The sequence below is a fragment of the Cajanus cajan genome, chromosome 6 (assembly GCF_000230855.2).
Source record: "Cajanus cajan strain Asha chromosome 6, NIPB_CcT2T_4, whole genome shotgun sequence".
Classification (NCBI taxonomy): Eukaryota; Viridiplantae; Streptophyta; class Magnoliopsida; order Fabales; family Fabaceae; genus Cajanus; species Cajanus cajan.
The window spans coordinates 64,832,967-64,977,145 of NC_138522.1; the positions used below are offsets into that span (position 1 = coordinate 64,832,967).

The window sequence follows — 144,179 nt, forward strand, 5'->3', positions numbered from 1 at the left end:
TTTTTCTTCTCCCGTCCTTCTTGTCAAAAAAAAAGATGGGAGTTGGCGGTTTTGTGTCGACTACCGGGCCCTGAATGCCATCACAGTGCGTGACAGGTTTCCGATGCCCACCATCGATGAATTACTTGATGAGTTAGGCCATGCTTCGTGGTTCTCTAAACTTGATTTGTGTCAAGGGTTCCATCAGATTCGTATGGCTGAGGATGATATTGCCAAAACAGCTTTTCGCACTCATCACGGCCACTACGAGTATCGGGTCATGCCGTTTGGTCTTTGCAATGCCCCGTCCACTTTCCAGGCCACCATGAACGAGCTTTTTAAGCCTTTCCTTCGTAAATTTGTTACAGTTTTCTTTGACGACATTTTAGTTTTTAGTGACTCATTTGATGCTCATCTTCAACATTTGGATTGTGTTTTTCTCACTTTGCTACAGGGCCAGTTCTTCCTCAAACACTCTAAATGTGTGTTTGCCCAACGGCAATTGGAGTACTTGGGTCATATCGTGTCCTCAAACGGCGTTGAACCTGATCCATCCAAAATCCAAGCTATGGTAGAGTGGCCTGTTCCTACATCCATCAAGGCATTGCGTGGCTTCCTTGGTTTGACCGGATTTTATCGAAAATTCATTAGGGGTTACGCCACTATTGCTTCTCCATTAACGGCTCTATTGCGCAAGGATTGTTTCCAATGGAATCCGGAAGCTCAATCTGCATTTGAAACACTCAAACAGGCAATGATAGACGCTCCTATTCTTACTTTACCAGACTTTAGCATTCCCTTCACTCTTGAAACAGATGCTTCTGGTCTCGCCATGGGTGCTGTTCTTATGCAGCAAGGTCATCCGGTAGCATTTTTCAGTAAACAGTTTTGCCCAAAGTTACAACATGCTTCCACGTATGTCCGCGAACTTCATGCTATCACCACTGCTGTTCGCAAATGGCGCCAATATCTATTAGGCCATTCCTTTGTCATCTTGACGGATCATAAGAGCCTTAAAGACTTAATGTCTCAGGTGATTCAAACCCCTGAACAACAAGTCTACCTCGCCAAATTGTTGGGGTATGATTATACGATACACTACAAGGCTGGCTCCTCCAATGTGGTCGCTGACGCCCTCTCCCGCATTCCAGATCAACCCACGTCTTCTTGTTTTGTGCTTTCCATGCCTCAATTCACGTTTTTAGATCAGTTGCGTCAATCCTTGCATACGGACCCCGCATTTTGTTCCCTACGTCAAGCTATACTTGAGCACCCTGATTCTCATGCGGAATATCGGATACATAATGGACTCGTTCTATTTCAAGGAAGAATATGGATTAGTCCTACCAACTCATTCAAGCAACTGTTGCTCGAAGAATTCCACACTACCCCTCTCGGAGGCCACATGGGTGTAACCAAGACTTTCAAACGTCTCAATACAAATTTTTTTTGGTCTCACATGCGTGCAGATGTTCAACATTTCGTTGCTCAATGCCACACCTGCCAACAATTGAAATATGAAACAAAAAAACCTGCTGGCTTACTTCAACCACTCCCCATTCCTTCTGCCATATGGGAGGATTTGTCTCTTGATTTCATCACTTGCCTACCTCCTTCTCGCGGATACACAGCGGTGCTTGTGGTAGTTGATCGCTTTTCCAAAGGAGTTCACTTCGGTCCACTTCCCACCCACTTTTCAGCTTTCAAAGTGGCCCAACTCTTCCTTGACATGGTGTGCAAATTGCATGGCTTTCCGCGCAGTATTGTTTCAGACCGGGACCCGATTTTCATTAGCCACTTTTGGCGCGACTTATTCAAGTTAAGCGGCACCAAACTTCGCATGAGTACTTCCTATCACCCAGAGACGGATGGCCAGACCGAAGTGATCAATCGTGTGTTGGAGCAATATCTTCGTTCCTTTGTGCACGACCATCCCTCACAATGGTCCCAATTCCTTGCACTTGCTGAATGGTCATATAACACCTCAGTCCATTCGGGTACTGGCCTCACTCCCTTTGAAGTTACCTATGGCAAGCCACCACCAACTATTTCCCATTACCTTTTGGGCTCATCATCCGTGGAAGCAGTGGAAAATATCCTTGCAACACGAGAAGCAATCCACTCTTCGTTGCTGCATCGTCTTACTAAGGCTCAAGCTGCCATGAAGCTCATTGCTGACGCCAAGCGGCGTGACGTATCCTATTCGGTGGGTGATTGGGTCTATGTCAAACTTAGACCCTATCGCCAACAATCTATTACAGGTTCACAGTTTCACAAATTATCCAAGCGTTTTTATGGTCCATTTCAAATTCTCGAGCGCATTGGAGCAGTTGCTTATCGTCTTCAATTACCCGCGTCTTCGAAAATTCACCCAGTGTTCCATTGCTCTTTACTCAAACCTCACAAGGGTCCTTTGACACCCCAACCTGCTCCTCTCCCTCCTTATGCTACCGACAATCATCCTTTGGTGGAGCCCCTCTCCATACTGGCCAGCAAAGTGGATACATCCACAATTCCTCCAACCAAATTGGTGTTGGTTCAATGGTCTGGTTTAGCACCTGAGGATACAAGCTGGGAGAAATGGGATGACATAAAATCAACTTTTCAACTTGAGGACAAGTTGCTTCTTCCAGCAGAGGGTAATGATAGCAACCCAATCATTAGTGCCAATCTAGCCCATGATGCTCGGCCCAAGAGACACACAAGAAGGCCTAATTACCTGAAGGACTTTGAATAGATACTGTGAATCACCTTTAAAGAAATTGGCAGCCCTCTTAGGTGTCATTGACAGTTGTTATCGCAGCAGGAGTTTGTTAGAATTGCTGCCACCCGTCATTGCTTTTACGTTTTTAGATTCTCTTTTTTCTGTTACCGTCATTTGCGGAGAGCCAATGATTGGTAATTGTAATCCTTATAAATACCATATCAATAAAACGAAAGAGATATTCAGACCATAATTTTCTTCTTAGTAGTGAAATAGGTTAGCATATCATTCTGGTGCTATCATTAACACTCATTCATTTTTTATGCACTAAAATCATATTTAAAATATTACTATTATCATATTAGTTTCTCTTATTTGAAAGATCATGCACTATTTTTAGAGATTTTATCTTTTAATGTTTAGATTTCTTTTTTGAATTAATTAGGATTCAATATTTTTTTTAAAAATCAATATCCTCCTTTGCTAAAAAAAATATTAATCCTAATTAAATATATTATTTAACATGTGAAATATTAATCGAATCAAACTAAAAAAATCTTCAAAAATAATAAGAATAATTACCTAAAAATTATTTATGAAAGGCCACTTAAAGAAGTAAAAATTCCAAAATTTGATTGTACAATATAATATTTTTTTTAAATATTCTTCTCCATTAAATATAATTCTCCTTCCTAAAACTAATTCGCATTTGTCGATATTAACGAATCATATTCATCTAAAATATTTCCATAAAAGAAAGCATCATATCTCGTCATCGTCAATGACGGAAAGCAATACAGAAAATTAAAGTTCACGACCAACATAAAATCCAGAAAAAAAAAAAAAGAAAAAAAAATGCAACAACACAATCCTTACTCATACGCCAATTTATTGTTAAATAACAAATCTAAACTACTCCTCTAACAAAATAGAAGTCCTAAACTTTTTTTTATTAGAATGATGGTGAATAGAGAAAAAAATCATATGACTACTAGGAAGGGTTAATGACATATTAAGGATCTTCAAGTTAAACATTATGATTCACATAATGTTCAGTTAAAATTCAGTAGTATTCAACTTAACTTAGAATTTTACTTGTTGAATTAAAAATTAGCAGAAATTCACAAGAAAAATTTTACCTTTAACATCAATAAATCTTCTTGAGTAGATATATCTATCATAATAGTATTTTAATGATCTTAGAGACTGTTAAATCTGGATCATGAATAAGTAAATTTGGACAAAAATCTAAATCATTTGTCAAATTAAATAGCAATCCTAGATAATTATTATACTAATTTCCCAAATTACAAAATTAAAACCAAATTATTAAAATAAAAAAAAATCTTAACATAATAATGAGAAAAAATTTAAAACGGTGAAAAATATAAATATAATAGTAAGGCAATATTTTATAAACAATACTCCAAATGAAATGGTAGTTTGTTTACAAAAACAAAATCATTGAGCCCAACATGGTCGTTTCTCACAATAGAAACTAGATAGTTGCCCTTTCTATGTATTAACCATTTCAGTTAGATACTTGTATATAAATGAAGTCATGGCCAACTTTCTAATCTCCAGAAACATTAATGGATCATAATGTTATACTCTAAAAAATTAAATTCAACCCCTAGTTTAGGTGCATTGGCATTTACAGTAAACAATAATAAATAATAAAAAATATCCTTCGAATTAACTATAATCATGATATTGTGAACGAAATTATTCTCTAACCAATATACTGAATAGCAAGATAAATAAATAAAGAAAAGAAAAGAAAAGAACAGAAACTTAATTTGATTTAAAAAAGTGGGTGTCATTTCATGTCAAAACTAGATTCAATGAAACTGGGGCCTCAGGCAGAGCTTACAAGTTACAATTACTTCAGCTTAGCATCATTGACTTGGATCTTTCCTATAGTTTGGTAATTTACACACTAATCAAGATTGAAGAGGTACCCTAACACACGAAAAGCATGTAATTGGATTGGTTGAACAATGTGGCTAAATTAATATTGTTGTAAGGAAGGAAGCAGAGGAAGAGCAGTGAGAGTTAATTTGTTGAGTCATGCCAGCACAAGAGCAAGACAGTGCATCTCCAAATGATGTAAAGCCGAGTCCTCTGCTGCCTAATGTAGTTGGAACACCGTCCCCATGGTCGAACCTTTGAACTCCTCACTGATGAGAACACACTAGTTGTCATTTTGAAACTTATTTTGTTCAGTTTGTGAAACTTACATAAAACCATAGTTATATATATGGGAAGATATGAAGGAAATGAATTTGTGGTGGATTTGGTATTAGGACATGTCCCAATGTCTACCTAAGATATCTAAGTGACACCTATGACCTTGTCTCCTTATCGCCAAACCCATTCGATAACGACTTCTCATCCACTTCTTCTACTAAGTAAGCCTCTTCTTTGTCCCCCCTCCATCAATAATCGCTATCCCTTAACTTTTGTGGGATGCTATTCAACTATCTTATACTCTTACTACTATACTATTTCTATATTTATCTTCCATTTTTTCCTTTCTTTCTTTTTCATTTCATCAACCTATACTCACACACACGGAATCAACATATATATCTCTTCGTCTCCGAACTATAAGGGACTCAAATGTGTTCAATTCATGATATTTGAATCAATCATGGACATGAAAATATATATATATATATATTATTGAGAGAGGATCTCGATCCCACTTTAGCACCTGAGTTTTAAGAAATTCGTTGTTGTTCATCTGTCACAGATAATTCAATGTGTGGAAGGGGGACACAGGGATAAAGATTATCAATAGACTACAATTATAGGCAGTGTGTGGGGAATAAACACTCAAACTTGATAAAAGTATGAGCTTGATTTTTTTTAGCCAATAAGAAAGTTGAGATTTTTGTTATGTACGAACCACAATTATCCTCCACGATAGACCATCATAATTTACAGACAAACTTAAACTATATAATATTGTTCAACTTAATTAAAGTTTTCCATTCTTTTTTCTCCACCAACATTACAATTATGTTTTTTTATCAGAAAAATTGCAAAATTAATTTCTGAATAATGCTTATATAGGATTTGTTGGACTTCAAGATCTAACTTTTACAATATCTACCACATGTTTGATATTTGTAAACTCTCCTTTAAAACTAATGCTATTTCTAGATAACCAAATAGATCATTTTTTTTTTTTTCCTGTAATAGCAACAGTATTAATGATTCTTGTTATTATTGGGCATTACTATCAAACTTCGAGGCTCGAGCCCACTGTAACACTTCTGATATATATTACTAATTTCATATTTGTTACATTGCGAGTACTAATTTCATATTTTATTAAAAAAAATGACTAACATAATGCGTATAATATATTCATGGATTAGGATAAATTGGTATATGTGCGTGAATTATCCATACATGATGAACAATAATGATTACTTGTGGACAAATATCTTAATCAATTAGGAGCAATGAATTATAGCAATTCGACGAATATCTTGCCTGTTCACTAGATTCAATATTCAAATTAAGAAAACACATAAATATTCTATCAAATAAATGCAAAAAGACAATTCCCTGGCAACAATTAAAAAAAAAGCGTTTAATTATATTTTGTATCCCTGAAATTACACAACTCAGAAAAATTATTTTTAAACTTTTTTTTTTAACCTTCCAATTTATAAAACTAGTGTAATAATCCGTGTCATGCATGGTATGTTTTTATATTGCAATATTTTTTATAATATATTTATGTATTTAAAAATAAATGTTATTAATTTTTTTATGTGAGCTTAATATTTTAAAATACTATTTTTGTAAAGATATTTATATTTTTTTGTAATTATGACAATTTTTCTAATAAAATTTGAATTGAAATAAATTTTAAATGACTAATTAAATTTAAATAAAAAAATTGAGAGTAAAAATGATAATTCTGATGTTATTAGAATAAAATTTGTATGTATATAATTACTACATATATAATTTTTACATGCGTTGTAAAATGAATGCAAGTCCCATCTTGAATTAGTTAAACAACTTGTCTAAAGATTTTACATATTTTTTTTATTTAAAAATTGATAGTATAATGAGCTCATAAAGAAATTTTCATTATCAAAATATTAAGTTATTTATCATTAAAATAATCATCAACATTACTTCTAAAATTTAACAAAATAAGAATATACGGAGATTAAGATGTGTAGTTGATATAAATAAAATCAAAAAGTTAAATAGAAATATTCAAATATATAATATTTTAAGAATATATATTTTACAAAAACTAAAACATCAATTATAAAGTTGTTTGCTTCTAAATGTGGTAAAATAGGTTAAACTGTCGGCTTAACATTTCTAATTTGCTAAAAATGATGAGAGAGTTGAATAGTTTAACCACCAATTTGTTTTAATATGCTATTGAAAATAGGGTGAATTGAATGTAAGAAGGAGAGGTGACTCTTCGGGATAATTAACTCGCCAACTCACCTTTAACTCATCAACATTTAATGTATATATAAATAAATTTATATTTACATAATTAAAATATATAACATATATATATATAATGTGATGTGTTAAAAATAAATAAATTAACAATTTATTTTTATAATTTGTTTGTAGTAGATTTTGACATGTTAACCCACCAACACAATACTACACAATATACCAACCTACTTTATATATATATATATATATATATATATATATATATATATTGGTAGATCAATTCTATCTCTAAACAAAATGAAATATATTTTATAACTCAGTTCTTGTCGACAAGTCAACTTGTGTCCCTTTTTCATCTTGTTTTAGGCAGGTCGATGGCAGATCAAAACTATTGGGTGTATTTTGGACTAATCGTGTTTATTATATAAAAGACTTATCATAGTTACTATTTAAATATTGTATATTGTGAAAATTATATTGTAGGATACTACGATACATTAAGAACGTAAAAGAGTGAAACAGGAAGATACTTCAATACTTTAAAATTTAATTTTGATATTCCTTGTTTTTGTTGTGTTTATGATATTGTACGTGCTAGTTATTCATAAAGCTAAATATATTAATAATTTTATAATCTATAAAACTCATTTATATAATAATATGAAAATTCACAATCAAATGCGTTCGTAAACTTTTTCACACTGCATATATACGTTAAAAAAATTTACGGCCTAACAACTCTTGTATGAGTTAATTAACCAGAGATAAATTTTTATTTGATTTTAAAGTAGTTAATAGCTTTGTTGAAGGTGTTTTGTTGTGGATGATCATACTGGATGATAAGGATATCTCTTATTATTGTGGTGCACTATTGCCATGTAGTGTAAATGATTGAGGTTGAGGGTACTAAAGTCATTTCGCCTTAACAATTGTTGGTTTCTATAATATAGGAATTTGTTATTCTTTGTTTCAAGTACATGGATGTTGGAGTGGAGGGTATACTGTGTGCCCTCAAGGAGAAGTTGGAATCTTAAAAGATAATTAAAAAAGGTTGAATAATGAGAGTTTTTGGTGATGTCTCTTTTAATATTAAGTTATAGAATGGAGTTGATGAGCTTAATCTATTAGATTCCATGACATCTTCAAGGACATTTTCTGCCTCATAACTAAATCATAGAAGGAATGTTACATGGAGGTGTGGCAGTGGATTAATATCAATGGACATTTTCCGAATACCGATTACTGAGACGATCCTTCAAAATTTTATTGGGGGCATCAAAAAGATATTATTTAATTTATATAATATAAAAATAATATATAATTAAATTATTAAAATTTATTGGAGAAAGTAAAATAATTATGAACAATTAATTAATAATCAATTTTTTTAATCAACAAAAATTTATCTATAATTTTAAGAAAATAAATTAGTAGTATTATATGTAAAGAAAAAAGTTTGATAAATTATTGACTTATTTCCATAAGTGTTAAATTAAAATAATAAATAAAAGTTGTATTTAATTTTCTCTTTTTCTTTTATCTTTAATTGATTTTTTTCTATTTTTTAAATCATGACTTATCTTAATTACTCTAATGTTTTGAAATCAAATTATGAATTTTCATCTCTCTATTTTTTATTGTGAATTTTTTTATGATATGTTATTATAATTGATCTATTTTTTTTTTACAAAATGGTCTTTAACGATAATTCATAGTCTTGGACAAATATAACATACATTTAATTTTTTTTTTATGTAATCATGTTTAATAATTTATATATTTACACTTCTAAATTTAAAAATCGGATCATAAGTAATATTCAAACGTTTATGAGAATATTATATTTTACTTCGCTAAGAAAAAAAAAAGAATTATGATAAAAATTTGTCACATAACCAAAACATTTGTCTCGCAATATTATCCTTATTTTATATAGCAAGTATGCATGAATTAAATTACTTTGTGAACTAAAGGTTTATAGTACACAAGACTCCACACATTATTTACATGAGAGCATTAAACAATGTCTAATAATAATACATGAATTCATAATAATAAAAATAATATACGAAATAATAGTAGATCATTTTATTTTTAATTTAACAATACCTTTTAATTAAAAATTGAGATCCAATTTTATAATACTCTAATAGGAAATGGTCAATTCTACATTAAATTCTCTTTTGTATTAACCAATTTTTCTACCACAAGTGCTTCTTTTTTGGGGTTAAATTTGGATTCCTCTAATTAACCTGTTTTTCTACCTCTTGGTGGGGTTTGGGTTCCTTTGGACATTTATGTATTGGTAAAATTTCAACTTTTAGATAGTATTTTATGGAAGGAGAATGGAGGAAAAGAAAGAGGAAATATTTTTATAAATTTTTTTGTTTTGTTCAATTTATTACTAGAGATTTGAAGGAGAATAAAATCTCTTCTTATTTAATGTTAGTTCTCCTCTAAAATAAGGAGAACTTGGAAGAGAAGAAAGATCTTTTAAAACATTTTTATTATAATATCTATAATGTTTTTACTTGTATTTTTTAATTTAAATTATAAGTATACAAAAGAAAATTGATTTTTAAATTTATTTTCTTCAAGTGAATCAAATAAAAAAAATTACCTCTTAATCCTTTAATTAAAATCCATCTCATTTTCTCAACTAAATAGAATTTTAAAACTCTCCTCTCCTCTCACATTCATTAAAATCCCCTTTCCTCTTCAAATCAAATAAACCCTTAATTAAAAATAGAAGATAATAACCTTTATAATAATAGAAGAAGATGTGAGATTTTGATGGTAGAGATTTTCATTAAAAAATTAAAGTTTTAGTAAAAATCTAAATTGAGAAAATCTATCTTCTTCTTTTATTTGTCCATTAGAACAAAATATTTTATGATTATATATCTTTTTTATGAAATACTTAAAGTAAAAATTGTTTTTTTTTATAAAATATTTTAAACAAATTGTTTTAGTATGACAATTAAGTTATTTTTTGTGTATGCAATGGTAATAATGAAAACACAACTTAAGATCTATGGAATATACTTCAATCTTTCACCTAAATACTATAAAGTATAAAAATAATAATATATTTGATCATTATAATGTCTAATCCAATAGCTTAAACAAATTAAAAATATTAAGAAGCTCATAAAAGAAATTGGAACCGAAGCGCTTCTCCGACAAACAGCTAATTATTGGGTTTGAATCAGCTGACCGATGCTTGTGGATCATGGACGTTTCTTTTTGTCCCTTCAGAGTTCACACATTCTTCTACAACCCTTTTCTTTTCAGACATTAATACGCTCGTTTAAAACCAATATATCACAACCTTTTCATTTAAATATTTATTTCTCGTTAGACAGAACATATAATTTACACCCTGACCCAGTTTAGAGATAAAATGTATTAAAGTGTTTTTTTTTTTAATAAACGATGAAGTTTCTCTTTTAAATATTATTAAACATAATTATGATCTTTATATTCGAATTTAAAAACACCAATTGAACTAAAACGATCTGGTACCAATAAATTTACATGGTCGTATAATGTGCTTAAAAGTTAAATCACACGTAAACAAGCATATTGTAAATCAAGCACAGTACATTTGACACTTTTCTTAGTAAAACATCATCATCAATGAATTAGATATTTCAACTCGATACTTTTACAATTAAGTTGGTACCACAAGTGAGAAAATAAAATCTTGAGAAGGTTGAGATTTGACATGATGAATATGTGGAGGGAGGGTGGGAATCTTGGACAATTAGAGACCAATGGTAACGCAATCTATTGTAGTATTTGTATGGTATTGTATGATCTTCAATCTCACGTTGTTGTTGAATAATATATGAGAAGACATGCATTTGATTTCCACACGAGGCTAGAATATAATCATGATTCCAAGTCTTGAAGACCTACACTACAACAGTAGAGTCCACAGTCACGTCACGTGTACTGTGTCGCTGCAAATCCAAACCAAAACCTTGTCACTGTCAACTCAGGTTGCCGGCAGCCATGACACTGTTAGGTCCAGAGTAGGTTTAATAGTTACTCACAGCTAAAACAAGAGATGAGTAAAAAGAGACAAGGGAGAAAATAACCACAGTAAAAATATTATTTACTGAAAGGGAGGAAATTACAACACTTCTCTCTCTATAACTTACTCCTTTGAATTAGGAGACTACTACTACCGAGAACAGATCTCAAGGTGTATAAGAGAGGAAGAGAGAAGAGAAGAAGATTTGGGATGAAAATTATGGTTTTCAGCTTCCCTATTTATAGGAAAGTCCCAATGGCATTTTCGTAATTTCTCCTAAACTTTTAATATTATTTTATTATTATGTGGGACCCGCTTCTAATATAAAATTAGAAAACCACCGAAAGGTGGTGGCAGCTGTACGCAGCTGTACCTAACATTTCTCCCACTTGAAGATTATGATTAAGTTAATCATATCTTCACACCATTTCTTCTTTATTGATACTTCATGTTGCTTATATTTCCAATAGGCCAAATAAGGATCGACACCATGTAAACTTGTCAGTGTTGACAGGCTTTGTCATTACGTCTGCTATGTTGTCTTTTGTATGGATCTTCTACATATCCACTTTTCCTTCTTCTACTACTTCACGAACAAAGTGATATTGAATTCCTATGTGCTTTGTCCTGGAATGAAAGGCTGGATTCCTTGCAATGTGCAAGGCACTCTGACTGTCACAATACACAGTAATTTTCTCCTGCTTGTGCCCGAGTTCTTCCAATAACCTTTGAATCCAAATTGCTTCCTTGCATGCTTGCGTAGCTGCCATGTATTCAGCTTCTGTAGTAGATAGAGCTACAACAGTCTGTAACTTAGACAACCAGCTCACTGCTCCTCCAGCAAGTGTAAACACATAACCAGTAGTAGATTTTCGTTTATCCAGATCTCCTGCAAAATCTGAATCAACATAGCCTCTGACAACAAACTCCGATCCTTCAAAACATAATGCAACATCTGAGGTTCCTTTGATGTATCTAAGGATCCTCTTTACAATACTCCAGTGCTCTCTACCAGGATCTGCCATAAACCTACTGACCGCTCCCACTGCTTGTGCAATGTCTGGTCTCGTACAAATCATGGCATACATAAGGCTTCCCACCGCTGATGCATACGGCACTCGAGACATTTCCATCCTCTCTGCTTCGTTGCTAGGACTCATACTTGAGGATAATTTGTAATTGACAGGAAGTGGGGTCGAAATTGGCTTACAGTCTTGCATGTTGAAGCGCCGCAAGACTTTCAATAAATAATTCTTCTGAGAAAGCCAAATCCTCCTGTTTTTTCTGTCTCGGTGAATTTGCATCCCTAAAATCTTGTTTGCTGGTCCCAAGTCCTTCATATCAAACTCCCTAGCCAATTGTGCCTTTAATTCTTGGATCTGATCTTTGTTGGGGCCTACCACCAACATGTCATCCACATACAACAGCAAGATGATGAAATCATTGTCATCAAACCTATTATAGTACGTACAATGGTCTGAACTCAGTCTGTTGTAACCAAGGCTAATAATGAAGGAATCAAATCTCTTATACCAACACCTTGGCGCCTGCTTTAAACCGTACAGAGATTTGGTCAACCTACAAACCAAGTTTTCTTTTCCTTGTTCTTTAAAGCCTTCTGGTTGGAGCATATATATTTCTTCTTGGAGTTCCCCATGAAGAAACGCAGTCTTTACATCAAGTTGATCAAGATGTAAATTAAATGCAGCACACATAGCTAGAACAACTCTGATTGTGGTTAATCGGACAACTGGCGAGAATATCTCGTTAAAATCAATGCCCGCTTTCTGAGCATATCCCTTAACCACCAATCTTGCACGATATCTCTCCACTTGATCATTGCCATCACGTTTGATCTTATAGATCCATTTGCAACCAATGGCTTTTCGATCTTTTGGAAGATCAACAAGTTCCCATGTTTTATTTCTATGTAAGGCCTCTATTTCTTCATGCATTGCTGCCATCCACTGAGAAACATCAGAACTCCTCAACGCCTCTTGAAAGGTTGATGGTTCTCCTTCTTCAGTTAAGAGACAGTACGCATCATGACTTGCCATAACATAGTCTGAATGCCAAGATGGTTTCTTCGTCTGACGTGTTGTTCGTCGAACATCTCCATCATTGTCCTCATTTGGTTCTTGTTCATCGTGCTCTTGTTCTGCTTCAGAGGTGTCATCTTCTTTAGATTTTCCTCCTATCTCCACTATACTGGTGTCTTTGATAGTGCTGTCATTTTCCTGCTCCTTTTGCAGTTCAGTTTCTGCAAACACTACATCCCTGCTGACAACAACCTTGCGGGCAGTGGGATCCCACAAGCGATACCCCTTAACATTGTCAGCATAACCCAAGAATATACATTTCCTGGATTTTGGGTCCAGCTTTGTTCTTTCTTGGGAGTTGTACATCACGTACACCGGACATCCAAACACATGTAATGAAGAATAATTTGATGGTTTTCCATTCCACATCTCCATTGGTGTCTTCAAACCAATTGCTGTTGATGGTGAGCGATTGATCAAATAACAAGCAGTTTTGACTGCTTCTGCCCAGAAAGACTTGGCTAATCCTGCAGTTCTCAACATAGCTCTTGTCCTTTCTAGAAGAGTTCGATTCATCCGCTCTGCTACCCCATTCTGCTGAGGTGTATGAGCAACTGTAAATTGCCTCTTGATACCCTCTTGCTTGCAGAATGCCAAAAAATCACCATCTATATATTCTCCTCCATTATCTGTCCTCAAGCACTTAATCCTTTTTCCAGTATCAAGTTCCACCTGTGCTTTAAATTCCTTGAATACTGGGAACACATCTGACTTCTTCTTGATTGGGTACACCCACAATCTCCGGGAATAATCATCAATAAATGATACAAAATATTTTGCTCCTCCCATGGAAATTTCTGGTGATTCCCAGACATCAGAATGGATCAAGTCAAGTATGTGTTTGCTCCTTGTAGTTACTTTGGCAAATTGTAATCTATGTTGCTTGCTTGTCACACAGTGCTCACAAAATGGTAAGGTTACCATTTTAAGCCCTGACAAGAGATTACGTTCCGCAAGAATTTTCAGGCCTCGCTCTGACATATGTCCTAGTCTACGATGCCACATCATCGTTGCCTCTTCTTGACTTATTGCTGCAACTGATGCATCTGCTTCTTGCAACGTTTCTCCCAAAAGCAAGTATAGATTTGATGTGATCTTCTCAGCTTTCATCACCACCAAATTGCCTTTAACTACCTTCAAGATTCCACCTTCAACGTGGATCTTGCACTTGAGATCATCTAGTTGCCCAATGGACAATAGATTCTTTTTCAAGCCCTTCACATGTCGTACCCCTTGAATTGTACGAACAGTACCATCATACATTTTTAATTTGATAGTACCAACTCCAGCAATTTCCAAAGCATGATCATTTCCCATAAATACGGATCCTCCTGAGATTGATTCATAAGTGCAAAACCAATCTCTATTTGGAGTCATGTGCCAGGTTGCACCTGAATCCAATATCTAACATTCATGGAGTTGTTTTTCGCCTCTGGAACTTATTGCTTCACTGTACAAGATTTCTCCATCTTCTTGGGTACTAGCAACACAACCTTGAGAGGTTGACGCTTCAGAATTCTTCCCTCCTCCACTCTTCTTGTGCCAACAATCTTTCTTCATGTGCCCTCTCATGCCACAATTATAGCATTTGAGGTTCTTCCTTCCTCGAGATTTTGATCTACCATGATTTTGACTCCCACTGGAGCCACGTTCCATTGATCTTCCTCTCATCATCGTCAAAGCTTCTGCTTGCTTTGAACTTTCCAGTCTATCTTCCTTATTCTTTCGCCTGGACTCTTCTTCAAGAATAGCTCCGGCAACATCCTCAAAGGATAGACGACCAACAACATTATTGTTTGTTATGTTGATGATGAGTTGATCATATGAATCTGGTAAACTCTGAAGTAGAAGCTCCGCACGTTCATTTTCCACTATGTTGAAATCAGCTGTTGAAAGCTGAGCAAATAGCGTATTCAGATTGTTGATGTGGTCCGTCACTGCTGTGGACTCACTCATTCGAAGAGTGTAGAGTTTCCTCTTTAAGAATATTCTGGTGTGAAGTGACTTGACCTCGTATAATTTTACGAGCGTGTCCCAAATCTCCTTTGCAGTTGTCTTCTCTGCTATGCTCGACAAAACTGAATCAGCCATTGCTAAGTGCAAATTGGCAACAGCATTGTCATCCATTTCTCTCCACTTTTCATCAGTAATATCTGATGGCCTGCCTTCAATTGCTTTAAGACAGTTGTCTTTTCTCAAAATTGCTCTTATCTTCAATTTCCACAGGGAAAAATTGTTCCCGTTGAACTTCTCTATCTCAAACTTTGCTGCCATAATTTCTTCTATTAAACCGACTTAAGTAACTTCCACTAGAATAGTACCGCCTACTGGAACAATGATAAAATCCAGTAACAAGAATAATTCTTTTCTGATGTGACTGATCAGACAATACTGCAGCCACAGAGCATACTAAGAAATTTTCTCCGACACTATACCAATGTACACCACAGCGGAATAATAAACAACCTAGTGGCTCTGATACCACTGTTAGGTCCAGAGTAGGTTTAATAGTTACTCACAGCTAAAACAAGAGATGAGTAAAAAGAGACAAGGGAGAAAATAACCACAGTAAAAATATTATTTACTGAAAGGGAGGAAATTACAACACTTCTCTCTCTATAACTTACTCCTTTGAATTAGGAGACTACTACTACCGAGAACAGATCTCAAGGTGTATAAGAGAGGAAGAGAGAAGAGAAGAAGATTTGGGATGAAAATTATGGTTTTCAGCTTCCCTATTTATAGGAAAGTCCCAATGGCATTTTCGTAATTTCTCCTAAACTTTTAATATTATTTTATTATTATGTGGGACCCGCTTCTAATATAAAATTAGAAAACCACCGAAAGGTGGTGGCAGCTGTACGCAGGTGTACCTAACAGACACCACGTCAAGGTTTCAACATCATTCGAATTCACCTCACAAACTTTCTTCTCACCGGTTCGAACTTCAAACTCTGTTCTAACTTGTCGCATTTAATTGAGGTCCCACATCGGTTTGTCCAAAAGTAGTGTAGACACAGTGGGCGTCACTGGGCCAGGCTCTATGACTTATTGGGTTGAGTCCAGAACACGTGTAAGATGGGCTTTGTTTCTGGTCCATATCTCTCCGTTTGGGGCCTGCCCCATGTGTACCACTCTGTCTTGATTTTTAAATGTAGGGCAGGAAATTGGAATGCCAAGCATTCGTCAAAATTGAAATTTTATCTACCCGACTTGTACTTGATGTAATTTTTTGTTACATGCATACTTGGGATGAAATTCTAATTTTAATTAAAAAAAACTTCAGAAATGCTTAAAAAAGAGAAGAAAAAAAACTGTTTTGAATCTTATCAAAGAAAAATTACGAACTTCTTCTTTATTTCTTTTTTTTAATAAATTTAGATCATATATAATTAATTAAGAAATCATGATTCTTCTTCTCTTATTCATAGAAATCAAATTTAATATCAAGATATTTACAACAATTCACACACTTATTTCAACTAATTCAATCACCAAGATCAACCTAGTAAAAAAGTAAGATAAATACATAAGGATTTAGATTCAATTATTATTGCAATTATTATTACAATCATTGTAATATATATATATATATATATATATATATATATATATATATATATATATATATATATATATATATATTCAACTATAATTGAGTTAGACTCTCTCAGTAAACAATTTAGTTAAATGCTTATTTAATATATTTCTATCATACTAGAGCTTATATTATAAATTTGACTGTACAATATTGTAATATGCTAATAAATACTTATTTAGATAAATTTCGCTGAGATTATTATTAAAATGAGAAAACAAAAATATAAGAATTAAGTTATTTTAATAAACTTAAATAAATTTCAAAGTTGTTTTAAACAACCTAGGTGACATGATTAATTCGTTGTCATATTGGTATTGCTATCCTAATCAGTCACATGGTTGAGTTGCAGTCATTATAGCAATCTTAATCAGTGAGATGGTTCATTCGCTGTCATTATTGCTTTCTTCTTAACTTAGCTAAACCTTTTAGAAATAATTTTAGGAGGTTTGTCTAATTGAAACATTCAAAACCTTATCTGAACAGGACCTGAGATTGAAAAATCATAAAAGATAAGATGTTAGTGGTGCAATGGAATGATTGTCTACCCCTTCAGCTACGCGACAGTGACACTCCCATTTGGGAAGTGGAACTTGGTGCTGCAGCTCTTGGTAACTTTGATCACTATCTCTGCCATGTGATGCTTTAATATATTTTTTTTCCTTTCATTCTCCGTTGTTTTGTTAGAATTTAGACATCACAACCTGTAGGCTAATTGGATGGAATCATAGATGAGATTTTAAGTGAAATATTGGAAGGCATTTACTAAATGCACATTTGGTATTTCAATAAAGAATGGTAGAAACATATCCTTTTCAATATGCTTTTTATTACCCAATGAAATTCATGTGGGTGTTGTTCATTGCTAGTATTTAATGACTCCCATGAAATGCACCAAACAATAAAGTAAATTGAAAAAAGAAAATGTGTAAAAAAAATGTATTAACATTTCTCTTTCAATATTTCTTTTTATTCACGATTATCTTGAGTTGTAGCTCAAACAATCCCAAAGTCCAATTCAAGAATTATTTGATCCGTGATATAATTCCATGAAGGCTATTTAGCCAGCACTTTAACCTACTCAACCCTCCTTGCTTTGTTATTGCATTTTGTAGGCTACAAGCCTATAACCTGTTGGCTACGGTTTTCTACACTTTGATAGTTAATTGATTTCTTTAAATAATGTAAAATAGAGAAAGAGAAGACGCGGCTATTGCATTTACCAGCCCAAAACAATTGTAAATTTCCGTTTATGTTTACATTAAACAGTGAATTATTTCTTGGGGAGGGGGAATTGAGAAAGAGAGAACAAAATCTTTCGAGAGAACTTGGAGAATGAAAAAGATTTTTATTCTTGTAAGATGCAGTACATAGGTTCTGCATATCATCCATATATATAGACTCTTGATAGACTTGGTGGGGACTGCTCCCTAGCATTATAATTTATAATAAGTGATGCAACTCCTGGAGATACTCGCATCCATGAGACCATCAACATTATATGCATTTTAGTATGAAAACACACTTCTAACAAACAACTCAAACCAATTAATTAATCTTTAAATAACGTTTTATATCACAAGATCAAACAGAATTTTAATTTTAATACAACAAACACTGAAAAAAAAAAACTAGGCATGAAATATATAAGAAATAATCACTAGAAGAAACATCTACAAAATATACAATCCTTATGTTTCAATCATCTTCAACAGGAGCACCAGTTTGAAGTGATTGTAAGGTCTTTCAAGCCTCCCCCAATGCTGTCTTGATGTCATTCTGTAAAGGCAACAGGGAAACTACACATGAGAATAATTTCAAATTTCAACTTTCAACTTTCAACAGCAGCACATATCAGCATTTTTCACATTTGCATACCAAGCCTCTAGTTACATAGCAATAGCCACACACATTCACATGAGAAATTATTGCATATCCTAAGAGCACCATGTAAGATTGCATCACTACATTTATATCTTGACATCTTAGCCTTAAGTGACAGGATCCGTCATTATTAAAGGCTGAAACGTCCAAAATCCAAATGGAATGAGCATAATCTTACATAAGCGCTCCATGGAGAGAAATAGAGAGAGAGAGAGAGAGTACTTCAATGGACAATGGTGGGGTGGTTGGACCATAACGCTGGATGACACGCCCTTCCCTGTCAACCAAAAACTTGGTGAAGTTCCACTTTATCCTAGTACCCAGAAATCCTGATCTATTTGCTTTAAGGAATTTGTAGACAGGTGCTGTATCAGGTCCATTGACACGTACCTGCAAATAAAAAGGAATTTAATATATATGGTTAACAACCCAATGCTGAATAATGGACAATGTCATATTTAGTAATATAGCACAGAGATGCATAACTCAATGAAAAAATAAGTCGAGGTAAACAATTGGATCTAGACTCTTAGTATTACTAAATCATCATATGTAAACATAACCACACTGCCAACATCTTTTCATTTAGCATCTCTTAATTACCTTCAAACTTCAAAGACTAGATGACAACACAAGAACAAATTTCCCTTTCTTTTTTCCTTCAACAATATATTTTACGTTGGCTCATTTGACAAGACATAATATTCACTTTTTTAGTAAACAAAAGAATTTATTAAGAGAAAGACATAAAATTGGAGGATAAGAAATCCACAAAGGAAAAAAAGATAACAAAGAGAATGCTAAAAGGAGGGAAAAAAAAAAAAAGCAGGGGGGAGCAAAGATCACAAGGCATGCAATAAAAATATATCAACCTCTCCGTAGATCTAAAGAGGACACTCCCCTGAAAAGACCATTAGCAGAACACCACTAGGAAGCTAAGAAATATACTCAATCCCAAATGAGCTCATAAAAAGATTGCCCTCCAGAGAAAATTCTAGCATTTCTTTCCAAACATATACACCAAGGGACTGCAAGCCGAGTGCAACACCAAAGCTTTTTGGCACAGCATTTCCTTTCTTTAATAGAAGAAAACTATAATTAGACCTGTCCCACATGGTTGGAGTTGGAGATGATAATATATGACACAATTACTTTGCAAAATAACTAACAATTCAGCTAAGCAAAAAAAGCATGGCACTTTGTCTCAACACACATAAAGATTTTATTTCAAGTCAAGTAACCCAAGGTATATAACACTGACAACATAAATATTTATCAAGACAACCAACTTTTCCTCAAATTCAATATCCAAAAGAAAATAGGGCAATTTCTGGCATACATAACACCTTGAAAATTGCAATCTCAAAACTCTAGAAAGTCAACTTGCAGGGTGGGAAAAATATGTCAGTAAAGTAACAAATGCAACATGGAATAGATATGTTGGTTCATAGCTTAATAAGAACATAACCCATTTTGTCAACAACAAACCAACACAATAATAAAATAAATAGTTCAGTTTAACAGAAATTGCTGCTCATATTCTGTTGGTTCAATGGTGACAGGAAATTTTGAACCTATGACCTGTTGTGAACTATCTAAATCACATACCATTAGACCTATCTTAGCAGCTTGCATAGCAGCATTTATAAACCAGGGTAAATAGTTTTCATGTTGTCATTTGAAGAATATTGAAAACCATCTCTCATCCATGGAGGTTCTATATTTTATAGTAATCTTAGACTAGTGACTAGCCATCCAAATCAATTTTAAATTATAATTCAAAGAGGGCACACTCACAGAACCTTGAGTCACAGGAAAACAATAACTAGAGTCTGGTATTTCAGTTTCACCCAAATACTGTTGAAAAGAGAAGTCATGTTATATTGATGGAAACGAGTGAATTGAAGCAGGAAAAAATGAGATCTTATCAACAAATTCCAATGTTTGGACTGCTTCAATTAGAATGGAATGGATTCCAATCCATTACATCCAAAACTTTAATTTTTATTAAAACAACCCCACCACACCCCCCCCCCCCCCAAAAAAAATAAAATAAAATAAAATAAATTGGGGGGTACATGATAGAATAAGGATAGTTTTTATTATATTTCTTAAATTATGTTCTGTTCCATCTCTGTAGTGCATCTGCAAGAGGTACAGCTTCTTGCATCATCCCAATACTTGTTCCTCTTCATAAGGTAAAGCATGCTCTGTCATATCTTGATCATGACTCCACCCCTCCAATTGTGGATAGGCATAGCCACCAGTAATATTTTATCTCATATTAGAAGCCCAATGTTTCTGACTTTGGCACAACCTGACTCCACAAACATCATTCATATTTCATCCAATCAAACTAGCATTGCCCAAACCATTTTATATATAGCTCCAAGTAAAGTATTCATAATAGTGTTCATACTTAATATGATTTGATGCAGAGCATGTCAAAGACAAACATATAACAGGTAGGTGGACTAATTTCTAATTCTGAGTTTATACAAAAATTTTGCTTCATCCAGTTCAGTTTTAATTATTTTCCTTTTAATCCTTGTCCTTATCATGTCAATTCAATCAATGCAAAAGTTACTTATACTACGGGCGCAAGTGAAAAGTGTATTATCCATAGCTTCAGAGTAGTAGCACTTGCAACTTTCATGAGAAAGCATACCAAGGATATACTGTCATCACATCAATCAGCACCATCGATGGCATCACTTTATGACAAACATTGGAACACCTCCCATTGGAACATGTTGCATTCTTAAATCCCAACCCTTGCTCTCAGCTAACAATGAAATATGTCCATTGTTTTGTTAAGCTAACAAACACCATTAAGCATTTCTTTATAAGAAATTTCACTCCCGCAGCTCATTTATCAAGAACTCAAGAATTAGTTAGAGTCGTCTATATACACTTTTAATCCATTAGCCAATGTTTTGGTCATACTCACTAGGCCTAATAAATAATAAAAAAGTATTAGACAAACACAGAACTAGATCATACATGGTACTCAATAGATGCAATGAGCTTAACAAATCTAACAGAATGGCATAGACTCAACTCGAGCAATATGACATGTTATTTCTTCCCATTTTAAAAATCACAAACCATTACTGACTTGAAGCTACTGCACCAGTCGGCATTTAATAACAAAAAATGTATATATAGAGTGCAACCAAACCAACAAATCAATTTATTATAGCCTTTATACTCGAAAATATCAAGGACAAAAACACAATCGGTAGAGGATCCAGATGCCTTACAGAAACAACCAGCACCGTACCTTTCCAAAAATGGGATACTCAGCCTTGTATCTTGTACAGGCAAATTGCTCTGCATCCTGGCTACTCCCAGGCTCTTGCCGCAAAAACTGGTTGCATGGAAATGCCAATATCTCAAGACCTGAGATCAACCAACAAAACATTCTCTGGTGAGACCAATTTAAGAATTTCCTTTAGGCCCTTCAGTCTAACTAAGTTCAAAAGTATGTGGTCATTGAAAAGGCACAAATTCAGAATCCAATAGCACTGCTTTGTAAACCTAAAAAAAAATTTACCTCTGTCTTTGTATTTGCTGTAAAGCTCAGTTAACTGGGTGTAATTGGAATCCGTAAATCCACTGAAACATGCACCGACAAAGTTAATCAGCTACCCCAGGAGCAATAAAATGATAAAATAGAAAGAAAGATTGAATTTTTATAGCAACCACGTTAAGAAAGTTTGGTTAGGAAAAAGGGGGTGTGAGAAAATAAAAATACCATTTTGAAGCGACATTAACTACAAGAAGAACCTTCCCTTTGTAGGTGGCGAGGTTCACGTCTCTGCCCTTGGCATCCTGTACCAACCATTGCCCATATATGGTAAGAGATTTCTATAAGGATCTACAAAATCAAATAGAAATAAAAAATAAAAAAATAGGGTTTTTCTGTCGTTGAGATTCTTCTAAGTGTCTCACCTTGACCGTGAATTCATGGATGGTTTTTTCTGTGACTGATTGTGAAGCACCCATTTCTGAAAGAGGTGATGCTATGCTACACTTCTTACAACTTTCTCTCTCCTGTTTCTTAATTTAGAAGCTACACTCTGTTGTGCTGATATTTGTTGGCTTTCATAAACTCTCTCCCTTCAACACTTTAATGGTACTCTCCGTCTCATTATGTTCGCGGTCCAGTAACGCCAGATGAACAACTTTCATGTTTTTTTATGATTAAAGTTGACAGAGTTTACCCGTTATTTAATATTTTAATTCATTATCCAAAAATCTAGAATCTAAAGTGACAGTAAGCAATAGTTTAGTTTATTATCTCCATTTTTCAAATGTGATTACGATCAATGAAAATAATCAACGTTGAGCATTTCTAATGTCATTTCTATGCCATCTTAGAAAAGAAAAAAAAAGTTAAGAGATGATAGGAATATATATTTATTATTAACTAAAACTTATTAGAAATTATAATTTTTTCTCGAGCCAATTTTAATTTAATGATTTTTTCTTCTGATTTTACAGTTTTTAATAAAAAACAATAATAAAATGTTAAAAATATATTACTAGTCCTTTTATTTTTTTTAATATAAAAAAATAGTAAACCTTACGTTTTTTTATGAAAATGTTACTTATAGAACAGACAAATTTTGCATGACTTGATCACTTTTCAGAAGAAACGAGATAAACAACCCCCTTTACATACGCTCTTACATCTTGAAATTATAACATGGCCTTGAAATTCTGGGTAAATATGAGAGAAACAAATTTGATTGCTAACAACAATTCATAGTTTGATGTTGTTATTTTTTTTATTTTTTTTCCTTTTGCGAGGGGAAGCAATGATTAGTTTCCATCCTTACTTTTCTTAAATTAACGATTAGTAATAATTACGCTCCTTTTAAGTGATAAAGAATTCCATTCCTTATAACTGGGTTAAAATTTTAAAAATGAATAGACAAGTAATAATTTTGCTCGGACCCACTAAAATAAAATTTGTTAGAACGCAAAAATGACTTTTAAAAAGCAAGAATCTTAGACAAAAAAAAATATACCAACAAATTCTATTGAAGAAGTTACATCCAAAACTTTTGTACAACAGTTAAATCATTTTATTGATTTTCAAAAGATATTTTTAATAAGCTAATCATTGAAATAAATATCTGAGTTTATATCGGTAAAAAAGCGAAGAAAAAATTTTGTTGATAAACATCTTCAAAACAGCAGAGACCGTGGTTTTATACTGTTATGTCATTTTATATTTTTTTTAAACGATGAAAATAAAATTTTAATCTAACATCTTGAATAAACTATTCAAATTCTCACCGGTAGACAGACTGTTCACTCTAGTGAGTATTTGTTAAGTCATTTATAAGTTTTTCCTTTATCTTATAATTTAATTATTTTTATTTGATTTGTAATTTAGCTGTTATTTATGCAAACATTATTTCCAACTAATAGAATAACTATAGCATAAATGACTGATTACTTCTTTACTTGTATATTGTAATGATTCAACGGATTTTGACACTTATTTCACAGATCAATAACAAGTAGAAACTAAACATATATAAATTATTTGAATGGATTAACATACAAAAACAATTGACTATATATAAGGTAATATGTAAAGAATGCAGAGTTTAAACATCTTGTACATAAATTGTATACATTAAAATCTTAAAACGTTTACATATTAATCTCTTAGATTGTTAGTCAAGTCTATACAAAAAAGTAGTCTCGCTTAGAGAGATAATATGAAACAAGTTACGTCCAACATGACTCACAAAACATTATTTTAAATCAAGTACTTACTTTTGTCTCGCTCGCATACTAGGTACTAAAGACATATCTTACAACAGAGGTGAGCAAAGTGGCTTGACCTTACCAAACCATAGCGTTAGACATATTTCAATCAAGTATAGTACAACGTCAGGTCTCAAAGAGAGATAGGTATAGATAACTTAGTTTAATTTATCAAATTTTGTTACTTAAACTAGGAAGTATAGTACTATGTCAAGGTATAACACTTTGGATATGAGTCTATGACATTAGTTTGCAACACTAAACCACCTATGAGATTAGTTAATTGACTACCCTTCAATACTAAGTTAAAGATTAAGTTTTCAACTTCATACTTTATTCGATTAGTCATTTAATTAAGATATAGTTGGACTACCTCCATATCAATCCACACAGATCCTAGAGGGAAAACCAACTTTAAAACAACAAAATTTACCTCTAGCATCTATGTATCTCATCTAAGACATATATCTTAACCACATGCCTATAGTTTCACAAGTTTAGCAACTATACAACATATAATTTACAACTTAACATCATTAATTCATCTATCAACTTACAACATAGATATTCATCGCCATATATTGTGATACATACATCATGATCATCAATATTTCATCGATAGTTCATCATAAAATAGCAAGCACATAATAGGCATGTTGTCCACAACACTACTCAAATGGTGCTTAGTGCTCCTTTTAGTTGTTAATTTCATCAAGAGGAACAAGTCAACAAAAATTTGCTCATGAATTGGTTGTCCTTGCAGATCCATGCTAAAAAAGTGGAGAAGAGTCTGATAGCCCAACATTGGATTGAATGCTCAAGGTTAGCATGGAGAGAAATAAGGGAAAGTAATAGAGAATTTGTTGCTCAACATCAAAAAGCAAGGCTTAGCACCTAAATTTCTATGAGTCCAATGCTTAGCACCTAAATCTCTATGAGCGCAATGCTCGGCTCTAGGGAATAATACTTAGCACCTAAATCTTTGTAAGTCCAATACTCAGAGATAAGAGCTTTCTTCACCCTGAAGAATTCTCTTGAGGCTCAACGATGAGGACATTGTTGGGCGACCAAATAAAAATATGCAGGCCTTGTTCTATTAGATCAAACATATAAAAGGAGGTCATATCAAAAAAGGAAAATGGGACGTGGGAAAAATACACAAAACACAAAATAGAGTAAGCAATAGGGAGAATTAAGGGGTTAGCTAGGAATAGAGATCTTGGATCTTCTCCTTCTCCTTCATCTTTTCCTTCTTCCACACAACTTATTCATCATCACTTAGCCATAAAACAACCCAACGATAAATGTTTATCAAGAACACAAAAATTCCAAATTCCCTTTTGCACAACTCAGCCACCAACAAATCCTACAATACATCACAAAATTAGGAATTCCAAAAGGTATCAATCAACATTCATACCACATGGAAGCAATGTAAGCTTTCCATATCTCTTGGAGAACCAAAATCAGCTATAGAGAAAAGGAAAGAAGGAAAACACTCCCCACAACTTTGTACGGTTCCACTTGAGTCCTCTGGGTTTCACCAACTAGCCCTAATCAACTATAAAAGGAAAGAAGGGTCTCAAGAAAGAAGCAAAACTCTCTCATACTATCTCTCTCAAAACAGATTTATGAAACCCTACTAAACTTGAGTGTTACATATATTGTAAAGAAGAAATAAGAAAATTTTCCTATAAAAGAAAGATGTACCTCAAGTAAAAGTGTTTGAGAATCAACTTCTATCAATTTTATTTTGAATCAAAAAGTTATCAACTCCAAATATTAAAATAATTTAGAGTTTGGTTTATTTTAAATTACTATCTTAAAAAACCTTAATCCAATCAAATTTAATAAAATGTAATTGTTTGAATTAGATTAGATGATTCAATTTTTATGACACTTCTTTTCTTAATCCAATTCAATTCAATAAAATGTAATTGTTTGAATTAAATGGAATGATTCAGATTTTATGACACTTCCTTACATGGTATATTACATTGATAATCTGATATTTTTCTTACTAAGCTAAAAAAATGTTGATTGGTAAAATTATAGAAAAACTTAGTACTCAACTAGACCATAAAAATTCATATTACGCAAGAAAAAGATAACTTATGATCTTCAAAGTACATATGATTTCAACGTATTAAAATGTTAGAATATTTGATACTAACAGTAGTATGACTGCAAATATAGAGTATAAAAAAAAAATTTACATAACTTTATAATTATATTTGTATACTTTATAAACAAAACCATAGCACTCAACTGGGCCCAAAAAAAAATCATATTATGCATGAAAAAGATAACTTTCTACCTTCAAAATACATATATGCTTTCACTAATGAAAATATTAGAATATTTGACACTAATAATAGTATAACTCTGCAAAAATAGACTATTAAAAACATATTTAAATAACTGTATAATTACATTTACATAATATATTCAAATGGATATTAAAAATTAATCTTAAATTAAATATATTTTTCATAAATAAGTATAAATTGTGTAATAATTATATATAAAAGAAATATAAAAAATATATATATATATATATACACACAACTGACACAAGTAGAATTGTAAATTTATAAATTTGTATAATTTCATATTAAAATTTAATCGATTTTCAACAACAAATCTAAAGTCCGAGTCAATCCAATAAAAAAATAATTTATTCAATTATCAGTTTTTTTTATTAAATTGGATCGACTTATTAACATCCCTATCCTCAAGTGCCATAGAAAGATATCCATACAAATATACTTTTCAGTTCAGTTATAAATATATTATGGACTTAAAACATATATATATATATATATATATATATATATATATATATATATACATATATTTCTTCACTTCAAAAATAAATTTATAACCTTTTCCAAGAAATAATGATGTCAAGAGTCATGCCCTTCATGAGACAGAACAAGAGTAGTTCGACATATCAACTACCTTCATAAATTCTATCAAGCCAAGGAGTGGCTAGAAATGCCCCACGCGTTTTATGAAGTGCAAGGTTTTATCGTCAAGCCATCAAATTACAGGCTGCGCAGTACTCACAATGTGCATGATGAAAAAATAATAATAATAAATAAAAAGAACATTTACGATAGATAAGTAAACAAATAAATAAAGGGGAACACTTGAAGGGAAGAATACAACTAACTCAACTTAGATACCCAAGGGCAAATTTTCTATATTACGAAAATAATTTCGAGAAACGGCCCCAAAAATGGTATGTATTTGATCTAACATCTATAAGGGCTTCCATGAAATAAATTATATAATCTGCAACAAAAAAAATTGATATGTTGGCAGCCTAGAGATAAGTTACAACTCTCCAACGACTCTACAATGACTCTTCCTACTCTGCATTCTGCAGAAGAGGCTGCAATGTATATTTATATACAAGTCTAGCAGATTATGACCATATCCTGTGCAGATTCTGAGGAACTCTAAAGATTCTTTCATGCATGTACAGAAAGATGGAACCAAAACCACCTCTTCTAAACAAAGGCAGGACCCACGCCAAAAAGTGGGTTGCATCTAAACATTCAATGAGTGAATTATAAGTAACAATGATGATTGATGCTAGTTGGTGAAGAATAACCAACCAAAGAGGCCTGCGGATAGACAGAAGTATGCCAGCCTTCATTAGTTGGTAATTTCTGTCACCTTGGCTGCCAAAAGCCTGGGCCTGAAACATAATTCTTAAACCTCAATTAATGTTTTCAAGAAATATCCCGGAATCCAAAGAAAAAAGTAAATCAAAAAATAATGTCTCGTGATTGATGGAAATCTGACAAACAGAGAGGGTACACACCTCGGTTTGCTACTGGAATTGCATCTTCAAAGTGTGGTCTGAAAGGCATGGAGTCCCCGTAATCCATTGACGGGGGAGGACATCTCCATCCATGACCTGGTAATCTAGCTGATTCACTTGGATGACAACCATAAGGAGCAGTCACACCTCTATCATGATACTGAGGACCTGAAAGCAGAAATCCCAAGAAAGATAATTAATACATACACAACCAAATCAAACCACAGCATGGCTTCCCACCCTTCACCTCAAACATCACAAGCATCATCAGTCTTACCAGAATAAGAAGCAGGAATATTCCATCTCTCTTGGTAATCATATGAAGGTGGTCTTAATCTCTCATGATTGTCAAAACCATACTCTCTCATCATGTTCGGCACAAAGTGGTGCCCATTGGAATACAGAGGTGGGGGAACCTCCCTTTGAGATCTCATACGATGTTCCCCATGAACAAAAGAAAACTGATCGGATGGCACATGGAGAGGTGGTGGTATAGAGTAACCTCTATTATGCATAGTAACACCATCAGCGTTCCTGATATTGTCTGTTGATTGTGCAGGCAAAGTGTTGAAAGAGCTAGTAGACTCAGGCATCTGCATCGGCATGTCTCTACATTCCTGGACTGGGTACTGCACTGCATCACTGATAGGCTGACTATTTCTTGGTACAGCAAAGGGCTGAGCGATAGGATGGTGTACATTGGCTTTCACGGTCTGCAAAAATGAAAAGCCCAAGTAGAAAGGAATGGCTTATAACATTAGTTGTCACATGCTGCAGCTTATTCCAGAGTGTAAAAATCCCAAGCAAAAGTTGTGAAACCTACCGGTGAATCTTCAAAAACTTTTGAATCAACTGCAACATGATATTGATCAGGGGTAGCTGACAAAAGGTGCGATGTAGGGGGTAGTGGAGGTAGAGGAAGAGGAGGAGGAGGAGGAGGAGGAGGAGGTGGAGGTGGTGGAGGGTATGATGGTGGAGGTGGGGAAGATGGTGGCACATCCTGTGGAAAAGGAGGAGCAAAGGACACAGGAAGATTCTTCTCAAACTGTGTGGCATTTCCTCTGTCAACATTACAAATCGAATTCAATTCAACATCAACACAGGGAGCCACATCTTCCATTTCAAGCTCACCATCAACATCTTCCAACACATGCCTGTGTTTCTCAATAGCATGAGCAGTTTCTTGCAATTCACAAGTTTCAGAATCATGCTCAGGCGTGACAGCCTCAAAGTCCCCTCCATCAGAATCACTCCCTCCGTCTTCAAGCATTCGAGGCATGCAAAACCCAGGTAGCTGAAAACTTGAGTTGCTGCAAGACCAAATGTAACTTGAGTAAACAGACTTACAGAGGTACAAGAAAGAATCATATAGTCAAAATATCTAATGTCAACAATCTCACACCTTCCATATTCATCAACAAGCATACCCTCCATGTCTCTAACAGGGTCATCAAAAGGCCTCTCAGTTCTTAATGAACGTCGGGAGCAGAAACCTGCAGAAGCTGAACTGCTATATGAGTCTAGTTCCCGGATATGATGCCGAATAACGCGTTCAGGAAGAATTCTTCTCTCCAGCCACAGCCTTAATACCTACATAATTGGGAGGAAAGCTTAACAAGAATAACAACTCCAAAAAATGGATCTAAGACTTGAGAGCATATATGTTTAACTTCAGTAAACAGGAAATTTATTAACTTGCCTTAAGACATTGCCTACGATTTTCTTTTGCAGCATTTCCAGGAGGAGCAGCAGCAGACAGTAGGCGTGGCAGGACTGCGTTCATAGCAGATGGATATACTCCACCAATGTCTCCTGAAAAATTGCATATGTTCAACATCAACATGTACTAGATGCATATATTCTGATATGTTTGTAACATCAACAGATACACATGCACCTATTATTTTGTTTCTTGCAAGATTCAACAATCACCAAGTGATAAACAATTACCTTTCAACCCTCGAGAACATTGAGCAATAGAGTCAACAAGAAAAAACAGATCTACCCTCCGATGCAGGCTTGACTCAATTTCCAGATTGTGGATAAGAACTTCTACCACCTAGAATACACCGCCAGGTCCGCCACAGCAAAGCCACCCAAAAATGCATATATCATTAAGAAAATACATGATAAGCCTTTATAAGGAGTGTACAATGATTTTCTATAGGAAATAATTGTAAAGCAAATTAAATAGATTTAATTCCCATGAAGGTGCAGAAGATTTAAATCAAAACACAGAGGTGCAAAGTTAGTAATACTTGGACAAACAAATTAAGTTCCTCTGCAATCCTGGGAAGCCCAAAAGAAAAAATACGAAAAGCAAAAAATATAATAGACTGGCCCAAAAGAAACCACCATATAATTTCAAAACAACAAGCAAGATATTCTTTAATAATTTAGGGAAACAAAAGGTATTCAGGCTAAGAATTCTACAACAGGCACAAGACAATCTTCAAGATCCAAGCAGGCTTAAAGAACTTGACTCCAAATTGTTGGTCATGACAAGACCAAATGTTTCCTCCTAAAGGAATCCACATCCTATCAATAATTCCCTATCAGCCTTCTAAAACATCCCAAGCATATAAAACATAAAGAAGAGCAAAGAAAATCAAGACCATCTTGAAGAACAAGGGAAATGACATCAAATTAAAGTTATTTCCTCATTCCAATAAATTTTTCAACCATAAGCAGAAGAATCGGAACAATGTGATTACCAAAATCAAAAGGTATAACTTTTATATAGAAAATGCCAGATTTTTTTTTTATTGTTTTACTTCACAGATATTCTGCAATTGTCTTTTACTTGGTAAAAATAATAATAAACCTGATGAATTTAGATTGCTCAAACTCACTGTCCAGTTAACAACATAAGTAGTCAAGTAGATAAGGTGCCCATGCACCAAGATACCATGGATCAATTTAAATTAAGTCGAAATAAAGAAAGCTAACAGACTTGAAAAGTAAAACTATTGGGTATATCCCTTGACTATAAAAGCTAGCAGAATCTAATTCCCTTAATTTATTGCACAAAAATCATACTGGTCCAAAAAAAACCTAGAAGAGGCTTTTGTCATGTCATATGTAAAACTAGTTTAACATAAAAGAATCCACCAGTCAATGATTAATCGCTTCCTATAGACAAAAGGAAGAAAATCAAAATACAAAAAGTACCATTGCATTACCTTAGTTGCAATGCCAAACTTTGCACAGTCAATAGCTATTCGTGTTGCTCGACGAATACTTTCCTTTGTCCTTTTCAATGTCCCAAGCATTGCTTCAAAGTACAACAGAGCAGCATCTCCTGCTTCAGTTGACCCCACACATCTTGATTGTTCATTTGCCACAATCCCGTCTTTCCATCCACCAGTAGGGCCAGATAAAGTGTTCTTCTGGTGTACATCAGGGCTACAACTTCCATTTTGAAGTATATTACTACTGTCTGACGTGGAAATATTACAAACTGAAGTTGTATTTGGAGGTGAACCTAGAGGAAGGGAAACCCTCCCGTCAGTCAAGGATGGGCTTGACAGAATGCCTAAATTACCCTTTTCACCTGAATAATCATTTGATATTGAAACAGAATGCATATCCTCCTCTAGACCTTTAAACTTTACCTCTTTCACAGCTTCAAGCCTGAAAAGAAAGAATAGCATGAGCTTTCATTAAACAATTGTTCTCTTTCCATTTACATTATCATCAACAGATTAATTAAAATATGTTTATCACATACAACACCACCAAACTGAACCCTGGTAATTGAATTTGATAAACCCCAATAAAAAAGGTGTATAGCAGAAGGGGTGACAAACTTCACCAAGTGGGCAATTAGTGGATATGGATAGAAGAACCTGAGAGTTGACACCAACAAACGGAGAGGGGATGGTGGAAGATTCAGAATGTGTGGAAAATGATGAGGAAAAAGGATAGAGGGGTAACATGACGCATGAAAATCATTTGGTTTATACTGGATACCTGAGAGCTAAGAATTCTTTACGAGAGGAGAGAGCACTATTTTTTTTTTGTTTATTTTTTTGTGTAAGGAGGTCCCATTGATGTTCTTAGTTTCAGTGCTGCCAGGAGGTGTTTACCTCCATTCCATATTTTTGTTTTTCTTAAACAGCAGCATCTGTACCTATGAGAGTTTAGGTTGAAAAACAACTATTTGAACATAGTTGTCAGCATAAGTTCATCCTGTCAAATTTTGTAATGAACAATATTAAGCATAACGGAGAATGAAAAGCATGAATTTGTGAAGCCTACAACCTCTTGCACATTTGATGAGCAATTTATGAAACCCAAAAATCTCAGATTTCAGAATAGGCTGAAGACAGCTTATTTAGTGTTTAACTCATGAGCTAAAAATTTAGCTCCACAAAAGCTTTTTTCTTTAAAGAAAATAAAATAAAATAAAAAATTCACAAATGAATAAATAAATAGGCAGTGGAAATGTTTTAATGTTTTCATTATCTTTTCTTTTTCTCCTCATGGATATGAGTGATCGGAATCTAGTAATTGTAGCAAGCTAAAACAGAATCTTACATGTTATTAATTTTGCTGCTTTCACCAACAGCTTGCTTCATATCCTCACAAACAACCACCACATTCTGAGGCACATTAATACTATTTTGAGGTAACAATTTATCACTTTCACTGGAACCTGCCACAGGATCAAGACTTATTCCACCATGCTCCAATGTATCAGATGCATCAGAATGGTTCACAGGTCTGACATTGTCATCACCATTTGGTAACAAAGATGGACCTGGTGAATCTTGATTGCTTCCAACATGACTATATTTCAAATCGAGATTAGGAGAAATTTTTTCATGTGATTGAATTTGTGAATCTATTTTGGCAGGATGACAAACAACAGAATCACTAAGATCTTCAGCAACTTGTTGTCTAGCACCTGGGATGTCATCCTTCCCAGTTTCGTGTTGTTGGAACTTGGCCAACTGCTTATCCACTTCTGTAGATGACTCATTCTCCATGGAAATAATTGTATTTGAACGAGTTGAGAAACTACACACACTAACATGAGAAGAATCAATGCCACAAGAATCAAACACTTGTTGTCCTAAATCATTACCTCCTTGATTATTAATGGTTATACTAGCACATCTCTTGATAGTAGATATACAGCATCTTCCACTCGATGTCATTACAGAGGATGTCTCCATGCAAGCTTGGCCTTCTTTAGCAGCATTGGCAGACATAGCTTCTAAAGCACGGTGGATGCGTTTAGATGGAGGTAAAGCAGCTTCATCATCCACAGAGCAGCCAAACACTTGGTCTTTCTTAATTTTACAAATCTGAGATTGATTTTCAGAACTTGGTGGAGCTATTAAGTTTGAAGGAGAAACATTTACCAAAGCTTCATTCAACACTGATGAGCCTCCTTCAGCAAGGCTACCATTTTCACAATTTGAGGATGTGATTATCTGCTGGGGTGAGTCAGTAATATCTTCCTTACCATTTTTCACCTCAACTTGTACAACGCTATTGATTTCTGTCTCTGCAGATGATTTACCCATTCTAACTCTGGCTCGTTTCAAAAGGGGCAAGTGCTCATCTCCATCTGGGTCAGGGCATCTCTCTTTTGAATTTCCACCCATATTCTGCAAACCTTGACTGGCATTCTGAGAAGCAGCATCATTAGTTTCCTTCTTCCTGTTTAGTTTTCTTTTCTTCTTGTTGATAACAGCCTTTATTTCAAGATCAAGGCCTTTGTTCAAATCATCTTTCCCGTCAGGACACTCAATAGGCTCAGACTGTTCAAGTTTTAAATTAGAATCTATTGGACATCCCTCATTTAAGCTAACAGCATCAGAATTGATTGTAATGATTTCAGAATCATTGTCCCCCATGCTAACATTTGAGGCAAATGCAGGTGAATCAGTATCATCACAACCTAAAAGGTCAGGTGATTTCCTGATACGTTTACTCCTTCTTATAGACATATTCTGAATTGCATCAGCTGGTATGTTGCCATCACTGTTGCCACCATTATTTCCCTGAGTTATAGAAAAATGTGACTTTACAGTTGAAGTCACAATACCATTATCAATGGGTTCCTCCAATGATGCCTCTATGTTATAAGATTCATCCCTCAATGCAACAGCTGAGTCATCCTCAGCTGCACATAGCTCAGGTCGGTCAACCGCACAATTTGAAGATGTCATTTGTGAATCAATTGTCAAAGGAGCATCCATCTGATCCTTTAACCCCATGTTGGCAGATGGATCAGGCGGATTTGACTCATCTACACTAGCAACTTCAACGCCAGAGCTAGTGTCAGCATCTGTATTTCCTCTCTTCAGTTTTTCATAAATTTCAATAATCTCCTTCACTGCACGAGCAAATTCACCAGCCTTTCCTTGACGTTTGGAAAAAGATTGTTTCTTCTCTTCAGTAAATGCTTCAACATCAGCTGGATTGCAGAAACCTCTGCAAAACCAAATGCCATTTCAAACTAAGACAACTTGCAAGCTGAAAAAAATTAAGGCCTGTATATAGGGAAATAACTAAAGAGAGAGATTTCACATTGCAACACAGATATGAAAAGTCTTACAGTTAGCTTAAAAATTAAATTTGTTCAAACCATGCACATTGATTCAATGAAATCATCAATGAAGAAATAAATACTCAAATTTCAACACTTTCTAGTTGGTGTTAATCACTTCCTCCACGAATTGAGTACAAATGTAGGATTTAATCATTATTAAGTCACATCATACCTTATTTGAATTTGTCACCAATATTGTCAGTATATCTTCTCTAATATAACAAGATATTATCTGCATTTTCTCCCTAACTATTATCTGTAATTTTGTATATTCTTTCCTTATTTGAATCTGTCATCTATCATCAAGTAGGTAGAAATATGTCACCTTAATTGTAGTTATCAATTCTCTTTAGCTATAGGAGAATGCCTCTAATCAGGTATAGGAAAATTATTCTAGAACCTCACTCATCCTATCAAAGCTTTCACAGGAGCTCTGGTGCAACTGTCCTTCCTTTTTATAAAAACCCAAGGCCTACATCTTTGCCACATCTCATTCTCTTAGAACCACCAAAACAAATAGTACAAATTCAGAATTGAAAATTTGGGGATTGCTGTACAACTGGATGGCAAAAAATATTTAACAATAGACAACATTGGTAGAGTTGAGAAGTTCAAAACATGGGACATAGAAGACACTATCATCACAACCCGGTTGCTGAACTCAATGCAAATTGAGGTATCTCAGAATTTTATGTTACTGGAGACATCAAAACAGGATATGTGAAAGTGAAACAGTCCAAAAAACTAGGGGTGTATAAAAAAAGCGAACTGAACTGAATTGATGCAAAACCAAACTGAATTATAAAAACCGAACAACTTCGTAAAAATGGCTTGGTTAACTGAACCGATTTTATTAAGTGGTTCGGCATGGTTTGGTTCTTTGGGGGAAAAAAAACCATGAGTATGAAGTGGATAACCAAACCATTTTGAAGAAAAAACCAAACCTCTTTTTTATAAAAAGTGGTTCACTTAACCAGACAATTTTTATAAAATGGTCTGGTTCGATTCAGTTCTGTTCAGTTAAAAAAAAAAAAGTGCACAGACAATTTATGGTGTACTTATTGCAACAAACCAACGCACACCAGGGAAATTAAAATGGATAAAACAGAGGAAGAGAAAAAGGAAGTCAAATCTTTTACTTCACATAATGTTGATGTTCAGTCCCTCAACAAAGTACAGATAAAGATGTGGAAAAACTTTCTTGAAACTTTAACAGCCAGCTCAAGCTCCGTTCCTCATTCAGATAAGTGTCTAATTCATAGTTAATAGGTTCTCTAATAAACCTTCCCACATATCAAATTCACTGTCACACATACCTTGTGTGCCAGGTGCACTTTAAAGAAAGTTTTGTAATAATAATGTAAAAGTGCCAAATCATGTAACTATATGAATCATGTATCCGTACTGCATTCCCGTTGACTATTTTAAGGCTAATAATCCAGCCTCAGAGACATAGGTTATAGATTCAGTTGTAAATGGCTATATGACCCACTCCTCACAATTTTTTTAAAGCCTAAAAGGCTTGTTATAATGATTACTCCATCTTTGCTGCTGATGGAAAGACTATTGGGGTTAAGGGGAAAGGTAATAATGATCTCTTGCCAACACTACATAAAAGATGTCATTTGTGATTCAAAAACCTCCAACAATCTTCTCTTAATTTACCAACTCACTAAAAGCATTGACTGCTTTGTTATTTTTAATTCATGTGCATTTCAGGAAAGGCCACCAGGTCAGGGACAATGAATTGATATACTAAGGAACAGAATGGACTACGTTATCTTGAGAGGAAGAGTCTTTTCCCTCCCAAAAATTCTGTCTAGATTTTGTCACATCTGAGTTCTGCCCAGAATGTCTAAAAATTTAGTGTCAATAAAGTGTGGTCAAAGCATAGAAGGCTTAGTCAACACCTTCCTTTTTGAAGAAAATCTATGTTTCTTGCTTTGTTTGAGGATGTTCACTTTAACACTTAGCTTGTGAATCTTGTGAACTAGCAAAGCATCATAGAGTACATTTTCCTGTCGTCTAAAGATTTCAAGAACGCTGTTCTCTTTGGTGCATACTTATGAAGGGTAATCTTCTGAAATTTCAATTGTTTAAAGAGCAGGATGGTTCATATCCTTTATTGATGATTGTACCAAATTAACTTGGGGTGAAGCTGTCCTCATTGCAGCACTTCTCATTAAATGTCTATTATGTATTATTACTGAACCTATATTATTCAAATCTTATTTAATATCTAAAAATAAAAAAAATATAAAAGAGAACTAGCCATCCCAAATAACATTTAATATTCCTCCATTTTAAAATACACAACACAATAGGTTACAAGGATGTCAACACAAGATAAAGCTCAGCCTAATTTATGAACTACATAAGACTCAATAGAGTACTTTTTAAGTAGAATCTAACATGTAGAACAGAAGAAGGAAAATTATTACAGACAAAAAGGAGACAGAGAACCAAGCAGAAACCGAAACATTTAGGATGGGGATACAAGCATTCACAATCACACAGCTTAACTTGGGATCCAGTATATAAACCATTTCTATCCAATAAAATCACTAGAAGCAGTACTCTCTAACTATAAGTTGTATCAACTCACATCATATGTTACTGTCACATTTTTAAGTAGATTTTTTGCAGGATATTAACAGCTTTCATTTGGCTAAATTTTGATATTTCAGACATTGAAGAGTCACTTTAGAGAAATTGATTTAGGGAAAATCAGTATGATGTTCTAAAATATTTACAAAATGCTGCGAGTGAAGTTATATTTAATTGGGTAGCATTAAGGGAAAGAGTTCTAGGTGACAAATTATAAGAAAAGGATATGACCATGGTAGCCAGACTTGCATGATTCTAAGCTTCCATAGGCCTGGGCAAGTTCTTCCATGAAAGTAAAATTGGCAACATTGCTGCACTAAAGCTTAGAAATGGTGGAATCATCGCTTTTTCAAGTTTGCTGGCCAGGTTTTTTGTGCGTTGGTTTTCTTCTTTTTTCACATTTTGGGAAGGTTTCAGTTGTTTTTATTTATTTGGGCTTCTAAAACCTAAGCCTGACAATTCCTAGACCTAAACAGCTAAATCCAACACCATCCAGCCTCCCCCAAAACCACCCCCCTGACCTTCTTCAACCTTTCGCACAAGCCTCCTTCAACCTTTCACGAACTCATGTGTTATCACTGGAGCTCTCCTCTCCTCCATCCTCCACCACATCAAAGATCCTCTCTGCACAAACTGCTGCACGAAGCTTTTTTCCACCACATCAGAGCCTCATAGCGTCAGAGGTAATATACAATTCTTCCACCGAGTCCAACTCTCTATCTTACTCTGTTTTATTTCCTCTGCCTATGTGAATCTGTTTTGCTCCCACCGTACCCATTACAGTTTCTCTTTCTCTGTTTCTCTTTCCCACAGTCCAATTGTTGGTTCTTTCTTTGTTTCTCAGTTTCTGTTCCGTTCATAACCCAACCCCACAGACTCATCTTGATAATATGGTTAATGAAGGACAGGGAGATGGAGAAGATGAAAAAAATAAGGATATCTCAAGTGATTGTGATTTTAATTTGGATGAACTATAGTTAGAGCTATAAAATAGGGGTTTTAAGTTGTTTTGCTACTGCAGTGTAGTAGTGTCAGATGTTTTGTAGGTCATTTAAGTTCTGTAAGGAATTTAGTAATTGACTTTATTATGTTTATGAATCTATAATTATGAATTTAATCTTAATTAAGTATTTCATGAGTTATTATGATTTTTTTCCCTTATTCATACTATCTTAGATGCATGTCTATGAATTATAAATCTTGTAGGATCTATGTTATGAGTTAAGATTTCACATTTTACAATTCTATGACCCTTTGCCAAGTTGGAATAAATCAATTCGGTCAACCATGGATGTTATAAATATAGGATTTTTAGAATCATAAGAACCTTTTTAAGCTTCAAGCAACTAGAATTCCACGAGGACAATATTTGCTTGCACTATAATCAACCTATATCCTACAAAATGGTTTTGCATGCAGTATTGACAGGCAACATTTTGTTGTTTCTCTAGTAGAAAATCACTTTGGATGTGCATTTTATAAAAAGACCTAAAACAAGTGTGTTGGCAGCACAATTTGCTTTGCTGCAATATGCCACAAACCACAATCAAATTCCCGAAAACTATGAGTAACTAGGATAAGAACCATTAGCATTCTTCTTCTTTTTTTATCCCTGCTCTGCACATAGGAACTAAAAATCTAAAATAGACACTACTGTAATAGTCACATATGTATGGTCTGATTCTCAATTTCTCACAAGAACCACACTTAAAGGTAAAACCACATATGGACAAAGCTCATAACTACTATTATCAACTCAAAGTTCAGAGAAAATTTATCACACAACAAAATCTTTTAAATATGGTTACAAACATAATATATGCATGCCATAAAGGACAAGCTAATTGACACCAACAAGCATGTCATCAATAAGCACTAATCATTATGATCACAAGTGGACTACGATGATTGAAACCATCCCGTTTTAGCTAGCTTGAAAAGTATCAAAATGGCAATGAAATTTCAAGTAATCCAACTGTGGAGGCATAAGGAAACCCACCTGATGTATGAACATTTTAATTTAATATCTAAACATGCCTCATTAAAGTGTAATAGAAAGAATGAAAGTATAGAAGGAAAATTACTTACTAACACCGCAATCTCTAATAACTTTCCAGCAAACACCAAATCAATGACACGTGAACAAGAATAGCACAATTAAGCCTTACAATATCCTATACCCCTAGGTTAAACAATGTGGTATTAATGATATCACATATCTACGATACCATTTCAAACAACTTGGTTGTGAAATTTTATCATGTGCATTCAATTCCTGATCAAACAAAAATACCATATGCATACCAATAGCAACTCAATCAAATGACACATGAATTTGAATACATACATTTGTTGGGTTCCAAAGAAGTAAACAAATACTTTCTTCTGATCAGCAGAGAAACCCCACTTCTGCGGCTCACTCACCTGCCCGAGAAAGAGAAAACCAAACTTAATCAGCAAACAAAACCTTCACATACAAATGAAAAGAGGCATAAAAAATTTCCAACACTCCAACTATCCATAACACACATATAAACCAAACAGGACCATAGAAAACACAATGCAGAGCTCTGAGTTGTTTAACATATGGTCCCTAGTCTCTTACCTTCTCCATATCTGTTCCTAATCAAATTCCAAGAGCATCTAGGCCCCGATTGAATCATCCATTAAATATCACCACAAGATAATCATTCGATTAAGAAAATTTCCATGTAAAAGCAAAGCACGACCGTACAACTACAAGCTTAAAATAAACCAAACGATAATCAAGGTCAGGCTCAAAATCTTTCAATAAATTTGAATACACACATCAAACAAACAATCACACGAATTAATTGACTAATACCAGGCACACACGCAGCACTACACCATGCTTCAACAGAGGAAACTAGTTTAACATGCAATCCAAAGCAGTATTACATCACTCTAGACAGCAAAACACAATTAATCCAAAAATTCAAGCATTCACTAGAAATTAGCGCCACAACACTGACCTTCGCAGGCCAAGCAGGGAATCCCTTGACCTTGGCTAGCACGAGATCGCCGAGCTTAAACTGGCGGCAAGCGGCCGCCACCGCCGCCGGCGGTTTTTTTTCCGCCCTTTCTCCGACTAGGCGGCATGGCACGAAACAATCGTGAAAGAATCGGGAGCAATTGGCTCTGAATCGAAGCGCGAAAGTCTGTGAGTAGTCAGGATTGGGAATTTGCAGTGGGAATTAGCAGGCATTGAAAATGGAGGAAGCGAAAGAGAAACCCTAATTAGTGAGAGAGGGAGAGAGAGTTTGAGTGAGAGTGAAAGACATGAGAGGACTCAGGAGGAAGAAGCTGGTGCCTGGTGCCTGGTGCCTGGTGGTGCTGCTGCTGGCTTTGGCTTAGTTAGGGTGACTATATGCATTCACACTTCCGTGAAGTGCGCTAACGTGCACTCTGTGCGCTCTCTCTAAATAAACTTATAAACCTCTCTCTCATTTTAACACTTTCGTTGCCTCTCACACGTGACCGCCTCCCTCGCTTAAACCTAAGTTTAATAATTTCACTATTATATAAATTACCGGAGAAAAACACTCCCCATTAATTTAATAACCTAAGTTTAATAATTTCACTATTATATAAATTACCGGAGAAAAACACTCCCCATTAATTTAATAACGTTAGATTTTTGCTTTTGGATTTCATATATTAAATACTTATTATATATAACTAAATTTTATCATAAATAATATATACAGGTAAATATTATATTTAAATATATATATATATAATGTATACTTTTAATTTATATAAATAAATATTTTAAATATATGAATTAGAATTTTTTATTTAAAATAAATAATTATATTATAAAAAATTTATTTTTATTATTGATAATTTATTTTAAAAATATTAAATTTTAATTTATAAATAATATGATAAAAATAATTTGAATTTGATAAAAATATTTTAAAAAAAATTTTGAACAACATATAATTCTTATATATTGTTATAAACATCGTGAAAATTGAACTGTGTAAGTTGAATTATAAGATACTTAAGCTTGGTAAAAAAGAAAAAAAGAGAAAATTACTTTTTTAAATCTTTTTCATAGAATTTAATTTATTGAGATTTAGAAAGTTAATTAATTTAATTAATATTATTAAATTTATTCTAAAATTATAATTTTATTTAAATGATCAAATCTATATAGTTAATAATGGGAATGAGTAAAATTCAACAATTCTCATTGTTTTTAACCAAAGAAAATAAGATAAGTTTGAATTTTAAAATTACTTTCAATCTATTTTAAAGGATTGGTTCACATTATCTCCTATATCGTCTAATTCAATTTAATGTTTTATTTGTTTAAAAAATATATATCAATAATATTTTGTAAATAATATTTTGTATGACATTATATTATATTTATAATAACTAGAAAAATATACACTTTGTGTCTTGTTGTTAAAAGATTGAAAAAATATTTAAAAATATAAAATAAATAGTGTAAGGTTAACTATACAGATAATTGGTAGTTGTTTATACTAGTTAAGGATTAAAAGTATCCATAAAATTGTAAACACCAAAACAGGATATAATTTTTATAATTGATATTTTTTTGAATAACTATATTATTAATATGAAATATTGAATAATTTTGTTGATTACCAATTTTCATAGGAGGATATAGGTTAATCATCTTTAAAAGGGTCTCTCTTTTCAACCACTACAACTACTTAACTATATATATAATAGTAGACAATCCACAGTTGTTTATATTAGTTAATGGGTAAAAAGTGTCTATAAAATTGTTGATACCAAACAAAATATTACTTTAATAATTATTACTTTTTAAGTAAGTATATTATTATTATGATGTATTTAATAATATTATTGTTAAAATCTTTTTTTTTTTTTGAAGCATGTTAAAATCTTATTTAACAGAATCAAATCTAGTATCATAGAATGAATAACTTATTAGTACCTTTATAATTATTATAAATTATAATATAATTTATTTTTAAACATATATAAAAATATTCAATTAATTTTTAGACCTTTTTAATTAATATTTTTTGTTATCATATAATTTAATTATACATAATATTAATATTAACATATTATATTAAAATGTCACCCTATCTCATCTCATATTTTTAGACTCTTAATCAAGCCGAGTTTCAGTTCAAATAAATATAATTTAGTCAAATTTTTAAGTAAAATAGAAATAAGAGTAAATATAGTCCAACCTATCTCATATTAATTCATAACTTCAATTTATGAAATTTTTAATTTAATAATTATTATTTGTTATATAAAAAAATAATTAAAATAAATATTTTAAAAAATAATTAATTCAAGAGACATTTTAGATGGAATCTTCCGGTAATATAATACTATTAATATGAATTTTGTCTTATCATTTATGTCAATAGTTCATAAAAATTCCACTATTATTCCGAGAAAAAAATTCATGAAAAGCAAGATGATAAAATTATTATGATATAATAGTTAAAAATTAAATACGCCAAAATAGAGTATGTATTAAAACTTTTTTCTATAATATTTAATCATAAAATATTATGTACAATAAATTTGTTGAGATTTGATGAAAATTATATCAAAATAATTTATAATTAATTAACCATTTTATAAAGTATACACCGATTCATTAAATATACAACTATAACAAATTTTATGGTAATTTGTATTAAAAACACATTTTTGTAATTCTGAGGTTTAATTATTTACACCATGAATAATTTTTAATTTAAGTTTATTAATAATATAGAAAAATATAAATTTTCATTTAATTATAAAAATAAAATTTATTTAAAAAATTATATAATGTAATTGGTAATTGATTAATTAATCCCTATATATTAAATATAAATGATGGTTATATACAAAAATATTTTTAGGAACTTTTCTTCATATAAAAAATTTTTAAAATAAAAAAAAAATATCTAATTTAATTTTTATTTATCATAATTATTTATAAATTAATTATTATATATTAAATGTGAATGGTTATTTGTGCAAGGATGTACAACAAGAGAATTTTTAAGCATCTTTTTAACTTCTTATAATTTTTATTCATCATAATTATTTATGAATTAATTTTTAATTTTTTAAAAATAAAATATTAATAAATAAATAAATAATTTGTACTAAAATATAAGATATTTATCATAAATTTAAAATATAGTTTATATATTAAACTATAATATTTATTTTAATTTATTATAAATTTTAATCATATATAACAAGCATTTAATTTACACATTACACTTATTAATGTACTAGGAGTATATGCAAAAAATTGTCTTTTCGTAGAAAAAAAAAACATATCACAACAATAAATCTTAAATAAATATACATATTTTTCTAAAAATTAAGATGTTTTTCTAAAAATATATTTCATCCCCTAAATATTTTTCCTTTATTACATATTTATTCAAACATTTTTTTGTATATTAAAACCATGAAAAAATTAGATACACTATAAAAAAAATTATCTTATATTTATCTTATAGTGAAATACATCTTATAGTAACAAAATTTGAGTATTCTAAATTGATGGGATTTCACTAGAATTAATGGTTAATTTAAAAGTCAAAAATTAATATTATAATTAATTTAAAATTTTATTATATATGTATTTGATTTTATCACAATCCTTCTTTGTTAATTTTTTAATCAACGATTCTTATTGCAATTTATCTTCTAAAATAATGCACCCTAACCTTTGGAGATGCAAGATATGACTTACAGGGAAAAAAACCTCTTATTTCCTTACCTTTCTCTTATTCCTTTTACTTTTCACTTAAGTCTTCCTTCCTCGCCATTTTTCATAGTCAATCACTAAAAGGGGGTGAGGAAGTCTGAGCTTCGGGGTTGGGAACTTTCAGTGCAAGGGTCGTCATCTCTTTCTCTTCTTCCACATCGAAGTTCTCTGTTCTTTTATTTTTCTTTTTCTTTAGAGAGCTCGAACTCGAGATAAAGGAAGTTGGAAATCATCTTGGGTTTTATTGTTTTGTTGGTTTGTTGAGTGAATTGAGAACTTAAAATCAACGGGATTTATGGGAATTGTAGCTTTGGGGATGAATTTGAAGTTGTTTACATATTGAGACTAAAGTTTTGATATTCCTAATGATCCCTTTGAGGTTTTGATGCATGCATGTTGAAATTATTGTGGTTTCTAGGTTGCATTAATGAATATAATAGAGATTATTAATGTAGATCATGTTTAGGTGGAAAAATCGTGAAATATAGGTGAGAAATGAAGGGGAAAGTCATGGAAGTGCAAAAAATTATGCATTTAGCATTGTAGCGTTGGTTGAGCACTACAATTGTGAGAGAAATCAAGTTGATAGAGATCTAGCATTGTAGTGCTAAGTTGAGCACTATAACCCTAGGAGGAACTGTTTTAGTAGAGATCTAGAGTTGGAGCACTAAATTGAGCACTACAACCCTGGAAAGAAATGAAGTTGGTATAAATCTAACATTCGAGCGCCGAATTTAGCACTGTAGTGTCGAAGGTAGATGATCAAATTTGGTCTTTATGTTTTCATGAAAGTTGTAACCTTTGATGTTAGCTTTTCAATGGCGTTGGAATCACTCGAAAAGGAGGACTAGAATTCTAGTTATGACCTTTTTAGTGAGCAAAAATTAAATTGTCAACATTTATGTAAATTGTTGCAGTTTTTATAAATTTTAACATGGTAGATGATGCAATTAAGACTTGAGTTCTTCATGAAAATTATAGAAAATCTTTTTGTCTTTCATATGAGATAATGATGAGCATGATAGGAGTAGTAGAAATTCCTATGTGTTATTTTATGTGAAGGTTTCCATTTCACAATAAGTGGTTTTGTTAAGTTGTAAGTTGTTTTAGTTGCTTAAGTTGATTTATGATGTTGTTTTCTTAAGACGTGAGTGTTGTAAGGTTCTAAAGACATATGTTGTTCATGTTGTGTAAGTTGACATGATGTAAAGTTGAAAATTGAGTTAAGCAATATGATGTGAAGTTGTATAGCTATGTTAGGATTTTATATTAACAATGTTGATGTGTTATTGAGATGCATGTTGATCATAGTGATGTAAATGAGTTGTGATAATGGTGACATGAGTTGAAAAGTTGTGTGTTGATTGAGTTGTTATGTTGAAAATCATATTGAGCTACTATGTTGTTGAGTTGTGTTGTTGATCTGTGTTATTGAGTTGTGTTGTTAATTTGTGTTAATCATTTAGGACTAGAGAAAATATTTTTGAAAGTTGTATATCCCACTGTGTAAATATTGTGTCGTGGTGCTGTAAGAGCCCAATTTGTTGAAAAATTCTTCTTAGGAAGTTGACCTTTTAAGTGAATATTGTGTTGTTTCTACACTAAGACTTTGTTAGTACCGTGTATGGGCAAGGTCGAGGCACACGTGTATGGAGCAACCACAGTATAGGGGTCAAGCCAAAATATACAGATTACAAGTGACCAACCGAGTAAAGTATGAAGTTAGAAACTTAGTTCCTAACTGAGTATCGAAAGGTTGTAGTATTTGGAGGATAATCGGTGGGTTAATCTTATAGGAGACTTAGTTAAGCTAACTAATGTCATGGTATGCATGTACCTAACTATTTTATTCTAACATTAGTACTATATTTTCTTATTTAAGTTGTAACATCTAAGAAACCAAATTGTGTTGTGGATTTATATTCAATTTGTTATTGATCTAGCAAGTTTGAAAAAATCACCTTGTGTTGTCGATTCAATAGGATAAAACTACTTAAATTTCTCACCTTGTGGTGTAGAAAATCTCATAGTTAAAATGTGTGACGACACATATAGTTGCTATGTTGAACATATGATGTGTTGAGATAATTGTGTTGTTCATATGTTGTGTTGAACTATGATGAAATGTACTGTTGTGTTGATTCAAAGTTGACTTATGTTGATTTATGTTGTATGTTGTGATGCTTTGTTGTCAAAGATAAGATGATGATGTGATGTTTTTAGGTTGTGTGTATATATATATATGTTATTTTTTTCCTAGCTCACCCTTGTGTGTTTTCATGTCGTTTGGACTACAGTGATCATACGTGGTATGAGAGCAAGGTAAGGATATGGCTGGAGTGTTGTAGCGGAGGCCATACAGTGACATAGGAGCTTGATGGTTTTGTTACCTATCTGTTGTTGGTAGATATGCATAGATAGTTATAGTTGCTTGACTGACAACTTAGTTATACATTTACATATGCAGGATTACTGTAAATATATTGCACATATTAGAGTAGTTGTTTCATCCTTATATGCATGCAATATTGTACCTATTTTAGTTTTTTGTAAATATATGATCTTAAATTAATAATTGTGTCATTTAGTGTAAGGACTACAACGCATCATTAATGGAGAAGTCAAATTTATAGTGACACAGAACTTGTCACTAAAATTTTTTTTTGCTTATAATTATTAAAGTGTAGATATGAATTATAGTGACACAAAATATGTGTTGTTAAATTTCATTTAAATTTTATATTAAAATTATATATATATATATATATATAAAATAAATATATACCTACATATATTATATTTATAATGACACTTTTATGTATCATTACATGTAACAATTTTTCTTTTTTGCAGTGACATTTGATTTATGTATAGTATTATGTCAAATAATATTTTCATATGATGTGTCAATTAAACAAATAATTTTGTCTCCAAAAATAAATTATATAATATTATTCAAAGAACACATTTTATGAACCATTTTATTAATTTTTTCTATAAAAAGTAATTTATAAATTACATTTTAAAGGTAATTAATATAAAAAATATTTATGATTTTATTTTATTTTCATATTTTTTTTGGGTACATATTTTATTTTCATATGAAAGGCAATTAATACATTAATACGATTGAATTGAAAATTTAGAAATGCTTTTAGAACATGTAAGTAGGTTTTGATTTTGGTACTTATAAAAAATATTTTTCATTTATTTTAAAATTGAAACTATTATGTTTATCCTATTATTATGTGATAATTTTTAATTATTCGTCTGTTTTTTATAAGATTAAGTGATTATCTAAAGTACTATCCACAATTGTAATGATAAAATGTGTGATACTAGGTTTTTTTTTTATATAAATTTTTAAAATAAATATTATTTATCTATCTTAAAATGATTAATAAAGATAAAAAATTTAAATTTAAATTTTATATAAATTAATTTCAAAGAAAATATTTTCTAATGACAACTTAAAGTATTTTACAAATTTTATAATAATAAAAGTCAAAGAAAAATTACAGAAACTAAAACTAAAACTTTTCACTTTACATGAAAATAATATATTTGAACCTAATAATTATATGTAAATATTCACAAAAGATCTTATTATATTGGAAATTAATAAAATAAAATATTTATGATTTTTTCCCATTTTCATATTTAAGACATTTAATACATTGGACGTTATTCTTAAATTGAAGGAAATAAATAGAGTAAGGTCCAATAATCGTGGTGTGATGACAGAGCAATGGAAGTAAATGAAAAAACCACGTAATTTGATTAAAATTGATTATTTTGTTAAACTTCATATAAAACATTTATACTAATTATTAATATTTAATGAAAAAATTATTTAAAAATAATGTTGGATAATTTTGAAATACAAGTAATTTAATTAATAATTTTTTTTCTGAAAAGTTAATGTTATGAAGATTTTAAAAATACAACTAATTTAAAATTTTCACAAAAAGAATACAAAATACTAATTCAAAACATATTTTTCTCTAAGTTCACGTAAAAAAATTAGAAACAATTCATTTTAGTTTTTCATTCCTTTTTTTGTCATATGAATAAAAGGAAGAAACACATAAATTTAAACTTTTGTATCAACAAGAGATATAAGATAGAAAAGTATTTTGTAAGTGAAATCGGCGGTATTTATTTATTTATTTTTATGACCTAGCAAGTGACATTTGATTATGTACTATATTTGATTATTATTTTTCTAGTAATTTTTTAAATAAAAAATAAATAAATTTTTTGATAGTTGTGTAAATCTAAATAAAAAATGACATTTGTCATTGATGATTCGTTTTTCTTTTTCAAACTAGATTTAAAAAAAAAAAAAGACAACTGAACCAGTCCAATCTATTATAAGTAGATAAAACTGAAATATATTAACATCATCAATGAAATGAAAAAAATAACAATGAAATGTAACCAATTTTTCAAATATGAAAATCGTCTAGAATACATATTTCATTCTGGGAACAATTTAAGGAAAAAAATTATAATTTTTTTATATATAAATTAACATCAAATATAATAAATAATTATCTTTAATTATAGTGAATATATAAAAGATGCTAGAAATTGTCATCTTTTTCAAATTATCTTTATTTTTTTTTAACGTATTATCTTTAAAAATTTTAAAGATTACTTTTTAAAATTTAATTATTAATCTATATAAGACATTCATTTTGTGTTTTAAAAAAATTAAGTAAAAACTTAGGTACTTTTTTTTAATCTAAGTTTACATTAAATATAGTAAATATTTCCTCTTAATTATAGTAAATATATAATGTTACTATTTTTTTAAATCATCTTTAAACAAATTTAAAGGATCAATTGCTTAAAGTTTAATTAATAATTAAGATTGTTATTAAAAGAAAATAATATTATTTTTAACTACATAAAATAATAATATTTAAGATTAGACCAATTGAATAATAATTATATTATTATTTATTTTAAAGTCTATCTTCGGTTTCTATGTCTTTGGGGATGTGTCTTCAAGCTTACATAAAGTCTAGAGTGTCACATGCAAGAATTTTGATGTTGAAATTTGTAAGGAAAATAGTTAAGAGACAGAAGAAGAACTAAAGTCATACTGAGTTGTTATTAGATGACATTTATAGGTCTTTGATGAATTTTAATAATGAGATGATAGCAACATGTTATCCAAAAGGAAATTATTCTTAAGTGGAGAGATAAAATAGGGTTAAAATTCCTTTGCAATCTTATGAAAGTTCTTTGTCTTCAATTTGGTTAACTTTGCTTTAAGATTATTTAACCGAACTAAATTTGGGTTGACTCTAGAATATTTTAAACTTAAATCATTCATTATATATTAAAAAAAATATCATAATATTTTTGCTATAAAAAAACATAGTATATTGACTATTTGGGAATTTGCCCGTATTAAATGGAAGTAGTGGCATTAGTAAGCGGTGAGTCCAAGTCCAAAGCGGAGAAAAAAGAAAAAAAACGGTAAAAAGAAAAAGGATGGTAACTATTAGACATGGCTCCGAAGCTTTTGGCGCCAACTCTATCTCTTCGTTTCTCTGCGCTCAAAGCACGCTAATTCATTCTCTGCAAACCCAACCAAAATTCACTTCCCCTTTCTCCTTCCTCTAAGCCAAACATGCTCACACATTTGGTATTCCACGCCGGATAGAGGCTTCTACCGTGAAATTGCCTTGCAAATGTACATCTCCCTTTCCAATTCTCAATTTCCTGTTTTAGTTTTAGAGTTTAGGCGTTTCCTCATTTTCAACGTATTTGCAAATTCCTATGGCGCTAATCATTGCTCTTGCGCACAATGCGCGCATGCTAGCTAAGGCAATTATATAACTCCACGAAATTGATAGGTTTTCTTTGTTTCTCTGCTTATTTGATCTGAATTTTGCTCTGGTTCATCAGAGAATAGTTGAATCTTGAATGCTTGAATTCATAACTATAAAGCGACTCCAGGTTGATGCGTGTAACTTGTTGATCATTGCGGTGTTGAAGGTGGAAACTAGTTAGAGAATATTTTTTAATTCGAATTTGGCTCATGATTAAATGCTGTTAATAATGGTCTAAGTTTTGATAAAGCGTGAAGTTATCATAGATTTATAATTTGAATTTTGACTTCTCTAAATTGCTGGATAAAATGGAGTCGATAATGGTTATTTTATCCGAATCTTGCTCTGGTTCGTCATAGAGCAGTAGAATGCCTGAATGCATGACATTGACACAAGTAATAAAGAGAATGTTTGGAACATCATAAAATCACATCAACATAGAAAATCAAGTCAAATAGGTTCAATTGATGGAGAAGTTACCCCTTTTGTTTCTCTTGGATGTGAAGAGAATATGCATTTGGTCCCCAAAACACTAATTTGCCGATCATTGGAGTGTGAAAATTGGAAAACTAAACAATTTTTAATTGAGATTTGGCTTTTGTAAAGTGCTGGATAAAATGTAGCTAATAACCGTTTATGTGGGCATGAATCATGATTGTGATAACATGCATGCACATGTATAATATATTATGAAGTTAATGATTTATAATTCAACTCGATGTGGTTTGCTAGTTGGAAAATGGAAAGCAAATTTGGGGTGTTTGTATATGATGCAGATTAAGCGCTTCTAAGGAAGAAGAGAATGGCGAGTATTGCGGATATTTCCGTTTCGGCAGCCATCAATCTGTTGTCTGCTTTGGCATTCCTGTTGGCATTTGCAATATTGCGACTTCAGCCCTTTAACGATCGGGTCTACTTCCCAAAATGGTATTTGAAAGGGATAAGAGGCAGCCCAACAGGTTCCACAATGGTGAAAAAATTTGTGAACTTGGACCTCGGGACCTACATCAGGTTTCTAAATTGGATGCCTGCAGCATTGCATATGCCCGAACCTGAGCTTATTGATCATGCCGGGCTTGACTCAGCCGTGTTTGTTCGGATTTATATGCTTGGGTGAGTTGTACGCCAAGTTTCTCATTGAAACTTTACATGTACACACGGACATAGTTTGAAAGAGAGCAATATGTGATCTACTGTTTTGTATTTAAATGACCTTTTTCCTTTTTGATATATATTTTTTCTTTGTACAGGGTCAAAATATTTGCCCCGATTACCGTACTTGCTTTTGTGGTTTTGGTTCCTGTTAACTGGACCGGGAGAACATTGGAAGCACCGGGAGCTAAGGATTTGCAATTTAGCGATATTGACAAGATTTCAATATCAAACATTCCATTTGGATCAGATAGGTGAGATGATCCTTATGACGGTGTTGTCCTAGCTCTTAGTTTCTCTCTCTTGGTCTAACACACTCTGGATTCTTAACAATTGAAGGAGTTATTAGGAATCTGATTGCAACTTTGATATTTGCCTTTTAAGAAAACCAGAGTACCACTATGATTTTCATATTAATTGAATTAACTATTTGTTCTTCATTATAATATGTTTTCGGACTCTTATTTTGTATCATGAATCGCTCGTTATGTTATCTGCCTGCTTTGCACTTGATGTTACGAAATTTAATGTCATTTTCTTCCAGGTTTTGGGCGCATATTGTAATGTCATATGTCTTCTCGTCTTGGACATGCTATAGTCTTTATACGGAATACAAGAATATAGCAACAATGAGATTGCGATTTTTGGCAGCTGAACGTCGTCGTCCGGACCAATTTACTGTAAGTTGGTCTCATTTTCTCTGAGCTTCCTTTCTTCATTTTTCGTGCTCTATAACTATGTCAGGGTGTGTGCGAATGCCTGCACATAGCAGCAGCCATGTCATGGTAGGCATGGGGATACGTAACTAGTTGGGATTTCTAGTCTGCCTATTTTTGTGTCATGCATTCAACAATTAAATGCGATACACAGTCTTTCGACTGGTATTTGTTTGATAGGACATTGATAATGAGAAAGTTTGTATCCGTATTTTAGTATTTTTAGCAGACTTGCTAGCAAAACTATCCTTTTCAGATGCTTGTCTAGTTGTCTTCTATGTGGTAAACTAGTAAACGCTTATTCTTGGATCACTTTGCAAGAGAGTCTTAAGTTGCGGCTTTCAGTTATCTTTTGTATATCTGCATTTTTTTTTCCAGTTATCGGAAGAACTGAGCTAATAGTTGCAGCCAATTTCCAGCTGTCCTGAACAAGCTGAATATCGTTTTGTAATAACAATAATCACTTTGATATCTTCACAGGTCCTTGTGAGGAACGTTCCACCAGATCCCGATGAATCAGTCAGTGAGCACATCGAACATTTTTTTTGCGTCAACCATCCTGATCACTATCTGATGCATCAGGTATGTTGCTTAATTGCAATTGTAAATAATCGGTAAAATCTTTATACTGCTTTTAGTTTTTTTTTTTTGTTTTTTTTATTTTTTTTTATTTTTTTTATAGTGTGTTGGGGAATTACCACTTCCCCTTCTTCATGTCACATAAACACCCTCGTAAAGGGCGACGAAATAGAAGAATGAATCGAGGAAAAATACTTTATTATAGTCAATATGGTACTTATAATATGTTGTCCCTCGTTCTCATAATCCTGCCAATTCCTCAATACTAGTCATTTATAATTCACAACGTTCTCATATTGGTACCTATTCCTCAACACCAGTATTTATAATTCACAATAATTTGTTTGATAATATTACTAGAATTTAAGCTTAAGATCTATCCAATCCCACAAAACCAGCTCTAAGATGAAAACTATATTATCTTTGTGTTTTAGGCCATATCTCTAACTAATACGGAACTAACTACCATCTTTAAAACTGCAATTATGATAGCCCCATAGAAGCTCCAACTAAGGGGGCTAGAGGAGACTGCGATTAAGGCGGATTTCTACTTAAGCAATAGATCCTACATTTTTATCTCATTTATCTTAATATATAAGCACAACTTAAAAGCGGGAAACCTTCAACTATCATTCAGATAAGAATTTGGATCAAATCCAACATTTTTACATTGGCCTTCGTCTTAGAGATTAGGTTATGTAATTTACTGGGGTTTACTTCAACTGATTGAGGACCTTCTACTATGAATCTTGAATTTGCTTTACTTTTGCGATTACACGTGTAACAAAAGAGTAATTTATTATGAATTATTGATAGGTTGTTTATAATGCGAACAAGCTTGCAACAATAGTTGCAGAGAAGAAGTCTCTAATAAATTGGTATACTTACTACCAGAACAAATTCGAAAGAGATCCTTCCCAGAGGCCAATTACTCGGGTAGCTCTCTTTTCACGATTAACTATCAAATTACTTTTTTTCTAATTTCGACAGAAGATACCTCCTTTTAGCATTTCGTTTTTCACGAGAATAGCCATAAGGGGATCAACTAATAACCTTTTATGTTTCACGATTTGGTTTCTTATCTATAGACAGGTTTCATGGGTTGCGTGGGGGCTAAAGTTGACGCTATTGATCATTATACTGCATTAATTGATGATTTGAGCAAACAAGTAAGTACTGATTAAATTATACAATGGGCGTGTCAATGTCACCCATATCATTTTTTATAGTAATGTTTTTTTTTACAGATTTTGTTATCAAGCCATCTTGTTAACTCTTATCACTTTTATATTATTTTGAAGTAGTCAAATTATGGTAAATGGATATCATTGTTATATTCAGAGAGGATAATGAGCTATGCTTTTGAGAGTTCAATCAGGGGAGTTCAAAACATTATTTTAGACTTTTCACTTCATTCTTTGCTCTTGTTTCACAAGCTAATTATGTTGTTCTCCCTATTGATTATTATCCTTAGGTTTCTATCACTAATTAGGTTGCCCAACATGAACAAGTTGTAAATGGCTTGTATGGTTTCAGTTTTTCTTGCAGTTACTCACAAAACTGAACATATGGCTAATCTATTAGTTTATTATAATGTCAGGAAGGATGGCTACTTGAACTTGTAGTTTCCATGATATAAATTTAATTGCAAAGATCCATCTTAAAATGTGTTGGTATGGTATGGAGATTAATTTGTTGGTGTTCATTTCAAACAGGAAGCGGAAGAAAGAGAAAATGTTATAAAGAACCCGAATGCTGTTATTCCTGCAGCTTTTGTTTCATTCAAGACACGATGGGGGGCGGCTGTGTGTGCTCAAACTCAGCAAACTAGTAATCCTACTGTTTGGCTCACAGAATGGGCTCCTGAGCCTCGGGATGTTTTTTGGGAAAATCTTGCCATTCCATATTTTGACCTCTCTATGCGAAGATTGCTCATGACCGTTTCTTTATTTTTCCTAACCTTTTGCTTTATGATTCCAATAGCATTTGTCCAATCTCTCGCCAACATTGAGGCAATTGAGAAGGTCTTTCCTTTCTTGAAGTCAATAATTGAAAAGTAAGTGCTCTCAATCTCATAACCAGTTAATTAGTATAAGCTAAATTGCTAATTTTCTCCTTTCCAGTAGTTTTTTTTTTATAATTAATACAATGAGGTTTAAACTTAGCATCCATACAAACTACTCAAATGCCTTACTAGTTACTAGTAGTCAAACCCTAGTGGCTTTCCTCGATTTTCCACTTATTCTCTATATGAAGAAAACGCTTCCTCTCCCTTTCAAATCTAACGTGAAAAAAGTCCTCAAATCAATCTTTAATCCATCGACAGGTAGAAATGTGCCTGAAGTCTGATCTACCAGTGAAATTAAATGTTGGAAACAACCCTAGTAGAACTTAAGTTCTAGTACAATTCTCGTGTAAACAACCCAATGTTTTAATATAAGAGAGAGTTGTGGCCTTCCTTAAAAGATCCAAATTTTAGATTCATTCGGAATAACAGCTTGTAGTGACTCTGGTAAATTTGTAAACAGTTATAATAATTATCTCAAGTTATGTATATCTATCCTTCTATGCTAATAACAAAGGGAATTACTCATTTGGTGTTTTACTTTTACCTTTCCTATTTTACCTTTAATAACAACATTAGTAATAAAGAGGATTACTCCATCTGATGTCCGCTTTTGTATATCCTATTTTATCTTTAATAATAATATATAATCTCTAATAATTGTCTAGGGATTTGATATTCTCTTATTTTTTAACAAGGGCAAAAAGTGTATTTTTTTTTCACTAATATCTATAATCATTTCTAATTGGTTGATGTCGTAGTGCATACAAATTATTATATTTTTTCTTATATACTTGAAGCTAAATATAATTACTAATTTATTTTTTCCTGTCTCTACTGTGGAGTGTCTAGTGTTTACTGTCTTCAAAAGCGTCATTCCTCTCAGTAATGGGTTTGGTTTCATGCACTGAGTCACTTGTTGCAGGGGATCTATCAAGTCTCTCATTCAAGGCTTTCTACCAGGGTTAGCATTAAAGATATTTCTTGCAATACTTCCAAAAATTATCATGGCGATGTCCAAAGTGGAAGGTTTTACTTCGCTTACAGCTTTGGAACGGAGGTCAGCGTCCAAATATTACTTATTTGTTCTCGTCAATGTGTTCCTTGGGAGTGTTATAACAGGAACAGCATTTCAGCAACTTCAGCAGTTTCTTAATCAACCCTCTACAGAGTAGGCTTTGAACTTTGTTGAGCTTACATAGCTTTCATTTGGGCACCCACATTTACATGGAATCTTAATTAATTTGCAGGTTCACAAAAACTGTTGGCAGTACAATCCCAATGAAAGCCACATTCTTCATTACCTACATAATGGTTGATGGTTGGGCAGGAATAGCTGCAGAGGTCCTCAGGTTATCTCCGTTAATTCAGTTCCACCTGAAAAACGCGTTCTTGGTGAAGACGGAGCAAGACAAAGAGAATGCTATGGATCCTGGTAGCTTGGAGTTTGCTACATCTGAACCTCGCATCCAGTTATATTTCATGCTCGGGCATGTTTATGCTCCAGTAACACCTTTTCTTCTCCCCTTCATTGTAGTCTTCTTTGCCTTTTCCTACTTGATCTTTCGCCACCAGGTGAGCTCTAGATTGAGTTTGCAACAATATTTGATTTATTACTTTTATCTATGCAAGAGGAGTGTTGCTACATTCTATAACATTCTTTTTATTATTGGTTAAATTTTATTGAAAATTTTAAAATCATAACTGATATTTATTAAACAAGAACTAAGTTCATAAGGTTTTTGTAATTTTTAATATCTTTTGGGCAATAATATAAATAAAAATCAAAAGAATAGATCAAAAGATTTTAAAAAGTATATCACTAGCTTCTCTGTTCTTTATGCATATCTAAACAAGCTAAAGAAATAATAATATCACGAATATTCTTATAATGCTTAATCGAGGTTTCTTTTTTTTGTCCCAAGATTATCAATGTGTATAACCAGCAATACGAGAGTGGAGCATCCTTTTGGCCAGATGTCCACGGTCGAGTAGTTTTGGGCTTGATTATATCTCAGATTCTTCTGATGGGATTGTTAAGTACAAGAGGTACAGAAAAGTCGACGCTAGTGCTTGTTGCACAGCCCCTCTTGACATTTTGGTTCCACAGATATTGCAAAGGTCGCTTCGAATCTGCATTTGTAAAATTTCCTCTAGAGGTTAGTTGAGAAACTATAATTATAATTATACATACATGACAAAATATCATCAACTACGTTAATCTGAGGGTAATCATATATGCAAAGAAACAAGTTGTGCTTTGCGCGCGGTTCGGGAGATATCTGTTGCTAGAGTAACTAAACGATTAATTTGTAAATAGATGAAGTTATGGGAGGCAGATATTCATATTAGAGCTTATCTTTTATTCACCAAAGGTTGTACACAGTCATGTAATAAGAGAAATCATGATATATATTACTAATGCATAGACCATTTATCATAGATAATGATTTCTAATTAGCTGACTGTAAAAAACTTATATAATGAATATACTGTTTATCCTAAATATAATGTTGGTCTTATATTAGCTGATATATATGAGATTTGGTGACAGGATGCGATGGTGAAGGATACCCTTGAACGGGCAGTTGAACCAAACTTAAACCTAAGAGTTTATCTTCAAGATGCTTACGTACACCCAGTTTTTATTGGCAATGAGTTTGAAAAACCATCAATCATTGATGATGAAGAGGACAATCCACTTATTCAGACAACGAGAGCTTCTCATCGTAAGGGTAGCAAGCCAGAATCTGATAGTGAAACCGGCAGTTGCTAAGGTACAGTTGCCATTTGAGGTTCCAAGTATAGAGCATGGAGTGATTACTCACGTGAGGGAATGAGAATCAGCCATTTTTAAACTGTGAGATGAAGAAAGCAGCATTCCAGAAAACCAATTGTAACGTTCTTACCTTTCACAAAGGCTTAAGCAACATTTTGTTGCTCTCAATTGCCTTCCAAAAATCTTATTTGTTGTATATATATGTATCAATATGTATATACAATCAGTGAAAAATAGATATACATTTGACTAGTCAATAAAAAAGAAAATAACTTTTGTATGTATTTTTTTTTTAGAAAAAGAAGATTTGAGAATTATACACACTTCGGAAAGAAATTTATCTTTATAGAAGATTTTTAGACTATTGTTTTTTGGGTCAATTTTTACACCAGTTTTTATACCAATTTATTGCACAAGTGATTAGTGATGGGTTATGCTTATAATCTTGTGCACAACCCACAGACGACAAAACTTAGATATATAGAATGAATTAAACATTGAAAACTTATTAAGAGATGTTTGTTTCTGGAAATAGTTTCAACCAAAGAATAATTTTTGATAGGGAACCCAACGGTGAGGAATGAGAGTTGAGAGTAGACAACAAAAACGTGTCCTTTCTTTCATCAAAAGGACAAACAGGAACAGCAGGTGGTCGCATGAATGATGATTAGGTGAAGCACAAGTCGCACAACTCAACATCTCTTATCTCATTCCTTTTCATCTTCTCCAATTATTGGTTGGGTTAGGCTAGGTGGAGAAGTCCAGATTAAATCATACACCCGGGGTGAAGAATAGTGGACCTGTAGTAACAGGTTTTGGAAGTTATTCATTTTGCACAGAAATGCCCAAAATGTCTTTGATTATAAGGGTTTGAAAGTTTGATATTAGCAATAGCAAATATAGTCCCCTGTTATATATATTATTTTTGATGCATCTCTGTTATATATAATTGGGTATAAAGCATCCAAACCAAAAGCAATCCATTTTGATACTCACGAAACAAGTTTCGATGGTCCAATCACTTTTGCAATGGAAGCGGAAACCAAAATTACTAGTAAAGTAGCATCATGGGCGGATTTGAAACTATTATAATTTTTTTAACAAGAAATTTAAATGAGAGTAAGTCACGAATTCATGGAAAATAAAACTAACCACTAACTACTACTTCTTCTTTTTTATTTATTTATTTTTTTTAAAAGATTATCGGTGGGATTACCCCATCGCAATATAGTAAAATAAAATATAAAAAATATTTTTAATTTTTATCTTTCGGAATTGCAATGACACAGAATCAGAATTCAAATTTAAGACTTTATATATTTTACTCAAATTTTCACCATTAGGCCAATCTTAATAATAAAAAAGTTATGTTTATTTTGACTATTATTTCCACTAAAAAGAATATAGAAGAAAACAAATAATAATAATAATAAGCTTAATTAGGAAAATTATCCGTTTAATAAAATATGCCAATCAATGTAGTTGACAATTGATTTTAAGTATCTACCTTCATCCATATCATTTCAAATCAAGCATTTGCTTTTATTCGACTAACTGTTCTTCTATGGACTTTTGTTCATAAATAAGATTAAGATATTTATTCATTTATTGTTGCCACGCTAATGAAAGCATTAACACCGAGAATAATCCAAAGAAAGAAAGAAGATTTGTTAATATATTAGTGTATCTCCAATGCCTCAGATTTATCTACTTTCTCGCTTCCTGCTTAATGTAATCAACGCATGCATCCACGAGGGATAGTTCCATATATCAAATCTGTTGAACATGAATAGCCAAGCAACTGCGAATTCATATTTGGAAGAAGACAATGGTTTACTGTGTTCAAAAATTACCACCACCAAAACAAAATTGTTGAGTAGGAAAGTGAATAAGATAATACGTGAGAAATACTAGCACTGCCAGAATTTGCTCAAAATCACAAGATTAAGTTACACTCTTTATTTAATAATTTTTATTCATAATTTATATTATATTTTTTAATAAAAATTTTACCAGTAAAAAAGAGTAATACTTCGTTAGCAACTCTTCACTGAGTCAAGCACAATGGTTGAATTGAACCGTTTGATTGAGATTTGGTTAAGGAAAAGTTAACAAACCCGATAGTCACGTAGGGACCAAACTGCAAATTTTAATCCAGTAATTGCAGATCCATTCGAACCGGACCAACCAGTTGCCGTCAAACATCTATACCGTTAATTATAACATGCATGTATCTGACGGTAACAAGGGAAGCATCACCTGTGTGCCTTAACCGTAAGTCCGTAACCGTTTTGGCTCATTACTTCAGTTCGCTCTTCAGATCGACAACGTAAGTTTCCATCACTCCAACTCCAATGCTCTAATTAGCAACCGCTGTTGTTGCAAACACAACACAAACACAAACACGAACACGAACACGAACAATTCTCCTTCCTCGCTTCCTCGGATTCAACTTCGTATTCTCGATGGCAAGTACCTTGCCATGTTTCTCATTCTCAGTGATTCCTAGGAATCCGCAAAAACCCAAATGCTCTTGTTTTCACAAACCCTTTGGCCAAAGGAAGCATCACCAACTTGAATCGCAAAACCTCGTTAACTCCTTTTCGCACAATTCCACTTCAAAATTGTGTGCCATGTCACGGTTGTCCATTGAGGAAACTCAGCAGCAAATTGGCACCTTGACCCGACCCGAAGACCTAAAAGGGGCAGTGGCGTACTTGTTTAGGACAGAAACTGGTGGTGGTTTGGTGAAGGTTTATGTCACAAAGAAAAAAGATAGGTATTCCGTTTACATTGAGATTTCTTCGTTGGATATGAGTGGTTGCGGTGAGGGTGAAACGCTGGTGTTGTGTTGGGGTGTGTATAGAGCTGATTCATCGTGTTTTGTGGATCTGGATTCCACAGGTTTGAGTGTAAATGCGGCAAAAGGGATGAATGTTAGTCCCTTGGTGCAAAATTCTGGTGGCAATTTTGAAGTTGAATTGGAATTTGATGCTAAACATGTTCCCTTGTACTTGTCATTTTTCTTGATGTCATCTTTGCATGCAGGGCTGGAAATCAGAAGCCACAGGAGAACAAATTTTTGTGTGCCGGTTGGGTCTCTACCGGGGTACCCGGGTCCTTTGGGGCTCTCTTATAATGCTGATGGGACTGTGAATTTTGCCATTTTCTCAAGACATGCAGAGAGTGTGGTTTTGTGCTTGTATGATGACAATGGTGTGGAGAAACCTGCTTTGGAGCTTGATCTGGATCCTTATGTGAACAGGTCAGGTGACATCTGGCATGTCTCATTAGAGAGTGCCAAGAGTTTTGTGAGCTATGGTTATCGCTGCAGAGGGGGTGGTCTTAAGCAGAACAAGGATGATAGTGGTGCTGATCATGTTGTTTTGGATCCGTATGCTAAGATTGTGAATTCTTATCCTAATGGTCTTGGATCAGTGAAGAATCTTGGATGGTTGGGGAAGGAACCTGCTTTTGACTGGGGTGGTGATTTTCATCCAGGTTTGTCCTTGGAGCAACTACTGGTCTATAGGTTGAATGTGAAGCGCTTTACGCAACATGAGTCCAGCCAACTTCCAAGTGGTTTAGCTGGGACCTTTACTGGTTTGGCTAAGAAGGTGCAGCATTTTAAAGATCTTGGTGTGAATGCTGTTCTGCTGGAGCCGGTTTTCATGTTTGATGAGAAAAAAGGACCATATTTTCCTTGCCATTTTTTCTCTCTGATGCTTAGTTATGGACCATCTGGTGGTCCTTTATCTACGTTTGCCTCTATGAAAGAGATGGTTAAAACTATGCATGCCAAAGGGATAGAAGTTCTTTTGGAAGTTGTTTTCTCCAATACTGCTGAAGTTGGCGCTCTACGGGGACTTGATGACTTGTCCTACTATTATGCAAGTGGAGTTGATGATTTGAAGATACAGAGTGCTTTGAACTGTAACTATCCTATAGTGCAAAATTTGATTCTAGATAGTCTTCGGCATTGGGTGACTGAGTTTCACATTGATGGCTTCTCTTTCATAAATGCTTCACACTTGCTGAGGGGATTTCATGGGGAGTACTTGTCTCGACCTCCATTAGTTGAAGCAATTGCTTTTGACCCAGTACTCTCCAAGACTAAAATCATTGCCGATTGCTGGGATCCCCATGACATGGTAACAAAGGAAACTCGCTTTCCTCATTGGATGAGATGGGCTGAACTAAATGCAAATTTTTCTAATGACGTGAGGAACTTTATAAGGGGTGAAAATATTCTTAGTGACCTTGCAACAAGACTGTGTGGGAGCTGGGACATGTTTTCTGGTGGACGAGGCCCAGCATTCTCTTTTAATTATATTTCAAGGAACTTTGGATTTTCTCTTCTGGACTTGGTTAGCTTCAGCAGTGCAGCAGAATTAAGTTGGAATTGTGGAGAAGAAGGACCTACTAATAACACCGCTGTCCTCGAAAGACGACTCAAACAAATTCGAAATTTCCTCTTCATCTTGTTTGTGTCATTAGGGGTACCTGTTCTGACTATGGGAGATGAATGTGGCCAGTCTTCTGGTGGTTCCTCTGCACATGATGACATGAAACCTTTCAACTGGAGTGCTTTGAAAGCAGGTTTTGGTAAACAAACCACTCAATTCATATTCTTTTTAAGTTCATTGAGAAGGAGGAGGAGTGATCTTCTTCAGAGTAGGAGCTTCTTTAAAGAAGAAAACATTGAATGGCATGGAAGTGATGGGGCTCCACCAAGATGGGAAGACCCTTCCTGCAGGTTCCTAGCCATGACTTTGAAGCCTGAAGTAACAGAGTTGATAGAGAGCTCTGTATCTTCTGATATATCTGGGGATCTATTTATTGCTTTCAATGCAGCTGATCATCCAGAAACTGCAGTTTTACCCTTACCTCCAAAAGGGATGTCATGGTACCGTTTAGTTGATACAGCTCTGCCATTTCCTGGGTTTTTCTCAACCAACGGTGAAGTTGTCCCTGAGCAGACAGCAGATTTGTTTACTTATCAAATGAAGTCTTTCAGCTGCACTTTGTTTGAGGCAAATAATCGTACCATTTAAGAAGAAATCCCAAGTGCGCAACCTCCCTCAAGTTTTGTAAATTTTGTTATTGCAAATAATTGGCCTCATACGTTTGTAGATGGATTACTATGATATAATAAAGTGGTGAGAATGCATACCAGGCAATGTCTGCAGGAATACTGTGTATTACTCAATAGTTTCATTGTAGTGGTTTCTTATGCTCAGTGATGAAGGATCCTGTTATTCTAGTCTGCCTGATATCTTCCCCCAACACACCAAGGAAATGATTTTTCTAAAGCAGGGTTGTCTTCAATTTTGAATAAATAAAGAGCACTTGATTTCAAATGATTAGTATTAAATCATAAGTAATTATGATAGTTAATTTTGGATTTGTTTAAAAATAGAAGTGTTTTTAAATAAATGCTTTTTTTAAAAAGTATCTTTTTAAGAAATAGATAAGAGATGTTTCTTTTAAAAAAAGAAAAATAATATATCTTCCAAAACTCACATTCCGAAACATATTCCAACCACGTGTGTTGGTTGAAAACTTATATATTAATAAATATTTTACTTATATAAATTAACACATGTCATCTTTTGATGATTTTGGAAGAATTCTCGACTATTTCTTTCTGAAGAAGTAACATCTCTCTTTAAAAAAAACTGATAAATGCTCATTTAAAAAAATTTAGACAAACACAAAAAAGTTAAAAAATGCTTATTTTATTTAAAAATAATTATTTTATTAAAAAATGATTATATAAGAAAAAGCTTAAACAAACACGTCTTTTATTTATTGGGTTTGTAAAAACAATAATATACTAATTTTACACTTATCATTAAATTTTCATGAGATGAAAATATTTAATTTATATCAAAGCTTATTTATCAATATTAATAAAATTAATAAATGACAATTGAAAAAATTAAAAGTTGAGAGAAAACATTTATTAATCAATTTCTTTTCACATTATCCAACAAGAAACATAATCTTGCAATTTTTAACAAGATCAAAGATGAAAAATAAAATTAATAATTTATAAAAACTATAAAATGTTATAAATAAAAAAACCACAACTTTCTTCTAAATTGTATCTTGTTATAAAGATCGAAAAGAGTATTAATTTCATAATAAATATATCCTTGTGACTATAAACTCTGAAGACAGTCACTTCGGAGTTTTTGCTCCTGTACATTTAATTCAATGTTTGTTTTATTAAATTTTACAAGGTAAAAAATACTGTAGATTGATCCAGCATACCCCTGGACCATTCTGTACTCCACCCTGTTCTGAAGGAATCTCTTGTATCAATGCATGCATTCACCTCCCGTGCAAAGTCCATCGTAAACAGATTATCGTCGGGTTCAGGGGATGCTCGCAATAGTCTTTTGATGCTTACACCATACAAAATTGAAGACTAACAATTAGTGAATTACAACAATGAAGTTGCATGCAGTTGGTGCTTACGATAATCACATAAATGTTTTCTTACATATATCATCCACAAAAAATAAAATACATTCTAATAAAAATATCGTTAGGGACAGCTTGAGGAAAAACCGGCACATGACACACCTAATACGAAATGTGCAAAATAAAAGTATTCCATCATGATAAATTGAAAATGTTTTCTTGTGTTTTTAACTATAATCGATTAATGTAGACAAATTCATTGCAAAGATGGTGTTTGCATTCTTCTATTTGATGCATATGATGATAACCACCCTGATCAATCTTTCTAGTCTATTTGGTTTAAGTAACTTTTAACTTCTACTGATTGAAGAAAGCCCAATAGTTTAACGAATCTAATAAATTTATCACCACTTTAACGAATTAAAGAATTTATTAATAGGTGTATTTTTTGCCAGATGGTCAGTTCAGATAGATTTAATATATATATTGAAATCCAATTATCATTTCAGCTGCTGCACCCATGACACCGATACCTCCGATTTCCAAAAGGCGAAGAGCCAACTCATGTTCATCTATCTGTCTTAATCCCCAGCTCAGTCTCTTCAACAAGTTCACATCGACTTCCTGGACCCAAGATGGAGCGCGACTTACCATCAAACTAACTAACCCTGATATATAGGCTTTCGAAGCAACACAATGACATTGACAACGCAGTGATATATTCCTGTTAAGGGATCTTGCCAGAAATTCCAAATGCAACCCAACAACCTTCGCCCTTCGTTTTGGTGAAAGCGAATTGTCAATACCCCAGGCAAATGCTGCGCTAAGAAAAACAAAAAATGCCAGTGCATAACCTTTGAGCATGGCAACCATAACTCGAGATTCTCCACCATCCTGCTCCAACATGGTAGCTGATAAAAACCAGGAAGGCAGAATCTCGCTTATCAAGTATTGAACCAGCTTTGGTCCACCTGATATCCAAACCAGTGAGGCCCCGAGTAGAGCGGCATGCTGGACACGTGCCATGGATCTGGCAAGAGAAACTTGCCCATGATTTATCCCAAACTTGGTTTTCTTTGGTTTCTTTACACCCCCCTTGGCCAAATCACTAGTTGCTATATCTGTAACTGAAAGCATTAGAATAGGCACAATTTCTTCAATCAATAACGTGATATCTCCAATAGAGCGGTACACTCTTAGGTAAAGAACCCCTGGAGCAACTGGAGAGATCCCATCGGATATTTGGGAAAATAAGCCATGACCAAGGAGGGCACTGACACCGCCATTATTATAAATGCAGCCAGAGCCAAGGCCAAGGGTGGAGGTGAAGCAACTTTTTAGTAGTTGAACTACAGCATCCCTGTTCTGGTGGAAAACATTTCTGGAGGCAGAAAGTACAAAGTAGTTACTCCAACGCTTCACCTTTTGGATCCACAAAGACGTCACAATGGGCAAGGAGGGCCAGGGGCAACCCGAAGCAAGGGCACTCATAGCAGGGGCAATCAGTGCAAGGAATCGTTCAGCGGCCTTGTCAAGCTTATATGTTATTGTGAGGCTAACAAAAGCTGCCAAAGGCAAAGGAAGTGTAGCTGGAGAGTTCCCATCTGCAGGGAATAAAAAGTACTGTCAACAATAACATAATGAACCTTTTGTTTCCACATACCATAAAATTACTCCAACAACAATGAAAGTAGAAATTTTCAACTGAAAACATTTATTACTTGTGTTTTTCTTTAGTAATTAGAGTTATTTAAAAAGTTTTAGATATTACTCGTATTCCAAGGTATTTATTAGTCAGAGAAATGTTTCTCTTACAACAAATTGTATAACAATTTATATAACTACAAGATTTTTTTTAAGATGTAATAAATAATATGATAAAATAAATAAATAAATATAACATGTCCTTACTAACTCTCATGAAAGATTATGAATCTTTTTATCAATGTCATTTAAGGGTTTCCTGTTGCAAATAAGTAATATTTCCATTTTTTTTTGTATTTGCAATATAGTATAAATGTTTTATTTTTCATTACTGTATTTTACTTTTGTTCCTTAAGAGCACCTTCAACGAATGTCTTTATTTTACCATTTCTTTTTAAGCACCGATACTTAATATAATCCTCCTCAAACAGCAAGTTGTTAAAAAATATGGGTATTATTTGCATGGATTTTTATGAAATAAAGATAAAATATAAAGATATGAAATTATTTGAGACTAATTTAGTAAAAATTTATATGTTATTAGATTAGAGAAGTGAGTTACATTATAAAAAATACATTAACGACATGTAATTATGGAACCCATTTAATGGAGTGCAGGAACCTGGGATAGATATACCCAAGACATTTGTTTGAATTATCCTTGATGTTTAAACAAAACCAAGAGAATAAAACAATTAGTGTAGAGATTAAGACCAATTTACCTACAGCAAGGCTTGGGACATCGACACCAGTGGCTGCCAACATTTTCTTTATCTGTTCCTCAACAAGGGATAAATTTGCAGCAGGGCTGGGCCAGTCAGTTCCATTCATAAAAGCTGGCTTCCATATGCCCCGCGTAACTTCAGCTGAAAAGTAGCTTGCAATGGTAACCAAAGAAGCTGGAAGAAAATCAGCTAGATCTTTGAGGCCTGAGAAAAAAAGCACTTGAAAATCAAGTTACAAAACAAATATCCTAGACCTAAACAAAGTTTGAAAAAGAGATTATCGCATCCTCAGCCATGGTTAATGCAAACAAGTTTTTATGTATTTTTTTTTCTGTAATCTATAACTATGAGATATTTTAAGAATTTTTTCTTAAAGCTCCTTTTCTCAATCTTAATCTGCCTAAGCTTTTATATATATATATATATATATGTTGTTTGGTTTTGCTTTCGTTTTCATTTTCAAACAATCTTATTAAACTTTATTTCTCATTTTTGTGTTGCATTCAACCATTTTAGTCATATCATGTTAAAAGAATTTAAATATATGAAAGATCACACATGATAAAATGAAAGCATCAATATAACAGACATGGAAATTTGCTTATTTTAATTTCAATTTATTATCAATTAAGGAATTTAGCATATATATTTTATGGTGATTTATATATCATTCCTTGCTCACGTTTTTTGAATTTTATGAGATGAATAAATATTATACTATAAGCTTTTTATGTAAAAAAAATAATCGATAATTACAGTTTTCTTTATGTATTGTAAGTAATGATATTCTATACTTTTATTTTCAGAATAATTTATATTTATTTATAGATAAATAATTTTCATAAAACGTATATTTTTACATTATACATTATATATTTTTTATTAATATTTTAATCGCATTATAATTTAAAATAATTTATATATTTTATTTAATTGCAGTTACAACGAGTGATATATTAGTATTACGATAATCTATAAATAGTTTTTTTAAATCTAGGTAAAGTTACCTATTTATTTATTCAATTAAAAAAAATCTACCTTAAATTTGTATTCAACAAACTTGGATATGTTGTATCAAAACAAAAAAAATACAAGCTTGGATACGTATTCTAATGAAAAATACTTTATCTTTATCTATAAAAAAATATATATATATTTTAGGTGACATTTGATACAAGAAATGTTAACATTTTTTTGAAAAAGTTGCAAGAATTAAAAATTCTCATATTTAATAGAAGAAAATATAAATATTTCCTAAGAATAAAAGATTTTAGGAAATACTAATTTATGAACAAGTGAGAAAATATAACATTTTTACTATCACAAGTGAGAATAATATTTCCGGGTGGCTTTGCATTCAAATTTTTTTCCTATTTTTTTAAATCATTATTGTTGAAAATATCTATCAACTTTATTATTAAGTATTTCTGTCAAGATGAAATCTGACACGACTATTTTTAGTAAAAAAAAATTCAATTATGTTTTTTCTATTGATAGGACTCAAACTTTGCTTAAAAGAGATTGAATCAAGCTTCACTCGACCTGTTGGTTTGTTTAAGTTATTTCTCACTCCAAATTTTGAGAAATTCTTGCATTATAAAGCATCATTCCATCGTTTTAATCCTGATTCTATATGATACGTAATAAGTTCACGTTAAAAATTAAGCAGGCAAAAATAGAGAACAAGGCAAACCTGTAGCCAGTTCACGGGTAGAGAGTCTCCCATGAGCACAAGATGTCAGAGCAGCATCCAGCACAAAGGGAATAGCTTCGAGGATATCCCAGGCAGGCACTTTTAATTTCATTAAAGCATCATCCAATGCAAGCCCAGATGAACTGCTGCTTCCTGAAGTCGTAGGTGTCAAAGGTTCGGCACCATTGCATACCTTCCTAAACATCATGCTTAGTAGAGAATCAACGAGCAGATGAACAGGCTCTCCAGGCACAAGACCAGGGCGGATTGAAGCAATACATTCTTTATGTTTCCGATACCAAAAGTTTAATTTTGGAAAGGAATCCATAAATACAGGTTCTACAGAAAGACTTAAAATTTTTGACCATCTTTTGAGCCTCTGTCGATTTTTTGCCATTCTTCCATATGATGCCAATTTACAGTTTCGAACTAATAAAAGGCAGTCAGGACTAAATAGTGATCCAAATGGTGAACTTGTTGCATCCCTCCTCACTTGTTCAGCAGGTAGATGATCAAACCGCCAGAACCTCAGCAAAAGAGTAAATGCATTAGAGAATACCTCCCAATGAGTGAGTTTTTCCCCGGTTGCAAGAGTCCAAGAGGCATCAGGAACACATGATCCAAAAACCTCACATATTATCATTAGTCCTGCCGCAAGTAATGGAACCTGTGGTAAATGGCAAAAGTACAATATATCAGCAAAGAAGGTACATGCAGCATTTACTAGTTCTCTACAACACACCGTGCTCCATTAGTTTTGAAAGTTGAAACTACACTTTTTGAAAACTAAGAACTTAATTGATGATAGAGCCTTCCTGGACTTCAAAACAAACACTTCATAAAAATGTCACTTAAAAAGAAAAAAGGGTAGTTGGCAATTACACGTCAGTCAAACTACAAGTATTAAAAACGGAACGTACCAAGCCATATAACGAAAATATATGAACACGGTCAATAGACGAAATTCCAATAAGAAGAACGTTTAAAAATGGAGCTTGGCTGGTCAAATGGCTTTCGACCCCAGAGAAAGTAGGAGGAACTAGTGGCGAGAGCAATTTTGTGATAAAAAGAACAGTATGCTCCTGCAAAGAAAGATGATACTGAAAACTTAGGAAAAGAAAAATAACAGACAAAATTAAAGTAGGGTCAGAACTCAGAAGCTAAAAATCCAAGAAAAAAGTTGAAGACTCGGGTAAAATTTGAAAGCTAAAAATAGTACCTGTACACTCCACCCACGTACAAGAGATGCACCGCACAGAATGGTAGCAGCAGATATCTTTTCTTCATCTGAACCATTGGTTGCAATTTCATATATTTTCTCAATCTCTGCTGAGCTTCAATCAAATCCATGAGCTTAAATTCAGTTGCCTTATAAATTTTCTAAAAAGGGCATCTAATATATACTTGACCTCATGAAAAGAGGGGTGCATCTGTATGCTGGACTGCATGTATAGTCTATCATTGATCAGATAGCTGTCACTGTCACTTACACATGAAGATTCCATAAATGTGTATGTATATTTAGTATCTATAACATATAAATCTATATTTGATCTAAAAAACAAGAATCTCCATGTATTTTCCAGATTCTTTATCCTGGAACTATGGGAGCAACAAAGGCTATATAGGTTAGGAACTAACCTCACCAAGCTGTATTAAAGAAAGGTATTCTATATCAACCCTTCATACTATATGTATAATATATACATTATTTCCATATTTATTGCCTATTATGTAATTTACTTACCACATTAATATTTTTATAGGTTATATTTTAAAGATTCTTTTACATATTACTATAACATGGCATATTTAATTTACATTAAAGTGTAAATCACCTTCCCATGCTTGCCAATGAGAGCGTGTTTATGAGTGACAAAGAGGAGGAAGGTTGATTTAAAGATGATTGCATTTCATGTTATTGGAAAAAATTCAAATCTCACCTATCCTAAATCATTAGAAAGGGTCACTCACCATTTATCTACGTACCAAGTTCAATAGTGCTGGACGTAAGAGGATATATTGAAAAAACTCAAATTCCTAATTAGAAATAAAACAATTAAATAGTATATAAGTAGGAGACAACCCTTTATCTTACAAGTTGGTTTAGTAGGGAGACAATTGCTCCCTACTTATATATACTATTATGGTCTTATTCCTAGACGATGAAAGATCTTCAACATATGCTATGTTAGTATTTCTGAAACTCCTAAAGTTAAGTCATGCCATACACAGACTGGTGCCCATATTCATGCAACATAGGTTAGTATTCTATACAAATTTTTAAAATTGAAAAAATGATGGGGAGCATTGGTGTATTGGTAAGGTTGCCGCTCAGTGACCAGGTGATCACAGATTCTGGCCACTGAAAAAAAGGCTCTCTGCTTGTGCGGACAACATTGCACACACCTAACCCTCTTCAAACCCTCCAGTGACAGAAGCTTCATGCACTGCACTGCCCTTTTGAATTACAAAAGAAAAATACCTAGTAGGCAACCACCAATGGCATCAAACATGAAACATACAACAATGGATTCTCAAAATGAATAAACTGCGTGGTATTGTTGGCTCAGACAAAATGAGGTAGGGTAAATTGTTCAGAAAAAACTAGCCTTTTATCTTTGACAATATCTACAGATAAATCATAAATAGGAGAGCAACAAAGAATGAAATGTGAGTGAGGAATCATCATTATATTTAATATTCAACTTAAGAAAAGAAACACTTTCTCAAAAATTAAATATAATTTCCCTGTAATTGCCTTAAAAACTTCCTTTGTATAGAATGAAAAATGATAAAAAGATAAGTCTATTGTTAAATCCCAAACTAGTAAAATAGACCTAGTGAGTTACAGATAAAACTGTTAAAATACACACTACATGTATGATCGGTGTTATACATCAGTGGCGTGAATGTTGGGAGCCAAAGCTTTTCATGCAATTGCTGATGGAATAAATCAACACAAAGTCAACGATTCAAATTTCAAAGGCATATATTAACTTTATAAAGTAGTAGCAGACAAACAATTCAAAGTGAAAAAGAAACAGGGATAAAAAAACAGAAACATGACAAAACAATTGAATGAGCTTATATCCCAGGTCAATGCTCTGCTGCTTTGCCATGTGGTAAAAACAGCATTTAAGAAAGGTAAAAATTCCATACTTGAAAAACCCCTACTAATTTTCCTGAATCAACCACCTTCCTCAAATCCTACCCTTCTGAAACCAAATTTAAGAGGGGATAGAAGGGGACACTGAGCATACGAATTATGAATGATACAAGTCACAAGCAATTAGCATACCTGGAAGCTGGAGTTGCAACTAAGACATTAACCAATGCAGGAGTTAGCTGTGATCCCTCCATCAACGAAGACCAGCCAGACACATGATTAGAAATGCTGCATGGAATATGATTGTTGCATGCATTCACATAGCCAGGCCAATAATAAGCTGATGTATCAAGTAGATTTCTTGCAATACATGCCTCAACAATTAGATGCCGTAAGTTTCCAGCTGCAAGGAAACACAAAAAAAATGAGTGCCATGTGTACATCAAAGACAAAAGGGACCCAGAACAAAAATATGAACAGACTTTTATGAGATATTCTTATATGAAAAGCAAATGACAGAGAGGCAAAAAGAGCATTGCATAATAACAACATTACCAAAAATATGATTAATTACCATAGTACCAAGGTAAAGCTGACATTGATAAAAATTGACAGCGATAATCGTTATGTCTGCGTGAGAGAGATACAAAATTGAATAGATAAGCAATATTGACTATTTGTTCACAGGGAGACCTATGTTTTCTGTTTGGGGAAGGCACGGAAGGGGGAGGTTCAAAAAATTTAAGACCTGCACTTAGTTCGTAAAATTTACTCAGATAATCAGCCCCATCAGATTTTCTCTTGTTCAACAGACCCCTAGGATTATTTTAACTTTGGTCCACTCCAGATGTTTAATCCGAGTTCTACCTCAGTTAGCACATAAAAATAATATATATATATATATATATACATATCAATTAGAAGTACAAATTCTACAGCCAAAAAGAAATAGTATTTACAAATTTTGATTACCACAAAAAAAGAAATTACTCACAAAATTTCATTGGCATGTCATTCGTGCTCATATATTCGAAGTATCCACTACCAACAGGGTTTCCCGATAAGAACATAATAGCTCTGGCAGCAGCTTGATTGGCTTCCACAATAACAGACTGAGGTGGAGTCAGTAAGGATTCATAATCACCCAATAGCTGTAAGCTGGTAATCAATTCACCTCGACACTTCCCTAGAGCTTGCTGATCTTTCCCTTGATTTGTAGGGCTGTGTTCAGCTTCTTCAATCAGTTGACCTTCCTCTTCTTCAATAATATGAGTTACCACTAGGGTTGTAATGCCCAGTAGCATACACATGCAGGTATCAAGGCGAGACATAGGACCTTTTCTTGAATCCCTCTCCTAAAATAACAGGGTCAATAATATAATTGCTGTTATGAGAAGATTATGTAGAGTCCAATTGAATGCAATTTTCCAGTGTCACTAGATTTTTTATAAAGAACTAGCCAATCAATTAAATATAAAAGTTTCATAAGCCAACACAGACACAGTAAAATGTAAACAACATGCAGTATGCTCTTTCCTTATTGGTGAATGGTGATAATACAGAAATACATTCATCAGGAAATGTTTCCTGGAGAATTCATCAGCCCCCCTACCCCTTGTGTTGGAAAAATTCCTACCCTTTGAACAAGACGCAGTGCTGCAACCCATAAACCCAAAAATGTATTGTGCCACGTAGTGCCATTAACTGCATGTAAAGTCTTCACCAAACCTGCAATAACAACTTCAAATAAATACTTTGATTTGAAAAAATAAAAATAAAAGAAAGCTTGTCATACAACTCCTACTGAAAATATGCCATTTGGATTTTTTTCCATCTCATAATCCTCATGTGGAAAAACTTGAGATCACTATTCACATTTCTTTCCCACCATTTTTAACATTTTTTAATAGAATAGAAGCAATTCTATTAGTTAGAAGGCAAGTATCGATTCTGTAATATCCACTTCCTCATTCAGTATTTTGACATTTCTCTAGTCTAGATTGTTTTCTGGCTGTTTCTTAAATTTTTTTGTCTGCCAGAGCAGAGAGGCTGTCAGCCTGTCATGGTGCAGTTTGGCATGGTTCAGGCAAAATCTATAATTAGACGAAGATTTTAACAAAAATGGCTTGTAAGGTGAAGATTTTCTTAGTTTTACAAGCCTTATTTAAGTCATATCTCTAGGCAATGTGTGGACTAAACACCCCCCCCCCCCCTCAAGGCTGGATTTAAGCTGCCAAAAGAGGGTGTATTTAGGTGGGTTAGGAGTGATCGCAATTAAAGCAACTTTCCGACAAGATGAAGCTAGAAGGTGTCAATGTTATTGAGCAGGGTAATATCAGTTTGTAGTTTCTACTCTATTTGACTTGAATGAAAATGTTTAAGAGTTGGAAATTAGAAATTTTACATATCTTATTAATTTTTAAAAGAAGACCAAAATGAATCCTGGAAATACTCAAAATATTTGCGCATATGGAATGAGGAAAAGAACCAAAACAAGTATGAACCTGAAACAACTCCATACACAAGGGCAAGTGTTGTTCAAACTATTTCATACTTCACAGTCTACTGTCTCTGATCTCTCTCCATCACACTGAATGGATAATATCACTGGTGGAAAAAAAAATGATGATGCAGTAAGTTTGGCAATGTCAGAATACTGATGTTGAAAAATAATCCAAGTAAAATCTTTTGAGTGGGAAAGGTTTGAGCAATCAGTACTACAGGATGATTGGCAATTGTACCCATTCTGGGTGCACTAAAGTCTAAAAGCTGGAATTGTTGTTGAGAAATTATTTCTGATGTGGATCCATTTGGAGGGAAACAATATCAACAGAGGAAAAACAACCAAATTTTTTGCTGCTGAGGATTATTTTTTATTTTAAGGATTAGGATTACTTTATCTTCTTTTAAATTTTCAATTTTGCTTATGGTTTTTGTCTTGATAAGATTGCGTAACAGAATCCTTATCAGTTCTAGTTTTGATTTTTATTAGGATGATTGTTAGTAAGAGAAATGCTAAGAGTACTTTATTTACTATTGATTGAAATTTATTGAAAATCAAAAAAAATTTGTAAGTCTGCTCTTCATTTAATGAATCTCACTTATGAGTGTGTAATTTTCAACAATTTTTTACCAATGATAGAATGTTAGAGAGAGTGTTGCTAGCATTCCTCTTGTGACTAATTGTTAGTTATGATCCTATTAATTAGAATCCCTTCTGTATCTATAGCCTTATAAAACACAGACTTGGATTGAAGGAATCAAGGAAGAAACTGTTTCAAAAAAATCTATGATAGTCTAGGAGCAGTTCAATCAAGAACGAGTCTACTTCTCACTTTCACTATCAGTCGCAAGCAAGAATCTTTGTGTATGGGCTCACGATTTGGTCCTACATGAAAGTGTATAACAGTTTATTAAATTTATACATTAAAAAAGGAAGTTTACTCGTGGAAGTAAAAACAGATCATGCCTTAACATAGAGGAATTAGTCCCAGAATACAGTTTGAGGCCGTGAACAGGAAAGAAAGATAATGAAGTCAAAGAAAAGAAAAGAGAGGATCTGACTTCAGCATATGTTCTTCAAGTTCGTGACTAAGAATACAACAAGGCTGATCAATGAGACCGAGTATACATGTGGGGACTTGAGCCCTCCATCACTAAGGAAAATAATTGTGTGAAATGTATTTTGTATGTGAAAGCTGGGAGGTAAAACACAGGCCTTATCAGTGATGTGAGATTTGGGCATCTTAGGTTTTGGGTTCTTGTAAGGAATTGATTGATTACTATATGTATATTTAAATAAAATACTTTTGCAGCAATTTAGGCAACTTACAAAATGACATTGAAAATTGGATGTCATGCATGTTTATTTTCAGTGTTTTCTGATTTAATTTGATTTTCTTTTTTGTGGAGGAATTTTCCCCAGCATTCTGACTTTAAAAAAAAAAAAAAAAAAAAAAAAAAGCATACCAGTAATAATTTCAACAGCACTAAATGCTGCCACTTGCCCTCCATCCGAAGCATCTTCCAGGATAAGATCAATAGGAAGCCAGAGCGAAGACCAACTATCACCATAAGATTGACTAGCAAAAGACATTTGGGAACAAGCAGGTATGACCACATTAGTCTCCCTCTTAGATTTTGTTTTGAACTCATGAGGAACAACCTCATGGATATTTTGCGTCAAAAGCAAAAGGGTCTTTGCAGTAATATGTTTCAAATTCCTAAAAACTGAAGAGTTTGATACAAGCAGCTGCATTTGGTGAATGAAAGACCCCCAATGTGATGACCTACAGAGATAACTTTCCTTCAATAAAGGCTTCAAAATCTTAATGAGATTCTTCAAATGTGTATTTTAGATGGTTTACCGAATACAATGCATATCAGAATTAAGTTCTTACATGTTCCGATGAACTAATGAAAGGATCCTTGAAGTCATTTTGTGTTGAAAAAACTCCGCAATGATTTCGATAGCCATTGCTGTATTTTTCTTCTGAAACCCTTCCGTGTGTTCAGTTTTCTTTTTATCATCTAATGATCCATCGATATTCATATAATCTGACCTGATTATCCATCTAGGCTTATTCTCTGTAGTGTGATCTAGTAACCCTTCATCATCTAATGATGCTTCAAGTAACTGCCATACAATTGAAAAGACAAATTCAACCAGAACAACTCCTGGCTCCCACAACTTTTGACTGTATACTTGAGAAAGCTGAAGAACATCATCAATGGATTTCATAATCCTAATGAACCATTGTTATGAAATTTCATTATTAGTATTCAGAAATAAACAAGGAACCTTCCCCATACCCTGAAAAAGAGTTAGAGAAAATGCGCACTTAAAAATAAAAAGAAACTACTTAAGCATATTTATATTTCCTTTATGATAAGATGTTTATTTAGATATAGTTTTCTTAGGTCACCACAATCACAAAAGCGAGTAACAGTCAATAAGTTAACTAGTCTGCAGTAAAAGATAATATAAATATCTAATACCAAATGATGAAATGTAGTCTCAGGTGATAACAATGAAATCTGAAGAGACATCAAATCTACTTTTGCCAACAATGCACTAGACACAATATTTTCTTTCTTTTCACATACTTATCCTTGAGATATTGACCAAACATCCATAACCATTGTCTATATATAGAACAAATATACCTAATACCTCATTTTCAGCGTTATATATCCTGCACTTAAATCTTATCCTATTTTTATGAGGTCAATGGTTTGAGCCTTTGAGGGAAATATAAGTTAAAAACAGCAATGTCAACGTGTGGCTTCAGGTTGACAGCATAAAGCCTACATAACAAGACTTTCAAATACCATAAAATGATACACAGATTCACTTCATTTCTTTTGCGTAAGTCACTTACTCTAGCTCCATAAAGAAACAAGATATTCTTAAAAGAGAAGCAATTTCCTTTGTGGGATAGCTAATGGTTAGGACCTAAGCATAGTCATAGATAAATAATATATTCAAAATAGCAAACTGGATAGCAGATGCTTTCATCTCGTTATGTAAATATCATTCAAGCATGATTCATTATTGAGGGAAGTTTTCAATTATACATCCAATTCCTTTGTATGAAATTTTAAATATTTCTATTCTCTTATGATCACTTAACTCTTTTCATAATGAACCTTTAGCACATTAAATAGACCGTAGCATGACATATAAGAACCTTCCAACAATATTAAAACTATGATTTTCCAAATTCACCAAGACACAAAGGCTCTAAACAACATTTTAAATATTCTAGTGCTCTTCTTGTAGCAAGGCTACTATGGTATTTAACCTGTAAGATAGACATTAGGCAGTAACATATACACAACAACCTCCTACCAACACAAATTCCTGCATTATAGAATTTATGTAGACAAGAAAGGTGTCTTTGAATTGACATTTACAACACACATTCTCGATTTTTCACATCAAATCTGTAGCTTTTGGCTTGTCACAGATCCGATGTTTCACAACACCAAACCAAACACGCATGAAGACTCAATACAACATCAGTGACTAGATGTGGCTTTGGTTGTGTGGGACGGAATTTGTTCAGTTTGAATTGAACAAGTGCAATGAAACAGTTCATATTCCAAAACGCTAAGCATATTCAGAAGCTAACACAGATAAAATTCTTGTGCTGCAAACTCAGTTGGAGTTGGACCTCACTTTTCATAGTTTGGAGAACTGATATCTTGTTCAAGCATAAGGCCAAGTTCCTTGAGGAGTTCCATATAAAGTCTGTAAGCAATAGGGTAGACCTGTCTGCTTGGAACAACCCTGCAGTAATACAAAACAGCAAATGTAAGTTAACCAGTGAAGAAAACAACTAAATAAGTAAACCAGTGAAACAATCAAGGTTTCAAATTGCATTGCAGCTGCAGTTTCGTCACGTTTCTTGATATTGTAGAAAATTGCAGACAGATGCAGCTGATGCGAATTGCGGTCATAATTGCAGTGGCACTTACTAAAAAATCCTTTACATTGCAGCCAAAAATCACATTCGTTTTTTAAAACCTTGGAAACGATAACAAAGCTTCCATAAAAAAAATGCAGAGGCTAATACAGTCAAACTTTCATTTCCTAGTAAACCTAAACTATTTAACCTTTTCTCCATCTCAAGCATCAAGCACGCAGAAAAACTATTCCAAAAACGGATACTTAGTAGAGAACAATGTAAAGCCGAATTGAGCAAAAACGACGTCGTGGTACGAATTCGCTCATTCTACATTTTTCAAATACACATAGATACACTATTTAGTAGGCCAACAACAAATGCACATAAATTGTACGGCAGAAAGCGGAAAGGAGTAAGGAAAGAGAAATGTCACGTGAAGGAGAGAAGTGCGATGAGGAGGGAGCGAGGGAGGAGGTTGAGGGAGGTGGCGGTGTGTAGAAGCTTCCAGGCGGCGGCGGAGTGGTTGTCCCAAAAGAAGTGAGAGACGAGGCAGTGAGCGAGTTGGACGGAAGGGAGGGAAATGGCGGCGGAGCGAAGCGTGGACGTGACTTCGGAGGCCCAGGCGTTGGGATCGGTGTTGGCCTCCACGGCCACCTTCGTTTGGCGTAGGATTGCGTCCCATGCGTTAGCCTCGCTGGTTTGCGCGGGAACCGCCATCGCCAAGGAATCGAGAATGAGAGTGAGTGACGGAACAGAGCAGAGCAGAGTGCATGGGACGGTTCGCTCGCATATATATGTAAAAGACAAATATTGGATTGCGTGTTGCTTATACAGTTATACGCTCCTTCTTCGTCCTATACAACATTTTATCCACTATCATGGTTCACTACATAATTATATTTTTTAATTTATTCCCACTATACGGAATATATTTTTTAATAATAATTAATGATATTGATATGTTAAGGTGATAGTATAATATGTCTTATGCATTATTATTTTTGTTAATTATTAAATTAATAGAATGATCAAAATTCAACTATTAAAACAATGAAAGATAAAATTTATAATTAAAAAATACATATAGAGACTAAATTCGTGAAAAGATAATATTAAATGTACATGTTTAACCTAAACTTGTGAGAAGATATTCAATATGAGAGGTGTACCAATCTGACAGGTTTATATATGTATTATTGAACAATTTCTGTAGCGAAAGATTAAGTAACATGCATCATAATAAGAGTTTATAATACAATCAGTGACTAATATCATGTACATAGAAGTTATATACAAAATATAGTACTAAAAGTAAAATAAACTTAAATGTCGATTGGCGCATATACAAAACCTGACTACATAAGAATAGCCAACAACTATAACCAAACATTTCCAACATGACTATCCTCTAATTGTACTAACAATCTTCTTAATCATGTCCTACTTTTATTCCAAGTATAATTATCACAATTCTAACCACAAGAAAAATATAGGATAAGTTAGTAAAAAGAATTTAACATGACATCTTATAAACAACGTTATCACAACAAATATACATAAAGCTTACAACAGAACAACAATTTCAACACAACAACTTAACATCTTACTGGAGGTACAACATAACAACGTATATATCATATCTAATGCGTCGTCACACATGTCAACTACAAAGATCTCTTACATCTTAGGATAAGCAATTTATGTGGCATGACCCTATTAAATCACAATGATTGGTATAATATCAAAGATAACGGTTGACACTAAGACCAGAAACAACGGCTAACACTAAGGCCAAAAATAATGGTTAGAACAAGATTATAAACAACGACTAACATAAATTAGATTGATTTATCAAGTTTTACCACTTAAACAATGAAGTATGATACTATGTCAGGATATAATAGTTTGGGTATGGGTTTACCACGACATTAGTCTGCAACACTAAACCACCTATAGGATTAGTTCACTAAGTACCTTCCAAATACTATAACCTTTTGATATTAGGTTAGAGGCTAAGTCCCCAACCCAATACTTTACTCAATTAATTGTTTTATACACGTGTGCCTTGACTTTATTCACACAAGGATACCAAATAAAATCTAGAGGAAACAACTAAAAAATAACTTACCCATTCTGAGGCCAACTTACTTACTAAAGGGTTTCAATCGGACACTTGGAGTACCGCAACGTATATCCACACAATGAGATATTAAGTTCAAAAACATTTTTTAACCCTCCTTTAGTTTCTATTTATCGTATTTAAAAGATATATCTATCCTACATATCTATAGCTTATCAGGTTAACAATTTTATCATCTTTCAACATTTAACTTATCAGATTTAACAATATATAACTCATACAACATTCAACTTTTAGCGTTACAACATAACAACTTAAACAACATAAACATTGTACATCCTTACAACATTCACAACTTTGATTGAATAATATCAGAAATTAGCTTAAGCAACTAAAATAACTTACAACTTTACAACATATCCACACATATAACATCTTACAATACCATTTATACAACTTATTCATCATTCATCGATTGAAAAACAACTTTAACAACCATTTTTCCATCATATAGTTCGCGCTCGACACCACTCATTGGATGCTCGATGCCATTAAGGTAGGGAGCTCCCTATCTCACTCATGTCTGACATCGCACAACTCGCACTCAACGTGATTGTGGTCGAGAAGGCCCCACACTCCCACACCCGACCTTGATCAGGCAAAGAGCTCTCTGCCTGACTCACGTCCAACGCTACACGTTTTAGCGTCCGGTGTAAACCCAAGTAGAGATGGGTCTTTCTCCTCACGTCTAATGTTATTCAACCCACACTTGGCGAGATTTAAACCTGAGATGAGTCTCTCTCTTCACGCCTGATGCCACTGATCCTACGCCCGGCATGATTGAGACAAAGACATCTCTTTAAAGTCTCACTCGACACTTAGAAGGTGCATCCGACGCAATATCAGAGTCTACATTTGTGCAAAACCCAATTTCGCCCAATCTTCTAAAAATCAGTAAATCCCAACAACATGCAACACAATAAACAACATTTATACAACCTGTACAACACAATTTGATCATCAAAATCAACATGCAACTACAATTCAATTAAGAATCAAGCATGAACCTCCATGAACACCTTATGAACAACAAAACCCACAAAAACCCTTTCAACTTCATCATTCAATCACTCAACACCTTTAATTAATTCATTACAATCATCACAACCATAGAATGCATACCTAAATTCAAAATCACAGCTTCCCTTACCTCTTGGCAACTTAAGAGGAGAAGAGAAGGTGCTCTATGTAACTTTAACTTTAATCTTCTGCTTCCATAAGCTCGAATTCTAGCCCACAACTAATAGGATCAACTGAGAAAATGATATAAAAGGAAAGTTATAGTAAGAAAGAAGAAGAAAGAAGGGAGACGGAGGAGATAATCTCTCTATAGCTTCTTTCTACAGTTCTTGAAAAACTTAAGTTATGAGCTTCCTTTTAAAAAAAATTCTTTTATACCTTTCCTAAGCCAACTCCACTTATTTTTAATCCAACCTTCTAAAGATTAACATGCTTTTAGGGTTTCCAACTCCAGAGCTTTTAGTAGTAATTGTCAAATCAAACAATAGGGCTATAAGATGACGGTGTTTGTAGTGTGTGATCATTTACAAGTACATAAACTAAAGTTAGTGTGTGATCATAGGGGAGTAAATGATAAGGTTCTAAATAATATTTAGACTCTTATGTCCTTTGAATAAGTGAGTTTTAAAGTAAATTTTAAGAAGATTTTTTTCCCTTTAAATGAGAAAGATATATTTAAAGTTTTTTTTTTGTCAACATATATGATATTTTCACTTTACAAAAATAAATAATAAATATTTTCTAATTGAAGAGCCCAAAAGTTAAGGTTAGTAGATTTATTTTTAGGTTAATGATGGATACATAATTTAACCTATTAAGTAAACATTAACATGATTATGAAGTGTTAGAGTTGTCTCTCCAATTGCGACTCACAATTATATATTTATATTTTTTACACCTTGAATATATTGTTAGTTTTTAAAAATATTTTTATTAATGTTTTTAATTCTTGATGATTTTTTTTATAATTCTTAAAGACAAAAAAATAAACAAACAATTTCTGAAACATGTTTAACATTTTTGTTTCAAAATCTATTTTGAAATGTTATTTATTTATTCATTAAATATTCAAGACTTCATGAAAGTTACACTCTCTTGCGACTGCTGTATACAAAGAAAGAATTTTTCTAAGTGATGACCTATGAAAAAGTAGTGTCCAAAATTTGAACTTTATATTAAATGAGTTTGATTTTATGTTTTACTACAATTTAAGACAATCAAGCTAGTTACATTATAAGTAAATTTAAAAAAAAAATGTTACACAATTAATTATTAAATAGATAATAATATTTAATTTGAGAATTATCAAAATATCATTGACTCCCTCAATCATGAAGGTGTCATCTTTTATCTACCATTTTACTAAAAAATATTATTCAGCATATAAGAAAAAATTAAAATTAAATTCATAAAAATCTAACTTTTTCCTAATGGAATATCATTAAATTTCACTTGTATCACTATAAAATTCCATTCACTAATTATTAAATATAGAAACAGTATTTTGTTATGTATCTTTTTGAATTATTTTATAGTTTTAGGAATAATTTTATTAAATTTGATTTCATGTTGAATATTGCATAAATAATTATTGTGAGAATATCAAGAGTTTTTAGAAAATAATCTTATTTGAAAGTTATATACATAATTAGAAGTAATTTAAGTTTTATTACAATTTATTTCGTGCTAAATATTGCATAAATAATTATGGAGTGATCAATTCAAGAATCAATCAATTTTTCAATCATTTAAAAAATTTATAATTTGATTTAATTTTCACATGAAAACAAGGTTCAATGCAATTGATAAATAAATGTTGTCAGGATTAATTTTTGATCATGTGTATGAAGATTTTGAATGTAAAACAAAACTTTCCATGTCTTGACGTCTTGAGAAAAAATTAGTCTTTAACATTCTGCTGGAGATATTTTTTCCTGCAAGTCACACATCTAATAAATATATTATATAGGATAATATAACATTTAATAATATTATTTAAAATAATTATGTATCATATGTCATAAACACAACATTTAATACAGATGTGAAATAATTTTTTTATATGATATATTTTTATAAACTAAATTTGTTTCAAATAATAGTGAAAAAGTTTTTTACATTTTAAAAATAGAGTAAAGAATTATTTTGATTCTTCGAAGTAATGAGCATTGTCACATTACTCCTTGAAACTAAAAAAATATCAAATAAATGATGAGAATTTCAAATAAATCCTAAACTTTATTACTTATTATCATTTAGGTCCTTAATTATATATTAATATTATCACTTTAATCACGTGTTTTTAATATTCAAGTAGATTCGATTTCTTCTTGTTGGAAATAGAACATGTTGGCTGAATTTGATTATTAATCAAACTTGGACGTTAAGCTTTTAACTTGTTGATCGTTCTGCAAATAAGTGTTTAGGGTTAAGAGTGCTCGGAGTTTTTATAAATGTATAATAGTTGACTTGTGACTGAGGGCTTTTACAAAAGGTTTGGTCATGAATATGATCTTACAAAAACTTTCTCTACGAGTTATAAAATCAGCTATTGTACTCAATTCTTATTCTTGACCAAACATGAGTAACTCTTTCTAACTGAATGACTTGAGCTGAGAATAAATTGAATTGTGATAAAAAAAAAAAAAAACTTTTTCCATACTCCAAATCTTTAATAGTACAAGAAAAAACATGACAAGAAAACCCAAATTAATTCAAATAAAAAATTTAGTCTTATTTAAGTTAAAATAAAGTTTGAAGAACTTAAATAAGAAAAACAACAACAATAAGGTTAAATTTGTTTAATCTTAAAAATAATACTTCAAGGTTCTAAATACAATTAAACAAACTATATATACAATAGCACAATACACTTTCTTACACATTTACCAAAAAAAGTACACTTTCTTACATTTCCTCCTTGGTTGATTCACATGAATTTGAGTTACAAATAAGTGTATCGAGAAAATATATATTACTAACATTGTAGTACAAAATATAACGAGGATGCTACAATACCAATGGCAGAAACTGAAGAAAAAAAAAGACTTGACAATTTCCCTTTTGCTGGCTTGCAAACAAGTGTAGCCAAATTATAAAGGGACATGAAATTACGCTTTAGGGCATTGCTTAATCACTGATTTGTACGGGAATAAAAAGGTTATTATAAAATGAGATATTATCATAGTGATAGTCCTGTTTTGCTGGGTTCAAATCCGAAAAAAAATAGGTGTGACGCGGCTCATCACCATTAGCCACTTCATAAAAGAAAGGCTTGGTGATATCTTATATGCATTATACTTGATGATATTTCTGAATAGAGGCACCAGAGGAGGGAAAAAGCAATGCAGTTACACCAGTAACATTTTGTCACATTAAAACTGGACAAAGCTTCCAAAAGCATAGGAAAAAAAGCAATACAGTTACATAGCCTTAACATCTGAAAAAAGTTTTCCTTCTGTAGTAGAAAGGATAACATAAACCATATGGAAGCCTATCGAATTCTCAAAAAAAGATACACTACAAGATGACGACATTAACCGCCCCGAGCTTCTCTCCTCGTGGCATCGTGCAATAGTTCAATGTCCACCCCTTCTGGAGGCAATTGCACATATCTCACTACCGACCCTCTGATGAAGCAGTTTCTTACAGAAAGCTGACACCAAATAGTCACACGTTACTGACTATAATATGAAGAGAATCAAAATCGAATTCACATTAAAGCTATTCAGGTCATATAACAAATTAAGAGAGCTAAATATAACAAAATTAAACCCAAAAAAAAAAAAAACTCAGCTATACATTTTCTCCCATTTAACAGGAGACTTGAGAAATCTGTACAAATTTCCCTTCATTTTAATGTTTGGTTCTCTCACACCCAAAGCTGTATTCTATAATCCTTTTCCAATTATATCCATAAAGTGAACATGCCTTATTTATCTATCGCAGCATACGTTGGTATTTATATTTTCTACCATCAAAATCTCTATAGTATATTCGTATCTTTTCATAATGGCATACAAAAATAACATTTAAGTCAGGGCCATAAAATTGAAACATAAGGGCATCCCCTTTAAAAGACAAAGCTACCAAACATATATAAAGTTATGAACTCCACAATCCCAACATACACCCCAATTCCCAACAATATACGAGATATAACTTGTAGTCACTTCAATCTATCCATATTCATGGAACATAAAAAATGAGCATTAGCAGCCTGAGTCAAATCTTTAAACTTTTCCCACTATTTGCTAGAATTAAACCAATTAATTGATTGACTTACTGTGATTAAATGTAGATGAAGAAAAATATATCCCCCCTTAATTAATAAGTCCTTTAAGCCTTGTTATTTAGCATAAACTTGAAGTATCAAACGCAAACTTATCAGATGCAAACATACAACCCACACTTTCAATGAAATCCATTTCATAGACACACATGAACAGTCATATAGAAGAAGAGTGACAAAAGACAGGCTGGCTAACGATGAAAATGAGAAACCTGATGTTAGCCAAAAAACAATCAAGAAACCAGACAAATATAATCTCACATTCAATGTTTCTCTAAGAAACCAATAGACAAAAAATTCTACCGACCTTCAGGCTATAATCAAGTCAAAAACACATTACAGGTACATAAATAAAATCCAGAAACCCTAGATCAATTTATTAAACATTAATAGAAAAACTGAAAGCATAATTTTTTTTTCTATTTTTTATTTTAAACTCTTGCAGTGTGTAAACTATATTACCACCCACATGGAGTTTAAAGGAGAAACTTGTACCCCCTTCCTCTCAATCACATACAAACAGACAACTATTGGACATATGCTAAATCTCAAGGCTATGTTCCATTAACTCATTACTTCGAGATGAAGTCTTTTACCACAACTTCCAATTCACATGTACCAGTGTACAATTCAAACCACAATCTACAGCTAAACTCAAATTTTAAAATTAGCCAGTAACCACACTCAGGCACGCCAATACACAATCCAAATCCTGGTTATATAACAATCTTATCATTTAAGATGCGCCAAATCCTTAAACCATTAAACACTCCATAAACTGATAACTAGAATTGAAACAAATTAAATTTAAAAATACTAAAACAAACTATTTTCTTTTAATACTTGATTCTATTGGAGGTGTAAACATCTGGATAGGAATGGGAGGAAAGGTGGCCTAGTGTGAGCTCAGACCTCCAACTTCAACATCACACCCAAATACGAATAATATATTTTTTTTTTATTAGTGGGAAAATAGAAACAACAAAATAGAATAGCAAACAAACAAACTACTCCTTAAATACAATATCCCCATCATATCTCCCAACAACAGTGAAGACATATGAGCAGGAAAAAATATTCCCAGTCTTAGCAAGAGAATCTATTATTTTATTCCCTCGATGGTAGACATGATGGAAAGAAAGCCTAAATGGCTGGCTTGAGAAGGCTCTGATTTTAGAAATTAAAAGAGCACAAGGGTGAGTCAATGGAACTCCCTCCTTGTTAAGAGAAATTGTTACAGGTATTGTCACATGTGAATCTGATTCACACATTATATTTAGAGAACCAAGTTGCTGAGCTATACACGGACCACGAAAAATTGCTTCAGCATTTGTATTTGAAGTGAAACCACAGGAGTCGGCATATTCCTCTATCAATATACATGTATAAATAATGAAACCCTACAAAATCAGTGGCTACCGGGAAATCTACTGAACCATAATCGGTTAATCCGAAATTAAATTTTAAAGCCTCATAAACCCTAATTTGAAACAGCTGAAATTCAGAAGATCGCAGAAGTACGGACAATGAAAGGAAACGTGTAATAGAAATGAAAAAAGATTAAATAAGGGTAGAAAGAGGGGAAACCATGTGAGGGTATTTGTCTTGATCGACAACGCGAGTGTTTTCGAGCTTGATGTTGAGGTACTGATCAACAGAATGCAACGTGCCTCTGATGGCCAAATCGTTCTTCAGCTCCACGGTTACTTCTCTTCCCACTAAATCCTTGAAGTAGGAGAAGAACAACTACAACAGAACCCAAATCGTTAGCGAAATGAAAAGAGAAAAGAAGGAAGAAGAAAGGAATGTGTACCATGTTTGCAGAGGAAAAGGGGAAACAGAACGCTTACGCTGCTGCCAAAATTTAACCTTATTCACGCTCAACCTCTATTCCAATAATAATAACTACATTTCACTCTTCTGCCGAAATTGCCCCCGCCCATGCGCAAACCCAATTGCCAGATGCTTGATGGATTCAAGATCTTTGGATCACAAGAAACACTTACAAAGTCCAGACACTTTTTTTTTTACTACAAAATAAAATTTAACATATATATTGTCATAATAAAATTAGCCCAAATATTTTTTAAAAATTATTTTTTTTAAACTACACTTCATTTCATTACGTCACATTAGTTAGTTCAAAATAAAATAAAAACTCTTTACAACATAGTTTTTTAAGTTACTTATATTTCTCCTATTACTGAACATGCAGATGAAATGACATAAGATTATACCTCTAGTGATATTGAATGCGAAGTTTGGGTACCACTATATTAAATATTCTAAAAGATTTCTATCATCTATAATAATTGTTTTTAACTCAAATAAAAAAGTCTCTCGAGAAGAGGATGCATATTTTTTTTTTTGAGGGGTAGAGGATGCATATTATCTCTACACACACATATATATATATATATATATATATATATATAATCTACATTCATCCCATTTTTTATAAATAAATAAATTTCTTGATTTTTGATAAAAAAAAATTTATCTATAAGCATCTAATTCAAATTCTCTTTCTATTTTAAAGAAAAAAAATATATCAAATAATATTTTAATATGATATGAGAATAAAATAAACACATTACATTATTAATATGTGAACTAACATGTCTATCCAAGTAAAATTGAAATCGAATTTCTAAAAGTCTCGAATAAAAACTTCAAATAAAAAGAAAATGGTTGAAGAAAAAAGACGTCACTAAAATTAGTGAGACAAGTTCTCCATGAAATTGAAACCCCAAAATATCCCTTACAAATTTAATCTTTTAGACCAACTATAAAACTAATTCTCTCTCCAAAACTTGATCACACTTAAATTTCCATGGCCCTTCCCCGGACCTTCTCTTATCAATAATAATATAAAAATCTTCAACTGTTAGCTCATGTTCTTAAACTTGAATGCATATCTTGTTTGGTAAACACTATTTAGTATTTTCAAATTTCCTTATTTTCCTAATTAGCTATTCGATAATCAAACTTCTATAAATTTAAGCAAGAAGGGGGAAATTTACAAGTTGACTACCAATTTTAAGAAAACATCATAAATGAAAGGTGTTCACGCCATAACAATTAATGGCCCGCATGGTCTTGAAGGGGTAAATTCTATTTTCTAAAACCCCAATCAAACTTGGTCTGAAGGCCGCGGCGGCTTAACTAGTATTGCTATATTGGCATAATTGGTACAAAATAGAGAATAGAATCAGAATATGTCTTTCAAATGTTTAACAGTACTTGCCCTGCTAGATTGAATAAACATACAGAATATCAAAAGTAAAGCATACAAAAGCAAACGGATCGACACTTCCGGTAAAAAGAAATACTTGAGATATTACAGAAACCTAAGTAAACACAGAACGGTAACAGCAACAGCACAAATTACATTTACATCTCTTACACATGAATAAGCTAAGAAAATTAAAAATTGCCTCTGATCCTATAAAAGATTTTATATATTCTCCCTCTAACTAAGCTCTCGCTATCTTTTAAAACGGAGAGAGGAAGAGGGTTGTACAGAAAGCTGTTCAGTGTTCACACTAGAGCCTTTGCTTCACCCGCCTCCCATTTATGTCACTGCCATCAAGTATTGCTTCATTCCTATGTTTGCACATGAAGTCCGAATGCTCAGTAAATCTGGCCACGTACTCCAATAGCTCAGTCAGAACAGATGGGCAACTTTCCTTCAAGTACTCAAATCCGTCAGTTTGCATCACAGCTGAAGAACCAAAAAGATGAAAATAGGTTAATAATAATTTTCTGGATGAAGGTTAAAAACAATTTCGTTCAAATTGGTCCGGCTAAATTTACAACACAAAACTCTTGTAATGTTGCATACATAACAATACTATTAGATGTGTTAACCACCCCACAAACAAACATAAAATATGAGTACCAAAGATTCCACCCCCGAGTTAAACCAAAATCCCGGAAGACGTATCTGATTGTTCCATAATCTATGCACTTCGGTCTTCTTTTTTCATTAAAAAATAAATAGCAGATAGATAAGAAAGCAGAAAGCAAAGTTTAAATATTGACAAACAGAAAAATGATTCGTAAGGTTTTCTGGTACAAACTGGTAAAAATTAACTGGTGATACAAGAATTGATGTCAACTTGGGAGTTGGGACAATCACCGAGCTGTATTTGTATGGATTAATGAAGTAGATAGAAAAAATCACATTGAAGTAAAACCATGTTATTTTATTTACAGCTTTAGCATTTTTTCATGCAAGTTCAGACTGGGAAACAAAATGAGACACAACGATAATTGACAAGCTTCACCGTTGATATAGTAACGAAATTAACTTTCAGACCTTCTAGTGCCACAATTACCCTCCCCATATTGTACTATATTTTTCGGTAAGCAACGAAATAGAAGTTCAGATAAGAATAACAAACCTCTTAGATTTTCTGAGGTAGCAATAAACTTGAGACAGACAGCTTTCAGCTGGAAACAATGGTGCTGCTCAGCCAAGGCTAGAGTTGTAGCCACAGTATTAATTGCAACATCTTCACAGAGACTCTCTTCGCACATCAGCCTAAGCCTCTCTAAGCCATATCGATCAGCTGCTGCTAGAAGATGCTGACACATCAAGGTTGATGCCCATTTTGAGTTCAACCCAGTAAGCTCTTGCATGTCTGGTAGCGAGTCCCAGTATATAAAATGAAGCAATGCCTGAAAAATAGAGAAATGGCACAAGTGACAAAATAATCTACATGCATATTGCTCAGTGTAATTTATCAAGTTAAACTCAGCAAGGCCCGCCAGAAGCCTTGCATGTCATAATTGTATGGAAACCAGAGTCACCATGTACTCCCCCACAATGTAATTACAAAAAACTAAACCCATGACGTTTGCTTCTAAGGACATCTAAATTCAGATGTAAATAGAAGATCTCAATTTTCTTGGCATATTTAAAATTTAAAATATTAAATAAACTATTTATTATATTACGTCAAATCACATTCATGGTAGCACTTAGATAAAAGAAACTAGTAGAATTAAACTGATTAGCAAGAACCAATTTCCCAGCCAAAGAATATATCACAAGACATCAATTATTCCCATGGCCAAAAGACAGCGTGAATCTGCCTATAATAATCTAAATGCAAATTCTTACAATAAAATGTCTTTTCTTTCAATGCCAGAATTCATGTTTCTTTTTCAGCAAAATGATACTACAAACTATAACAATTATATGGTCAGAAGCAAGCAGTACAAGTTTCCCAAGGAGAACCTAAAAACAAAGGAACAACAAACAACTGAGCAAGCTCGTAACTGTCAATTTAAATGAGAAAGGCCTATGCCTTCCCTATGTGGACTGCCAACAAATGAGTGATCATCCAACAGCAAATGATGCTACTATTTTGGCAGAGATACCACAATTTTCAACTTCCCAAACAAACTAGTAACTGCTCATATGAAAGAAAAGGGTAACACAATGAAATGTCATTTTCATAGGGCCCAGAGGAGATGTAGTCTAAAACAAGCATTACGAACAGATTTTGCAAACCTATTTCAGAACAATACATGAATCAGATCATAGTAGTGGGTACATCAAAAGACATTCCTAATAATGGAACTGGAAAAGCAAAACCAAGGAACAAATGCACAAAATTATAAAACGTGGACAAAATAAAAAGGCTTAAATGTGTTTTGGGTCCTCAAGTATATCATTTATGCAATTATAGTCTCCCAAATTTTAATTGAGCAATTTTAGTCCTTAAGTATTGCAATTGTGCAATTTTAGCCCCTCAATTTTTAATTAAACAATTTTAGTACCTAAAATACTATAATTGAGTGATTTTAGTCTCTCAATTATTGCAATTATACAAAATTTAACCTATTTAAGCTACATATATTAGTAATTTTAGTGATAATAAATTATACCATTTAACACATAAATGAAAATTATAATATATGTAACTTAAATAGGTAAAAAAATATATAATTGCAAAACTTGAGGGACTAAAATCATACAATTGTTATATTAAAGGGACTAAAATTACTTGATTAAAATTTGGAGAACCAAAATCGTATAATTGCAATAATTGAGAGACTAAGATTGCTCCATTAAAACCTTGGATGCCAAAATCGCACAATTGTAATACTAGATATATCAAAAATGAATTAAGCCAAATAAAAACCAAAACCAAATTAGACAAACCTTGAAAACTGGAGCTTCCATGTCTTCAACTTTAATACACTGGGTATTGTGATCTTTCATAGGACCAAAAAGCTGGGCTCTGAAAACAGGTGAACGGGCTGCTAGTACCAATTTATGAGCAGGAAAAATTTCTTCATTCACTTCAAAATTCACATCACTTCCTTTACCACTTTCCAGCAGTTTCCCAAATTGCTGACCAATGCTAGAAGACGGTACAGCTATGGTATAGATTTTAGGACCTTCTGTTCGCGACCTTACAACACCAACACTACAACTCACTGACAGACAATCGTCTTTAAGGTAGTCTGATGTCTCTAGAGCTGTTCTCTTAAAAAACCGCTTGTAACCCCTGAAACACCCAACACCAAACAATCAGAACATACCAAAAAAAAACCACTAGTCCCATTAAAAGATACCAATCAAAAAGGCACTAAAATTTCCCCCACTCCCTTCTCCAATTATTATTCACTTCATCCCTTTTCAACAGCACTTGTTACTATTATAGCAACCAATGTTTTAAATCCCCTATAGCAGGGCATAGCAGCTGAACCCCAAAACACTAAGTCAGGACAGCATATGGCAGGATGGCCGCTATTCTAATTTTTAAGTTTTTTTAATATATACATATGTATATTCTATTACTTATTGTTATTATTTATATATTTGCTATTATTATATTAATTCTATTTAAATATTTATATATACTATTTATTATTATACTACCATATTAAATGTTTGACACTATTATATAGTATTAAATAATATATAATTATGTATTTATGTTTTCTTTGTTTTGTACATATTAAATATTACAGTGCATCTTATAGAGTTATAGTTTTTATAAAAGTAAAATATAATTATAAAAAAATAAAAAAAGCAAAAGAACACCTTCCATAATTATAGGACTAATTTGGGTACAGAAGGCCAAATTTGGGGTACTGGCCCAGCACCCTCTCAGACTCTAGAAACAAAAAAACCTAGCTTCTTTCTCCCATATGCCACCTCCTCACAGAACTCAATCATCTTCTCTTCTCCCCAAAACAGAAACTTGTCCGCTGCTTCTTCAACCCTAGACAAGAGCAGAAGTTACAGAACAGGGGAGCCAAACAACTGCAGAACAGATGCAAGCTGTCAGAGATGGCTGGAAGAGGTGCGTGGGATAGAAGTGTCAAATGAGATGGAGATAGGCGACATGTTTTTTGAAAAACAGAATGGCAGCAGTATCCTGGCCACTACACTGAACCAGGCCACCACGGAGGCCCCTGTCGCAGCCAAGAGCCACTCTACAGTGGCACTATAGCGTGCTATTCACCACCCTGCTATCGATGGATGATATATCTCACCACATAAATCACTCCACGAACCCCTAATCCATCAGACAAACAGTTCAATCATATGACACTATACAAGACTTACCAGTTAAAAATAAATAAAGAAATGATCACACAATTTGGTATACAACAGCTATATTCAATATAAGATAGGTACTTGTCATGGAAATATAAATTGTAGTACCTCAAACCTTCTAAACTTCAAATACTCAAAAGGCTCCTGCTAAATGAGTAGCAGTACCCTTGGGTACATGTTAAAAAAAAAAAAAAAAAACTTAACCCAACGTCCCAACCAATTAAAAAGTAAAAACGTCCAACTGCTTTAAAAAACCATGCAAAACCTTTCCTTTTCAATAAATGCTCCCCGTTTTTGTTTTCTTAACCTGTTCCGTGAAAGAACATGTTAGCATCTGTAATGCAAACCCATCACTGTCACAAATACACGCAAGTTAACAAACATGGTAGAATTGAAACATAGCCGAGTACCCCCAATGCTGATTTTACTTTTTCAGACTACATTACACAAAATAAAGAACAAGATTAATAATAAAATTTGAAAATGAAAATATAAATGAACCCACCACATACTACCGCGGTATTTCAAGGTGTAGGGCCCGCTCTCGAGGGTCCTCTCGAAATGGCTATGCACCTTGTGCCTCTCCTTCCCACTCTGATCCAAGAGCGTCAACTCGAAGAGAGCCCTAACGTCGGTGCCGTCGCTGGCCAACGCGATGAAGAGCGACACGTAGGTGGCATTGTCCTCCACGCTCTTCCCATCGGGGTAAAAATAAATCGCCCAATCGTACCCTCCGACGGAAAACACGTCGGAAGCTATGTACTTCCCAATCCCGATCCCCTTCGAGAGCGAGTACCCCGTGATCTTGAACTGGTGCGACCCCCTCACCGTCTCCGTCACCGACGTCGACGACGTGGTCGCCGGAGCCGAGGAGGGATACGCCGATGAGGAATTGGCCGACGGCTTCGCGAGCTCCCGGAGAATCTTACCCATGCGCCAGCCACCGTAGCGCAATCGACGATGCGTTGAATTGGAACGACGGAGGGAGGGATTGGGAATTGGGAATTGGGAATTGGGGAAGTCGAGTCGATGCGCGAAATTGGGGAGGGGATTGGAGTGTGGTTTTGGAAAGTGAGGGTTTGATGAGAGAGGATATAGGTTTGGTTGGGGAAACTTGTCAGATTCTGGAAGATGGGGAATTTCTAGGGTTTGGATTCAGAGAGAAGAAGGGAACTGCAGAAGAGAAGAAAAAGAAAAGGTTGCGAAGAAGCAAATGAGTTGTAATAATATAACTTGGCTTTGTCTTTAAATTATTTTATTTATTTTTTGGGAGAATGAGTATTGAATAAATGATGAGACGCGCAACTACCTCTCTTGATCCGCTCGCTTTCCTTTGGAAACACGTGTGGGTGAAACTGTAATAAAAAGTTACGACACCGCTGAAGGTGGAGGCACTGGGTCGTCTCTTTCTTCTTCTACCATTTACCAAGAAAGTTTTATCAAGAGCCTCAACAAAGAAAAAGAAGAAGAAAGCAGATAAACCTACATGCTACAACAAGTTTCTTACATTACTAATTATAGGAGCTATTCTTTGCTTTGATTAATGTTATTCAAATTACTTTCTTAATTCCCTCTATCAAAATATTGGATTAAGTTATTTGTTTTTTCTTAATGAGTCGGTTTAAATTTTTAATTGAAACAGACAAAAAATCAGTCGTTAGTATTAAATTGCATGAATATATTTAGAATTCAAGTTCGTTTTATTTGTACACTTACTTTATATGTTGATAATTTGTTTTAAACAGTACCAACTTCATCAAAATTGGGAGTTAAGTTATTAGTTGAACAGTTGAATTATATGAATCTACGTGTATAAAATAAATAATATTGAATTCAAGTTTGTTATGCCGATAGATTTACTATATATGAGATTTGTTATAATCAGTATTATAATCATTAACTCCATCAAAGTAATAACTCATAATTAAATAAGTGAATTATTTGTTGAAACAATTAACATGTGTATATTAAATTCATAAGTTTTATACTAACGATATTATATATATATATATATATAACTTGAATTTTTCACTTGTAAACTAAAAAGTAATTTGGATGTAGTGGTTATGTTTATTTTAGTTTTTCAAATAAAAATTTATTTTAATCTTCTTATGACGTCTTCTATTTTATATATCATAACACATAATATAATATTAAACTAAAATATTTCAATATAATAAATAAATTTAAAATTCACATAGGTAAAAAAGCTCACATTATTAACATAAATTAGACTTAGTGAAAATGACAATTTACAAAACAAAATCAACTATTTAATTTAAATACGTAAATCAAATCTTAATTAATTTCTGGTGTCACATGTACTATTAGAGCAACACCCAACATTATGGACTAGGTTTCGTCACCAACATTCTCAATACCATGTTGATGATCACCTACAACAGTCACAAAAAAAATACAAAAGAAAAGGAAGTGAGAAACATTTTATTATAACTCACGGTATATAAATGCAAAGTGACTAGTCAAACACAAACAACACATATGATAAGATATAACATTCTCAATTGCACATTATTATCATACTTAATTCATTCACAATATAACAGACAATAACATATGTGATTATAATGCACATGTAATAGACATTGACTATATATTACCATGTACGTGACATAATAAAAGCATCAGACTTATGTATTGTCGCTAGTAACATGCTAAAGAAGTCTAGAAGTACATATGATGTCACACCTTTTGCGCAATCTCATTATAAGGATATATTACCATGGTATGGTCGGGATAGTTTAGTCGGGCAAGATACATCCCGTGCTCATAAGGGCAAAACTAAGACTTTTAAACCAAGTTATTTCCAAGGTTGATTCACAAGCCTTTATACAATGGGCCTTTCCTATTAGTGTATTTCATACCCTTTCAAAAATATTTTTATACATAAGACGCATGTTAATCAAACTCAATGCATTATATTCACATGACCTTGTAGTTTCGCATATCACATGTTTCTCATATCAGATTACTCATCATTCATAGTCATACATTCATATATAAAAAACATAGCCTATCTATATCAGTGGCACAACACATAATTACAATGATGGGATTTAACAAAAGTATAATAGAGAATTCGCAAGTAGGACGACGACTAACATCACACATCCCATGCTTGATACGATATCTTTAGAGGATCACGTTGGTCTTTATCTAGATTGCGCTCGACCTGATCGAGTCCACGCCCAACGATAATACCATTAAGAGTTTTCTAGAGTGTTCATGCTTGGCAAGAGTTAGCTCACACTTGACAGAAGCAACATAAGGAACCCTTAGAGTTTTTGCATCTAACGAGGGCATCTCACGCTCAACATGAGGGACTTTGAGAGCAAACTTTGTTCTTAACGACGTATAAGAACAACACACATAGCAAAAAACATAGAATGTGTGTTAGCTCATAACAAATGAAATGTTGGGGTAGTGTGTGTCATGAACTTCAAGAAATTGTTGTCCAAGTTGTTGGTTCAAAGTTAGTTCTATTCAATTTTTCAAATGAGTGGATAACATCAGCGTGAGTTAAATGCAAATCCAATTTAAAAATGTAACTAAACAAATTACAAATTTAATTTCTAGACAAATAAATTCGATTGAATTTCATTCTTATGTGAATTTTAATGATTTTTTTTTATGTAATGGTGGGTAAAAGATCAAGAGGGAATTTATAAACTATTTTAGTTTCAACTCCAAAGTAACATGAGATTTTTTTTTGTATTAAAAAATATATTTATAATTGAAGTTATAAGTATGTGATTAACTTCTTATTAGTATTTTAACCCCAATTTCGTTACATTAATAAGTATAATATATTTGAGATATTATTTATTTTTGTGTAAAATGATGTCTTAATAAGATAAAAAAATTGTTTATAAACTATAATTAGTCTTGAATATTCTTAAATAATAGGAAACTTTTTTTAATTATTAAAACATAATCAATTAACTTATGTGAATTAACATAACTAGTCCGAGTTAATAATTAAATAACATGTCATTCAACCGGTAAAAGTTATATTGAACATATTATTTTTTTATTCTCTTTCATTTTTTATCCTCATTAGTTTACTTTTGATTTCTTGTACTTTTTGTAATTTAAAAATTATTTTATATAAATTTTATTCTCCTATTTTCATTATCAAATAAATACATACGTTATTTTATATTAGTCAACTATATTATTAGTAAATATTGTCAAATAGTTTGATTTAATTAGTTAACTTGTAAATTTTAATTTTTCAACACCAAGCTTATAACTTATAAACTTTTGGTTAATTTATAATTTTTTAACTAGCCTATAAACTAATTTTACTAAATATACCCTAATTAAAAATTAAATTATATTTTAATATCCTAAAAATACAGTAGTGTATTTATTATAGTTTTTTAAGCACAAAATTTGTTAAAAACTAATATATTATTTACTATATTTTGATATTGTTATATTCTCAATCCACATTAATATATTAAATGTGAGTATTTATATTTTAAAATAAAGTATTTACTTATATTTTTCTAAGTCACCAAACCGACCACAAGCTAATTTTCACAAATAAAAGTAAATAATATATATTAATATATGTTGTGAACATGAAGCCGACGACAAGCTACTTTTGTCTTTCGTGGGTTCCGAACGTTGACTCTCACGCTCCTGCATACCATTGGTTGTTTATTCCATTTCGGAAGTTTCTGGATTAAACAGGTGGATTTTTTTTTTTTTGGAGTTGATGGATCACAATAAAACCTAATAATTTATGTGTTTGGGGTTTTGTGGAAAATAATTGGGATTTGAGGTGCGGGAAGGGATAAGTGTATGGGGGCGTGACCCAGGGCACGAAAGGAGGAAACTTTGGCTACAGAAGGTTGTTTCTTTAGCCGGGTTTCTTTCAAAAATGGTGCAGAGTCTGTGTTTGATGGCTTCTCATGGTTACCCTCCTGGCCTTGTCTTACACCCCCAACTGGGCTTGGCCGGCACCAATATCAAGGTAACATCAACAAGTTGAGATTTTGCTGGTTTTAGCAATGTTAACGAATGGAATTGTGTTATGCTGTGAATCGGGTTTATTAATATTAAGAATTAGCAAAGGGGTTGTGACAAAGTAACCTTGGTATGATCACTCAATGGAGGGTTGGGAGGGGAATGGGGTAATTTTTTCACTTTTGGTAAATATTCTTTAATTTATTTACATTTGTATATTTTATTATGAAAGGAATTGTGTAAGAGATTATCATGTTACTTTTTCTTCATAATTCATCAAGGCTATCTTCGGAGGAGGGGAAGTTAATTTTTCTTTTCTTAATTTAGCGAAGAGTAAAACGTTTGAGTGAATGCATTGTGATGATTTGAAGGTTACACGATAATCTATCATTTCTAGGGGATGTTCACCTATAATACTATAAAAATTCCCCTCCAAAACTCTTCATCCTAACCTGTTTTCAGTGTGAAGAATTAACCTAAAATGGATCACAATTAAACTCATAGTAATACCCTCCATGTATTTGTTTGCCCCCCACCCCAAATTTTGAACTCATGGCATGTTTACATGGTTATAAATTCTAATACTTCTTGCCTGCATGTTACTTATGAATTATGATACTTTTTTTTCCAAGACAGGGCTATAAAACATCCTTTCCTTCTCCAGTAGCAAAATCAGAGCTGATCAGATATCAGTCTCCTTGTCTTAAGCCAGGACTGTGTGAGGATTTGAGGAAATCCGAAAATGAATCGGTTGATTATAATAATAAGTTTTTCAATGTTGACTTCTCAGTTCAAAGACCCATGCTTATGGATGACCAAGGTATGCTTGATCAAACCATTTTGTAGTCAACTTTCTCTATGATGTTAGATAATTGTTTGATCATTGCCATGTACCGGTAGTAGTGTAGAACATGTGATGTGAAAAATTCTAGTAAGAGTACTCCCCCTATTTTTACATGATTCTATCTCATTTTCTCATAGACTAGTCATGTGGAAATATACCACATTTGACTAGGCTAGCTAAAGTACTTAAATTCTATTTGATGTAATGATCCTGCAAATACATTTTAAATTTCAGCATTCTCTGATTGCTTCTATTCTTCATGACTTCCAAATTTCATTGCATCTCTCATCATACCACTGGGGATGGTTCGCTTTTGTTTGTTGATTCTTCATCTTTCGTTCACATGTTAAAGTGATAATAAAAACCTTGGGAGAACCACACCACAAAAGCTAGCTGCTGTAGTTGGAGAGCCCAAGGCCATATAAAGTATAAACTAGAATCCCATACTTGCAACTTGGGACCCAAGTTCCATACCAGGCAATTGAATCCTAACATTCCATCACACTTTGCAGCCCCGGGGCATAAGCAACTTGCTGTGCAGTAGCCCTTTGATTAGTCTTGAGTGAACACTACAATGCTGGTGTCATTACTTGCACCACTTGTTGTAGTTGAGAGACATAGTGGAAGGAACAATGGGAAAACCACATCACAAAACTAGCTGTTGTAATTGAAGAGTCCAAGGCCTTATTAACTCCACACTAGAATCCCATACTTCCAATGTGGGACTGAATCTTGCAGTTGGATCCTAATAAGTGGCAGACTGGCAAGATGTTTTGTATTACTAACCTGCCTAATTAGTATAAAAACCAGAAAGCATACTACAAAAATTTGGTTGACATATTTTCTTCTGCCTGCATTTACTGTTGAGATGAGTGCTTGAGATGATTTATGCTGCTAAATCCTTTGTGCTGCTTTTACATTATGTGTCTTATTCTGACTTCTGAATAACATTATTTGTCTTTGGTTGCAGCAAAGTTCTCAAATGCAGTACTTTTTGGCTTTGGCATTGTTGAACAATGCACTAAGCGTGATAAAATTTTAAATCTCCTAATGTCCGAGACTGCTGAAGCAGGGATAGATGGAGCAAATTTATCCTTGTTATCGGATTTGATGAAATTGCAGTTGTCAGGCATTAATGAACCTCAGCAACCATTGTCATCTCTTATCTACCCAACTGGCAAATTCAACATCCAGAAGCCTTTGCTGCATTTTGTTCAAGATTCAGCCCTTTCTTCAAAGATCATGGTTCATCCAGATGGTCAAATCACATTTATGGGTACTGCAATTGAGTTGAAAGACCTTCTCTCTGTTGTTGCCGAGTCATATTTGTCAAAATGCTCACATAAGTTTGGAAAGCAATCTATGCTTGTTCCACACTTCAGTAGGTATAAATATGTTGACCATCGTTACCTTTTTAAACTTTAACCAATTAAGTGTAATTCTGACTGTCCAGACATCATAAGGACTATTTTATTTACTTAAAAATTCTTTTTTATTTTTATTTTTATTTTTTTATAGTTGATAAATAATTTTCTTTGAAAATTATGTTGATCCTTGGATTAGCATCTACTATTCTGGATCAACTAGATTTTCAAAGGTCAAATCTTGAACATGGCATTTGTTGGGAGGGCATCCTAGTTAGTAACTACTCGAATTGTCACTGGCAGCAGCTCCTAATGGTTTATAATCTCATAGCAATGCGTTGTGGGGATTCCCTGTCTTTGACCATAGAAAATATGAACACATGTGTGGTAATTAATGTAAGTTAGTTTAGATGAATTGTTTGACATGTATTTGCATAGTGTTTCCTTGCTTCAAATGATTTTTTAATTATTGTATTATCATTATGTTCTTCAGTAATAAATACGACCTTTCATTTTCTATTCTTCAAATTTAACTGTCTATTATTTGTATCCTTTGTATCAAGGAACTGACTTTTGCTGAGACTCCATATTTACAGGGTGAATATCAATGAAGTAGAGATAAGCCATTCCTCCACACTGAAGATTCAATCTGCCTTAACTGCTCCTTTAAGGAGGTATGCAGAATACACTTTCCAATACCCTTTTTTAGTATTTATTTCACTGAGCATTGGACTGTTTCTATGGTGTGAATTTTTTAAGTTAGTTTAAAAAATCAAACTTTTGTATGTGCCACAGTAGGGTTGAGACCAAGTATCCTTTCTCCTTTCTCCTTTCTCCCATAAGAAAGAAAACTGCAACAAGAATGTGGGTTGCAATAGTAAATCTTAGGTGCTTCTTGAAACCAGAGACATAATTAGGTTGCTTTATTGCCAACATCTATACTTGTGGTTCAAACATAAGTTTTTGTTCCTGTAATCAAACAAAATCCTATGCTAGACGAAAAATGTTCTATTATATATTTGTATTTTGGAAAAAAAAATTATTTGGTACGTTTGTATTTAGGCATAATTTGTGTTTGAGAAAGAATAAAAATGTGTTTTTCAAAGTTTTATGCAGAAAATAATGGGAAAAAAACATAGTTAATGAAAACAGTTTGAGCACTAAAACTCATTTTCAATGAGAAATCAAACACAATAATTATGATATTTTATTTTCCAAGATTTTTTTAATTGAAGTTATTTTTTATGGAACAAATTTTAGTGGTAAATTTTTCTCTGGAAGTTACTTTTTATTCAATAAATTTGGACAATCATTCTATTCTTTGTAAAACTTGTGGAGCAGATTAAACATATGCATCACTATTTTGCTGTTTATTTTATCCACATTTGAGAATATGAGAATAGTCCATCTAAATGATTTTTTGACTACCTGCCTTACGAGAAAGGGTTATATTCTATGGTTTCTTTTAATATTGACATTATACATGGGTGTGGATAAATGTGATCATGTTCAATTATTATTTGCCTTTATTTAAGTTGGACTGTATCTGCCCAGTTTGTGAATAGCCTCATCTACTGAATATGCACTGGTTATAGTAATTTTTTCTTGCTCAAAAAAAAAATATAAGATTAATGCTTCTCTCTTGTCTAGCAGTCCTGAGAAAGTCAAAATCAAGCCATCACCAAGAAAGAACAAGAAAGCAGGCAGGGAGAGGAATCTCTACAAGAACTATTCACATGCTTGTGAGATCCTTCTGTCCCTGATGGTTGACAAGAAGCAACGTCGGAAAACGGTAATTCTCTCACTGAAGAAATCTGGCCCCGAGCTTCCTGAGCTCCTGACACAAGTTTCTGCTGGCATTGCTGGTACCGGCCTAGCGGTCCTGCTATCTGTAATCTGTAACCTAGCTTGTGGAAGGTCTACCATTTGTGCTTCTGCCTTTTTCAATACTGGGTTTGGATTTGGGATGGTTTGGCTTTCTGGGGCAGTACATAAGCTAAGGGCCACAATTGTCAGCTTGAGCAAGAATGCAGGAAAGTTGGCTTTGAAAGAAGAGGAAATGATGCAGAAGCTGGATAAGAGCATAAGAGATATTTACTATACTGCTGCAGCATTGTTAGCAGTAGTGGTGCTAAGGCTTGCTTGAGTAACATCTCCAAAGATGTAGTTTGATCATTGATGAACTGTATATGCTATATGGCTAATTGGGTAAATGCTCAGTTATTTCTGGTTGGTTGATGTCTACAGTGATGGCTTTTGGTGAAGCAAATAGCAAAGCAGACAGTAAGAACAAAGGTTAGAAATAGTTCCACAATGAGATCTTCACGCCCAAAGTTGATAAACAAAGGTTTGGCTGTTAGTAATTTCCTACTAGCATTTAACCCAGGAAGCATTGTTTAGTACCGTAGCTTGTAATATAGAATTTTGCAATGGAATTAATAAACTGACTTTCTTTATTATTTCATTGTTAAAATTAATATGCTGTTGTCTGTCGAATTAAGTACTTAGGTTGTTTAAAGGTAAAAAAATTATGTAATTTGATTTTTGACATCATGTTATTTACAAACCAAATCACTTGTCTTTGTTCATTTTGAGTTAATTTTATCTTAATCATAAGATAAAGAGAAAAAGAGAAGATAAAAGTGAAAAATAAAAGGGAAAGAATTTGTTCTTTACCTCATGTATGACATTGACGGCCTACCACTTGGAGGCATGGCCTTCAGTTTGTTTTTGTCACCATTCCGCAAATATTTAACGATTTTGGCATGCAAAGGATAAAGTTGAAGGGGTAAAAGTAATTACATGATTAATTATCAAGTAAACATTTTTAAATAGGTATGTTAGGGATGTAGTTGAATTAAGTTTTCACCTTTCACAGGTTGATTCGGTAAGATTTGTGATCAAATTTAACTTTCATTGTGTATAATTAAACTATCCAAACTTTTTTTTTTTTTTTTTTATCTAGTCTAGTGGTTGAGGAAAGGGATTGAGGTAAATGTATCCGTTCTTGCTGTTTCTATATTCTTTTCTTTAGATATAAAAAAACAAATTATTCAAATTAATTTCTTAACGAGAACCTATACTAAATAAGCTTACGGTCTTAAGGTATCTCACATCGAAAATGATTAAAATAATAAAATCATAAAAACATGTCACATTTTATGGATATTCAAACTAGATCAAGTAAAAATACTTTAATTGTTAAAATAATGATACAATATTATATTAAATATTAATATTTTTATTACAAATAATATTATTTATAAACATGTCTGTCTGTCTTAAAAGCCCATAATTCTGGCCTACTTTAAAAGCTTTTTTTTTATTTATTTAAAAGTAGGCCTAACATTTTACTGATAGGTCAAGTTAGGTTTTAAATATATTAGGTCAAAACAAATCTTAAGGGACCATTTTGACAGAAAAGATAGAAATTGATGAAAACCAGTGCGGATAAAAATGGAAAGGCTTAAATGTGTTTTTAGTCCCTCAAATTTAAGACAAATTTGTTTTTAGTCCCTCAAATTTAAAATTGTTATTTTTAGTTCCTGTAATTTTCAAAAATTTTATTTTAGTCTCTTAGGTCATCAATAACATATTTGAAAGTCACTAATTAATATAGTTATGCAATATCAACCGGATTTAATGTGATATTTTCACTAATAAGGACACTAATAGGTAGATTTTATGCAATAATGTTTGATAAATTTCTTAACAAAATTTGAATATAAGGACTAAAATAAGATTTTTTGAAATTACAGGGACTAAAATCAATAATTTTAAATTTGAAAGACCAAAAACAAATTTATCCTAAATTTGAGGGACTAAAAACATATTTAAGCCAAATGGAAAAGATGAACATAAAATGTGAGTAATAAAGTAAAAGTAATGATGTTCAAGAGAAATAAAAAGAAATAGGAAAAGATAAATAGAGTGAAAATAACTAATGACCACATCTTTTTGTTTCTCTCTTACCTCATTTTTTCCTCTACGGAACACTTTTTTTATGATTTATTTTTCTCTCTGCCTTATTTCTCCTTCACCAAATAAGGAACTAGGTTGTAAATTGTTAACTTCCAACAAACAACTTAACCTAGTTTCACGTTATCATGATCTGCGGTTACAAGTAACTGTGTCACCTTATCCCTTGAATGACGAGGTGGAAACACAACGGGTAATTTCTCTAACTTCAGTTCTAACTTCTATATATATATATATGGGTACAAGTAACGTCTTGATTACATCAAAACTCTCAAACTTGAACGTCAAGACACACTCACTACTATCGTTCACATTTGGAGCAGACAATCTTGGACACAGGAAATTCTAGATGAAGGAAGGAAACCTTCCTCTTCCAACATGAACACCAACCATTGTCAGTAAATAATTTTCATGTATGAGTGAGTTTACATAATGACGGAAAAAACTATTTTAAGAGTTACTACTTAAAGTGCATAGTTAAAATTATGTAGTTTAAGTAAAGGGTGAATGTACTACATTTTACAAAATTTACTCTAGAAGTGATATATTTATGTGCAAAAATATACTAATACTGTCATTTACATTACTCTTAACATAGTAAGCCTCAGTTTAAACACAGCATGAGGTTAACATATCAAACAAAGGTGGCACTAGAGAGAACAATTACTTTTAACCATGCAAAAAATTAAAATTATTCTTAATCGTTATCGTTATATATATAATTACATTTGTTTAAACTGGTAATGATTTTTACTCGATTATAACGCTTTAACTCCAACGTCCTAGAATTCAGTAAATTTCCATGTCCACTACAAACCCATGTACTGGACATCATTATACTAATAAGCACAGCCAATAAATCATGTCTCAATTTATTTATATCTGAAATCAATAAAATCAATCAACATTGGAGCTTCAAACAAAGGCGCATTATTTAAAAATGAAAGATTTGTAAAACCCAATATCAATGGCTCGGACTGTTGAACACAAATGATACACAAATTATTTTTCATAAAGCCGAAACAGTCTGCAGCGATCAAGAGAATGTTGATAAATTATGCACTACAAAAATGAACAGTGAAGACTAACTTATAAATTTTACTCAATTTACTCGATTTCATCCAACACAACCGCTAAATATTAATTGCTTGGCACATGGTTTGTATTTTTGAAGATAATAGTCAGGTCTCGGGGCTTCCAACCCCTTTTGCAAATGTGTAGGCTAAAACTTGAATCTCAGCGCACGTACTAGCTCAGTACTTTTGATACCACACCTGCACCAACTGTTCTGCCACCTTCTCTCAAGGCAAATCTTTGTCCTGTAAAATCAATAGCAAGCAATAAAAGCAAAGTTGAGTCTTCTAGCATGAAGTGTACAATAACATTCAGCCATTGGATAGTTGTATCTATGTATGGTGGTTGAAAATTGAAATATACACAGAAATGACATTTTTTTCAATGAGTCGTACAGACCTGCTTCAAGTGGAACTGCTGAAATCAATTCAAACACGGCAGTAACATTGTCTCCAGGCATAACCATTTTAACATTTTCAGGCAACTCTACTTTTCCAGTGATATCAGCAGTCCTCAAGTAAAATTGAGGTCTATAGTTAGAGAAGAAAGCAGTGTGTCGCCCACCCTCATCCTTTGTGAGAACATATATTTCTGCCTCAAATTTCTTGTATGTTTTTATAGATCCAGGCTTGGCAATGACCTTTTCAATAGAAGGCAGGATTAGGAAAGTGATTTCTCGATTTTCGTAATTTGAATTCAGAACTATAAATTTTACTGAAATAAATACAGCTATAATGTCTTACAAAAAGTAAAGGCTTGATCTATGCGACTAACCTGACCACGTTGAATATCTTCACGCTTCAGACCACGGAGAAGAAGACCAACATTATCACCAGCCTAACAATGTATAAAGTCCATATTAGTTTAACATATGCTTTATGTAAATAGCCCTCGTATATGAAAGTAACAGCCACTTACTTGGCCTTGATCCAAAATCTTCTTGAACATCTCAACTCCAGTTACTGTTGTTTTCAGAGGACCACCCTACCAAGGAAAATTCAGTTTTAGGAACCACCACCACAAAGGAATTAACCAAAAACCTCTGATAGAGAAATATACTAATGTCCATCAAAGAACAAAACACTAATCATTAGTCTTATAAAAAAATATAGCAGCAAAAGAAATCATCAATTGACAGTTTAATCCAAAGGAATGATGAGAATCATAGGGCAGCTAGATACAGGAAATGACTCGATGACCATACCTGCATTAGACCCAACACCTCCACTTCATCACCAACTTTAATAATTCCTTGTTCAACACGGCCAGTGGCAACTGTTCCACGTCCCTTCAATCACAAATAAAAAAAAATTACCTCCTTTCCGTTCTAATTTTTAAAATGACATAAACAGCATTAGTTACTATTTTTTAATTCTATCCTTATCTTCAGCTAATTAGATTTAAAATAAAAAGTAATAAATTGTTAAAATGTCCCCAGTTAAAAGAAAAGAAGACCTAACATGAACTGCTATGCCACATATACTTAAGTGTTTATAATCCCACATGCTTATGATATTTTAACACACCAATAATTGATATAGTTTACAAGTGAATTAAAGGAGCATATTAGGAAATTTAAAACAATTTTAATATGAAAAAGTATATTAATTATATTTTTTAAATGGTGTGTCATTACATAAACAGTGCTTATAAAGAAACAGAAGGGGTACATGATAAAAAAATATAAGTAACATATAGTAAGAATATTATAACCTAGCTCATCTGTACTTCAATGAATTGGACTTTTTAAAAAAATAAACAACCTAATGAAGTCCAAGTCATTTTTTACCTGAATTGAGAATACATCTTCAATGGGCATTAGGAAAGATTTGTCAAGCTGGCGAACAGGGTCAGGAATGTATGCATCTACAGCTTCCATTAATTTTAGAATGGCCTTTCTTCCAATCTCCTCGTTTGTACCCTGTAAAGCGGACAATGCTGAACCTCTAATGATAGGGATCTCATCCCCAGGGAACTTGTAGAAGCTCAGAAGTTCTGCCAAACGAGTAATCCACATAAATACATTCTTAAGTTTTAACAAACACAGGGACTACAGAAATTTATGCTGGTGTATTAAATTTCTGAGCAGGGAGTAGAAAGAGAAGGAGAAGCCTTAGAGAAACATCTTACCACGCAGCTCCATTTCTACAAGCTCTAACAACTCTGGATCATCAACAGCATCAACTTTATTTAGAAAGCACACAAGAGATGGCACACCAACCTGCATAATACATTTAAAGATAACATGTACATTAATCAAGAAGAATGTAGACCTAAAGTATGCTTAGATTATTTACAAACCACTTTAGTAGAATACCTACTTGGCGAGCAAGAAGAATGTGCTCCTTGGTTTGAGGCATCGGACCATCAGGTGCAGATACAACAAGTATACCACCATCCATCTGAGCAGCTCCTGTAATCATATTCTGCAAAACAGACGATTATTAAACATAGGGCAACTAAGAACTATTTTTGTGATTTACTCTAAAGAAAACCATTAGATAAACCACCAGGCAGGTGCATTAAGGCAAGCTGGACAGCTAAAGCCAATAATGTTCATTCATGCAGTAATCTGACAGATGCAGATAAAGTCTAAACCATTGCAATATTTTGCATGGCCAGTTTTTTTTTTGTACTCCCTCCATATTTTAAGGCACAATTTATAAGAAAATAAGGAAATGGTGGTCATTTTTATAAGGCATTATACACTTTCTATTAAGCATTTATTTTTATCTTCTTTTTTTTAACATTTTTTGCCCCTATTAAAATATTGTGAGAGCATGTGTTTCTTTGTTGTTGAATAATGAGAAGAGAATTTGAGAAATAAATGTAGTCTCTCACCTCTTAAACTCTTCAATTGTTATTTACTCTCCCCGTTTTTTATTCATAGTCATTTTGACATTATTTTTTTTGTTCTTTTTTCATTGTCACTTTTCTAAAACCAATGACTTATTAATTTTCTTTTTCATTTTTACCCTTGATAATTAATGTGTATTTACTGAACAATGTATTTATTCATTTTCCAATGCACCTACTTCTTCTCCAACCACCTAAAAGGTATAACAGGAAAATAAGTAATAAATACTTTAAAAACTAAAATATCAATCATTTTCTTAATTCTTGTGCATAACTTTAAACGTTAAACAAAAAAAAATCGGAGGGAGTATCAATTTTATTGGCATTGGTGCATAAACTTTGGCATGAAGTAATATCTTCAGCTCTTCCATCACAATTTAATTACTAGTAATAAGGGCAAAATTAACACATCATAATTTTTTTTATAAAACAAATAAAATTAACTAAAATAACTACTTAATTTGGTTTGTGTTATTCTATTATAAGTGTTTTATAATAAAGACCAGAGGGAGTAAAATGTTTTTGTTAGAAACTAATTTACTTCCAAATTCCTACCTTAATTTTTTCATTTCATTTTGAAAAGATGAACAAGCTACATAAGCACCCAATATATTAAATTCCACAATTAACAAGTGGTATACATTGTTAAATTGCTTAAATTTCATTCCTCCATGTAGTAATTCAGTTTTTCATTACGAAATCAACAAAATTCAAATCAACAAGTCTTTCTCTTGGAAAGATTAGACCAAATTAGAAAGCTTACTTTGACATAATCAGCGTGTCCAGGGCAGTCCACATGAGCATAATGTCGTTTCACAGTCTCATACTCAACATGTGCCTGAAAGTCAAAGCATCGAGCAAACATAAACCTCAGCAGAAAACAAGACAATATATTGCAAGACCGTTACAACTCCGAACCGTTGCAATCGTGATTCCTCTCTTCTTCTCTTCAGGAGCCTTATCGATTTCATCGAAGGCCACAGCCTTGGCTTTCCCTTCGTCCGCAAGCACCTGATCAAAGCCAAACGAGTAAACACTTGGCCTCAAAACACGTTTGAACAAACACTGAAAGACGAACAGGAGTTTAACAAAAACCTTGGTGATTGCCGCGGTAAGCGTGGTCTTGCCGTGATCCACGTGTCCAATAGTCCCGACATTAACGTGAGGTTTCCTGCAAGCAAAGCAACACCAAACAATGAGAAGAGGAACAAAAGAAATAAAAACATAATAATTAACAATTTATTTAGTGTGGTGACGGTGAAAACGAGAGTTACGTTCTGGTGAAGGTGGCCATGGATCTCCACCATGGATTGGAATTGAAAGAAGAGGAAGAGGAAGAGGAGGAGGAGGAGTCATTGGGAGGAGAGAGAGGTGAGCGAGAGAAGGAAGAGTGGATTTGAGAGGCGAAGGGCAAGAGGCGACGGGAAGTGGAAGAGGAATTTCTGAGAAGGACAGTAGCCATTGAAGCGAAGAGAAGAGTGAAAAACCCTAACTCCTATGGAGCGTGGTGCAGAGGCGAGGGTTTTAGGTGAGTGTGTGTGCAGTGTGGGCGAGAGGGAGAAGAAAAGCCAAGTGAGGGTTTTAGAATGGGCACCCGACACCGACCCGTAATATCCGTGCGGCCCAATTCTTGCAACCCTCACTCTACTTCGGACGATCGTGTAAGAACAAAACACAATCAACTACTTGCTTTTTCAGTTCTAACTAGTTTTTTCTTTTTCTTCTTTCGTTAGGACTTAGGAGTCAAGTCATAACAAAGTACAAATAAGAAATATAATTACTGTTCCGACTAAAAATTATTTCATGTAATTTTTGTCTTTCTTTTTCAAATTATATAAAAATATAAATTATGAATTTTTTTTATTTTACTTTAAATAATTTAATTCGGGTTTGATTTAAATTATTTAGTGAAAATGATTTTTTCCTATGCTATGAGTATTTTTTTATGGCAAATAATTATGTCTAAGGTAAATATATATATATATATATATATATATATATATATATATATATATATATATGGGATGATAGGATTAACTATTATTTCAGAGTTAAATACCTATATATTGTCAATTAAATTTTTTTTATACTGACAACTAATCATATCTTTTAATAGTATCATGTTAGTTATTTATTTAATGAAATAATAAAATAAAATAATTTAAAAGATATGATTAGTTGTCAATGTAAAAAACTTTATACTGACAATATATGAATAATTAACTCATCATTTCATTCGTAAGTTATTTTGAATTTTGTTTTTATAAAATATTTATTAATTTGTATTTGAAACATTTCTTTTCGCGATGAATGAGGTAAATCATGTATTTTTTGTCATGGAAATCCTTCATTTTTTTTTCTTCTTCTTATATTGTGAGTTTTTTTTATTTTTATTTGTTTTTTTTATGGTAATCTTTTGTTTTGTATTGTATCTTAAAATATTTTAAAATTTATGTTTTTTCTATCCGATTAATAATGTGAATTTTGTAGAATTTAACTTTTTTTTTTACTAATTTAAATTTTGGTCTAAATATTTTACAATTTGGATATTTTTAATTAAAAAATATGTTGTTTTAAAAAGACATTTATGATTCTTGTGATTCTATCCATTTTACATGTATACTATTTGTCCTATACTCAAAAATCAGTATCTTTTTATGTGTTTTTCTTTCGGTCAAAAAGTTATAAATTCAATTTACATGATTAGTTAGTATGTATTCTATTATAGATATATTGTATCATGTTCATGAAGAAAGTTTACAAAAAATTACAATTTCGATAACATAAGACATGTGCGAATATGATATTATTTGATCATACATCAATATTCATAATTATTTTATGTTTTTTAAATATATATCTTCTAGCAGATATTTATATAAACTGAAAGTATTACAAATTATAAGAATATAACAAATAAATTTTAATCACAACACCGTACACGAGTTATTGTATTAGTATATTAATATTCAAAATTCGGGCTGCAATTTTTTTTTCAATGTAATGTATTTATGTTGTTCCAAAAGGAAAAAAATAAAAATAAAATAAACAATATATTTTTTTGTGCCTTTCTCATGTCATATAGATAAATTATCTAACCGAAAAAGTTGTTAAAAGAGCTTGTTTGATACGTGTATTAAAACACTTGTATTTCTTAACATTTTTTTAATATATGTTTTTTTGAATATTGTGTCGCAATTAGTATGAATCCAATAATAAGCAATGTTTAAAATTATTTGAAATAATTTATTTCTTTAAATAAGAGTATTATATGAATTTTTTTTCTGTTAACGATACTTTAAAGTAAAATTTTAAGTTCAGTTTTTTTTTTTTATAAAAAAAGGTGTAATATTTTTTTTTACTAAAGTGATTAATTAAATTTTCAATAAAGATTAATTATTGACAGAGTTGATAAATATTCTGTATTAATAATATAATTATAAAAAATTAAACATTTTTATTAATATACATGACCTTTTTATTTTATACTAATAATTAATATTTTTTTATGATTTCAAAATTTAGATTCTATTAGACTAATCCTTTCGTCAATCTAGTTGATTAAAAATATTACTTTATTTTTAAATAAGAAAAATATATTCTCTATTGAGTCATAAAAATAATAATGTGATAGTATACAATTTTCTAAAATTTAAACATGCAAATTGTTAGAAATTTTAAAAAATATATTTTGAACCACTTGGGCCTAATAGGAAAAGACATGATTGTTATTATTATTATTATATTTTTTATTAATAAAATATATATATACATCAATATTATTCATTTTCAGAAAAATAATTACACCATAATAATTTGATTCATTTTTATTTCTAAATGATAATAGAAAAAAACTAATTCTCATCAAACGATGAGAAGTTATTTTTTAACTCATTATAACTCTTATTTTTATTTTCATTGTTTTAAAATTTAATTTTTTTTTAAATATATTAAAATCAAACCTAACATAATTTTGAATATTTTGATGTATAGCATTTTTGTGATAATATCAATATACTTTTGTGTTGTATGAGTGACACGGATAATTAATTTTCTTTCGTTTCTATTAATTTAAGATTTTAAATAGATTAATGATTAATTTTAACTTTTCATAAAATAATAGAGTCGTTCTAAAGGCAAAAGGCATTGCAGCTCAAGCGTGTGGTTTAGCGGTAGGGTTGATCCACGCTTAAGAAAGGTCAGGGGTTCGAATCCTGTCTTGTGTATGCAGCCGCGTTAAATCTTGGGGTCAGCTATCCCACCCTTTGAGGTGCCTCCAACCTAGCGAGGAGATTATGATTCAGTGGGATGGAATCAGTTGCTGTTTGAGTGCAGCTGCTCTATACCTGCTTGGGAGAAGCATTGCCAGGTATTTTGTTCTTCTCATGCTTACTGGAAATAGTGAAACTATGCTTATGGAAGTTGCAAGTCCAATTGGATTGTCGTTTTCTTTTTAGATAATTAGAGACTAGAAGCGCTTTTCAAAATTTATCGGAAATAAAGAATATTTTCATGTAGATAAGTTGTATAAAAAATATTCTTAATAAATATGCTTAAGTGAAACAATGCAAGCGTGTCTTTGGTGTTTCTTTAAATATTTAATAAATATTCTGGCACGTATCTGTCTTTTAATTGTAACATTTTTGTATTATTTAATTAATTTGTAATTTAACTGTTAAATTATGTAGTTTACATAATATTTTCCAGATATTATATATTTTAAAATGAATAAAACCATTTTTCTCATTTTGGACTATCACCATGGAGTTGGACAGTCCAAAAGTGCTCACTTCACAAACTCTTATGTCTGACCTTCTAGATATGTATTCCTATCAGTATGTGTTATCAATGCAAATTTGATGTCTATTTCTTATGGTGCAAAAGATCAAAGCTATTAGATGCACTTTCAAGTTTACTATAGTGAAGAACTATTGGAGTTTATACTTAATGAATCAAGCTGTGCTATTTTAGTTTTTTTTTTTATTTTTTGTTATGGAATACAGTTGTGGTTTCTGATCATGCTTTGGATTACTTTCCAGCACAACTGTTGGATACTGAAAGTTTGCCCTTGGTCATCGCAATTTCTGAAAGAGTTGGCTCTGAAAGCCCAATTAACTGTGAGTTAAGTGGTTTAAGGGGTGTAATAGTTGAAGAAATGGTACATAGACATTCTCTTCCGAAAAACATGAATATTCATTTTGTCAGTTTTCTGCGTAGTTTGCTTCAGTCCTTTACAATTGGTATTCAACTCATTTTACAATTTTTATTCTAGGCACAACAACGTTATTTTAAAAACAATAATGGTTCCTGGATACAAGATTCTGCCACAATGCTATCCACGAGTAAAGAAGTTCCTTGGTATCTGGTGTGAGATTGTCTCTCTTCCTCTAGTTGACATTTTAAAATTGTTAACTGTTATTGTAAGGATATTTTTGCATGTTTGACTTGATAAGGAAAAGAAAAAGAGTAAAAATAAAACACCTGAAAAGATTTCAGTATGACGAGTGAAATCCAAATTCACAGATTTAAACAGTTAAGAACTTAAGATCATAACTCTATTTTTTTTTTTTTTTTTTCAAGACAACTTTTCTGTGTTAGGAAGATGCAACTGGTCGTGTGCATGTGGTTGGAGCTCAGGGTGCCAAGGATTTTATATTACCTGTTGGAAGTGAGGCATTTCAAGGGTCAGATCAATCTCTTGTACGAACCTTGGATTATTTCCATGGTATCAAGGTGGGACTGTTATTAGTCATTCATTCATCGCTCTCCCAGTCTCCCATCTCCTCCTTCTCCCCCAAAATCATTTTTATAAACAGACATAATTGAAACCATGTTTTCACTTTTCAGATGCTTGGTGTCAAGAGAATTGAAAGGGTACTTCCAATAGGCAACTCCTTGACTGTTGTTGGAGAGGTATGTTGTCATGGGGAAATATAGTCTTTACTTCCTTTCTTACTAACTGAATGGAGGATACAAAATGAAGAATAAAGCTTAAGGGTGTGGGACTATTAAACTCCTTTTCAATAATCTCAATCATTGATCGGTATTTGGAAGAATATAATTTACCATACAATGTATTTAGTTTCAAGAAGCTGCCTGTCACTTTCCCACTAGTGTTGTATATTGTAGAATTTCATCAATGAGTATTAGTTGTGTTACGGAGTAAATTGGTAATGGTACAGAGTAATAGGAGTAATTCTTAGATTAATAGTCAACTGAACTGTCATTTCATTAAAGGTGTGCTCCTATGATATAGAGCTAGTTGATGACTTGAATACTCATAGTGTAAATGTTTCATGTGTTGCAGATTTGATACATTAAAGTGGGATTCACTCCACTTAATGAGTTATCAAACTGTGAACAAAATGTTGTCTTTCACAAATTGAATGCATTACAGTATGATATTAGAATAAAATTTATGTTTAACATCAACATTGCTTGCTGTTTCTATTTAAATACAAGATCTCTTATTTTTGTGTTCAACATTAAAAGTGATTGCTGCCTATTAATTATTCATCTTTTGATCTTCGAACTTTTTTTTTAATATCTCTAAATTGTACTATCAGGCTACTAAAGATGAGACTGGGACCATTAGAATTCAGCGACCCTACAATGGGCCATTTTATGTCTCTCGACAAACAATTGATCAGATTATTACAAATCTTGGGAGATGGGCAAGGTTATTATATAGATGGATTGATGCATATTAGGTGTTTTTGAATTGATATACCTTTTCGTCTTTTTTGGAAGCTGACTGAAATGCTTTGTTAGGTGGTATAAGTGGGCGTCTATGGGTTTTACAATATTTGGTGCTTATGTAATGGCTAAGCATGTTATTCAGCACATCTTGGAAAGATGGCGCTTAAAAAGGTACACATCACCGATAAATATAATTCTTCTCATTAGTGATGAAAAACTGAATACCAGTGAGAGGTTTTTAATCAAGAAAGAAAAGAGCTATACAATGCTGTGGTTTTAAACATGAGTTTTCCCCTTGAGCTTAAATGGAGTCATTTCTATTACAATTCTGCACCAGTAAACATTCCAATGCACCTCTGGCTTATTCTTAAATCAGTTTGAACAAAGTACTTAATAGATTCATACAGGGTTCTTGCTGCAGCTGCTAAGAGGTCAAGACAAGATAATGAAGGTAAATAGCTATAGGTCTATGTTATTAATTTTCCGATGGCTGTTTTGATAGGTGTCTGAAATTGTGACTCATTCTCAGGTGATAAGGATGACACCTTACCAGATGGTGGTAAAAGAATGCCAGATTTGTGTGTAATATGCCTAGAGCAGGAATATAATACTGTTTTTGTCCCGTAAGCTACCTATTTATTCTCTTTCTCAATTGATATAAAATGTTCAGGAGTGAATGCTCTGCATGCTGTAACGTGCCATTAATGAAAGCATTGGCATTGAAACTTGTAAAGTTATGGCACAAATTTCTTCCATATTTCCTGTTTTAAGGAAAACACGTTTCCTTGATTTTAGGCCATGATTCTATGCATGGTTTCCTCTTTTTTGCTCCTTGTTTTGTTCCAGGTTTCCTTATTCTGGGTGCATATGCTTCTTCTCAATGCCTATATAAGGCATCAAGCATTTGGAGCAAATTGCAATTGATTCAGCAATCTACACACTTGAGAAAAATCATACATAGAGAGGAAAGATTCAAGAGAGTATTTTTAGTCTATATTTGAGAGATTATCTCTTTGTTTTCATGATATTAGAGAACTTCTTGTACTCTCCTATTTCTACATAGTGGAATTATCTTGCTCTTGATCGCCCGTGGTTTTTTCTCCGTCTTTGGAGTTTCCACGTAAACTTGGTGTGTATTTATTTTTCTTGTCTCTCTACTTACTTCTCTCTATCTCTAATTAACTTGATCCGGTGCTTCCGCATTCCGCTCATTCTTTCTGATACCCAACAAGTGGTATCAGAGCTACTTGTTTAATTAGAGATTCAATATGTCTACCGTCACTAAATTTGACATTGAGAAGTTTGATGGCAAGATTTGTTTTTCTATTTGGAAAGTCCAAATGAAAGCCGTTCTTACACAGAATGGATTGAAGAAAGCTTTAGATGGAAAAGCCAAAAAGCCGGTCAACATGACTGATGAGCAATGGGACGAGTTGGATGAAAAGGCGCTTTCAGCAATCCAACTATGCTTGTCCAAGGAGGTTCTTCGTGAAGTAGCAAATGAAACAACCGCTGCTGCTTTGTGGCTGAAATTGGAATCTCTTTATATGACCAAAAGTCTCGCAAACAAGCTTCGTCTCAAAGAAAGACTATATACGATTCGTATGGTCGAAGGTACTCCTATTCAATCTCATCTTAATGAGTTTAATTCTATTATCATGGATTTGGAAAATATTGAAATTAAAATTGATGATGAAGATAAAGCTGTTTTGTTGATTGTCTCATTACCTTCTACCTATAAACACTTTAAAGAAATTATGTTGTATAGCAACAATGATACCTTATCCTTTGAAGATGTTAAATCTAATTTGTTGTCCAAAGAAAAGTTTGATCTTGATATCCACTTTGAGGACAAGGGTGAGGGTTTAAGTGTTAGGGGTAGAACTCAAGAAAAAGGGAGTACCAGTAACAAGAAAAGTAGATCCAAATCCAGAGGGCGTAAATCCAACAAAACCTGTCGTTATTGCAAGAAATTTGGGCATGATATCTCCGACTGCTTTATCTTGAAAAAGAAACAAGAAAGGCAAGAAAAAGGTAAAAATCCTGCTGAAGCTGCTAATGTTGAAACTGATTCTGATGGTGATGTTATGATATCTGTCTCTTCTGATAAGAGGAGCAAAACTGAATGGATTCTTGATTCTGGATGTACATTTCATATGTGTCCTTATAAGGACTTATTCACCACTCTTGAACCTGTTGATAGTGGTGTTGTCTTGATGGGTAATGACACCCAATGCAAGATTGCAGGAATAGGTACTATTCAGATCAAGACTCATGATGGCACTATCAAGACTCTTTCCAATGTTCGCTTTATTCCTGACTTGAAGCGAAATCTAATTTCTCTTGGCACCCTAGAGTCTCTTGGGTGCAAGTATTCAGCTGAAGGTGGAGTTCTAAAGGTATCAAAAGGTGCTATTGTTTTATTAAAAGCTAACCGTATTGGTAGTTTGTATATCTTGCAAGGATCTATAGTGACAGGATCAGCAGCTGTCTCATCTTCTATGTCTGATAAAGATGCCACCAAATTATGGCACATGCGCCTGGGCCATATGAGTGAAAAAGGCATGCACCTTCTGAGCAAGCAAGGTCTCCTTGGTAATCAAGGCATCGGTAAGTTGGAGTTTTGTGAACATTGTGTCTTTGGGAAGCAGAAAAGAGTTAGCTTCTCCACTGCAACTCACCGCACAAAAGGTACCCTTGATTACATTCATTCTGATCTTTGGGGTCCTTCTAAAGTTCCATCTTATGGAGGATGCCGTTATATGATGACTATTATTGATGATTTTTCTCGTAAAGTCTGGGTCTATTTTCTAAGGCACAAAAATGAAACATTCCCCACTTTTAAGAAGTGGAAAACTTTTGTTGAAACTCAGACAGGAAAGAAAGTCAAGAAGCTCAGAACGGATAATGGATTGGAGTTCTGTGAAGGTGACTTTAATGAGTTCTGCGCAAATCATGGTATTGCTAGACACAAAACCATTCCAGGTAAACCCCAGCAGAATGGTGTTGCAGAACGTTTAAACAGAACTATCCTTGAGAGAGCTCGTTGTATGCTCTCAAATGCTGGGTTATGGCATCAACGTGAGTTGTGGGTCGAGGCAGCATCTACAGCTTGCTACTTGATCAACCGATCTCCACACTCTTCACTTAATTTCAAGATTCCAGAAGAAATTTGGTCAGGTAATCCTATTGATTATTCTAATTTAAGAATTTTTGGATGTCCTGCATATGCACATGTTAATGATGGAAAATTAGCTCCTAGAGCTATTAAGTGCATATTTCTTGGTTATGCATATGAATCTAAAGGTTATCGTTTATGGTGTTCTGAGTCTAAGTCACGAAGATTAATTCTTAGTAGAGATGTGACTTTTAATGAGGATGCATTATTATCTTCTGGAAAACAATCATCTGTGTCTTCTTCCAGTACTAATAATCTGCAAGGTACTAGCGAGAAGGTGGAGTTAGAGTTAAAATCTGTAGCTCCTAATGTTGATGTTCCATCTTCCTCTACCACTGAGTCTAGCATTGATGATCATGGTGATGATCATCCTATTCAGCAACAGGAAGAATATAACATTGCACGAGATAGGACAAGAAGACAGATAAAATTGCCAGCTAGATACACTTATGACAATTTGACTGCTTATGCATTGTCAATTGCACAAGAGGTAAATGATGATGTTGAACCTGCCAGCTATAGTGAAGCTGTTTCTTGTGTTGATTCTGCTAAGTGGCTAGTGGCTATGAATGAAGAAATTGAAAGTCTTCACAAGAACAACACTTGGAATTTGACAAAACTCCCCAAAGGCAAACGACCTCTAAGGTGTAAATGGATCTATAAGAAGAAAGATGGCATTCCAGGGGTTGAAGATCCTAGATGCAAGGCGCGATTAGTCGTTAAAGGCTTTTATCAAAAGGAAGGTATTGACTTTAATGAGATTTTCTCACCTGTTGTTCGTCATACTTCCATTCGTATTTTGCTTGCTTTTGTTGCTCTGTTTGATTTAGAATTAGAGCAACTTGATGTAAAGACAGCTTTTCTACATGGAGAGCTGGAAGAAGAAATTTATATGGATCAGCCTGAGGGATTTGTTGTTCCTAGTAAGGAGCATCTTGTTTGTCAATTAAAGAAATCTTTATATGGCCTCAAGCAAGCACCCAGACAATGGTATAAAAAATTTGATTCCTTTATGATTGGGCAAGGTTATTCCAGGAGTAAATATGATGATTGTATTTATTTTCAACAATTTCCTGATGGAACTTTCATATACTTGTTACTTTATGTTGATGATATGTTGATTGCATCACGTGACAAGTCTTTGATTAGCAAATTGAAAGCTCAACTCAATAATGAGTTTGAGATGAAGGAATTAGGTGCAGCTAAGAAAATTCTTGGCATGGAGATTCATAGAGATCGACAAGTTGGTAAATTATTCTTATCTCAACAAAAATATATTGAGAGATTACTTGACAGATTTAATATGAATAATTGTAAACCTGTTTCTACTCCACTTGCTGCACATTTCAAGTTATCTTCAGACCTTTGCCCACAAACAAAAGAAGAGATGGAGCGTATGTCACACGTTCCATATGCTAGTGCAGTTGGCAGTTTAATGTATGCTATGGTGTGCACTAGACCTGATTTAGCATATGCTGTTAGCATGGTGAGCCGATACATGCATAATCCTGGAAAGGATCACTGGAGTGCTGTAAAATGGATTTTTCGGTATCTTAAAGGTACTAGTAATATTAGCTTGGTGTTTGACAGAAACAAAGCTACAACTAATAATGTTGCAGGTTTTGTTGATTCGGATTATGGTGGTGATCTTGATAGAAGAAGATCTCTTTCTGGCTACATTTTTACTCTCTGTAATTCTGCTATCAGTTGGAAAGCTTCACTTCAATCTATTGCAGCATTATCTACAACAGAAGCAGAATATGTTTCAGCAACAGAGGGTGTGAAAGAGGCTCTCTGGATCCGAGGTTTGGTCAAAGAACTTGGTCTCACACAAGATGTTCTTACTGTATTTTGTGATAGTCAGAGTGCCATTCATTTGACTAAGAATAGTCGTTACCACGACAAGACCAAACACATAGATGTTAAACATCACTTTATCCGAGATATTGTTACTATTGGTGAAGTTCTACTACAAAAGGTACATACATCTGAGAATCCAGCAGATATGCTTACTAAGCCACTTCCGAATGCCAAGTTTCAGCATTGTTTGGGCTTGGTTGGTCTCTACAACAAATGATTGCCCCTCTGGGGCTTTATCTGGCGATGAGCAACTTATTAAATTTGAGCCAAGGTGGAGATTGTAAAGTTATGGCACAAATTTCTTCCATATTTCCTGTTTTAAGGAAAACACGTTTCCTTGATTTTAGGCCATGATTCTATGCATGGTTTCCTCTTTTTTGCTCCTTGTTTTGTTCCAGGTTTCCTTATTCTGGGTGCATACGCTTCTTCTCAATGCCTATATAAGGCATCAAGCATTTGGAGCAAATTGCAATTGATTCAGCAATCTACACACTTGAGAAAAATCATACATAGAGAGGAAAGATTCAAGAGAGTATTTTTAGTCTATATTTGAGAGATTATCTCTTTGTTTTCATGATATTAGAGAACTTCTTGTACTCTCCTATTTCTACATAGTGGAATTATCTTGCTCTTGATCGCCCGTGGTTTTTTCTCCGTCTTTGGAGTTTCCACGTAAACTTGGTGTGTATTTATTTTTCTTGTCTCTCTACTTACTTCTCTCTATCTCTAATTAACTTGATCCGGTGCTTCCGCATTCCGCTCATTCTTTCTGATACCCAACAAAACTGATAAGCAAACATGCTTCTGTATATGTGAACATGTCTTGTCAAAAAGAAAACTTTCCAATCCAACTAATTATTATGAATTCCCTATTGTGTTATAGCTGATTAACCAATGCTCACCGACATCCTTAACCATGCACGAGAGCCTGATTGAGTGTTCTCTAAACTAGTGGGGTAATTGACTATATTTATGCTATGGTAACCATATTACCAATGATTTGATCTTTGATTGAAGCTCATTACAAATTATTGTGTATACGATAATATACCATGGTGCCTTGAATATTATCACTTGCTTCCATGCAATTATAAATTATAAGTAAAAGCCAAAATTTCTTTGACTAACTGGGCTGCAGTAGCATTGTCACTATTCTTTTGGAAGGTCCTACAAGATATTATTTTGAAAATTTTCAATGAAATAGTTAAGTACTGTGGAGAAAGTCATAATTTGTTATTTCCTCGATGAAAAATTTCTGTTGCAATTCATCCTCTTTATTGCCTTACCAAATGATGTAAATATGTGTGTCGGGTAGCTATATTTTGATCCTTGGTAACTATATTTTATCCTTAATTCTATCTGGCTCTGCAATAAATATTTTCCATCAGTTAACCTTTTTTTCTTAATTTTATAATATGCTTTCTCAAGTTTTTTTGGGTAACTTGGGAGTTGATAACCTCTGCTCAATAATCTCAGCTAGGTATCGGTGGCTTTATATTATGCACATTCAACTACATTAATGCAGTCTCCAAACTCTCATCTAATCATCTTGTAGTTATAGAGCCTCCTACAATCACCCAATTATGCACTATATTTTTTTTATTAAAGAATCTTGTTTTATGCAATCACCCAAATCAAGATGTTCAAATTGCCTAATATAGAATCAACTATTTCATTTCACATTACAATTCAAATCCGCTAAGGTCTTCGTTTTAATACCAGGTGTGGGCATATGTGCTGCTGTACAACTTGTTCTTCACACTTAACTGTTTGCCCTTTTTGCCTGCGACTGATAGAGCTGGTAGTGAAAACTTATCGTCGTTGAGCACACAATGAGGCTCAACTAGATAAAGCCACATGGAGTTATGGATGTGCCTTAAGAATCCCAGAGTAACAGTTTGGTCAATGGCAATTATGTGATTCCCACATCAGTTGATTTCGTTGTCTTTGCCTATTAGCAATTCTCAAACCTACATCTCTGAAAGAAATATCAAGAATATGATTATTGTGTGTATAATGTTACTATTGATTGTCAAATACTCAAATTGTAAATATATATGGTTACGATGGTCACAGAAATTGTTATTTTTCTTATAAGATATTTTCTACTTTCTCACGACTGTCCTACTAGTGAAAGCACTTTGTTCCTCTTACCAGGAGATTTTCAATTGGCAGGATTTATCATATGCCCTTATGCCTTAGCATACATATTGAAATGGTACTAGATTACTCAATTTGTTCCTCAGAAAGATGTTTATGTTTCTCCCCGCAAAATGTAATATATTATTAACTTCTTAGTTTTTTCATCATGAATTACTTTCAAGTCATTTATTCGGGGGTGGCATGTTATGTTATAGGAGCTAACAAATTCAGGACTCATTGCTATTATGGACAGGCTCTTGTATTTGATTGTTAGGCCTAAACTTGTTCCGAACTTTAGTCTACCAAGGTTCAGTCAAAATTCTCTCTTACAACACCTCACCCTGCTCAAGATTACTTTGGGGAATCATAAAGTTGGTCTAGTCTTTTGAATTTGATTCAAAATAATTGGTTCTAGAACTGTCTAGTCTTTTGAATTTGATTCAAAATAATTGGTTCTAAAAGTTGGTGGTAATTGGTGGAAGAGTATGTTGGTTAGAGGAGGAATATTTTGGCGCGAGTAGAAAACTTGGACTAATTGTTTCATTAAAGCTCTACTATGGAAGGACTTGCACTGATTTTCCTCTCCCTGTTAATTATTTTTGGTTCCATTCCCCCCTCCCCTCTCTGTCTTTTTGTGAAAGGGACATGACATGTTGAAATCTTTTGTTCAAGATGCGTTGGCCAACCCAATTGGGATTTTGTAAAATTATATTGAGATACAGCAAATTCTAGATGAGAATCCTTGCTTGTAAACCCATGAAGCATTTAAAATATAATTTGTTCGTCACATTTATATATTTATATATATATATATATATATATATTAAAATAATTTCATTTGATAAAGAAAAATTGCTTTTAAAATCGTCAAAATCCGCAAACTCGGCCGGTAAACGTTATGTTGAAAGAAAGTTATCAAGAATTTAGATTAGAAGGACGGTGCAGAGGAGAAATCTTTAAAAATCACTCGAGACAAATAAAAATGAAAAAAATTAGGGGAGTCTCCACATCCTTTTTGATATATATAGAAATTTAGAATTAGGTTTCGGGTTGTTATTTTCGCATTACGATATAAGAACAAACATAAAATCTGGCAATGTTACAACTCAGATTCTTCTTGTTTTTTGGGTATGGCTCAGCGATTGTAATTTAAAGTTCAATAATTTGGAGTTGTTTAATTTCCACGAGAAAGACACTAATATTGAATTCCCATACGCATCCTATGTGGGACTCTCGCATGATGTGATTCTTGCAAGCTGCAACTGAACTTTATTTATTTCGCCAATTCTGAACAAAGTCCTTTCTAGAATCCGATACCATCATGCTGCTCCTTGGAAATCTCTCATGTACTGTTTTTTCCTTAAAAAAACCAAGCCTCCAATTTTGGCTACAAGATATACAATGATACGTGTCATGACGGTGATACAATAGTAATCATTTACTTTTGAGTTTAACACCATCATATTCCGTGGAAAATTAGAAAAAGCTCTTTCCTATCCCTGTTAGGAATCTTAACTAGATAGCTTCTGCAAATACAACTACTTCCCACAAATATCACAATTCAAATCCCATTTTTATTTCACATGTTTGGATATATTTTTTTTTTAAAATTTTTTTTTATTTTTTATTTTTATTGTCTTCAAAGTACTTTTAACACATATATCTAAACAATGGGCTAATATTTCCATTTACACCCTGATAACACACTATAAAAGAAGCTTATGCCCTTCATGGTAGTTTCACTCAACCCCCAATCTTGTGAGCTTAACCAAGTTAGAGAAGCATATACATAGCCTGCACCATATATCCATGGGAAATAGAAACTCATCAAGTTCAAAGGCTCGTGGCAAGGCAACAAGGGTTGCCTCAACTGAAGCTGGCTATGACCCAGGGATGGGAATGCCCGTTTCTAAATTCAGAGAAGAATACATACGCAAACCCAAAGCAGAGAAGCGTGGTGGGGTGTACTCAGATAACACCCCACTTGACAACGATGACACTTTCACCAGTTTCATTCAACGTGCCAAACGTAAAATTAGAACCGTGTCCTACATCGATCGGGAGCAGAGCAATGTTGCAACTGCACCTGCACCTGCACCACCACCAGCAGATAACAAGGCTAATGGTAGGGATAACCAAAGCGACGAGTTCTCAAGTTTCATTGCGAGTGCTAAGAAAAAGTTGAGAAGCTCATCAAGCATGACAAAGAATGGTTCCTTCAAGAGAGGCTAAAGTGTGTATGTTGATTGATGTGCGTCCAATATTTGTTGTTGAGTGTGTGGTGCATGAAAATAAGGCCCTACTAGGCATGCAAGCAGATAATAATCTTTTTTATATTTTTCTATTTTTTATTTGAAAGCATAAACCAAATGTTTATTTGGGGGGAATAATTTGTATTGGATGATTGCTCGTGTACGTACACTGAGGTTTTTAACATTGATTTATATTTCTGCTTATATATATAGCACCCCATTTCTTAAGTTCTTCTACTGGTATCTGTATTCAACAGAAAGGTTGTACGTGGTAATTAATCAGTATAGCTTTTAACATTTGACATACGTACTCTGCATTAACGGAGATATTCAAAGCCCCTAGAGACTAGAGTAGATAGCTACCTATACTTCACATAATCTCATTTCAATTCAAAGCATACTAATGTGGTTGTCAGGTGTGAGAATGATGTTCTGAAGCTTGCACTTCACATTTAATCAATATAAAGTGTGATTCACGTTTTATAGATCCAACGTAAAATATAAATATGGATTTTTATATATTTTCAATAATATATATAAAATATTCATCAATTTTATTGAAATCTTTGTCTGAGAACTGATTAATTACTCTGATATTTTATTTAAAAAATTTGAGTTCAATATCACTAAAATATATATACAACTTGTCGAAAAGAATCCTTATATATAAATATTTTAAAATATAAAAATTATAACATAAAAATAGATAAATAATTAATTAAAAATATCATGTTTTACTATATTAAATAAATAATATAATGTTAACAAATTTCAAAAAGAAGCATTATATTTTTTATTTAATTTGTTTTTATACTATAATTTATTATAAATTGCTATATAAATAACATTAAGAACAAGAAAAGGTGCATCTCTAAATTAGAAAAATCAAAACGGGACAAAATAAACTAAAACAAACTTGAAAAATTTTAGAAACCAAAATTATATTTTATTATTTTATAAATATAATACATAAAAAGTAACTAATAATAAAAATAACATAAATTTATATTCGTATCATAATTTTATATTTATATATGAAAATTTATATATGAGAGATAATTTTATTTTTAAAAGTAATATATAATAATATTAAAAATTATCTCATAATTATATAATTTTTTTTTAAAAAAGGTTGGCCCTCTGAGTCATGGTTCCGGAAAACCATCTATATTATCATTATACAATAATATTTTTAGAAGATAAAAAAAAATTATTTTAAAAAAATAATGTCAATACATATTTAAATGAATATAATAAATAATCCAAAAGCTAGTTAATAAATACATTCTAGTATTTAGAATTTCAAGTTTAACTACAAATTAAAATTAAAAAATATAAAAATATAAATTAAATTTAAAGAATAAATATTATGAATATTTTAAAATATTACTTTTTTTTACTATATTATTTACTCATATCAGTAAAGTTTATTTTATGTAATAAAAAATAAAATAAAATATTTATAATTTTCTAAAATAAATAATTAAAAAAATTAAGATATCACAATAAGCAAATATAATTTAATATAAACTAAGATTTGTGAAAATTATTTAATGAGGAGTGAAGAAATCAATTTGGAAAATTAATTATAAAAAAAATAAAAAGATAGATTTTTTTTTATTGAGTTAGGTTTTGAGGAAGAATCTGCTTGAATAAAAGGTCAACAAAATATGGTAGCTCCCCTACTAAATTTAAACTTATTTTTTTAATAAATTTTTTATAAAAAAAAGTTACTTATTTTTTAAGAGTTTTTTTTAATATATATAACTCAACCCACTTTTTTTATTTTTACATAAATAATAAACTCAAAAAAAGTGTATTAAACACACTCAAATATAATGTACTCCTACAAGATGTTAAAGTGAGTTAACCTAATTCATACAAGTTAGCTCATCACGAGTTAGTGTCTTAAATGAGTCAACTAACTCGACCCATTTTTTAATAAGCTATTGCCCAATAAGTTATTGATAGAGTAAACCCATAAGAGTATCTCTTTTAATAAATTTATAATGTGTTAAAGACTTGGGTATACTAATGTAAACCAACTATTATCTAAGAAAATATTTTTTGTATGCCCAAATGTTAGTCTAACATTAGAAGGAAAAAAAAATCCTAAATTTAATATATTATAATTTTAAGTCTTAAATTATAGTTAAATTTTTTTCTTCTAAATAATGAGCCAAGAACAATTCTTTTTGATTAAATTTAATAAATTATTAATATATTATAGATTAGTTAACTTGATTTATAATATATTAATGTTTAAATAAAACTCCTTTTTTTCTCTAACTTTTGGTAGGTCAACTTGTTGATCCATCCTTAAATAGAATTAATCTGTCTCATCACATTTTTGACGAGTTAGTGACAAGATTAGCTAGTCTATTTTATCGTCTACACTTCTTAATCTATAATAACAGTAAGAATGTTTAGATAATCTTTTTTTTAAATGCTTGAGACAAAAAAATAGGAAGAAAAAAATAAAACTAACTTTTTCATAAGTTAAAACTAGCTTATGTATAAATTAATTTGTAATATTTTTTTAAAAGTTATATAAGAAAACTTTTACAAATTAATTTACACATAAATTAATTTTAATTTATAGTGAAACTTATTTATTTATTTTCTTATTTTTTAAAAGTATTTTTAGGTATGTTTATCTAAGACATAATTTGCGTTCCTTAATGTTTCAATGACAATTTGTCTTATTTGATACCCTCTCTTGGTGGTAACATACGCTTTCAACAAAGATGCCTCCTCAAATTTTGTTTTTCTCTTTTTCTCTCATTTTTTGAACATTTATTTAACTGTGATATCACGTGGCAAGTGATTGCAAACAACGGTTACAGTCTTTTATTCGACGCAACATTAGATGACGACTTTCCACTAACAACAGCATTCTACTGTAATATATGTATATAAAGCCAAACAATTTTATAACTACAATTTAATATTTATTTATTTTTAAAGAGGGTAATAACATTTAGCGGCGGTAGCAGAGTATAGTTTTAACTTTTAAGAGGGGGAATCTCTTGGCGTGAGTAGAAATTTATGTTTGGTTTGTTTCTTAAGAGCTCTATGGAATGACTTGCACTTTTTTTCTAAAGGGACGACATGACACGTGATGAAATTCTTTGGTTAAAGATTCATTGACCAACCTAATTGTAGATTTCTAAAATCATATTAGAGCTAAACAAATTCTAGATGAGTTGCTTTTAAACCCCTGATACAATAAAACATTAAACAATAAACTGAGACAAATAAATACAGAATTCACGGACTCTCCACATCCTTTTAAATTATAAATATACAAATTAAAAATTAAAATTCAAAATGATTTTTTCTATCCATAAAAAATTGTGTACCGTCTCGGTCATGGACCGACTTGATCTCCTTAATGGTGATAGAGTGTTAACGTCCCTACACTCGGCAATTACCCGACTAGGCCTCCAGGCCCTAAACCTTCTCGCCTTAGGGGCACTCGGAAATAAGGCGACCGCGATCTCCTTTTTGGCATCAACCCGGAGGAGGGCTCAGTACGAGCCTATTCGGTCATGGCCCGACTTGACCTGGCAAGCTCGATTCTTCTCGCCTACAAGGGGACCGCTCGACATGTACCTCGCTGGACTTTCGGTATAGGCCCTGTCGGTCGGATCCCGACTAAGTTCGTTCCCGCTAATCCCGCATCGACGTGATAAGAACGGTTAGGAAAATCCCTTGATCCTCGGGGTCCAAGAGGCCCACGAACAACTCACCATAAAACCCAAAACCCTAGAGTTGAGAAGGCAGATTACACTTTTGAATGCTCTGACTCTAAGGCACGATCTAGGAAAAAATCCTAGTCCACCCTTTGGCCGGAACATTTTGGCGCCCACCGTGGGACTACAGTAAAACTCTTCCTACGCCCCAAGTCACAGAGAAGAACTCACTCATTACCATGGCGAGAGGCAACAACAACAACAAAAACAATGACCCGCAACACCCTACCATGGAGGAGATGATGGCCATGATCAATGACTTAAGGGAGGATAATGCACGCTCCAGGGAGAGAGAGGAGGCCATTCAGCGCGAAAACGAAGAGATCAGGAGGAGAGCGGATGAGTTACAATCCAGAATAGAAGCCAGCACCAGGACGGCGGAGGAGGATGTCATGTTGGAAGTCCCCAGGGATTTTCGGCCTTTCTCGGAAGCCATAGAAGCCGAGGCCATCCCTAGGGATCATCGAATACCGCAGGTCGAGCCTTTCGACGGATCGCAGGATCCTAGTCAACATCTAACGAACTTCCGAGCTCAGATGTTGATTTGCGGAGGGAGCATGGAAGTCCGTTGCAAGCTGTTTATGGGAACACTCAAGAAGGCGGCACTTGATTGGTTCAGCGGCCTCCCTGACCGATCAATCACCGACTTCGACGTTTTCAGTCGGCTCTTCATGGCATAGTTCGTCGCTAACAAGAAGAAGCCACCGATTACGTCGGACTTGTTCGACCTCAAGCAACAACGGGAGGAGTCGTTGAAGGACTTCCTGCAGCGTTTCAATGAAGTCGCCTTGAAGATAGCATCTTTGGACGAGAGGATGGCTGTCATTGCATTCCAGAAGGGTCTGAGATCTGGTGCATTCGACGCCGCACTGGAAAGAGCAAATTGCCAGACGATGTCGGAGGTAAGAGCTTTCGCACTAAGCCACATTAAGACGGAGGAGGGGCAGATCAGTAAGAGAGCAGCGGAGAGCCGAGAGGCAGGAGGCAGTAACAAGGAGAGTAACAAGCATCTCCGACCGCGGTCGGACTGGAGTAAGCGACGCGATCGTTACAACACAAAGGAGGGTAACTACCGGCAGGCCGATCATGTCGGTCGGCCAAGAGCCGAGTGGATGCATAACAGGGAAGATGAGAAGTTTACTCCGCTCAATGTTCCCAGGCGACACATATTGCATGACGTCAACAGTGCATCACTTTTCGAGTTTCCCGCAGCGACTGACAGACAGTTGGGACCCTATAAAACCGATTGGTGCGAATTCCACCGGACCCATGGGCACACCACCGAAAATTGCTTCGTTCTCGGTAGACAGATTGAGCGCCTCATCAAGGAGGGACGTTTGAAAAAATTCATTGCAGGTAAGCAGAAGGAGGGCCCGTCCGACAGGCGACGTAAGCGTGAAGGAGAAGACACCAGAAGAGAAAGGCGCGAAGGAAGGTCTCCCCCGAGAGATCCTCGTGAAAAAAGTGTAGAGACTCACCAGCAAGCCGTCCATGGAGACTTTAACACTATAGCCGGGGGGTTTGCTGGAGGAGGCCCGACGTCAGCAGCACGGAAGAGATATTCTCGTTCCGTGTTATCGGTCTCAGGCTGGGTGGGACCAACTCGGTCACCTATCACCTTCTCGGACGCCGACTTCGAAGGTGTGTCCCCGCATGAGGATGACCCGATAGTCATCTCAGCGATAGTCATGGGCTACAACGTGAAACGCGTACTGGTGGACCAAGGCAGCTCGACGGACATAATGTTTTGGGAAGCTTTTATCGGGATGAGAATTCCGACTGACCGTCTCATGCCATATGCAGGTACACTAGTTGGTTTTGCAGGTGATCAGGTAACAGCTAGGGGATACGCCGACTTGGAGACAACCTTTGGCCAAGGAGACCACATGAAGACTATCATCGTTCGATACCTGGTGGTCAATGCTCAGTCATCCTCGGGAGGATCCACCAGTTCACCATTCACAATCTCCTTAAAGTAGCCCATTCCCCCAATGTCGAGATCGGCATGCAGAAATTTTATCTGAGAAGTCGTCGCATCAAAAACTTGCGTAAACTTCTTCAGTGAATCCATTTTGATAGCATGGGCGTCAGCTTACAACTTCTCAATCTCGGCCTTCATACTCGCCACATCACTCTCGAAGGTTTGGGCAGCATTGGCATATTTGTCCCGCGATAGGCGAGCATCCTCCAAATCCTTCTCCATTGCAACCTTCTCCGCCGCCCAGGCCTGTTTCTCGTCCTCAAAAACACGACGACCTTCCAATAGCCTATCTCGCTTAGTAGATACCCACTTGAGCTCAGCCTTACTCTTGTTCAAACTTTCCTCTAAGGAAACAATCCTTTTGCCTTGCAACTTAGTCTCCTTCACTAAGTCGCGAATTTTGTCTTCGTTGATCAACGAGAGAGCCGAGAGACGATTGGTAAGTGATTCGACGCCCTTGGCGATGGTGAAAGCACTCATCTTCTCCAAATCGTCTCGGTCACCTTCTAGCAGGTCGGTGCCTCGGAGGTGGGCACTGTGTTTGAACTTCTCATCCCAGAAAAAGGCCACATTGCTACGATCGGCGCCATAATTCACCGGTTCCCAATTCTCCCCAAGACAGGCACTCAGGGTCCTCTCGGTAGATTGAACCTCTGTGTTGTCTTTATCCGTCTCAGTGGCCACAACAGTCTCCAAGTTGACCACCGAGATGGACTTGTCGGTCTCACGACGGCGTTTCTGCTGGGTCTCGCCGATGGTCTTCGACTTCACTACGGGACTACCAGTGTCCGCAACCTTCTCGGTAGCCGACTCTCCCACTACAGCCGCCTCAGAAACCTTTTGCTGCTTCCATAGTCTCATCATTTCTCGGTTGCTCATACTAGCCATCCTCCCTGCAAAGACACATCAACAAGTTAACTTAAGAACGAAACATTAAAAGGGAAAGGAGCATTTTTGGGTGTTCAAACAGTAGTATACCTATATATATTTTTAATTCTTGCGGCCTACTCTCTAGGTCTAGAAGTTTCCCAGTATTGAATAAGGTTTTAAATCTTCGAGTTTCTTAACGTCAATCCGATCACTCTCGCAGAGCCTCTCGGAATCTAGCCCACCAAATGCTATTGTATTCTGGTTCCAGTACAAAGGAAACCCCTCTAACACATTTTCATGACCAGGTAGGCTACGAATTCGAAAAAATGATTTTTTGAAGTCCTTATAGGACGATTGGAACAACGACAACAAACCCCGACCCGAGACCCCACTAACAGACACCCAACTGCTACGTTTGCTGGTCCTACTCTCGAAGAAATAGAAGAACTTATCTACAGTCGGGGTTATGCCAAGCCCAGTGCACAAGATCTCAAAACCCCGCACAAAAGCCCAACTATTTGGGTGAAGTTGGGTCGGGGCAACACCCAAAGACCTAAGCACCCCCTTTTCACACTCGGTAAGGGGCCATCTCACCCTAACTTTAGAAATAAGAGTGGTATAGCAAAAAGTGAATTTTTCCGTCAACGGTGAACTAAGGCAAACTGGCTCCCTATCAACACAAGGCTCGCACACAACCACTTCATCCCCATCACGACAAACTGCATAATCCCTACAAAAGCTACCCATGGCCTCCCAGGAATTAATCAAAGATTCACATTTTAACGCGTCGTCCTTAACCCATTTGTACAACCCCCCATAACCCGCGACAGCCATTGCGAATATAATCTTAGACTATCCTAATCTCAAAGGGTTGCAAGAAAAATCACTAAGAAAAAGGGAATAAATACGCGTACCTAGGGGGTTTTCTCTCACAACTTCACCCACTAAAATAGGCTCAAAACCACCGTGGACCGCCGTAACTCAGGGCGAAGAAGAAAGAGCCACCACCGGACAGGAAAACGCGCGAAGAAGGAGAGGCAAATGACTTGAAAAAATGGGTAGCCCCCTTTTATTTATAAACATGAAAGGCCGCGCGTGGGGGGGTGCACCCAAAGGCCACAACGCGCGTAGGACGTCGTGACCCCAAACCAAAACGGGCCCCACGATTAAAACCCTAGCGATAGAAGCCGCCACGTGGCACTACCATTACTCACATCCCTGCAGCGCCGCCTTCGCAATAAATACATGTTCCCTCATGCGTAAGAGGAGGGGACGCGTCCTATCAACTTCCAAGAAGTCATAACGCTTGCGGTCCGTCTCGATGAAATCCCGACTCTTATTCTCGGCCAAATGCCGAGAAGACCTAAAAGAAGAGAGTCGCTCTAGCCTTTTCGCCTCACAGGCTCAAGGCTGGAAGGCAAGTGTACCGTATCGGTTGATCGCCGACAACCCCTCTCGGCCCAATACGGCGACGCAAAGAAGAGAGCCGCTCTAGCCTTTTCGCCTCACAGGCTCAAGGCTGGAAGGCAAGTGTACCGTATCGGTTGATCGCCGACAACCCCTCTCGGCCCAATACTGGGGCGACGCAAAGAAGAGAGCCGCTCTAGCCTTTTCGCCTCACAGGCTTAAGGCTGGAAGGCAAGTGTACCGTATCGGTTGATCGCCGACAACCCCTTTCGGCCCAATACTGGGGCGACGCAAAGAAGAGAGCCGCTCTAGCCTTTTCGCCTCACAGGCTCAAGGCTGGAAGGCAAGTGTACCGTATCGTTTGATCGCCGACAACCCCTCTCGGCCCAATACTGGGGCGACGCAAAGAAGAGAGCCGCTCTAGCCTTTTCGCCTCATTGGCTCAAGGCTGGAAGGCAAGTGTACCGTCTCGGTCATGGACCGACTTGATCTCCTTAATGGTGATAGAGTGTTAACGTCCCTACACTCGAAAATTACCCGACTAGGCCTCCAGCCTAAACCTTCTCGCCTTAGGGGCACTCGGAAATAAGGCGACCGCGATCTCCTTTTTGGCATCAACCCGGAGGAGGGCTCAGTACGAGCCTATTCGGTCATGGCCCGACTTGACCTGGCAAGCTCGATTCTTCTCGCCTACAAGGGGACCGCTCGACATGTACCTCGCTGGACTTTCGGTATAGGCCCTGTCGGTCGGATCCCGACTAAGTTTGTTCCCGCTAATCCCGCATCGACGTGATAAGAACGGTTAGGAAGATCCCTTGATCCTCGGGGTCCAAGAGGCCCACGAACAACTCACCATAAAACCCAAAACCCTAGAGTTGAGAAGGCAGATTACACTTTTGAATGCTCTGGCTCTAAGGCACGATCTAGGAAAAAACCCTAGTCCACCCTTTGGCCGGAACAAATTGCAACGACAATAATAAAAGTTTTTATCAATAAAAAAATATACTACAACAATATTTGATTTAAATTTTCATGTATTTATTCTAACTTGCATGTTAGTAATTCTAAATAGTTATTAATTTTTTATATTTGGACACAACCATCTACGGACAAAAATAAAATTGTAGCACTATGTGTTACAACTCACAGAACGCGGATTCTTTTTTGTTTTTGGAATTTAACTATTCAAGGTTCAATAATGGCGAGAGTTGTTTAATTTCCACTTGAAAGACACGAATATAAAGTTCCAATACGGGTAATGGAAACCATGTACGCATGATGTGCTTGGTTCTTGCAAGGCTCCAGCTGAACTTCGCCATTTCTGAACAAATTCCTTTTCGATCGAATCCAATACCATCTACCTCATCCTTCCAAAACCTTTCATGTCCCTATATTTCTTCCTTACAAAAGTAATCCATGTACACCCCACCAATCCTGAATGACATGTAGAGAAAAGAAAGAAAAATTTAAGTATAATGAAGAATATCATATATGATAAAAACAAATAATATATGTAATCCATAATAAGAAAACAATGTATACGAGTGTAGTATTATGCATATGATGCTCTCAATTGAATATCTAATTGTTTCCGGGACGGAGGGTACTCTAAAATTTTTAATGATCCCCTTTTTTTTTTAAATATAAAAATTAGTAGACAAAAATTATCATATTATTTTTCATGAAAAGAAAATGAGAAAAATATAGATATGATTAAATATTTATGATATTAATGTGTTTATATATGTTGTAAAAAAATGATTGGCTCTCTTTAAGAAAAATTTCTAACTCTGTCCTAATTGTTCTAATATGAAAGATTGTCTCAAGAGAAAAATGTTCTGGTTTGGAGATATACTTCTAGAAATTGTGATTAATGTCTAAGCCTAATAATATATGAGTCTTGAAATTTGGACACCCTTTAGTAAGGAAACTTAAACATCCTAATGACATTCACTACAGGACAAAACAAAGTTAACTTAGCACTAAAATATTAATTTAATTAATAAAAAAATTAGGAGAGAGGAAAAAATATTTTAAGAATGTTGGAGAGTGGTTTTGTCCTTTGTGGGTGTCTTAAAAAACATTTTGCATTAAAATAATAATATCTATGCATCATCGTTGTTATTCTAAGGACTAAGCCGCCAAATTTTGCTAGAAAACATTGAATGATACAAGTCATGATACGAAACAATAGTACTTAACACCATTATATTCCGTGGAAAATTTTAAAGTGCTGTTAGAGTATCTAGAGCGGGTTGGTTATAAGCAATTTTCTGTGTCACATTATTATCTCATCAGTTTTGATTCATCTTATGAGTTGTTTAAATTTTAGTAAAGTTACTTCTACAAGCAATTTTGCTAAAATTTAAGCAACTCATAAAATAGATCAGAACTGATGTGACAATAATGTGACAAAAGAGTTTACTTATTAGCAATCCCTGTCAGAAATGCTCTTACTAACCACTGTCTGTTGGGAATCTTGATAGCTTCTGCAAATACAATTAGTTCTCACAAAGATCACAATTCAAAAACGTGTTTCTTTTTCTTTTTTAGTTCCCAATCTTTCCATTTACACCCCGTAAAACACACTATAAAAGAAGCTAAGCCCTTCTTGCAAATTACACTCAACTCACAATCTAACCAAGTTAGAGAACATACACACACACACACCCTGCATCAAACACTTACCAAACCAAACCTCCGTCGTATCCATGGGAAATAGGAACTCATCAAGTTCAAAGGTTCATGGGCAGGTAACAAGGGTTGCTTCAACTGAACTTGGCTATGACACAAGGGTGGGGATGCCTGTTGCTAAATTCAGAGATGAATACATGCGCAAACCCAAGGCAGAGACCCCAGGGTCTTTGAAGGGACATCATGGTACTCAGGTGTACTCAGAGCAACAACGTAATGCCCCACTTGACAACGATGAAACTTTCACCAGTTTCATTCGACATGCCAAGTGCAAAATTAGAACCGTGTCCCACGTCGATAGGGAGCAGAGCAATGTTGCCATTGCATCACCACCTGATGAGGAGGCTAATGGTAGGGATAACCAAAACGACCAGTTTTCAAATTTTATTGCGAGTGCTAAGAACAAGTTGAGAAGCACGTCAAGCAGGAGAAGAAATGGTTCCTTCAATATCGGCTAAAGAAAATTTGATGGTCGAGACTTAACGTGTGGTGTGTCCAATATTTGTTGTTAAGCATATGCTATTTATTTCCTATTTATTTTGAAGCATAATGTTTAGTTAGGGGTCTAATTTGGATTGGATGATTGCGTATTTGTAAGATATCTATGTATACATTGAAGTTTTAACATTGATTTATATTTGTTATATGAAAAAGCATTGAGATTTCATTTTCAAAGCCCCTTGAGCAGATTGTTTTCTATACTAGTATCACATAATCATATTACATATATTAAAGCTTCCTCGAGGGTAAGTTAATAATGTCGTTGTCGGGTGTGGAAATTGATATGATGCTCTCATTTAATTAACCTATAGGTCTTCTTTGCGGGCGACAGATAAAGTGAGTAGTACATTCCTTCACTGAGCATTAAGCATACATGGAATCTTGAATCTAACCTTAATTAACACGACGTTTTCAATGATTATCCTATCATTATAATGATTTCTGCGCTATCTTGTCAGTTGATTTCACAGACGGCTTTACCTACGGGCAGTTCTTTAAAAGAAATATCTAAGAACAAGTAACTCTTTCATGTGTGATAGTACTATTAATCCTTTTCTGCTCTTTGTTGAATTCTCTGTTCACTCATTAAAAACTATACAATTAAGGAAGTTAAAGCACTTTGTTACACAAACACTTACATTGTAGTACGTCGAAATCACTATTTATTGGCATATATTTTCCTCAGGAAAAAAAGTACTTGAGGGGGGGGGGGGGGGGGGGGGGGGTTGTAGGGTTGTCAAATGTCTATTGTCATTACGGACCAAGTATGAATTAGAAGGGAGATAAATTTTACATTTGAGTTCTATACTTTTTTTTTATATACCACTTATTTTAAGACTAACTATTGATAAATTACTCCACTCAACAATTTATATATAATGTATAATTTCAACAATGTATAAATTTTTATAAAATTTGAAATGATATAATAATTTGTTATATAAATTTAAACTAATGTATAATATGTTTTTAAGAATATATGTTATTTTGAATTTATATAATGAAAATTTAAATGGTTTTCAAATTTTACAAAAATTTATACATTATTTAATTTATATAATAAAAAATTTTAATTTAATGATTTGACTATTGAAATTCATTAAGAATCATGGACTAATTTGAATATAAGATTAGAAACAATTTTAAGAGGTTTTTTCTAGTAATAAATACTCTTTTTTCAATAGAAAATTTCTTAAAACATTGCAACAAAATGAAATTTTAGTGCCATTTAATATGATTTTTAGTGATAATAAAAATTGTTGTAAAATTTTTTACGAGTATTTTTACATTAGTCATTGAATGTAATGTTGTTAAAATATTTACCGACATTCCATACTGATAAAAATTCTTATAATGGTCAAAAAAAATGTATAAGTTTTTGTGACATTTAACATTTTTGTTATTGAAACTAAAAGTTTAAGAAACGCCTCTTTAATTATTATACAAAATAAACTTGTAAGGTGAGAGTTATCATTCACTTATATATTGTTTAATTATCTTATGTCTAATCAATGTAATAATTGTCGCTAATAATAAATTTTAGTGTGATGTAAATACATTTTTAGTAACCATTATATATTAATTATTAATATTTTTATTAAATAATAAAATAGAAAAAATTAATTTATTGTCATTAAATAATATCAATAATAGTAAATTTTGTTATAGTGAAAAAAAGTTTCTAATTTATATTTAAATAAATTTTATATTAAATAAAGTAATCCTATTAAGAGTTGTTCTTGGATTAAATGAATAATCGTTACACTAACTTCCGGATCATTTGTTCCCATTTCGGTATTATTTTGCAATTATGCCAAACACTCCTCTATGCTCTATATATTTGTGAATGCTAGAGCCTGAATTTGATCATAGTAGCTACCGCATAGACGTAATGTGATTCCAAGAAATAAAAAACAAAAACAAAAACAAAAAAGGATGACAGTAAGATACAAGAACAAGTGGTGATTAATTATAATCTTTTTCTTTTCTCTTTAAAAGGGGTAAGACTTTCTTATATGAGAAAACGGATGCAAAATAATAAAATTATTGAAGTCTAATTTAATCTAATAATATTAGTATGTATAATAAGAAATATTTTTTATTTATAAATATCAATATAATATATTAAGAAAATGTGTTAAAATCTAATTTATAAAATAAGAATTATTTTTTACTTATATACATTATTATAATTTTATTTTCAAATAACATGATATTTCCACAAAAAATTGTTCTCTCATATTAATATCCAAAGATATGTTTAAAGGATAAATTTGTGTTGTTAAATTAAAAAATTATGCATATAAAAAAACAAAAGAAATAACGTTATTAAATTTACATTAATCCATTAATATTAAGTCATTAATTTAAATAAAATTAGACTATTTTTAAAGAGTACTGTGAGGCCCCTTTTTCTTTTTCTTTTCACGCTTCACTCCCTCTCGCTCAACTCTTTTTCTCTCAAGCTCTCACGCCCTTTTTCCTTGGATCTTTCTTTGGCTGTTACAGGGTAGTGATGCTGAGTGATTTTGGATTACTAGCTGGGGTACGGATTTCTCTCTTCTCATTCCGTGTTCGTGCAAGCTCTCCTTCTTCTTCTTCCTTCGTTCTTCCTCCCGAAGCCCGGATTCTTGAGCCGAGGTAAGGGAAGCTAGTATTCTTCTTGCCGGTTGTTTGTGTAATGAGCTAGAAACTCACATGATTGCTGATTTTTGCGGATTGGTGGCTGAGTTTTGATGAAAATCCATTTTCGGGATTTCCGGGGTTTTGATGAAAATTTGGGGGTTTTCCTTGTTTGATGTTGCATGTTGAAAAAGTTGGTACTTTCGGGTTGTTTGATGAAAACGTGATGTTTTGGACCGATTGCATGTGCCTGGGATGATGATTTTTGCAGGTTTTGGGTGGAATTTTCGAACTGGGGAGAGTTCCTGTTTGAATTTGCGCCGGGCGCAGTTCTTAGCGCGGGCGTGATTTGAAATGGGGAATCCCTGTGTGAATCACGCCGGGCGTGTGGAGAACCACGCCGGGCGCACTATCAAACGTGAATCATATGTTTTGTTACTGATAATGCGCCAGGCGCAGGATGATTGGCGCCGGGCGCGATAGACTTCTGTAGGTCTCTGGTTGAGAATTGCGCCGGGCGTGAGTTTAATTCGCCGGCGTGCGTTTAAGTTTCAGAATTTGACTTTATAGTCTTCATGAAAGTTTTAGCCTTGGATGTTATCTTTCCAATGGCGCTGGAATCACCCAAAAAGGAATTTTAGAACTCCAGATATGACTATTCTAGTGAAGAGGGGTCAAGCTGCCAGCATTGCTTATAACTGTTGCAGTTTTTATCATTTTTAACAAGGTAGATGAAGGAATCATGACTTGGTGTCTTCTTGAGAGTTGTAGGAAATCTTCTTATCTTTCATATGAGATAAGGATGAGCATGGTAGGAGTAGTATAACTCCTGATGCGTTGTTTTCTGTGAAGGTTGCCATTTCACATTTAGTGATCTGGTCAAGTTGAAAGTTATTTTAGGTGCTAGGTTGATTGGTGTTGTTTGGGTGGGTAATTTGACGAGATAGATGAGTTTTAAGTAAGGTGGATGAGCCGTATTATGTGTTGAATATGTTGTATTTTGTATACTGTTGTGAGTTGATATGTTGAGTTGTATCAGTTGTATACTGTTGTGAGTTGATATGTTGAGCTGTATCAGTTGTGTATTGTTATAAGTTGATTATGTTGAGCTGTATCAGTTGTATACTGTTGTGAGTTGATATGTTGAGCTGTATCAGTTGTATACTGTGGTGAGTCGATATGTTGAGCTGTATCAGTTGTATACTGTTGTAAGTTGATTATGTTGAGTTGTATCAGTTGTATATTGTTGTAAGTTGATATGTTGTGTTGTACTGTGTGTTGATTTTGGATGTTGTAGGCCGAAAGACTGAGGTGTTGTAGGCCGAAAGGCTGAGGTGTTGTAGGCCGAAAGGCTGAGGTGTTATAGGTCGCAAGGCTGAGTTGTAGATCACTAAGACTAGAGGAGTTGTTTTCGAAATTTCCTCATCCCATTGTGTGGATTGAGTGGCTATGGTGCTCTTGGAGCCCAATTTGTTGAAAACCCTCCCTGGGAAGTTGACCCTTGGAGTGGTAACTTGCTGTTCTCCTCTAAGTCTTAGTGGTCCCGTGTGTGGGCAAGGTCGAGGCACACGTGTACAAAGCGACCACAGTATAGGGGCCAGGTCGAGCTATACCGATTACAAGCGACCAATACTAACTTATATGTGTGACGACGCATTGTGTGCTTATTGCTGATTATGCTGTAAAATCGATGAGTTGTATGCTGATGATGTGAGATGTGTGCTATTATGGCTGAATGTTGTGGTATTTTAAACTGATTTTGTTAAATTGATTGACGTGTTGATTTGATGTGTTGATAGGGGTAGCTATTTACTATTCATATATTTATATATATATGTATGTTATTTCTTTTCACTAGCTTACCCTTTGTTGTTTCCATGTGGTTTGAACTGCGATGATCATACTATGTATGGGAGCAGAGCAGGGTTAGACTGGTGATAGTGGCAAGTCTACAGCTGGCAAAGGGAGGAGTCTTGTTTGGCGGATGTTTGTTTGTTGGGTCACTATCTGACTACTTTGGTTGTATTTCGTTTGTGCACTCTAACGCTAGTCGGATCGGAACATTGTATATATTTATATTCTAGATCCTATATTTATATACTCGTTCTATTCTGTCTAGGGTTTCCGGTGTGCTGTGATTGTAAGTGTAGTGACCAGCCGGGTCGTTACAAGTACAGTTACAGACTCCGAAACTTTTATCCGAATTATCCTCCGACTATTAAAAAATTAATATATTTTAATAAATTTATTATAAAATAATTATTTAATTTAATATTTTATAATTTAAATTATTATTTTAATTATTTAGAACGTATTTCGGAATCTCATTTGGAGGTTTTATCATTTTCCATTTTTAAAATGTGATCTATCAAACAAGATTTTAAGTCTGAATTTCATCGATAAAAAACATGATGGGAAGAGGACACCCTGTTTTGAAAAAAATGTCAGTAGTACTTTCTTTTCTTGACTACATCGCCCAAAAATGTTTGGTTATACAAAAAATAATCTATAATTTTATCCCTTTATTTTTTTCTAACCATAGTATTTCTATAGATTAAGACTTTTTTATTTCTTAGTTTTAAAAATGATTAAATTAACATATATTTGTAAGAAAATAAAAAAGTTAAGGTAACTAAATTTTAAATCATATTCGTTAATTGGTGGTGCGTTGTTTCGTAGAGCTAGCTCCATGGAATTAATGACTTTTGCTTTTATCGAAGGTGCATGACATGACAATTTGATATTCGTTTCTTTAAGCTTAACTTCCTAGACCCAACCAAATAGCAGATGATCGTATTAGAGCCACAGCATATTCTATTTGCTGGCACAAATTCTTGCTCTTCCACCCTGGCTATATCGATGAACAACTTGAAAATCTCGTAATTTAAAATTTTGGATAATTTTATTAACAGATTTAACTTTTGACAAATGCTGATTAATGACAAAAATATTCGCCTTTGATCATCCACAAATATTATACAATGAGACTGCAATTTAATTAAAACAGTATCCGTATATAGTTAGGATTGGCGTATCATTTTTTTTTCTTCAAAGAATTGCCGTATCATTAGCTTCTTCTTTTTTTATAATAATAATAATAATAATAACAACAACAAGTTTTCAACTTTTTCTCGACACCATTTTTTTTTACATCAACAAGATTTCAACTTAAAACTATTGTGTTGGTGTAAAAAAAGAAAACTTGAAACAGTTATTTAAACTTCTACAATAAAATGTTTTTTTCGGTACGTAAACTTTTACAATAATTAAACCAATCTTAGTGGGTATATCACATCATTAAATATGCATGCGTAACTGTAGAACTTATGTTGTCTTATCATTAAAAGATACTGTCATTTCATAATTATAATTGTAATCACGATTTCTTTTAATATTATAAAGAATTTTTACACGTTTCATGAAGTTATTATAATTAAAGTGATGGTTTTCCATTTTTAAACTCAAACTATAACGGACGTTAAACGTGACACTAACCAAAACTTCAAATTATATAAACTAAGATCTGAGACAAAATAGTTATGATACTCATTCACCTAAAATGAGCTGGATTATGGTGGAAATAGAAGAAAGATGAAAAAGAAAAAAAAAAACGGTAAAGAAAGAAAATTATAAATGTACACATAATATAAATATAAAATATTGAAAATACGATAAGATATAATACCAATTTTTTTATATTAATTATGAATTTTAAACAAACTATACAAATGATATTTGATACCATAAATTTAACCTAAAACTTAAAGCATTAAGTTTGCACTTGTCCATTTTTAACAATGTAAGATTTCATATATAGTATATTTTTAAACCGAAGTTATTTCCATCACTAATATTTTAATGATGAACCTTAATGTTTAACCAACTCATCAATATGTTTCAAATATATACACGTTAGATTACATTGCCTAATATGCCTTGTTTTAAATTTTTTTCTTCAAAAGATCTTTTATATGGATTCACGACAATTAATTACATTAATGTTTTACAAATAAATTACGCAAGTAAATTTAGATCTCACTTAACATAAAATTTTAAGATATTAGGTTTGCAAAACTATTTCTCTTATATGTCATTCAACTTGTTTATTCTTATTATTCAATGCGAGATTTTTTATTTATGCATGAACGTAAAAAAAAATGAGAATAAAGTAAGATGGAGTTAATAAAAGAGAGAGAGAGAGTAAAGTATTCATGGAAAATTGTCTTTTTGGGGCCTATCTACAAACAGAAATAGGATTTTGGTTAGCATTTTAGGCACAACAATTCAATAGTAAAAGAAAATCTAGTAATATTATATTAAGGATTCTTTGTCTTTGATAGTATTTTTTTATGCGGGACACTATCATTAATCTTGCTTAATTTCAACAATTGTGGGTTGTTTTCCACCAGAAAGCCAATATTATTTCCTTCTCAAAATCAGTGGAACCACGCTAACTACGTGGAAGCTCGCATAAATGTGATTCTTGCATTGCAACTGAGCTTTAATTTATAACTCCAATACTACAAGTCTTTGTTGAATCTGATACCAATTAAATTCCACTTTGAAAACCCTCGTGCTTCTTTCTCTCTTTTCCCAAAGGACTAACCAGCAAAATGTGGCAACAGGTGCTCGACATACAAAAGCCATAACGTGACTTTCTATCTAGTTTTGAGTGTAGTAAGGGACGAAAAAAGGAATTGATCCCTGCCATCACATCCCGTAGAAAATATAAGAGGAAAAGAAGAAGAAAAAGTTCTATCAATAATAGCTGTTAGGAATCTTACCCAGATGGCTTCTTCAAACTCAATTGGTTCCACCCACAAAGATCAAAATTCAAAGTACGTTTTTATTTTCTTTTTTAGTTATCCAAGTCTTTTTCACACCTAACAATGTCTCACGTACACACTGATAAACAGTATTATAAAACAAGCCTCTCATAGCTATTAATATTGCAACTAGCCAACAATAATAATCTTATAGAGTTTAAGCCAGTTTGAGCCTACCATACCATACCGGTACCCTTAACTTTCTATGGAAAACAACCCCTCCTCACGCACCTCTATATGCTGGAAAATCCGTCAAGCACTTGCAACAAATCCTGCTTTCAGAGCCATTCATCGCATCAAACACCATTACCGAGAACGAGAACCTAGGCCTGTCACCACTCATTCAAATTCTCCATCCTCCACTCACCTCCCTCAAAATAAGAAGGCTAATACAAAAGGAGAAGGAGCAATCCCTATCAAGTTTGATAACTCAATTCCTATCACTTCAACTCAACTTATTGGAACATCAAAAGTGGCTCCCAAGGTTGAACCTGAGCCAACAAGAGTTGGGACGGTGCACTTAGAGCAACAAGGTAAGAAAACACTAGATATCAATGACACTTTCACTGAGTATATTGAACGTGCTAGGTACAGAATCAGAACCGTGTCAAACGTAGGTCGGGGACAGAACTATGATGAGGCTAACGGTGGTAATAATAAGATGGAAAACCAAAAAGATCATGCTAAGAAGAAGATCGGATCTACATCAAATGCTGGAAAGACTAACTCATTGAAAAGAGGGTATAAGAGTTGAGATCGTGAACATTGTCGGACCAGGGAGCCTGGCAAAGAATGTTGATAATTATTGAATAATAATGTTGCTGAATTTACGTTGTTCGATGTGTTGGGTGGAGTGGATTCAAAAATAAGGCCATATATACTAGGGTTTGCAAGCAGGTATTTTCTTTCAATATTTTCTTCTATCTTGCATATCCTATTGAAACTGGAGAGCATGATAGTAGCTATATTAAGGGAATAACTTGGATTTGATGCTTTTAAAAGATTATGATAAATTTCTTCGCACTAAATATATGTTGAGGTACATTTATCTGTATTCCTGTATCCACTTCTATTAGTATTTAGTAAGAATTTTACACATTTTTTATTCTCAATTAATTTTACACAACTTTTTATTTATTTATTATTATTTGGAAGTTAAAGAATAAAAAATTAAATTCGTGTGTTTGAAACGAATCATGAGAATGGATTTGTATGTTTTCGATTTTATAAGAAAGCATAATTCCTCTTCACTTGACCTCTATAAGAATTTGATAAAAATGGATTTTAATTGTGATTTCATGTTTAAAGTAGGAATTGAATCTCAATCTTTGATTAAGAAGTATAAGTGTTAAATTACTTAAACTAACAAGAATATATTTGCATAATTTATATTCCTTCATCTAATTTTTGTATATTAAAAAACATTACTTTTTGTTTTAATCCATCTTCTTTGTACCACAAGGGTCGACTTAATGGTGAAATTGAAATAATATGTATATGATTATAGGGGTCTTAAGTTCAAATTTTAGTATTATCATCATAATTTTAATAGATATAAAAAAAAAAAAATCATCCCCTCCCGTTCCTATTTTGTTACTTGAACTTATTGTGCTATGATTTTGTTCGGGAGGGAATATGTTTGAAATTTCTAGTGTTTGTTGTGTTTGCCAATTAAATAAAATGGCAAGTAATTTAATTTAAGCAGAAGGAATCGGAAACTAAAGGGGGAAACAATAAA

The 144,179-nt window shown here is 33.4% G+C and overlaps 10 protein-coding genes across 12 annotated transcripts; 4 read left to right on the forward strand and 6 right to left on the reverse strand.

The window, feature by feature from the left end:
• Positions 1–4,694: 4,694 nt before the first annotated feature.
• On the reverse strand, positions 4,695–4,930 carry RTFL14 (ROTUNDIFOLIA like 14). Its single transcript, XM_029269636.2, has one exon. The coding sequence runs from the start codon at positions 4,886–4,888 to the stop codon at positions 4,739–4,741; it is 150 nt and encodes a 49-aa protein (XP_029125469.1). The 5' UTR covers positions 4,889–4,930; the 3' UTR covers positions 4,695–4,738.
• Positions 4,931–18,393: 13,463 nt separating this feature from the next.
• On the reverse strand, positions 18,394–40,983 carry LOC109796213 (protein HUA2-LIKE 2). The gene is given in 17 exon segments (XM_020355892.3): positions 18,394–18,647; positions 18,975–19,142; positions 22,036–22,154; positions 22,309–22,370; positions 22,510–22,586; positions 22,707–22,777; positions 28,372–28,539; positions 28,649–29,084; positions 29,195–29,681; positions 29,774–29,961; positions 30,071–30,183; positions 30,322–30,430; positions 31,554–32,004; positions 32,911–34,818; positions 39,891–39,967; positions 40,537–40,623; positions 40,625–40,983. Coding segments are annotated over 17 exon segments (4,593 nt in total). The 5' UTR covers positions 40,664–40,983; the 3' UTR covers positions 18,394–18,614.
• An 8,839-nt stretch (positions 40,984–49,822) lies between these two features.
• LOC109797430 (hyperosmolality-gated Ca2+ permeable channel 1.7) lies at positions 49,823–57,784 on the forward strand. Of its 2 annotated transcripts, none has more exons than XM_020357469.3 (12): positions 49,823–50,010; positions 50,926–51,262; positions 51,400–51,555; positions 51,846–51,981; positions 52,498–52,599; positions 53,413–53,532; positions 53,685–53,765; positions 54,312–54,652; positions 55,587–55,832; positions 55,912–56,236; positions 56,587–56,820; positions 57,216–57,784. In XM_020357469.3, exons 2-12 carry the CDS (start codon positions 50,952–50,954, stop codon positions 57,435–57,437), a joined length of 2,274 nt encoding a protein of 757 aa, XP_020213058.1. In that variant the 5' UTR covers positions 49,823–50,010; positions 50,926–50,951; the 3' UTR covers positions 57,438–57,784. The 2 variants fall into 2 exon arrangements, with proteins under 2 accessions (XP_020213058.1, XP_082915468.1); XM_083059342.1 differs by lacking the exon at positions 49,823–50,010 and adding an exon at positions 50,248–50,315.
• A 1,920-nt stretch (positions 57,785–59,704) lies between these two features.
• DBE1 (debranching enzyme 1) lies at positions 59,705–62,806 on the forward strand. The gene has a single exon (XM_020357522.3). The coding sequence runs from the start codon at positions 59,906–59,908 to the stop codon at positions 62,492–62,494; it is 2,589 nt and encodes an 862-aa protein (XP_020213111.1). The 5' UTR covers positions 59,705–59,905; the 3' UTR covers positions 62,495–62,806.
• Positions 62,807–63,510: 704 nt separating this feature from the next.
• LOC109795753 (mediator of RNA polymerase II transcription subunit 33A) lies at positions 63,511–78,501 on the reverse strand. Its single transcript, XM_083059341.1, has 12 exons — positions 77,944–78,501; positions 77,282–77,392; positions 75,501–75,845; positions 75,070–75,389; positions 72,737–72,828; positions 72,095–72,455; positions 71,293–71,503; positions 69,211–69,325; positions 68,912–69,073; positions 67,992–68,658; positions 66,296–66,502; positions 63,511–65,473 (listed from the first exon to the last, which is right to left on the reverse strand). Exons 1-12 carry the CDS (start codon positions 78,225–78,227, stop codon positions 64,344–64,346), a joined length of 4,005 nt encoding a protein of 1,334 aa, XP_082915467.1. The 5' UTR covers positions 78,228–78,501; the 3' UTR covers positions 63,511–64,343.
• Positions 78,502–84,020: 5,519 nt separating this feature from the next.
• On the reverse strand, positions 84,021–86,931 carry LSM2 (Small nuclear ribonucleoprotein family protein). Its single transcript, XM_020358410.3, has 3 exons — positions 86,775–86,931; positions 86,549–86,707; positions 84,021–84,325 (listed from the first exon to the last, which is right to left on the reverse strand). The coding sequence occupies exons 1-3, from the start codon at positions 86,775–86,777 to the stop codon at positions 84,206–84,208; spliced, it is 282 nt and encodes a 93-aa protein (XP_020213999.1). The 5' UTR covers positions 86,778–86,931; the 3' UTR covers positions 84,021–84,205.
• Positions 86,932–88,160: 1,229 nt separating this feature from the next.
• BPM2 (BTB-POZ and MATH domain 2) lies at positions 88,161–93,792 on the reverse strand. Its single transcript, XM_020358408.3, has 4 exons — positions 93,049–93,792; positions 91,137–91,485; positions 89,368–89,644; positions 88,161–88,685 (listed from the first exon to the last, which is right to left on the reverse strand). Exons 1-4 carry the CDS (start codon positions 93,474–93,476, stop codon positions 88,507–88,509), a joined length of 1,233 nt encoding a protein of 410 aa, XP_020213997.1. The 5' UTR covers positions 93,477–93,792; the 3' UTR covers positions 88,161–88,506.
• A 3,398-nt stretch (positions 93,793–97,190) lies between these two features.
• LOC109797029 (uncharacterized) lies at positions 97,191–102,205 on the forward strand. Of its 2 annotated transcripts, none has more exons than XM_020356916.3 (5): positions 97,191–97,545; positions 98,175–98,358; positions 99,353–99,767; positions 100,343–100,420; positions 101,397–102,205. In XM_020356916.3, the coding sequence occupies exons 1-5, from the start codon at positions 97,453–97,455 to the stop codon at positions 101,890–101,892; spliced, it is 1,266 nt and encodes a 421-aa protein (XP_020212505.2). In that variant the 5' UTR covers positions 97,191–97,452; the 3' UTR covers positions 101,893–102,205. The 2 variants fall into 2 exon arrangements, with proteins under 2 accessions (XP_020212505.2, XP_020212506.2); XM_020356917.3 differs by having other exon boundaries at positions 97,196–97,545; positions 101,400–102,205.
• Positions 102,206–104,704: 2,499 nt separating this feature from the next.
• On the reverse strand, positions 104,705–109,311 carry LOC109796663 (elongation factor Tu, mitochondrial). Its single transcript, XM_083059343.1, has 12 exons — positions 108,929–109,311; positions 108,750–108,825; positions 108,573–108,665; positions 108,418–108,492; positions 107,120–107,224; positions 106,929–107,019; positions 106,588–106,793; positions 106,003–106,086; positions 105,717–105,782; positions 105,573–105,635; positions 105,198–105,438; positions 104,705–105,043 (listed from the first exon to the last, which is right to left on the reverse strand). The coding sequence occupies exons 1-12, from the start codon at positions 109,114–109,116 to the stop codon at positions 104,973–104,975; spliced, it is 1,359 nt and encodes a 452-aa protein (XP_082915469.1). The 5' UTR covers positions 109,117–109,311; the 3' UTR covers positions 104,705–104,972.
• A 2,475-nt stretch (positions 109,312–111,786) lies between these two features.
• DAL1 (E3 Ubiquitin ligase family protein) lies at positions 111,787–114,798 on the forward strand. The gene is made up of 7 exons (XM_083059344.1): positions 111,787–112,082; positions 112,694–112,812; positions 112,927–113,019; positions 113,253–113,387; positions 113,502–113,567; positions 114,221–114,333; positions 114,426–114,798. Exons 1-7 carry the CDS (start codon positions 111,950–111,952, stop codon positions 114,631–114,633), a joined length of 867 nt encoding a protein of 288 aa, XP_082915470.1. The 5' UTR covers positions 111,787–111,949; the 3' UTR covers positions 114,634–114,798.
• The last annotated feature ends 29,381 nt before the right edge of the window (positions 114,799–144,179 follow it).

Bases quoted from the DNA above. Each gene is read 5' to 3' on its own strand.
- RTFL14 (XM_029269636.2), bottom strand. From the start codon at position 4,888: ATGACAACTAGTGTGTTCTCATCAGTGAGGAGTTCAAAGGTTCGACCA.
- LOC109797430 (XM_020357469.3), top strand. From the start codon at position 50,952: ATGGCGAGTATTGCGGATATTTCCGTTTCGGCAGCCATCAATCTGTTG. The intron at 51,556-51,845 runs GTGAGATGATCC...ATTTTCTTCCAG, and splicing joins ATTCCATTTGGATCAGATAG to GTTTTGGGCGCATATTGTAA. The intron at 55,833-55,911 runs GTAGGCTTTGAA...ATTAATTTGCAG, and splicing joins CTTAATCAACCCTCTACAGA to GTTCACAAAAACTGTTGGCA.
- DBE1 (XM_020357522.3), top strand. From the start codon at position 59,906: ATGGCAAGTACCTTGCCATGTTTCTCATTCTCAGTGATTCCTAGGAAT.
- LOC109795753 (XM_083059341.1), bottom strand. From the start codon at position 78,227: ATGGCGGTTCCCGCGCAAACCAGCGAGGCTAACGCATGGGACGCAATC. The intron at 77,393-77,943 runs GTGACATTTCTC...GTATTACTGCAG, and splicing joins ATCGCACTTCTCTCCTTCAC to GGTTGTTCCAAGCAGACAGG. The intron at 66,503-67,991 runs GTTTGCCTTGTT...TTTTTTTCTCAG, and splicing joins TACCCGTGAACTGGCTACAG to GCCTCAAAGATCTAGCTGAT.
- LSM2 (XM_020358410.3), bottom strand. The intron at 84,326-86,548 runs GTTTCCCCTCTT...ATTTGGTGTCAG, and splicing joins AAGACAAATACCCTCACATG to CTTTCTGTAAGAAACTGCTT.
- BPM2 (XM_020358408.3), bottom strand. From the start codon at position 93,476: ATGGGTAAGATTCTCCGGGAGCTCGCGAAGCCGTCGGCCAATTCCTCA. The intron at 91,486-93,048 runs GTGGGTTCATTT...TGGGTGTTTCAG, and splicing joins AAATACCGCGGTAGTATGTG to GGGTTACAAGCGGTTTTTTA. The intron at 89,645-91,136 runs GTTTGTCTAATT...TCTATTTTTCAG, and splicing joins TGGAAGCTCCAGTTTTCAAG to GCATTGCTTCATTTTATATA.
- LOC109797029 (XM_020356916.3), top strand. From the start codon at position 97,453: ATGGTGCAGAGTCTGTGTTTGATGGCTTCTCATGGTTACCCTCCTGGC. The intron at 99,768-100,342 runs GTATAAATATGT...CCATATTTACAG, and splicing joins CTTGTTCCACACTTCAGTAG to GGTGAATATCAATGAAGTAG. The intron at 100,421-101,396 runs GTATGCAGAATA...TCTCTTGTCTAG, and splicing joins TTAACTGCTCCTTTAAGGAG to CAGTCCTGAGAAAGTCAAAA.
- LOC109796663 (XM_083059343.1), bottom strand. From the start codon at position 109,116: ATGGCTACTGTCCTTCTCAGAAATTCCTCTTCCACTTCCCGTCGCCTC. The intron at 108,666-108,749 runs GTTTTTGTTAAA...GGCTTTGATCAG, and splicing joins TTACCGCGGCAATCACCAAG to GTGCTTGCGGACGAAGGGAA. The intron at 108,493-108,572 runs GTTCGGAGTTGT...TTTGACTTTCAG, and splicing joins GAGGAATCACGATTGCAACG to GCACATGTTGAGTATGAGAC.
- DAL1 (XM_083059344.1), top strand. From the start codon at position 111,950: ATGATTCAGTGGGATGGAATCAGTTGCTGTTTGAGTGCAGCTGCTCTA. The intron at 113,020-113,252 runs GTGTGAGATTGT...TTTCTGTGTTAG, and splicing joins AAGAAGTTCCTTGGTATCTG to GAAGATGCAACTGGTCGTGT. The intron at 113,388-113,501 runs GTGGGACTGTTA...TTCACTTTTCAG, and splicing joins ATTATTTCCATGGTATCAAG to ATGCTTGGTGTCAAGAGAAT.